General features: G+C 35.7%; 3 protein-coding genes across 5 annotated transcripts; 1 reads left to right on the forward strand and 2 right to left on the reverse strand.

The window, feature by feature from the left end:
- Nucleotides 1-953: 953 nt before the first annotated feature.
- Nucleotides 954-4,959, forward strand: LOC131048080 (pentatricopeptide repeat-containing protein At4g02750). 2 transcript variants are annotated; one of them, XR_009106354.2, is made up of 3 exons: nt 954-1,817; nt 3,297-4,537; nt 4,782-4,959. XR_009106354.2 is itself a non-coding variant. In XM_057981939.2 (2 exons), exons 1-2 carry the CDS (start codon nt 1,272-1,274, stop codon nt 4,368-4,370), a joined length of 1,620 nt encoding a protein of 539 aa, XP_057837922.1. In that variant the 5' UTR covers nt 954-1,271; the 3' UTR covers nt 4,371-4,959. The 2 variants fall into 2 exon arrangements, 1 of the variants encoding a protein (XP_057837922.1); XM_057981939.2 differs by having other exon boundaries at nt 3,297-4,959.
- Nucleotides 4,960-11,701: 6,742 nt separating this feature from the next.
- On the reverse strand, nt 11,702-96,985 carry LOC131048031 (protein AE7-like 1). Its single transcript, XM_059207098.1, has 5 exons — nt 96,579-96,985; nt 92,787-92,890; nt 72,239-72,338; nt 37,548-37,593; nt 11,702-12,187 (listed from the first exon to the last, which is right to left on the reverse strand). The coding sequence occupies exons 1-5, from the start codon at nt 96,693-96,695 to the stop codon at nt 12,087-12,089; spliced, it is 468 nt and encodes a 155-aa protein (XP_059063081.1). The 5' UTR covers nt 96,696-96,985; the 3' UTR covers nt 11,702-12,086.
- A 6,278-nt stretch (nt 96,986-103,263) lies between these two features.
- LOC131048025 (uncharacterized protein At4g28440) lies at nt 103,264-110,353 on the reverse strand. Of its 2 annotated transcripts, none has more exons than XM_057981852.2 (3): nt 110,173-110,353; nt 109,539-109,852; nt 103,264-104,010 (listed from the first exon to the last, which is right to left on the reverse strand). In XM_057981852.2, exons 2-3 carry the CDS (start codon nt 109,783-109,785, stop codon nt 103,823-103,825), a joined length of 435 nt encoding a protein of 144 aa, XP_057837835.1. In that variant the 5' UTR covers nt 109,786-109,852; nt 110,173-110,353; the 3' UTR covers nt 103,264-103,822. The 2 variants fall into 2 exon arrangements, with proteins under 2 accessions (XP_057837835.1, XP_057837836.1); XM_057981853.2 differs by having other exon boundaries at nt 110,003-110,347.
- Between the last annotated feature and the right edge of the window lie 33,826 nt (nt 110,354-144,179).

The following is a 144,179-nucleotide window of genomic DNA, read 5'->3' on the forward strand; positions in this document are numbered from 1 at the left end:
TGCCTTTTCTTCCTCTATGACCCTCACTGAAACTACACTTATCACACATGTGAGATAGAAAGGATGAATTTCAATCATTAAAAAAAATGCTTTACCTTGTTATGTCATGTTTGTATAATAAATATATTTCAAGAGTTTTTTCTTTGCTTAACTTCCACCAACATTAACATCGCTATGGTGAGTATAGAAAGAATTATTCCTATTCTAATCCTTTCTATCAAGGTTATGTTTTGGCTTCTCAAGCTCAAACAAATTTCTGTCGAGGATCCCTACCTCCCCCAAGAAATCAATAGATGGCGTATGGGCACGAAAGATTCGACCCAAGAACAACTATGCAGGGTGGTTGCTTTTGGGAATTATAGCGGGGATAAACTTGCTAGCCCTTTATAATAGTAGTAATTAATTCGACCGTACTATTTTCTTAGCCACGAGACAAAAATACTTTTGTTGCTTCTACTTGTGGACAAGTGGTTGAAAAACTTGGTTCATTTGTTAGACATGTCATTGAGATCACACAATTGTATTGCATATGATTACCAATTTATAATGTAATTTCAAACCTCAAACTCTATAGTATGTTACTCTTGGCTATAATACCTTATCTTCTTAAATCAAAACCTCCTAATAAAATCACTTACTATCGTCAATAAAACAAGAACATAGATATGATAATCCATCCACACAACAACCCACTACATGTTTCAAACCAACCTTATCAACTTGGAATCATATCCTTGTCAACTTATAATTTTTAAAACAAATTATATGTTTTATAAACTATTTAATTTTAGAGGTAAATGTCAAACATATTTAATTTTAGAGGTAAATGTCAAAACAAATGAAAGAGTAAACGAATTATACAGCGAAGTATAAAACTTGGGCTTAGACATGGCTTTATAACTTAGAAACTACAGCTGTTCTATATTTAAGAAAAGATTCAAAATTATTTATGATACTAATTTAAAAATTACATGGACTCACCAGAGCTTTAAAACGTCAAGTCGTATGCGGCCAGCGTTGGACCATGCTGCAACAAACTGAGATACTGTTAAGCAAATAGCTAGAGATGATGTAAAGCAGCTGCAGCAGCAATGAAACCACTTCAGTCATTTAGATTCATGAAAAATCTTCTTATACAAGATCAACTAAACGAGGCCTTAAGCATTTTGCACACCAAAGACCAGCTAGTAAGCTCTTCCGTGCATGGACTTCTTTAGCTGACCTGTACTAATGAGAAAGCCTTGGCAGGAGCCAAATTGGTCCATGCCCACATGATACAAACTGGATTCATGAATTTGGGTAACAGGCTTGTAACCATGTATGCCAAATGTGGGTGTCTGGTGGAGGGGTATAAGGTCCTGATCGAATTAGGTGAGTCAGATGTGGTCTCGTGGACTGTTATGATTTCTGCCTATGCAAGGATTGGGTGTGCTCAGGAAGCCCTGGCATTGTTTATCCGAATGCGAAAACAAGGCATTAAACCTGACCACTTCACTTTTGCCAGTGTTCTTCCCGCCTGTGTGAGCTTGGACAGGCTAAAGGAGGTACATGGAGATGTACTTAGATATGGGTTTCAGTCTGATGTGTTCGTGGGGAGTGCCCTTGTAACTATGTATGCTAAATGCGGGAGAGTAGAAGATGCATGCAATTTGTTTGACGGAATGCCTGAACGAAACGTTGTCTCATGGAATGCAATGATTGCCGGATATTCGCAGAACGGGTTTATGGATGAAGCCCTGAAGCTGTTCCAGAAAATGCCCGAGAAAAATGTAGTTTCGTGGAATTCAATGATCGCAGGTTATGCACAGATTGGGAAGGTAAGTCAAGGATTTATCCAAGCAACCAACAGGATCATCACAAAGAAAATAAACACTCACATAAAAATGATCTTAATATTCATCCATAACTTTGAAGTTGTTGCAGAAAATGACCGAGAAGAGTGTCGTTGAGTGGAATTCGGACGGTGAGAATTTACACAAACAATTCCCCATAAAGAATATTTCTAGGGGATAAAATTCATCCACAACTTTCAGGTTGTTTGAACAATGCCTTGAAAAATATGGTTTTGTGGATTTCCATGCATGTTATGCAGTAAATGGGCAGATAAGGTAAGAATTCATCCAAACAATCTACAAGATTAAACACAATGAAGTAAATCACAAAGAAAATAAATAGACCTAAAAACAATTTCTAGAGACGAAATAAGTTTCAAATTGTTTTGGGAGATGCCTGAGAAAAATATGATTTCATGGATTTCAGTGAATGCAAACTGTGCATAGACTGGGCAGGCAAGGTAAGAATTTACCCAAGCAGCCGATAAAGATTAAACATAATAACGTAAATCACAAAGAAATTAACACATCATCGAAAAAGATTTAATGGAAAAATTCATTCATAACTTTCAAGCTGTTTCGAAAAAATGACTGATAAAAATAGCACTTGGTGGGATTTCCTGGTTACAGGTTATGCACAAAATAAGAAGGCAGGGCAATTTTTTTCCCTTGTAAACATCAAATTCAATTACAATAGAGTAAATCACAAAAAATATAAGCACAAACCTAAAAATGATTTCAAGAGACGAAATTTGTCCATATTATTTCTAGTTGAGAAAAAGGCATTGTGAATCCTCTTTCAACCAGTGTTCTAAGGCTCCTACTATCCATAACGAAGAACTTGGCTTCTGATGTGACCAATATTTTCTAAAACATCTCTTAAGATGAGAATAAGGCATGGCCATCGAAGACCGAATCTGTCTGAGCCCAAGGATAATAACTTGGTTATGAACTCGAAACTCACATCCTCTAACTTTATTTAGAATATTTTCAGCCACTAGCAATGGAAGTTGAAGATAACTGTTTTAAAGCACTCGCATTCTGTACACCACTTAATCTGTAGATCTGATCTCTTTAACACTCAACATGATTTGCATACTCATCTTCTCCTGATATCACAATCTCTTTTGGCATATCCGCATGCCTTATGTAGCTTTCACCTTGTATGTCTCCAAGTTTTGACAGAATTCATACATAACATCGACTTCCTTAAATGTCAATTTACACCATAACATTTAAATCTGACTACATTATCTGCTCAGTCAATGAAATTTCAAAGGAGTTACATCCTTTGGTTTCTATTAATTGTTTAAACTGTCTTTTGCCCTCTATCTTTGCCCTCCGTTTCTATGTTTGTTCTCTATTCTTATGGTTATCATGTTTTTTGACGCTCTATTTTGTGTTTCTACAAAGTACGGATTCTAAACCTATAGTGCTCTAATTTATTGTTTCCCGAATTAGCAGATCAATGAGGCCTTGAAGCTCTTCAAGCAAATGGGCAAGCAAAATGTGGTTTCATGGAATACGATGATTGCTGGATACGCACAGAATGGCTTTATTGACAAGGCTGTAGACTTTTTTTGGCAGATGCCTGACCGAAACGAGGTTTCCTGGACAGCAATTATTGCGGGTTCTGCTCAAAATGGGTATGCTGAGGAAGCCGTGAAGTTTTACCGAGAAATGGAACTAAGAGGTATGAAGCCAACTTACATAACATTTGTGAGTGTTCTGTCAGCATGTGCAGATCTGGCAGCTCTTGAACAAGGAATGCAAATCCATCAGGAAATAGTTAGGAGTGGAGTGGAGTCTATTGTCACTGTGGGCAATGCTCTTTTAGACATGTATGCAAAATGTGGGAGCATAGAGAATGCAAAAGATCTGTTTGATAGAATGCCTCAACATGATGTGATCTCATGGAATACAATGATTACTGGATATGCCATGAATGGCAGTGGCAAGGAAGCCCTCAACCTGTTTGAACAAATGCTCTGCATGGGCATTATACCAGATCATGTGACCTTCGTTGGTGTTTTGTCTGCATGTTGCCATATTGGCCAAGTGGACATGGGCTGGCGATACTTCCATTCAATGAGTCAAGATTATCACATCAACCCATCAATTGAGCACTATACCTGTGTTGTTGACCTTCTTGGACGTGCAGGGCTCATGAGTGAGGCATACAACTTGATTTGCAAGATGCCAACAAAACCTGGACTAAGTGTGTGGCGGTGTTTACTTGGTGCCTGTAGTAGCCATAACAATAAAAAGCTAGGAGAACTTGTGGCCGACCACCTTTTTGAGCTGAATCCCGAGTCCGACTCACCTTATGTGCTGATGTCAAATATCTGTGCTGCAGCTGGCCAGTGGAGTAACATAGAAGTGCTGCGGAAAAGAATGAAAGACAGAGGTGTAACAAAGAAACCTGGGTGCAGTTGGATTGAGGTTGATAAACAGTTGCATGCTTTCCTTGTTGGAGACAAATCACAGCCACAAACAGACGAGATTATGGGCAATTGGAGATATTGTCTAGGCAGATGAGATCTACAGCGTATGTGTCTGAAACAAGGTCGATACTGAATGATACGGAGGATGAGCAGAAGGAACAAATTCTTCATGAGTACAGCAAGAAGCCGGCTCTTGCTTTCAGGCTTAAAACTTCATAAATACAACCGCTGGGATTACTATTTGGATCATCAAAAATCTGAGTGAGTTGTGATTCCCTCTTTGCCATTTAGGCTATTTTCAAGAGTTTTGAACAAGAATTTGTTTTGAGAGATGCCATTCATTTCTATCATTTTAAGAATGTGAAGTGTACTTTGGGGATTACTGGTGAAGCAGAGCTGCTAAACGAATTTGTTTGTCAAGATATCTTGCAAAATTGCACGCTTCAGTGCTTGGGCATGTATCTTTAATTCATTTATTGTGTATTATTCTTTTGATGCTTTGCAGCGTTGCAGGTCTAACTTTTATTACTTAAGCATGCGTTGCACTTGTATGTGATAGACACACTGGTAGTGCATGGCATCCTCATAGAGATGGAGCAGGATGCTTGTCGGTCATAAAATACTTAATGAAGGATATTTCCAATGTGAGTTGATGGGGTTCTACCCTTACATTGTTTTAACCAGCATATCTTCTCTTGTATTGTGTCTACATTTGACTGCATGAATGCATTCTGCAGAGGTACCATTAGATTATTGGTTGTTTGACAATCTTGTTTAACTTGTATTATGCTCGACTATGTTCAGATGTTTCTTTTTGTGTTTAGAATAATACAAGGCTCGAAAGTTGGGAAGAATTATATCATTTGTCGTCCCATATTCATTTACATAAATGTATAGAATCTGAACTGACTTTCTAAAACGATACAAACCTAGTGGAATCTTCTAATGGCTACACTTGTAAAATTCTGAAGTTACACCAATACTATTACATTTCTCATGACTCAGTACACGAATTGCTCAGAAAATGAATATAAATGTTGATGAATTTGAGATGAGGAGAAACAATAATGTGATGGGCTAAGCTGGTAAAGGTGGTAATAGAGCTACCAGGAAACCTTCTCTTTCTAGTTCCTTAAGGTCCCTATTAAATAATACCTTCCATGATGCAAACTTGCAAATATTAGGTGAAGATAGTGAACAAGAAAAAATGATTCTTGATGAAGAACCGGAATTGATTGATAAAGCTAGGCAAAGAAAGGACCTTCAAGATGAAATTGACCAACTGCCTCAAGCCCATGCTTGTGTTCCCTGACAGAAAAATCATCAAGTAGACGATCAACAAAATGCTCAAAATATGCACAACCAACAAATACCTCAATAGAATAGAGGGGTTAATCAATACAAGATATCCTTTGGGGACTAAAAGATATAGGCAATTAGACTTCTTCTAGATCCAAGGTTATCCTAATTTGATTCCCAATGAAATCAAAGGAAAGGTACAAAACTTCCAAGGCAACAACGTTGTTTTGGCGAAGAGTATTTAAGATATTTCATCAATATAACTAATGTGTTTGAAATTGAATATGAAGATGTGAAGATGAATATATCTGTACATTCCTTGGAGGAGAGTGGCAAGGAATGGTTTAAAGGAACTTGGCTGATAATAGTATCTCTTCCTAGGAAGATTTTCTTCCTATTTTGAGAATGCAATATGGGGATTCAATCGATCCTAAGTTTGGTATCCATGAGCTCACCGTCATCAAGAAGTGTATCAATGAAAAATGAATGACTTCAAAAATAGGTTCATCTTCGCCATGAGAAAAGCACCTCGACACCTTAAGCCTCTTGAATCTATGTGCCTTGTGCTTTGATGCGATCCCTTTGGTTCTAAAATATGTTATTGTTTGAGAGACAAAAACACTCAAATCCTCAAGGAAGCATATTCTATAACTATAAACATTGAGAGTAACATGAAGGCGTTTGGTAAAAAATTAAAAAGAGCAATGTGAAGTTGTCACAACCAAATAGAGTTGCTATGAGCAAACCTTTTTCAACTAAGGATAAACTAGATAAGCTAATTACAAGGTGTCATGAAATGAAAAGGGTTTGCTACCTTAAGGTGTATCCAAACACTTTAAAGAAGGACAAAGGATGCACAATAGACCATATAATATTGATTGGTCTAATAGACCTGAATAGCATAATGCAAGGCATGCACAAAAAATTGTAAATTCCAAACAGTGGGATAAAGATGTGCTTGGCCTTGACCAAGGAAATTGTTAGCTATTGGGATGATAATATGTGGTGTGATTCTTGTTACATTCCACATGTCATAATTATGTTGTTACACTCTCTTTGTGTAGATATGAGTAGTTCCAAAATGATGAAGGTGGTCTAGAGTATGATGAGGACAACATTGACCAATTTGATGAATTAGTCACTGACCATATAATGGACACAATGTCATAGTACCTCTAGTATGAGTGATCAAATCTTCCAATTTGATGACAAGCTTGGCCCCCAACCTTATCAACTACTAGATTGTGATTTTGAGCTTGTGTGTCCTCTTACACAATAGAGGTGTAAGAGAATCAGACCTTTAAATGAGGATATCAAGCCCCCCTTGGTGTAGCCATGGAGTAGGCAAAAAATGGCATCCAATTGAGGAGTAGAGTTGTTCTAGTGCAACCACATAAGGCTAATAAGTTAGATTTATGACACAAAAGGTTATTACTAGTGAACAAAAGGTGAATGTTGATGACAAATAGCATGTTCTAGCTATGAATGCTATTGATAAAAGAAAACATCTAGAACAATAGTAAAATAAATAAGAATGCATATCCAAGACATAGTTTTTGCATGTGCAAGAAAAGGATGTTGTTTGTGGAGACGAGGTTGTAAATACAAAGGGGTCTAGGAAAGACAAGGTGAGAACAACACACCAAGTGCCTATAGATACCTAAGATGGAATGAAAGTAAGATATACATATGTTACTTCTTTGTCCAACTGAGTGATTTCGTGCATACCAAATGCAAACATAGTGAACTTAGCACCAAGAACTCCTCTACTACAACACACCCCAATTGACGTAGGACTAATTATGAGTCAGGTATGAGTTTCAATGCCTTTCTCTTAAGCTCTTAGAATCCTAGAACACAAAGTCTAGGATATATCTTTTATTTTAAAGGTTGTGGGTGAACTAGTAGTTTGTACTACTATGGAAGTATACCTTGGTGCATCAATTGTTAATTTGAAGTTGGTTGTTGATCCATTATATGCCATATTCACAATCAATGGTTGGATCATCTACAATTGCATGCTTGATTCATGTGCATCCAACAATGTCATACCACTTGAGATAATGAATGATCTTGTTTTTCAAGTGACAAAGTCCTAGGGGTAAGTTATTTTATATGGACTCTAGAGAAGTATATATCATTGGACTAGTAAGTGATGTAGAATTTTGACTTGCTACTTATCTAGACAAAGTCCTTAAGATGGATGTTATAATGGGGGATTGTTCTCCTAAGTGGGGAATGTTGTTATCATGTAAATGGGCACCTTCCATTGGTGGAAGCATATAGATGGTGTTTTCTTATGCCACCATTCCTTTGCATGGTAATAATGTGAAGTTGTATATGGAACAAAGGTTCCAAGGTAACGACGAATGTAGGTGTAAGATTGTTGACCAAGTAAACTCATTTGATACTAGCATTGATCATATGATTAACTCCTTTGCTACTAGCATTGGTCATATGATTGGGTTTTGTGATAGAATGGATCCCCTTGTTCTGATAAGATGTTGATATAGTTAAATGATCTTTGGACCATGGTTTTTCATGAATCTCAGTCAAAGGATGATAACAATGTAGGTGTACATTTGTTATCTCCAAATTGTGAGAAGCACAAATTTTCTTTCAAGTTAACCTTCCAATGTACTAATACCATTGTAAAATATGAAGCCCCTTTTTTAGGGTTGAATATTGCTTTTAAGCATGGAGTTAGATGCCTAAAGATTTATAGAGACTCAAAACTTGTAGTTTAGCAAGTCAAAGGTGCATATGCAACCAAAGAGAGAAAACTTAGAATGCATACGAATGTTATTTGGGATATTATAGAGTTGTTTGATTCTTTTGGCATTTAGTGGCTAGATAAAAATGATAATGTGGAGGTTGGCACTCTTGATGTTGCAGCATTGAGGTACAATTTGAATGTAGATCTTGGACATTGTTGCAGTGGAGCATTGATGTGTTGGCAAGGCCTAGCATACCAGACAAGATATACAATTGGCAAGTGTTTGTTGATACTCAACATGTTTATAGATTCTTAAATGGTATGGATGATTTTGATAATCAACTTATTGATTGGAAACTAATGGTTGAGATTGAAGATGGAAAAGTAACCTTATTTGAGAATGAGATAGTGTGGCTCAAAACAAACACTATCCCTAAAGGATTGGTTGCCTTAGACAAAATGTATGAAAGCAAAGACCACTTTAAGAATAACAACAAATCAACTCATTAAGATGATGTTGAAGAAGTGAACTAAGGGACAAATGAAAATTCCAAGATGGTTTTGTTGTGTAAGAAAAGTGATCCTAGACTAACATGTATATTAACCTAAGTCAAATACTTCTCACATACAATATTACAAATGTGAGTGGGCTTGGCTCATGTCTACAAGGAAGAGCCACATCGTACTAGACTTACACTCTTGTTTATTGCATGTGATTGACATTGGTCGTATGTGTGCAATGAACTAGGTAAGAGAAGGGTAAATTGAATAATATTGACAAAATACAAAAAAATGCATAAGAGAGTTAATACATCTGGAAACAAGACATAGATAAGAACATTGATTTTGCCAGACATAAGTGCTAGGTGCCCCTATCTTGAAGGTGGTTTTGTCACGAGTCAATGTCAAAAATGAGGTCAAGAGCCTATTGGGTGGTTGTGCTCCAAATTCCAAGAAAATATGTCCATGCTAGCACGTCGCACTAGTGTCTTGGGGTTTTTGTTGTTCGTAGTCTAAAATTGTTCGTCACTATCTACCCTACATGTCTATTTATTTTTTTCTAATGGCAATCTTTAGATCTATACATGTACTCAAAAAAGAGGAAAAGATTGTGTTGTATAGGGGCTTGCCTAATTCAAACCTTGTGTTAGTGTTCCCACCTTCACAATAGCAATGATGATAACAATAACAATCATGTGATCCCTCAAGAGAATAGGGGGAAAAAAAAAAACTAAAATGATTACCTTAAGCATGTAACCCTTGCTTGAATCGCATGTAAGGTGATCTTGATTTGCTTTCATGAGGTCTTGTAAACGGATTACTACAACATGATAATAATGATGAATCATAAACAATGAATAATACTTGATAACAAATTGGCGTATGCTTGATAATGCCATCAAACTTCTCCACTTAATTGATCTTGATTTCTTAGGATTGGAGAGAGACTCTTAGAAGATCTTAGAAGGTGTTGCAAATGAGAGAGGGGGTTTCTTTTATATACAACTAACACCTTTTCACAAGCAAACATTTCGAGAGAGGCCAACATAAGGATACATCCATTAAGGGGTGACATCGACAATCACATATTTGAATTTGGAGCCCAACAGGGAGGATATGGGGCACTAGGCACCCTAGTCCAACCCTCTTTGGTTACATAAAGGTCTAGGCACAAGGGGGTTAAACCAATATTATAGATCTAGACACGGATTGGGTCTATTTTTACTAAATCAAACCATCTCCAAAAAGGATGCTAAACACAACATAATATTGTAAAAGATATACAATTTATGGTGTTAGATTTAACCCCCACTTTAGCAAGAGTATTAGCTTATGCACATACCTACCTCAAAGTAGAGAGAAGTTGAGGTTACGAGGTTATGACAAGTTTTATGAAAGAATTACTATCTATTTTTGGCCAAAGGAGTGTATTCTAAAGTTCAAATACAAACACGTCAAGTCTTTATAAATTGGAGGTGATTGCTTCATTTAAGCATTTGTGTATCAAATCCTTGAGTCTTGTTTTCATCTATCCATTCTAAAAATACAAATTCCCATGGATTTGAAAATCTAAGGATGAAACCTCTGGTTTCTTGAATTAATCTCATCCAAATATTGCTTTTGTGCTAAAAAGATGCAAGTTGTGAAGATTGTGGTAATATAGTGAAACACTAAACAGTTTTCAAATTTAAATTGGAATTCATCAATTTTAATAGTGTTGAATGAGTATCAACATTTTGTCGTACATTTTATCATAATAAGACAACTTCAAAGTTTTGGTGAATTTCAATTTTCATATTTCATATTTGCAATTAGTTTTGTTTAATTTAGTGTAATCGTATACAAATGTATAGTTAAATTGAATATTTCTCATCCTATGCTCTCACTCCACGCTTGGATGTTGGTGATCAAAATCTGTTCTAAATGATTTATTGTAGGTTTCATGAAAGGTACATTTTAAATTTTAGTTAAAATCAATTGCTTGTGCATAATAGTACATTTACATGTTTACTTTGTGACTAAATTTGAGTGCAGATCTCTTTCAACACATTTCATATGCAATTGTTAAAACTATATTTAAATGTTTCAGTTTTGCAAATTTTATAATGAAATCTTGATTAAGGGCTTTACAATCATGAACACGTGATGCCTAATTGTGAATGATCACTAAGAACGCTGGCACCTTTGTAATGTCTAACCATTGGGTTCACACAAGATAACAATTGAAAACAAGTATACACTACTAAATACATTATCAAGCTATTTCTCAAGCATTTGTATCACCAAGATGCGAGGAAATTGCTAAAAAGAACTTTAAAATTGCAATTTATATATATTCACTAGTAAGATATATTATTAAGCTAGATTGGAGTCTTCCTATTACCAAAATGTGTAGAAATTGCAATCAAAACCAAACAAATATTATTTTGACCAATCAATTAGGCTTTTAGAGCTCACCTAGCTCTTGATGAGATATTGGACTATACTTGGACTTTGCATATGGAAGCTCATCATGGTACACTTATATTTGACTAGAGAGTGTTGCTCAAGCAAATGGATAAAAGTCTATGGAAAAATGTTCTCTTGCAATATCTAGGTTCAAAAGTTGAAACAAAGCTTTCACGGTGATCCTTAAAAAGATCAGCTCGTCGAAAGGTAACATACTCCCAAGGCTACCCATGAGCTCATACCATTTGCTCCGACAACTGTTATGCAGGCAATCAAACACAATTTGAACAAAGTCAATATCACCAAGACACTAGAGCTCTTTAATGCAGGCCAACCATAGAACAAGGTTGCCTAGGTTTCGTCTTCAAAAAGTTTGAAAGGCTTGGACGTTAGGATAAGACTGTAAGTCACTAAGAAAGATGCATGGTCTACTTATATGAAAGTAGTTAATTAAATAAAAATACTAGAAAGATTTTTTTCATTCTTCTCTATTTTTATTACTGATATTTAATTTATATTCTAAGCATTGGGTCCCATAGGGCCTCATCCATTCGTTTTGGATTTGGTCTAAACAAGCTTGGCCAACCCCAAAAAGTTTGGCTTGAACCGAAGCTTTTGACCAGGTCAACATAAACTTGGTAACTTGTACAAATAAAAATAACAAATCATAAATAGAATTATTTTTAACAAACATATATAAGAACCTCATGTCATATCTGTTATACAACGGACAGCAACCATCCAAGGAGCAATCGATAAACTGGATTGGATCATTTGTTTTAATCCATGACAAGCTAGAGACTGTTTAAGGAAAGCTGCCAAGTTTCTACAATACAGTTGCTTTATTCACAGTTCGTTTGACTCAAGACACTCATCAACAAGTTGCAGAAGATTGGGGTTCTCCAAGGCAGCAGCCACTCGTTCTTTGTCATTCAACTGCTTGTTAACTGCACAAAACAAAAATTCAAATAAAATTTCTTTGGAATGCTTGTATGATATGTAATAGCAATTGAGATACAATGCAAATTCAAGTTAGAAATATAATATCAAAAATTAAATTTTATGATATTCTAGTTCTCATTTAACATATCATTCAATTTAAGCAAAAAACCAACCATCTAATCATACCAATGCAACATGGAAAAATTACAAAACAAATACATTAATAATACCGTAAAGAAATTCAATGCTTGAATTCACAACTAGATGTACAAATCAAATGTATGTGCCCGCCCATATTCATCTTGACAAAGAAAGCTGTGCCTAAGTATATTGATTGTCAAAAGAAGATATGTAATGTCTAGGACATAATAGATTGAATTTGCAGTCTAGGACATAATAGATTGAATTTGCAATACAATTTTATGTAGGATTATGGCATTTCTTGAGCAGAACAATTGTATCTAGTTTATGCAAATTATTTCTTGAAAGTACTACAGGAGCATGGATCCTCTAAAATCAAATTAGAAACACTACTCAGATCTAAATTAATTTGTTTACAGATACCTTCCGAAGTGAGGAACAAAAATCTCAAATCTGAGACATGCTCCTCAAATGTCTAGCTATTGAAGACGAAGAAATAGGCTTAAAATGGTACACTAACTTATCTAGTTTGTGCAAATTATTTCTTGAAAGTACATACAGGAAAATGGATCCTCTAAAATCAAATTAAAGACACTACTCGGATATAATTTAATTTGTTGAGAGATACCTTCCAAAAGGAGGAACATAAATCTCATCTGAGACATGCTCCTAAAATGTCTAGCTATTGAAGACGAAGAAATAGGCTTAAACTGGTGCACTAACTGGATAGTAACAAACTGCCAACAATCACGAACTGGCACAACCCAAGTTATACAAACAGCCACAACTCAGAAATGCTTAGCCTGCCAACAATGGCATTCTAGCACACTGACTAAAATAAAAACCTTTGCACAACAACTAACAAAGGTTGCTCAGCAACTGAGATATGTTGGGTAGCAACTAAGCTACTTTGCACAACTAGGATACTTTACATAGTAAATGAGACCTCTCCTTGTGTAGCAACTAAGAGCCAATCAATTTTGCCTAAATTTTCAAATCACATCTTCCCATTTAGGAAGCATTTGTACCCAAAAGTTCATGAACAATGGGCAGAAGCTGAGGAAAACCCTACACAAGAATCCTCAATAATGCTTGGCAACATCCAAGCCACTCATCCTTCAAACATCAAATAACCAAAACATGGTGACCTGCCCACCTTGACTGGACCAAGCATCATTTGAGCAAAACTGAAACTCTCAGAAGCATTCTTGAACCTATTGTCCCTTACCTCCAAGCAAGTTGAACTTATTGGCCACAGAGCAACCAAGCCGTTGAAGTTTTTCGTCATTGATGTCAAAGATTTAAGTTGAAGTTTTTAGCTTAAGCTGCTTGAGGGGCCTGCTTGGTTACTTGACCTGCGTGCTTGCCTTGTTGAGTTGGTTGGCTGTCTACAACAGCTGGTTGTGTCAGTTTGAGCAAGGTGTTTGCCTACCTGTTAATAATCAGCAGCTGAGTCAGAAGACTCAGAACCTATGCCACATCATCATCTGACTATTCTAATCTATCAGCGACTTTTTTTTTATTGTTTTTTTAAAAAAGGGGAATCACCGAATCACGCATATTCAAGAATCTTTTGAACACAAACTTATGGAATGCGTTGAACTGTTTTTATGGCTGCCATCATATATTTTTCTGACAGGGAAGTCCTGTGGGCTGGAAGTGGAATTTATGGAGTCGTTTTTTTTGGAGACAGTTTTTATTTTTCTGAAGTCATGGAGCTCTTTTTGGGAGGAATTTAATTCACTGATTTTTTTTTTGTATGCAATTTGGAAAGGTCAGAAATAACGCCTGCCTTCAATTTCTTCAACAAATATTGTGGCATGAAGATGTTTTTTAAGAAAGACACGAACAGGGATTGGAGCATGTAAAAATCTGAGGGAATCATTTTTTTATAGGTAGGACTCCATATCGCCTAGGTGTTCTTTTCTTTTGTGTATGGCTGAGTGAAATTTTTTTTTAAAAAGAAGACCCGATACTTCTTTTTGTAATTAGTCGGCTGTGTCTTTCGTGGAGGACAGGTTAGAGGTTGTGAAGCGCTGTTTGTATTTTAGTTTTTCTGGCAGAGCCATTGCTAGTCAGGGATTCGATTATTGTTTCCTTTTGATACCTTAGTGGATTTTTTATTTTTTTTTAGAAAAGGTTTTGTTTTTAGGTTGAGACGATTTTTGTGTGTACACTGCTGATCTGATCATATGTCCACACTATTATTATTCTGAAAACATGGTGATTCAGCTGAACAGGACAGAGCTTATAATTTTTGTGGTGTATTGAATTCCTGATTACTACAGTATGTAACTGAAATTGGTTCTTTCGTATGGCCTGTGATGGGTGTGCTACCGTGTGCCTTCTCAAAAGCTGGGAGTTTTCGTATGAAAAAAAAAATCTCGAGAAATTAGTCTACAATGTCAAGCAATTTTGTTTTGAACCTGTGACATGAATCCGAAGGCAGACTGATTAACAGACTCAATCAGATATCCAATAAAATTGAAGTTGGTGCTTCTGATTTACTGTGTGAAGTTGGTGCTTCAGAATTGTTAAGTTGGTGTTTTGAAAGGGTTGGTGCCCTTTGTAAGTTGAAGCTCACTCAAGTAGGGTTGGTGCCCATTTTGAAGATTAATAAAAGGCTGATTTACCGTGGATTTTTGCCTGAAAGTGTTTTCCACAAGAAAATTTGGAGTTTGGTCTTCTCTGATTTATCTTTTATGTTTTATGTTTGTCTTTGGAATTTTAAGTTTTAATTTCATGCAATATTGATTCACCCCCCCCTCTCTCTCTCCACCCACCTCTCAGCATTGCTTGTGTGTTCTTCAATTGGTATCAGAGCCAGTACCTTCTTCAAAAGCTTAAAAGCTTGAAGGTTGTTTCTGTTTGATTGTAAAATGAATGCTCTAGAAGGACTACCAATGAATAGGGATCGTTTGTTTGATGGTTCTAATTATGCCTCCTGATGTGTTAGGATGAGTGCATATCTGATGTCACTTGGAATTGATGTTTGGAACAATGTTGTGTTGGGCTACACACCTCATTGGGATCCTCCATCTACTGCTGATGAAAAGAAAGCCTTCGAATGCAATGCAAAGGCTATGAATGCCATTTTGTGTGGATTATCATAATCAAATTTTGTAAAAGTTATGCTCTATGATAGTGCTCAAGCTATGTGGGATAAGCTTAAAAATGCTTACGAAGGAGATGAAAAAGTGAAGAAATCCAAGCTTCAGACTCATAGAATGCAGTTTGAAAGTCTGAAAATGAAAGAAGATGAGAATGTTACACCATACTTTCTGAGAGTAGATGAAGTTGTGAATTCTCTAAAAGGTCTTGGTGAGAAGGTTGATGATAGTCTAGTTATTCAGAAAATCTTAAGGTTTTTACTTTTAAGATTTGATGCCAAGATCTCAGCCATAGAGGAGATGGTTAATTGTCATGTCCCCTTCTCAAAAATAAAACTTACTATTTATAGTAGGCCGGTTTGTCCAAAATTAGTAAGTCAAGTCTTGTGAACAATTGGGAAATAAAGTTCTAAATGGAAAAAAAATCAAATCAGATTTTAATGTCAAATTATTAAATGGCATTTTAAATTAATTGAAGCCAAAACTGACAAGGGGGTTTCGAGAATCTCAAAATTAGCAGTTATCAGTCTTCTTGAGTTCAAATGAAGAAGTTGGATAAAATGGCAATTTCTATTCAACTGGTGGAAGTGGAGATGCATTTTTGGAAAGGCAGTTACAACTTTTGAAATGCAAGATTCCTTCCTCTTTGGCATGGGGATTTTGGTGCCCAAAAGTGCTTTTTTGAATATTGTGCCTTTTATAGTGATTTCGATTTGATTTGGATTCATTCTATCTTATGATTTTAACAGAATGTTGTTCTTCTTCAGCGGCTGAGAAATCATTGAAGGAGTGATCTTCCAGGCTGATAAACCAAGGGGATAGAGGCTTGCAGGCAGTGTGTTTACAAGTCTCCAGTGGCAATCACATCCAGGGGTTGCAATTGTGCTTCAAAGAGACTTTGTGTGTTGATTTGACAGGGGTTGTAATAAATAGTGTGTTGTAGTTTCTCAGTCAGATTTGTATTGCTAGTAATAACAGCATATATTGTTGTTCTTGGCTGTGTTAGACATTTATTTCATGCATCTTTCTATTGTGGTAAGTGTGAGGAGTTTGGAGAGTATTTTGGATTTGGTAGTGGATTTGTGACGCTTTGAGCTCCATTTCTAGAGTCTATTTTGTAATGCTTCATGGTAGATTTGTAGACAGTCACAAAAATACATTTGCATGCTGTTATAATGCCAAAACTTTTGTAGAATCTTCTTCTTATGTTTATGAGGATTTTAAGTGTTTATAAGTTCATTGGTGCAATTTTCAGCATACCAGATTTCCTCGTTTGGTTGCAAACTGTAAATCTGAGTTGGGTTATTAGAAATTTGTAAATCTGATATAAAATTGTAGCAAGGTTTATTACATTGATCTTGATAAAATGTCAATCGACAAACTCCATGGTATATTGACAGCATATGCGATGAGGACAAACACAGAAACATAATAAAAAAAGACCGCTTTCAAAGCTTCAAAGAAAGGTAAACAAAAGGAGCAAGTATAAAGTGATAGTTTGGATGATGATTCAGATTCAAAGGAAGCTTTGTTCATGAAAAGGGTAAAGGAATTCCGCAAACAAAAGAAGAAGATGCCTCTCAAGTGCTTTAACTGTGGACAGGTTGGACACTTTGCAGCTAAATGTCCTTATGAGAATGTTGAAGACATCGGTAATGAAAAGAAGCCAAAGTTCTACAAAAAGAAGTTCAGGGGAAAGGACAAGAAGACATGGAAATCCAAAAAGAGTCTATATTCAAAGAAGGAAAGTGATTCTTGTAAAGGAAGTGATGAAAAATCTCTGAGTGATGAGATTTTGTTTATGGCTTTAGAAGAATCTCAAATTGAAAATCAAGAAGATGCAGAAGTGGACCTTAAACAAGAATTGTTAAGTACTCTTAGTGAAATCAAAAGTCTTAAAAGAAGAAAAACCTAAATCTGAAGTTGCTACTCAAAGAAGAAACTGAAGAAAAAGTCAGAAGATCACAAGCTCTTGAAGATGCAAAGAAACAAATAAATGATCTGAAATTTCAGATTGATGAGGCTAAGAAACTTGAAGAGGAATTGGAAAATCAGATTAAAGTCAAGGCTGAAAGTTGTGAAAAACTTGAAGTTGAGATTGCTTTTCTTATGAAGATAGAGAAATAATCTACATTGCTAAACCAAGAAGAGATAATTCAAAAAGGTTCACTTTCATTGTACAATCTGTTAGCTTCTCAAGAACAGCCCTCAAAGAAGGGTGGAGTTGGCCTTGAAGAAGGTCAAAGATTGAAGGTAGAACAACAAACTTCTAATGGTGAAAGCTCAAGGTTTTCATTTTCAAAACCAGAAATAATGCTTTCAAGAATCCTTTCAGTGCTAGACAAGCACACTTAACCAGGTCTACATATTCATTCTTTCATAGTTACTGTTTTGCTTGTAACTATTTTGGACACAAGGCAGCTAATCATAGGATGTCTTTTAGAAAATATTTCAATTTTGCAAACAAGAACTATTTTGCTCCTCTGAGAGATTATAATTATGTTTACTATAAATGTAATAATATTATAATTATGTTTGCTATAAATGTAAGAACATTGGGCACAATGCAAGATTTTGTAAGAATGGCAGGGCAGATTTTCCAAAGACGGATGTTAAGAACAATACAAAGGAAACCAAAGTTTTGGAGGAAGAAAAAGAAAGAGGCTGAAACTAAGTCTTTGATTGTGCAAACAACTCTTCTTGCACATAATGAAAGAGATATTTGGTATGTGGATAACCAGAGAAGAGAGCAAGTTCTTAACTCTCAAGAAATCTAATGGTGGTAAGGTACACTCATATTGAGTGATGGTAAGACTAAAGTTGAGAATTGTTGTTTGTAGAAGGGTTGAAACATAATCTACTCAGTGTCAGTCAATTGTGTGATCAAGGTCATAGTTTAACATTCAGTTCTGATTGTTGCAAGATTAGTAAAGATAGTGTTCATATTGCTGAAGCCAATAAGGCAAGGAATAACTTATATATTCTTGAAGATGCTAAAAGCGAAATTTGTTGTTTGAGTGTACTTGATGAATCTTGGTTGTGGCACAGGAGACTTGGTCATATAAATTTTGACAGCCTTGTTCAAATCAGCAAGAAGGAAGTGGTGAGAGACTTGCCAAAACTCACTAAACCATTTGACATAGCGTGTAAAGATTGTCAATTGGGTAAACGAATCTGTAGGAGTTTTAAAGCAAAGGAGTATTCAAACGCATGCCTCTAGAGGTGGTTCATACTGATTTGTGCAGACCAACAAGTACTGCATGCATGCAAGGTGAGAGATACTTTATGTATTAATTGATGACTAGACTTGGATTGCCTTTTTGAAGGAAAAATCAAAAGCCTTCAAAGCTTTGGTTAAAAATGAGAAGAGATTGAAAATCAAGTGCCTGCGATCAGACAACGGAGGTGAGTTTACCTCTAATGAGTTTGTGAGTTTTTGTTAGAAGTATGGCATTAAGAGACAATTTTCAACTACTAGGACACCTCAACAAAATGGTGTGGTTGAGAGAAAGAATAGATCAGTTCAAGAGATGGCTAGAAGCATGATGAATGAATCTAAGATAAGTGATTGCTTTTGGAAAGAAGCAGTTCATGCAGCTATCTATATTCAGAACAAAAGTTTGGTAAGGGCAAAGCACAAGAAGTCATCGTATGAATTATAGAATGGTAGGGCGGCAACTCTTAAGTATTTTAAGATCTTTGGCGGCCCTTGTTTTATTAAGAGAGATGAGGATAATTTAGGCAAATTTGATCCTATAGAGCAGATGAGAGTATTTTTCTAGGATATACCTCAAAAGGTAAAGCTTACAAATGTTTTAATAAGAGGTTGTATAAGATAGTTGAAAACACTAATGTGAAAATTCATGAGATTGTTGATTCTTCTAAGAGATTGCAAAGTTGTGATGATAGCTTGCAGAGTGATGAAGCTGAAAATGTTGGTCAACAAATTCTCACCAATCCACAAGTTGGAACAAGAAGCAACAATATTGGAAACACTCCCAATAACAATCAAAATGAAGGTGCTAGTACACATTTTGAGGGTGGAACAACAAACAATTAGTCTAGTACAGCAGATGCATCAATTGGTCCTACAACTTCACATGACAGAAACAAAACTACAAACTAAACATCTCTCAAGACTACATCAAGATTCGTTGAAAAGAACCATTCTATTAATCAGATTATGCAAGAGGACAGACCTAGAACACAGACCTAGAACATCAAGAAGGAATGTTAATTACTATGAAGATGATGATATTTCATTGTTGTTCATAATTGAACCAAAGACTTTTGAAGAGGCAGCAAAAGATAAATCTTTGGTTGCAACCATGAAAGAAGAGTTAGATCAGATCCATAAGAGTGAAACTTGGGAACTTGTCCCAAGGCCTAAAGACAAGAATGTAATTGGCACAAAGTGGGTCTTCAAGAACAAACTGAATGAGGATGGCCAAGTGGTGAGAAACAAGGCAAGATTAGTGTGTAAGGGTTATGCTCAAGTTGAAGGTATAGCTTTCGATGAAACCTTTGAACCAGTTGCTAGATTAGAGGCTATTAGAATGTTCTTAGCTTTTGCCTCTTTTAAAGGTTTTAAAGTTTTTCAAATGGATGTTAAATCTATCTTTTTGAATGGTGACTTAAATGAAGAGATATATGTAGAACAGCCTGATGGTTTTATTTTGTCAAAGAATCATGATTATGTGTGCAAGCTGAAAAAAGCACTTTATGGCCTCAAACAAGCACCTCGTGCTTGGTATGACAGACTGAATAGTTATTTGCTTTAGCAAGGGTTTAGAAGAGATATTGCGGACAGCAACTTATATATCAAAGAGGAAGGTAAACATATGCTGATTGCAATTGTTTATGTTGATGATTTAATTTTTCGAAGTGATTGTGTGCAAATGTGTGAAGTCTTTGCAACTAATATGAAGATGGAGTTTGAAATATTAATGTTGGGAGAGCTGTCATTTTTCCTTGGGCTGCAAATTCATCAATCCAAGGAAGGTATATTTATTTCTCAGACTAAATATATTAGAGAGATGTTGAAGAAGTTCAAAATGGAAGAATGTATTCTTGTTAGCACTCCTATGGTGACTAGTTGTAAACTGTCATGTCCCCTTTTTGGGATCACCTTCTACTTTACCCTAAATTCACAAATCCAGAATGAACAAAGGCAAACATAATTAGGAAAATAATTTTCATTTAAGAATAAGATAAGATAAACCCATTTTTTTGAAACTCGCAATGAGATTAGACAACAATGCTTTAGGATATATGTATATATTGATTTACACAACCAATATCAACAATTACATGGAAACTCGACCATAACGAGGGTTGAGTTAGAAGACATGATGAGGTGCCCCAAGCATCCTGTACCCTAGGCCCAACAAGAAGACTTTATCCTTTGTGGCCTCATGTGGTCCGTAACCGATGGTCCTTAACCATCATCATGAGGTGGCGTACCTAATGAGGGCTTTACATCGTTCCCCTCCATCATATCAACCTCTCATCTCTTATGATTGATTCACTTCAACAAATGATCCATGTGGAGATAGTAGTGAAGCTACAATAGGGTGTCTTTGACCCTCAACCCTAGGCCCAAGGTTAGGACCTTATCCTCCTTGGTCTCATGTGGTCCTTAACTGATGGTCCTTGACCATCTTTACGAGGTGTTGTGCCTAGTGAGGAATCTCTCACCGTTCCCCCTATTGTGCCCCTTCTATCACAATTGCAAACAATGATAAAGCATACAAATTATACATCACGATCCTCAAGCATTATGAATATTATCAATATTGATAGTGCTTAAATGTTAACAGCTTTGTCTAATATTAAATTCATATTAATTTCCCCTTTATGTTTCCTTAATTTAGTAGTACATGCAGTATTGTTTTATATTCTTATGTCTCTTATATGAATTTAGAATCAATTGTTAATGACTGTTACATTAATTGTATTAATAATTTAATAATATTAAAATGTATTATTAGTATCCATTGTATTAACAATATCAAACTAACCCTATTAAATTGTATTAGCAATGCTAAATTGTATTAAACAGTAGCATGCGATGTTGTAAACAAACCTCATACTGGTAATGTTTATCAGCCTTAGTGACTGCTAGTTTCTTTCTTTCCCTTCCTATTTCCTTACCTTATCCTTTCATGTTCCTCATCCTATTTTCCCGTGTGTCTCTTATCTTATTCTCCTGGGTGTGTGTTATATCCTGCAGCAAGGGAGGGGGTCAATGGTATTTAAACCATCGATTTGCTATGTCTCTTCCAAGGGGACACAATTCCTTGGACAGGTGTTCCTTGGGTCATGTCCCTCCAATTCAACGTATTAACCCTTAATGCAGATCAGTGTTTGTGAACTAACATCGATGCAATTTATATTAAACAAAGATATTAAATACAAATATTAATAAATAAGGATATTAATAATAAATTGTGGATAACTCTTTAATATTAATTTGGAAATAATAATAATAATGTACTGAAATGATTAAAGTAATCCGTAAAATGAACAAATACGTATATATATATATATGAACACAATAGACGGAATATTACATAAACTCAATAAGGATGATGAATTATCAGATGCTAATCAAACTCTTTACAGCTCTATGATTGGTAGTTTGTTGTATGTTACAACTACTAGACTTGATATAATGCAGGTTGTAGGATATATTGCAAGATTTCAGGCTGCCCCTAAGGAGACACATGTTCTTGCCGTCAAAAGGATTTTCAAGTATCTTAAAAGTACTATGGAGTATGGCCTTTGGTATCCAAGTGGAAATGATTTCCTACTTACAGCATACACAGATATAGATTGGGGTGGCACATTAAAAAGCAAGCTTCTATTTCTCTTACAACTACTGAAGTGGAATATATAGCAGCAGTGTCTTGCTGCACATAGGTTCTTTGGATGAAGCAAATTTTAAAAGACTTCAAGGTAGGATTTCAATCATCGCATTTCTATTTTGTGTGATAACACGAGTGCTATTAACATATCTAAAAATCCCATTTTGCACTCTAGAACTAAGCACATTCCAATTAAGTGTCATTTTTTGCATGAACAAGTCAGTGATCAGCAAGTAAAGCTCGAATATGTTTCTACTAAGGATCAGCTTGCATATGTTTTTACTAAGCCCTTGCGTAGAGATACTTTTGAAAAGTTAAGACAGCAACTAGGAGTGGTTTCACTCCACTCAAGGATTGTATTACTCGGGGGGAGTATTCATTGTATTATTTTATGCCCTTGTTCAGTGTGTGCAAGTTTGATTATGAATTTGCTTCAGTAATTGGTCGATTGCAGATTGATATCAGTCATTCAAGAATCTTTTGAACAACACAAACTTATGGAATGCGTTAGACTGTCTTTATGGCTGCCGTCATATTTTTTACTGAGTGCTTGATTAATATTATTTCTGACGAAGTCGTGGGGGATGGAAGTGGAATTTATGGAGTCTCTTTTTTTTGGAGATGAAGTTTTATTTTTTTGAAGTCGTGGAGCTCTTTTTGGGAGGAATTTAATTCACCGATTTTTTTTAATGTGATTTGAAAAGGTCAGAAATAACACCTGACTTCAATTTCTTCAACATGTATTATGGCATGAAGACACTTTTTTAGAAAGACATGAACAAGGATTGGAGCATGTAAAAATCTGAGGGAATCGTTTTTAAAATAGGCATGACTCCATATTGCTTAGGTGTTTTCTCTTTTGTGTATGGCTGAGTGAATTTTTTTTTTTAAAAGAAGACCCGATACTTCTTTTTGTAATTAGTCGGTTGTGTCTTCCGTGGAGGACAGGTTGGAGGTCATGCGGAATTAATAGTATGAAGTGCTGTTTGTATTAAAGTTTTTCTGGCAGAGCCGTTGCTAGTCAGGGATTTGAAGAGTGCTTTGAATGAGCAAGTTTTGATGCCATTCGATTTTTGTTTCCTTTTGATACTTAGCGGATTTTTTTGATTTTTTTTTTGAGAAAAGGTTTTGTTTTTAGGTTGAGACGATTTTTGTGTGTATGCTGCTGATCTGATCACATGTCCACGCTATTACTATTCTAAAAATGTGGTGAGTCAGCTGAAGGAGATGGAGCTTAATTTTTGTGGTGTATTGAATTCCTGATTATTGCAGTATGTAACTGAAATTAGTTCTTTCGTATGGCCTGTGATGGGTGTGCTACTGTGTGCCTTCTCAAGCTGGGAGTTTTCATATGAAAAAAAAAATCTCGAGAAATAAGTCTACTTTGTCAGGTAATTTTTTTTTGAACCTGTGACATGAATCTGAAGACAGACTGATTAACAGACTCTATCAGATATCCAATAAAATTGAAGTTGGTACTTCTGATTTACTGTGTGAAGTTGGTGCTTCAGAATTGTTAAGTTGGTGTTTTGAAAGGGTTGGTGCCCTTTGTGAGTTGAAGCTCACTCATGTATTGTTGGGTTGGTGCCCATTTTGAAGATTAATAAGAGTTTGATTTACTGTGGTTTTTTGCCCGAAAGGGCTTTCCACGAGAAACTTTGGTGTCTGGTCTTTTCTGATTTATCTTTTATGTTTTATATTTGTCTCTGGAATTTTAAGTATTGCTTGTGTGTTCTTCACAAGGAACTATCATTGCCTTCTCTGAATATGCAAACTTTGCAGATCTCACATTCTATCTTCTTTGCTCTTCATGGAATTACTACAACATCACAAGATGCAACAACTATGCCCTTCACAAAGAGAAAACTAACTGTACCAATGCAACCACTATGACCTTCACAAAGAGGAAACCAATTGTACTAACACAACCAGCACCATCAAACACAATCATTTTCCCATTACAATCTTGCAAAAAGGTTACATAAAAGACACCCTCAACTAGCATAAAAATGCTACCATCAATAATGGAAGTATAAGAATTGAACTAGAGTGCCCATCACATTGGCAGCTCCAAACAACATGGCCCAACAAAATGCTTAAAGTTACATTCACCAAGTTTGCCAAATACATCTCCTGCAATGGCTCACTCTGTCCATCTTCTCGGATAACTTTTGAAACACAAGTGTGCACAGTACTACTCTCAAATCCTGTCGCCCACAAACTACATGTTATTGAAACATTTTTTGCAACTCTTCCATCAATGCATCCAACCTCCAAAACCCTACACTCTCAGCGAAACAATCAAAAAATTCTGCACACAAAAGATGTCCAGAAACCCAAACAAAAAGCCTACTCAAATATCCTTCCTCTGGCCACGAGGACCAATTTCAACACTGCCTCCCAACCAAGAAGAATTGCCCAGCTGGGCCAGGCTCTAATACCAATCTGATCCATAAACTAAGGAAGATATTCCACAAGCACCAATCATTAACATGTGAATAAACAAATGTCCAAATTTTTCTACACTCATTCAAACCTAACCAGCAAAGGCAATTGCAATTTAGTAAATAGAGAACTACACATTAAAATGTGGAAACGAACCAAACATTGCAACACAAAGCATACTGCTAGAGAAAACCCTTCAATGGGAAAAACTCCAAGAAGCATGAGTAAGAACTCCTCATGCCACTATATGACAGCCATTACAAGAGTATTATGCCTTACGGGCAAATACAAGAGCATCTTCATGGCAACTACCAACTCCCTACACCTTTAAACTGCCAATGACATCAATGCAGACCTAAAACAACCCATGCTATAATAAGAGAATGGACAACAATCAACACACCCTATGCGAAAATAGACTACCCACTATTCTACCCAACAACTAGGCGATTGCCAAACTGCCCAAGCTATTCATAAAACAGCTAGAAGGATTATTGCCTCCAAACTCCAAATTAAAAAATACCCGATCATTCCTCCAACCAGAAGGCAACCTGCTGCAACCACACAACAATCCCCAAATGATTCTACACACCATCAATGGAATGAGAGTCTCATTTGACTCCTCTCTTTCTTCGCCAGCAATGGAAACACCTTTTTGCTCTTCTATCTAATATTCTATCTAATAAAATCAATGCTTGAATTAATAACAAAATAACAATACATACCAGATAGAGGAGTATAGTGTATCTTTATCCGCAAATGAAGTTATTACAGAAGTAGACTAAAGATGGTCGGACAAGGGTCAAACTACCTTTCCTACACAAAGGTTATTTAAATGACTCAACAATTGTCAAGCAAAACACCACCATTATCAACTAACTCCTATAATACCTGGAAGCCGACAAATGATTAATACATAATTGGCTATAATCATATGAGCAAAACATAATTAGATGCTGACTACATCATCCCTCCAAAGAAACGTTGTCTTCCGGACGACAAAGAAAGCAAGCATTAAGTAACATTAAATAAGGTTATCCAAATTTGTGACTGTGCTATATATGAAGTAAAACATTAATGCTAATGCTTCCCACTAGCAAAGAACTAATGAAAGAAATTAGAGGTGCATATGAAGCATAAATAGAATCAACATATCCATAGTGTATGTCAATGTAAGTTGAATCCGTTTGCCAATGGCCATACAATTTAAGAAACGAAGGCTGAGGACCAAACAAATAAACAAAATAAGATATCAGCTTCTGATTTTATTTATGACAGCAGATTACATTCAACTAGGAGTGAAGATACATTCACCAAAACAATTAGAAACATACCACGGATCCAGCACTAGGGTTTGTTGCTGATTTGCTATCCAAAAATGGATACAGGCATGAGTTGAAGGTACAAGGGCAGTCTAGATGTACCAATACACTTATACTACCTCCAAATGAATTACCAATAATAAATTGGGCCAAAAATCCCATTACTAGCTAGAAATCCAAATTCTGCTAGGCAAAATTATACAATTTTAGCCTTAAATCCTCACTGCTTTGCTCACCCTGATCTCAATTCAAGCCTGATGACTGTGATTTCTTCTACACAGTCCTTGCTGATCCTAACAATGAAGTTAAGAACAAGAAATGGAGTTAAAACCCTCCATTTTATTTATTATCACTCCACAGTCATCTGTAATGGTACGGCCCCCTTGGGAAACAGTACAACTGCCAAAAGAAATAAGTAATGCACTGAAACTGAATGTATTCTTGCTCAGATCTGATGTAATGACCTTGCTGCTAATGATTACTGAGTTTGCTTGTTGAAATGACCCTCAATATGCCTGAAACAAGCTTTTGATGTGTTCCACGTGCCTCCTATAGAAGGGATTCCGTCCTCCTGAAGACCAAATCTGAGGTTTCCATCTCAAACCTGCTTGCTGTTGTAAATTGCAGACCTGCAACTTCCAAGTTCTTCACAAAATTAGATATCATGAATCAAGAATACCTCTACGGCTGAATACATGCATTCCTTACATTCCATGTGGGATGTACCTGCTGCAAATGGCAGCCCTAAGGCTGCAAGGATCACGCCCAAGCTGAAGAATCAATCTGCCATGCTGAAACCCTTACTCTGTAGCCTGAATCCACAATGAAGAATGGCATACTCAATCTCTGTCAACTATGCACTCTGCCTGAAGAATCCAATGCCAATAACTGTTGAGGGCTACGTCCCAGCCAGTCCAGATCTTGGGGTTTGTGTCCCAAATGAAAAAACACTCACTCAAAGCAAATTCACAAAATAAGTTTGATTGTGTAAAAAGATAATGAACAATTAGGTCTTCATCTCCTTATATCTCCTTTCCTTTCCAAGCCAAACCCTAAAAGGGAGTAAAGTTGGCGCATTATGAAAAGAGTGTTATTTTCTAATTATGGCATCAACTAGAGGAAAATAACACTAAATTGCAAATAAATAGCGTCAGACATCCAAAAAGACTCCGGAAAGTGAGAATCATGTAGCAAAGTTCAAGACCTTTCCAACGAGCTATAACACATAGGCATCAACCCCTTATTACTCTGAAATGTCTAAATACATAGCCTTATTTTAATTTATTTAAACGCTAACTTAGGAAATATTTAAAATATTAAAATATATCTAGATATCCAATAACAGCCCAAAATAACCAAACAATCATGAATATAACTTTGTCACCTATCTGTGACCGATGCCGGAAAAGCTGAGCTAACTAGCAGTCCCATCCCTAAAATCTAGGGATGCTCCTAGAAACTAGGAAACACACCCAATCTTCCTGAAACTGAAACCATAGTATGGTCCCGTGGAACCTCAAATATGGAAACTGCCACAACCTCCTAAAAGGTAGGGAATCTCCCTAAAAAGTAGGAACCTCTCTTCAAACACCTGTAACTACTCAAAAGGATCCTGCTCTGCTCCTTGGTCCCCCAGGTGGTCATTCAGTCAACTGCCTATTCTCCCTAAAAAATAGGAGACCTCATCCGAAGGTCCGAAACAGCTCACAGAGCCCCTGCAAAGCTCCATGACCCTCAGAATGAGTCCCCTAACCATGTCGTTGACCTACGGGAACTCGAATGGTAGGTCAACCCCTGCTCATCTCATGTCACCTAGAAAAGGGGACATTACAATTTTGAAGATGAAATGCAAATGGTGAGCAAACTAGAAAAAGCTAAATGCAAGATAATAGAAATGCGAGAATGCCAAAAATAAACTAAGTGCTAGATTGCTAGATGGTCCCAAATGAAAGAGGGGTAGGGTTTTTATAGATGTCCTCAAGGTGGATCCAAGTCGTAGGTTGAATGTGGGACAAAAGATGATTTTGAAATTTGTAAGTGTTTGTCCCACATGCGTGTGGTGAATGCAAGAGGGTAGAGGAGAAAGTATAAATGAATGGTGCAAAGGTTTATGCATATATTTGTAAAACTGGATAAATAATAATAATATTATTATTAAATGATAAATGGAATATGAGATAATAATATTAATAATGGATAAATGGAATATGAGATAATAATATTAATAATGAATAAATGGTAATGATTTATAATGGTGTTAATGAACTAATGATAAAATTAATGGGTAAATGAATAATGATATATAATAATATTAGTGAATAAATAATGGATAAATGATAAATAATAATATTAATGATAATAGATGGAATAGTGTGAAAATGAAATGGATCCACCCGGGATAAAAACCAATTAGGATGACAAATTATATGTGTCTACACCTTCTATGCACTAGGTTCTAGTAGTAGATCTAGTTTAGATTCTAACACTTTTGTCTTCCTCTATTTTTCTATTGTCATGGGAGAGAGCATTTTGCCCTCTCTCTATATATCCATTGCTTGATTATAGGCTTCTATGTAGGAAGAGGGTGATACTACATTCTCTTTTTCAATAGTGTAGAAATGAGACCTTAGATGAACCATCTCTTCTTGAGGCTATTGCCCAATTCCTTGTCTAGTTTTACAAGGAGTTCCTTGAGCCTATGATTATAGGTTCTAACATTCTCGTGTTTGACTTGCTTAATATTGTATATTTTTAGTTATGATTTCATCATCATCCTGAAGTAACTTTAACTCCTCTTCAAAATCTTTCTTCAATCTTTCCCATACATTTTTCAAAGTCCGTTCGATTTGTGTACTAGTCAATCACTATACCCTTTAAGGAGGCTAGGAAGGAATAAAGCCAGTACACTATCATCTTGGTTCATTCCCATATTGTTTTATGCATCTTCTAACCCATTACCAATGAATTTGGGCAGCTTTGACCTCTCAATCTTGGGACTTGATGGTGAAGTCACAATATTTTTCATTTTTTATTTTATGCAACTTCAATTCTTGGACCCTGCCAAGGAGATTTGATTCAAACACTTAAAGTGCTTATCTTGCACTTTCAGTCACATGATAATCCTCAACACATTTTGCTTCAGCATTCTACACACTTGAATTGCCTTTAGGTTTTCTTTTGTACACTATTGACCTAGGTGTTTTAGGCTAGGATCTTTCAATCACCAATTCTTCTTCAATCAATAATCCCCCAATGCCTTGAAGGTTACTCTTGTAGGAAATAATGAATCTTTAGATTCTATCTCCCACTATTCCTCATCTAAAGGTGGTTGTACTAACATTTCCACTTGGTCAAAGAGATTGACCCATGCTTCCTCAAAGTAGTGGTAAGTGCCTTGTTATCACTTCCCACTCTTCTTCATTCATTTCCTTGTAGTGGGAATGTTATGGTTTTCCCAAATATGGCTCCAACTTCAGCTCCATTCTCAAGATGAGCTTCGATTTTAGATTTGTATGGTTGGGTTCCTTCAAAATCTTTCAATAGTTGTCTCCTCCTTCCTCTTTGTTCTATGATCCTTGAGGATTGTCTAATCTTGACCACATTGTGGTCTCTCCTCTCCTTTATTGGGGTCTTAAGGCATGAATCTCTTAAATTTGACTTGATTTCTTTCAGGGCAACAATGCTAAATTTTTGCTTTTCCCTTTGATAAAGCCAATGCTTGAATTAAGAATAAAAATAGCAATGCATACCATATAGCGGAGTACAAGTATACCTTTATTCACACATGAAATTATTACATAAGTAGACCAAAGATGGTCAGCCAAGGATCAGACTACGTTTCTTGAGTACACAAAGGTTATCTAAATGACTCCTATAACCATCCAAAAGCTAAAAAACGATTAATACATAGTCAAATATAATCATATGAACAAAACATAATTGTGTGCTGACTAGAACACCATATTTCCATTCTTTGCTACTCATTGTCGACTCTACTTGTTCTCTTTACTTCTACCCTCTTAAATCCACCTCTAGATGCTAGCAATGGAAGCCAAACTGTTCAAACACCATCATAGGAACTACAAATGATGCACAATTTGGTTCCCATGACCACAAGCAACAAACTAGAAAATCACCCACAACCTAGGTTATATAAACAAACACAACTTAAGGAAATGATTACCCTACCAACAATGACATATTTTTGCCATACAACCACCCAAAACAAAAATAGCCCATTTTGCACAACTAGGTATTTTGAGCAGCACTTGAGAGCTCTTCTTGCACAGTAATTGAGAGCTAAAGAATTTTGCCCAAATTTTTGGATCAAGACTAGTGATAAAATATATATTTCAATAATGTTCATGAATAGAGTTTAATTCCTTTTAACATAAGTAGTGAGTTAAAGTCTTAAGTGTTTCTGTGAATATTGCATTTCATTTGGAACAAATTTCACACAGAGTTGTATTTTTTTCTTTCTTAACTCTGTTGGCCAAGGGTTTGTCGTTGCACCAAAAGATTGACCTTATTAATGCCCGATACAAACACCAGAGATAAACAAACCACAAAAGGTAGTTAAGCCATGTCACGAAACCCCGAGGATGATGCTGAACAACCAAGGGGATGAAGGCACCAACCTTCCAACAATCCCCCCCTAGCATGACCGAGGGATTTGAACCCGTGACCTAAGCTTTAATACCACTTGTTGGCCCAGGGTTTGCCATTGCACCAAAAGATCGACCTATTAATGCTCGATACAAACACCAGAGATAAACAAGCCACACGAGGCCATTAAGCCATGTCACGAAACCCCGAGGGTGGCCTTGAACAACCAAGGGGACGAAGGCACCAACCTTCCAACGCACTCTACAATATATTATACACCTTGCTATCAATCATTGGCATTTCATCCTTTGTTTATTCCGATTCATTTTCTGCTTCATTTATCATACTTAGCAATTAGCATTATATTATTATAATAATGTAATACTATTATATTTGTAATGTCCCCTTGTGGGAGGACACTAAATCTTGCCCAATATACTTGTTGTAGAATTATTACAGGTTATGTATTCTCAGTTTGCTGTGGTAATTTGGACAGATTCAATTCGATGTTGTTTCTCTCTTTAAATGCACAAGTCTGTTGTTTATATCAATCTGATATGCTGCATATACTCAGATATATATGTGTGTATGAGAATCCTTTCTATTCCATCATGTCTGATTCTCTGATTATTGATTAATGTTTTCTCTTATTTTCCTTAAATGTCTGCTTTATTATTGTTTGCTATATTTGTGTTCTGATCTCTTTGATAAATATTCATATCATTCTTCCATATTTTCTTATAATTCTGATTTAAGTCTGCTCCTCAATCTGCTTTTAATGCTTCAGATATTTGTTCTATTCCATGGATCCTTCCTTCTCAAATGAAAAATTATCCACTTTATATCCTCCAATGTGAGGGAGAGTCACACCTCTTCTTAATGGTCATAACCTTTCACAAGTACCACCCTTCGAAAGGGTCACAACCTTTCATCATTGCTGCTCCTTTGAAAGAGTTACTTCCTTGTCTTCTTCCTATTAATGCTTCTTTAATAACTTTGCTCCCTTCTTTCTTCCTTTTTTCCTTTGTTTTCCCCAATGGAGTTCTCCTCTCTCCCTTTTATATCTCATGTTTGAGGGAGTCGCAACTTTTCACTTCATGCCTTTTGGCCATTCATTAAACTTAACTAAATTTTAATTATATTTTAATTATATTAATCTTTATTTTTATTCTTTTATATTTTAATTTATTATTATTATTATTTATTAATGAACCTATTTCAACAAGGAGACATTAGAATATTCTTATTTTGCCTACCTTCTGCACCATCTATCATATATTATTTATCTACAACCTTTTATTGTGTATTGAGTTTCATGTCCCTTCTTGGAATCTCATGGTTTAAACGAGCTAACATGCAAGCTTGTTGTCATTTTATCTCACCATCCTGACAATGGATCATGAAGCATGATCCAAAACATTGGTGAAAATTAAATACACAATTTTTTCCAGAAGCATTTTGCCTCTATCTCACGGACTGTGTATCTCATGTTCATAATGAGTTCTGTTTGTGTGAAAAGGTTCTTCATCATTATGATCCAACCTAAAAAAAGCTCATTATTGCAACTCATCAAAATGGTGATTTGTTAGGCATCTCCGCTAGGGGAATTGGATTTGTATGATCTGTCTGCTATACAAAAGCTAGTTTCCATAGGAAATATCAGAGATTGCATATTGCCTTCGCAATCTGTTGTGCTCCTTTTATTTATTCTCTTCAGACCTCTGCTCACTATTTGCATTCAATCTTTTGTAGCATTATATTTATTAGCTTGACATATACAGTAATCAGAAGTGGATTAACAATGGCTTACTTAAACATTTCTTGGTTGTCCCAAGACTGATTTCTGCTTACCATTACTATCATTCTACTGTCATTATCTATGTTGAAAAAAAATATATTATGCAAAAGCTTTTGTAGACACGGAATGTTTTTGCAAATTGTGAGGAGGACTCAATTTAAATTGCTACATTCCCAGCGGATGTTGGCATCAATTTTCATTTCTACAATTTGCAGTGGTTTAAATACGATATTTCAGCTCCTGGTATGCCTCATTTGCCTAGAACTGATCTGTGAGGTCACTTGTAATGTCCCCTGTGGGAACCTTTACCTAAATTGCCCTAAGTAGGGTATGTTATGATGCTCGGAACTGAGATTGTTGTGTAAATTGTGTTAGTCCCTTAATCTTGAACCTGCAACCAGATTAGTGACACAAAATAAACATAATATTCAACAATGTATACAGAGAATTTCCATGCTCATGATATTCAATAAATGCCTTTGGAGCTCCATCCAATCAACCCATTGCTATTGTGAAGTACCCGCAGGAAATTATACAAGGCACCTTTGAGCCTATCCAACAGGTTCAAGGGCATGGAAGTGTGACCATCATGTTACCTCCTGCATAATTCTTTGGAGTTCAGGGGTACAGAAGCACATCCATCATCGACCCCTGCTAAACCTAGATGGTCCTTTGGCTACTTGCCCTCCTTATATCTGTCGTATCTCCCCTCCACAACAGAATGTCTGATTGGTTAGACTTCTAAAGAATCTGTTCGTTCTACCTTATTATGTAAATATACAGATCTAGAAATATATAATCAGACTTAATACAGCATAGATGACATTAATAAGATCATATAAATATTATTTTACACATAAATATATATTCACTCTTAATATAGATCATACCACCAGATCGCTGAATTACTAACGTGCATATCTCTGTCTGAAGCTTTAAAGGAATCTATGTATTTATTCTACTGTGCAGAATAACAACATATTGTGTGTGTGTGTGTATCAGTCATGTATTATCAATTAAAATGCCTATTTTATATCCATAGGAAACAGTATTAGAACCACTTAATCAGAATATCCATATTATTATTCATACCGAAATACTCAGACCAGTATATATATACTGCTGTCTTAGTTCAATACTGCTGAGACTGGGTTTTATCAATATTTTTCCTACCATGATGCTCATGTTGGACACTTATATCTTCCTACCGAATTGTGAGAAGTCACGACTGTTCTCACGGTGGTGACTGAAGAAGAGGAGTGTCCCTTTGTCCATCGCATGTCTCTTCAAGATTAAACCCCTCCATTCATATTATTGTTATTTACTTTAACTCATTGCTGCTTCTCACCATTTATCCTCATGCGCTACCTCTTACCATTTGACCTCATGCCTTTTTATGAAGGGACCGATACTGATTGGTGTTGTCTCTCTAATTAATCATTTGTTTTTGTCTTAATTCAATCTATGTTTACTAATTGTAGTTGCTGACTGTTTTTCTGAATGTTGCTCATACTACGTCAGACCTCAAAATCGCTGCTCTACCATAATCACGCGTGCCTTTTTTATAGTAATCGTTGTGTATTTATTATCTAAGCTCTGGGGCTGAATTGGGCCATAGATGGAGTCAATATCTTCTCTTTGTTTGCCTTGGCTCAATCAGAAAACTGTGAAGTCTTAATAATTAAGACAATTTTCTAAGCATAGTAATAGATATATAATTATTATTATATTTTTATTTTATATGATTATGATAGGAACGGGGCATGACATCACTGTCAGACACCAAGTATAATTGGTCACTTTCTTGAGACAATGGCTTGAGTTCTCAAAAAGAACTCGTGCAACTAAATTCCTTTCTGGATGAGTTATTGCATTTGACCCATGTTTACCTCCATCTTCATCAAATGCAAGCTTGTAGATGGCCAAATCATGCCAAATTAGTAATTTAGCCTAGAGTTGATTGCACATAAACATATCACTTTAAACTTATCACTAACCACAGGCACTACAATTTGGAGTCCTCATTTGTTTACATGCAACTCAAGCATAAACCCTCATCCAACTGCTAAAATTTGTGGATGTAATTGAAAGCATCCACTATTCACTATAAGTAAACTTATTCGAATGTGAAGATTATGTCATCATCAAGACCTACAGTTCAGTAGGCTCATATACAATAAGGCCTTCAAAAGATGGTGCCATAGTACATGTATACTAATGAGATGTAAACTTTACAGAAAAAGGGCACAAAATTTTGCTTTGATGATGTGATTGACCATGTCACCAGCATCTGCATTGGCATGCATATAGAAGCTACATGCATGACACCAAACATATAATCTGCATTGCACAGTTGCATCCTACCTCTTTTACAGGTAACTGAAATAATGCTCAACGAATGAAACCTCTCACGTTCACACTATCTCGAATACAATACCAATTTCATGAGCTTACCAGTACCCATTTATGAGAGTTAAGCAGCCCATGAATTTCAGCCTGCATCCTCTCAAAGAAGGCACTCGAAATCGCCAAACCTAAATCCTCTCAAACTAAAAAATACACAGAAACAGATAGATGCACCTTCACACTCCAAAATCTTTGCATTTGAAATGTTGAGAAGGGGCATACCTTCAATAAGACCTCCTGCCATCGGACTATGAAATAGGAATTAGTCCAACAAACTTAATTGCATAGTCTCAATCATATCCTTCTATATCATGTTCAGATCATGGTTTCAGCGCTGTAATGTGCTGCTAACAAAAATAAGGAACATAAGCAACCTCTACAGCACGCAAAAACATGCTTTGGGCACCACTTACCCCTCCAACCAAGAAACCATAATAACAAACACAACCATAGAAAGAGCCACAATGACAGCAATAGCACTTGCCTCCATGGCATCATCACACAACACAAGATACCCAACAAGAATTTCATCAGCCAATACACGTCATAATCATGCTCAAAGGCTTAGTGCTGCAAACTGCACCCAAACTAGTCTTCCTACAGATTTGTAAAATGACTGCTAAAAACTGCCTATTCAAGCTTCAAATTCAATGTCCTACTGAAGAGACTGGAAGTGAAATGATGTAAATTTCTCAATAACTATGACACAAAAGATTTGTATGATAGCCCAAGACTCCTATTGCACCGTGTTTCAACAAAAATTGAGATATAATAAACCTAACAGAAGAGATAATATGACCTTTGGAAACCAAGTTATCTAAAAATCAAAGGTTTGAGATGTGTAGTGCTTCACCAATGAATGGCAGTCAAATAAAACATGAATCTGCCATATTTGACTCCTTACATGTTCAATACAACAAATGAAACTGATGGTCCTGTCAAAGGGAGCTTTCAAAAGCACCAATAGACAAAAATGTAACCACCAAAGGAATTCTGTAAGTAAACAATGGTCCTAAAATTGATGCAGTGATCTCACAAGGACCAGGGCTGTTTTGAAAATGACACATGGTAGTTTGGGTAAAAAGCAGTGGTTTTGTCACTTCAAACTGGAAAGGAATGGGAACCAAAACAACATGACTTTTGAGATGTTCAAAATGGTCGAGCTACTCCAATGCACAGGAGTAAAGCCTAACATTCAATAAAAGTAAAACAGGAAGTCAAGAACTGGCTAGCAGCGAAGTGAGATGCACAGAGCACTTGGCACAGACATAGAACAAATCCTCAGTTTGATTCATGGGGCAGACAAGAAGGATAGGAACAGTAACAGAATTGTATACATCTTGTACAGGTTGATTACTAATACATAAGATAGGACTGCTATTTGGCACCTATCAAGCTGGGTTTTTCTTCCCAAATTGGGGGTTTCCAAAGTGGAGATGTGTATTGTGTTTAATTTGTGTTTGTTTTCATTTTTAGTAGTCAGTTGTGAGCATAGTTTCATTCCAGATTCATTAAAAGCTTCTTAATGATAAACCTCAGCTTTTGTAGCAATTACATATCAAGAGCTTGCCTGAGGTTATATGCTCTGCCAATGTGGATGACATGCACATCATTTTGCTTGATTTTAAGGGATATTTATTGATTTCTTCTACAACAAAACCATATATTTTCAGCTCTAGCTGCTGTTAGCAATTATCCTTGAATCTTGAGCTCAGAGCTGTGAGAAACAATATTTGGTTTAATGCTTGTTCAAAGTAAACCAGAGACTATAGCATGTTGATTTGTATACAATATGTTGGCAGACTACCACAGCATTTGACCATTTTTTCATTTACTGCTAGTTATTTTAATATCTGTGACATTGGTTGGTCTAACCTTATCACACCTTTCTTGTATTCAAATTTCATTCTGTATTGCAAAGACCACGTTTCTTATTCTCATCCTTTTAATTAGTGATAGATTCTAGAGAGAAAATTGGGAGAGAACAAACAAAAGATACTTTATTCAGAGAGTGTTTCCCATACATTATTTTAATGCATAATGCATCCTTTTAAGATGAAACCAAACCTAATTGGCTATTAAAGCAAGTTTTACTACCATATAGATTTTAATATTTCCATGAGCATTCTTAAATAGTTTGTTTGATAACTACAATCATAAATAAGTAATTGAAGACATTTTCAGGCTAGCTCCATTGTCAGAATGTCTTATTTGATGTAATGTAAAAATCTATGAGATCTTTTATTGGTTTTTTAATTCCAGGCTTCCCACTACAATCCACAAAATAGGTCAATAATCAGAAAAGAGCTTGGAAATAATTTGGTTTTCCATTCAAAGAATCGGTCACTATTCCAAATATTCTGCATTGCTAGATAAGATAACCTTTCTTTAATACAAGGGTTGAAATATTTGTATTTGGACTTTAAATCAAATTATTGCACACAATATATACATTCAGCCATTAATATATTTTAACACAATTCATGAGGTTCTGATTGCATGACCTATAATAGTATATTCTTACTGTTGAGGACGATTTCACAATTAATGTGTTTGGCCATTAAAGAAGTTAGGCATGCTTTTGGAGTTTATAAAGTACATTTTCTGTCATACTTCAAAAACAAAAAACTAAGTAGTACTGGTAAAAGAAATAAACAATTTCTCCAACCTACCTGAATCTTCAAATGCATGGGATCCAGGAGAAACATTAATGTCTACCTGCATGCCGATTCAAATATAATCATTGCTTAGTAACAAATGTACATAGAATATAAGCATTATTTAGTATTGAGACCTTCCACCCACTAAAAGCCTTGTAGTTAATTTCAAAATGTTTGATTGTCCATTATTTAGCAATAACACAAATCATTAGGAAAAAAAATGCCAATTTCTCAAGAAATATATGGACTTCACTACAATTTGTGCATATAGAAATATGCCATGGTGGACCTACAGAGAAGCCTACTGGATATGCTGAAATCGTTCAAAAAGAAAAACTGGAATCTCCATAAGGATGGAGCTTTTAAGAAGATTGAAAGATTTTGGGTACCATAACTGCATGGAAACATTTTAGAAACTTCCAAAATAGAAATGGCCATTTCCAGCCAGTTTGGGGTTCTTTTCCAGTGAAAAGCATAGAAACTAAAGAGCTTTACAAAAGGTTACACTCCATTAAAGAAAGTAAATCTGCAAAGCAAACAGAAAATGGACTGGACAACCATTTATTGTCCCTAAATAAAAACCAAGTATAACATCAATGGATGAAACAATCAATGTACTGTTCTAAATGCATAATTCACGAAAAACTTCCTTCCACAAAATAAATTGTTTCTAATACACACATGCTCCTTCAAAATATTTATGGCAGTATTGAGACATATCTTGCTTACTTTTGGATAAATGAATAGCCCAACTAAAAAACACCTTGTGATATTTTATTAGTAAATAACATGGGGAAATGTATAAACACCTTTTCGGCACCAGATAACAATGTCTTACCCCATAAGCTCATTCACATATGGTAATTTGTGACACATGTCAACAAGGTGATCATAAAAAAAGTGGTATTAATAGTCAATTTTAGATGGAAGCTATCAAAGAGCATGTCTATCTACAATATGTGAGTCAATCATACTGTGAAAGTCTTCTGCATGATTGCATAGATCTTCATGTCAACGAACACTTACAAAAAGAACCAATTCCTTTATATAGAATATTTACATCCATATATCTGCAATTTTTTACATTTTTTTGTAAATCCGATTTTTTCCCGATTTTTTTCAAGAAACCTTATACTTTTGTTTTGCCGATTAATTCCCCAAACAATTAATGCTGCTATGGATTAAACCATCCTATAGCTAGCACAACTTTAAAGATGTCAGAGTTGGAATGCATTGACAATCAAAACAAGAAGTAATCTAACTAGTGCAAGTTTGAGAAAGAGGTTTAAAGGTGTCAAAGTTGGGACCGCAGCAATCCTTCAATACTACACATAAGATTTCAATCCAATGGTCTTCAGTCTGCACACTTTCAAGAAGAAATAACTTAACTGTTTCCATTGGCTGAAAAAGCAAGTGAGTTGGAAAGTGGACCCCAGAAAGGCAAGGTGATAAAATTCATTTATGCTTTTGATCTTTCATAAAGTTGTGATCAAATGATAAGAAAATCATAAAAATCAAGTGGAACTGCCATTTTTTAGGAGTCCATGTTATTTGAGATCAAAGTAAAGATTTTCACTATTTCATTCGAGCTCAACAATATTTTTATTAAAGATAAGATCAATGACTTCAGTAAAGTAAAAATTTTATGAAGGGGCAGCAAATATTTAAATGAGATCATGGGAAAATGAAGAGGAAGCTCTTAAATATCAAAGTTTACTCATTTTATATCCATTTGCCCTAATCATCAAAACGAAAGAAGCTCCTGTATGTTGCTCCAATTATTAAAAGGCAGCTCGTATTAAATCCATTTTACCTAATTATCAGAAGGAAAGGAGCTCCTGTATGTTGCTCCAAAATCAAGTAGGTTTACAGATAAAGAAAAAATTACTGGGAAAAGTAAAGAGGCAGTTAAAAACAGGAAAGCTTAAAGTTTTGACAGGAAAAAAGCTATGTGCAGCATTAATATAGCAGTTTCAGCAATTCACACTCTAAAATGAATGGTTCATAAGGCACAACACTCCTGAAGGTTTTGCAAATGGGTTAGCAAGCCAAGTGGGCTTAACCTTAGGGGAAACCCCATGGTTAAGCATGCTTGAGTTGGAGTAGCATTGGGATGGGTGACCTCTCAGGAAGGCCCAATGCTTCACCTCAGTGAGCATCACCTAGATGCAATGAGTGGTAGGTGTAACATTCATTCTCATCGGAGATGGATTTTTGTGAACCACTACCCATGAAATATGGGTCAATGAGTTTGACTCAAAAACTACACAATTGAATCCTGATAGCAATATCATAATTCACACTCTAGTCAAACCTAACATGATGGACAAGATGAAATTTACAGAGCGGTGATGGGACTTTACAATGGTGGCATTACTCTAGTGAGTTGGATTTAAATCTTTATCCAGAAATTTAATAAAGACCAGAGGCAGTTAATGTTTTGATTTCCTCCTACTCTACCTCTCTTCTCCTACTCTCTTGCTCAATGTGCTATGTATTGAAACAAGTTTCGTCTGAAAAGGATAGCTCTTAGAGGTGATGAATTTTGCACACTCTTTCTGTTCAAGCCCTGTCTGTATTTTTTCTTGTAAAATTTATTTTGTGAATACTAGAAATTGTGTTAGGGTATGCCTGTGTTTGTATATGTTCTCGAGACTTTTGCATGTTCTCATTTTTTTTTCATTCTCATTATCCTTCCTATTTCCAGAGGTGTTATAGTGATCTACAAATCTACAACAGTGCCCAATCAAGTGATTAATATATTGCAGTTATGGTCATTTTTGTCCCCCTCTTGATTACTCATTAGACTAACCTTTTGCTTATTTTGTGAATGCTCAAGTCAGAGATCTATAGATTATTATTGTGCAAATAGAAACAGGTACAATTAGTTATCCAGTGAATGACTTCTCATTTGTTCACACAGATTAGTATTTATTTCTGTATTTTCTTTCAGCATTCTTTTCCCTTTACCTTTGTTTAGTAAATCATAAGAGTTAATTGAAAATCACATGAGGAGATGGCCTCTTAACCCCATAGGTTGTCTTGTGAGCCACGTCCCATGCTTGATATCTGTTGTGACATTTTCACACATCGTCCCATTGCAAATGGGGACCCCCACTTTTTTGCTTTTAGGGTAGTCATTTTGTTAGTTTGCTTGGCTTGGCAGTAGTTTCTTTAGTCATTAACCTTTGCTAGTGACGAAAAATGTGTAAGTTGAGCACGAAAGTTGTTGTCTTGCAAAATTGTAAAAAATGTCATGATTGTCAAATGTTGTCATGTTGCAAGTTGTCAGAAAAGAGGTCAAGGTGAGGGAAATTGGAAATTTCCTTGTGGAGATCGATTTTCCACTCTTGGGGAAAATTCAGGAGGCAAAATATGGTATCAAATTGAGAACTTCCTTGTATTACAAGGAAATCAAAATCTTACTTTTGTGGTTCGATTTTTCACTCTTCAAGCAAATTGATGAATAATGCAAGTGAAATGGAGCAATCTTCCTTGTGCAAATCAATTTTCCACCCTTGGTCTAATTTGGATGATGAAGGAAGAAAGTGAAATTTTAAGGCAATAAAAAATGTAACGAAGAAGGTCAAAAAACAAGGAAATTAAACAAGCATTAAACAAATTTGAAATCTTCCTTGTAATAAAAGGAAATTTAAGTCTTCCTAATTTTGAGTGAAAATAAAACTTTCTTGTAAAACAAAGAAATTGAAAAACTTCCTTCTAAAACGGGGAAGATTTAGACCTTTCTTATGATGAAACTTCCTTCTAAAACGAGAAAGATTTGCATCATCCTTATCATGTGCAATTAAGTATTGAGCAAACTTCCTTGTAAAACAAGGAAAATTTAAACCTCCCTATTTTGAGTGATCAACCTTCCTCATAAAACAAGGAAATTTTAAAATTGCCTTAAGCAAACTTCCTCAAAAAACAAGGAAGTGGAAACCACAATTAAAACAAAGGCAAGAAAACGTGGGATTAAAACTTGGGTGCACCTCCTTCAATAAGTATCTAAATGCAAAATCGCATGAAGGAAAGATGAGGCCGACTTCACAAGTGAAGTATTTTCATTTGCAAGAAAATAAAGACAAAGCACTTAAGGGCAAAGTCAGCTGCTTATGGAAGGAAGAGGTGTGACCATTGGATGCAAGGCCTATAAAACAAGGAAGAAGTGCGACATGCATTGCAATTCAAATTTAAAATCCAAGGGCAAATAAGCACCAACAAAGCATTCTCAAATTCATAATTAGTCAGCAGATTTTAGAATTCAAAATTCAATCAGGTTTTTTCAGCATATAAAAGGTGAATTCTTTGGAGGAAAAAGAAAGGCTGATCAAAGATCAAAGCCTAAATTGCTTCTTAAGAAGGTCAATTGAATTCTACGGCACAAATTCAACATTCAGATTTGAAATCAGATCTTATCAAGAGTAGAATCAAGGCTGATCTGAAACGACTTATAACAGACATAATAAGGCAAATTTCCCAGCAAATTGCAGCAGACATCAAGTGTTGGGTGAATTTGGAGAACATTTCCACCAAGTTTTAAGACAGATTTTGGACAAAATTATCATCAGCCCTAAGGTGTGAATTTCTAAATCTGGAACATCAACATTTCCAGACTTAGAGAGTCAATTTCAAGATTTGAAAGGGTTTTGAAGGCTTGTTTGATGAAGTATTAATGTTATTGTTAAGGGTGTATAGGATCAGAATTTCCTTTATTTTTACATGTTTTTTGATTCACAATTGTTTCCTTTTCAGGTTTGATGCAAAGAATGATGTGCACAGGGCATGGAAAGAGGAATTTCACAACAAGAAAGAAGATTGTGTTCAATACAACGAAAGGAAAGCATTCACACTTCAAGAAAGAATTCAAGATCATCAAAGATAAGTCAAGAAGGGTATTCTACAAAGATAAAAGTGATATGAAGATTTAAGCGCATGGAGGAATTCAACATTAATACACTCAAAGCAAAGACAAAGGAAACAAGGAAAGTCCAATCTCAAGGCGGAATTCCTTGGTTTGGAAATCCATGACCAAATCCTAATCCCGCTCTAGTGAAACTGTGAAACATGGTAAGGAGCTTCATTGATGAACAACACGGAGGATGAACATTCAAGGAGGTTGCTTTACAACATGTGAAATTTCTCTACGTCAAACAAATTAAGAATTTTCGTGATCAAAGTGAAGATGAGGATATCAAAATGGTGAACAAAAGAAGAAAAGACAAATTCAAGACAGCACAATAATGAAGGTGATTTTGCAAAATCTTGAATTTCCTCCAGAAATCCAAGAATCATTGCGAGTACAACAAGGAGGTAATCTAGGAAAAGGAGTTTCAAGATCAAAGGGTTTCATAGAAGAAAATGTTTCAAGATTCCGAGGTTGAAGATGGAAATACATCACAAAGAAGAAAGAAAGTTCCCAAACATGAAGAAGGAAAGTGAAGTGTGATCAAGGAAGTAGATAGTTTTAGAAGAGTTAAGCAAAGTTAGAAAATTTGCTTGATAACCCAAGATGATACAATTTGGGAATATGGCCCCATCATGCCTAGATAATGTTGAGTATCAAAAGATATTGCTCAATCACACACTTTGTGATCATCTACATGTTTTGCACGATGAGGTGGCATCCTACTCATCATCTACCCAATCACATCAACATGTCCAGATACATCAAACTTGACTCATCCAAGGAAGGAAAAACTAACACATGGCGCTTCATCAAATATTATTCTATGCACCTAACCTATTTTCTCATTGGTCAACAATCAAAGGAGGACATGTGTCCTATTCTTGTAATTTTCTCATTGGTCAAGAAGGAGTTTGTTTTAACAACCCCTAGTTAGGGTTTTATTATAAGATCTTGGCCAATGATTTGAGAATCAATCTGAGCCTTCAAAATGTAAAGACCTCTATATAAGGCTCAATGCTCTCCTTTGTAAAGATCAATAGTTCAGTAATAGACAATAATTAGAAAGCAAGTAGAGTAGAGTAGGAAGAGGAAACTTGAAATTGTTGCAAAGTTATGTTGAAATTAATTCAATACTTTCATTGAAGTTATGGTGGATGTGTTTCTACATTTTGCATGGTTCCTTGTTACTTCTCAAAATAAAAAAAGTTCATTGATTATGATGGAGAAGTGTGATGATATTTGATGAATCCTTAGGTTCATACCATTTACACCTTGTTGATTGCAAGTTGTAGTGCATGGTTAGTCTGAACCTAATTATTATTGTGGCGAAGTTCAATTGTGAAGACTTCAATTGGATTGTGCCAATATTGGGTATTTGAATGGATTGTTTACAATATGAAGATCTTTCACTACCTTAGGAAATCGCACTCTTTCTATGGCGTTGTGAGCTATCTCTAGTTAAGTAGAAAGTAGTTTCATGAAGGATTTGTCTATCAAAGCATCATTCGTTATTGTCATTGTCCTTAGGAATTAGGAGTTAGCATAGATTCCCTAAACCCTTTCCCCTTTTGTCCTTTTTTTTTAATTTGAGTTTGAATTAGTTTAGGAGACGAAGCATCACATGATTGATACATTTGATGTTCATGTTTCGGTTGTATTTCATAACGTAAGTCCCCTTGGATTACCAGCAATCACATCAACACACTAAGCCTATCCCACATAAAGTCGCTTGTACGCAGAAGGAACCTTGGCGTCACCTCGTTTGATCACATACCTTAGCATTCGAGAGGTCTTTGTTCAAGAGAGGATAGAATACTTAGCATTTTATTCTATGTTGCATGATGTCATGAAAAACACATCAACAATATCCACAAATGCACAAGTTCAATAGTAAGATGAGAATCTAGACATCAATAGTTTTTGGCATGCCCATTGAGACATGAGTCCAGGGCATTCTCGTTTTAATATTAGCTCTTAAGGGAATGCATACTTCACCTAGTGAGTCCACCACTCTTAGAATCTCGAATCTTCATTCCTGCAAATGATGCCCATCTCAATATCCCCCAAAATGTAATAGCCGCTTGCAGAAATCATTGCTTTGTAACCTAGAATTCCAGAAGACCTTTGCAACAGTGACAGCGGAATCCATTTCCAAAATCAACCACAAAGGCGTTTCCTCTTTTTTATGGAGATAGCTCAATTTCTCCTTTTTATCACATCCAAGATGTTGCAAATCTCTGCAACATTCATAAAATCACAGCTCAAGATGTTGAGGATGCTAGTCTTGTTTCTTAAGGGAAAGGCATCAACTAGGAGAAGATTGGCACCTAGTTCAATTGTAAGTTGGGATCAGTTATGAGCTGCATTATTCAATCAATTCAGCGAGAGACCAGACACCAGTTCACTGATCCAGCACCTCACCATGTTCAAAAGACTTCCCACGGACCACATGCATGATTTCAACTCCTGATTCAGGAAACATGGAAGAGGATCCTGCCAAAGTTCACCTGCCTCCAAGTTTTTCTTATAATTAGATTTTAAACACTTTTATCACTACTTGCGATTGCTCACTGCTGATTTTATTCATGCCTTCAGTTTTATTACAATAATAAAAATTTTGTTCAGTCAAACAACCATGGATTCACTACTACTTTAACATTTCTTAGCTCATAACTTATAAGTGGTCCTGTTCAGGATGGATGCAAATGTCCCCACACAGGTTGTGTTGGCACATTTGTCATTGATGTCACCCTGCACAAACAGATTGATATTTGTGATTTGAGAATAACAATTAACCACAGTCGATCTGCATTATGCCTGATTTTGATCTGCATGTCGTAACAAGTCCAAAGAGACAAAATAACACGCATAAGTCTTGTTTACTGTTTAAAGACCAAACAAACAATTATTATTTTTTATTTAGTACAGAAGCAGTATACCTTTGGATGTTTTTGTTCAGTTCATATTATGAGACTTCATCAGTTTGTTATTTGTTCGATTTGTGTTATGTGAAGGGTTCATCAGTTTGATCATGGTTCAGTTGTTTTGTGTTTTTAAAAGACTTCATAAACCTGTTTATGAAAGACAGTTACAACTACTATCAAGCTAACTAACAACTGAAAGATAAACAAAGTTACAAACACATATTGTTGGGTATCGAAGTCTTAGAGAAGATTCATGTGAGTCAGTTATTAGTTAAAGATAGTTAATAATATTAACTATAACATATAACTTCCTCAAACCGACTCATAACTGCAAGTTTATTATTTAAAGGGATCCGTTGATGTTTGTTTGTCCTTGCTATGTATGTTTAACGTGAAGACTGGAGATGAACGTTGTTATCAAAGTTCTAAAAACAATACAAGGAAAACAATCTTATAGCTGCCAGTTTGTTGCGTGATGAATAAAGGACTGATGAAAGAAGCAATATGTGTGTGAGACAGTATGGGTGTGCAAGCTATGTTTTTCAAACTTGCTGGGTAAAGGATTATGGTAATGATTTATTGGCGCTCTGATGAATTCAAAAAGGTCTCACAAAAATAAGTGAAAGTCATGGCTAGAATGCTGTTATGAAGACAACAAGTGCTGGAATTGATACAGTGCATGCTCAGATTTAGATCGCAGATCTCAGGTGACAAAGTTTGTATTCAGGCAATAAAATTTCTGTTTAAAAGACTATATTTTCTGAATATCTTTCATTCCAGAATCAGAATATTTTCAGATTGAATCAAGTGAATTAATTGGTAGAATTCTGAGAAAAGATTTGCAGGTTAAGCAGTGACTGTGTAAGTGGTATTCTGGGAATTATTTGCAGGTTTTCGCGTTGGTTTTCAGTCTTATACAGAGATCTATTATTGCAGAGATACAGAGACACTTGTTATTGGATGTCATTTCCTATTGACAGTGCAACTTTCTTCTGTTTTAATTGCATCAGATAATTGATTCATGTTATCAAAGTTAATATATCTGATTTGTAATTAAATATGTTATATAACTGAAATATTTCTGAGTTTATATTGTAAAGTTGAAGAATTGGTGCTTTCATAAGGTTCTTGTTTGGAATTGTTACTTGAGTTGGTGCTCAAGCATTAACAGTATAAGATTGTAGAGTTGGTGCTCTTATAAGATTTTTGATTGGGTTGGTGCCCAAAGAATTGTAATCATTTCAACTGTGAGGCCAGATTAGGACAGTAGATCCTAGCAGCATTTCTCACTGTGGTTTTCCCACATTGGGTTTCCATGTAAATTCTTGTGTTTTGTGTTCGTGCTGTTGCATCTTTCTCAGTTTCCATTGTTGCATCTTTTATGTCTTTCCATTTTCAGATTAAAACTTGGTAAAAGTTTAAAGGTGTAAAAAAAGATTAAAATTTTATGTACTACTGATTCGCACACACACCCCCCTCTCAGTAGTACTTCTGTGTTCTACAGGTTGGTCCTGCTGAGTCATTGCAGGGAAGAACTGATTGCCATGGATAAAGAAGACACACTTCTCGCAGCTCCAAAAGCAGTGGTGAAAGTGCAGTGGCTTCTCAACAGCAGCTTCATGGGAAATAACAAGCAGCCTTGCTGCTAATTTGGAACAACAACACCTCTCTGTTGCTTGTTCAGGTAGCAAAGCTCCTGAAAATTATACAAGCACTACTAGACATGAAATGGATGTCAAATGCCCTGGAATTGCTCAAACTCATCACCATAATTTACACAATTGTTTTGCTATCCTATGAGCTCCTTGCTGGAACAAGTTTCTTCTCTGCTTCAACCAACCATGTGATGACCAGATGCAATGACTGAACAGTGCCAGTTCAAAGCTAAAATTCCTAAATGCCAATTCAGGTTGGCTTACAATGAAATTAAGTCAGAAGTTATAGATGCCAATTCAAGTTGGATTGCATTTAAAAAAAATTTATTCAGGCTGCACTGCTGCATTTGGAAAGCATACAGCACTTTACCCAAAAGGCATCCAGTAGTTGATTCCTTGCTGCAACAAATGCTCCTAAGATGGCAATTCAAGTTGGATTACATTCAAAAATCAAATTTATTCTGGCTGCTCTACTGCATTTGGAAAGCATACAGCACTTTTCCAAAAGGTGTCCAGTAGTTGATTCCTTGCTGCAACAAATGCTTCTACGATGGCAGCTTAGCTATAAATTTTAGCTAGCTCTTAAAACTTACAATAGAGTGCTTTCTTAATCCTCCAAACAGAAACCTTTGGGGCTGCTTGGAAATTTGCAACCATGCTGAAGCTAAGTGGATCAAAGAGGAGAGATGACTCTTACTTAAATTTTTGTCTGCACTAATACCAAACTCTGAAGTAATGTCTTTGACAATTTCATTACAGATGAGATCTTTATTTATACATCGCCTAAGTTGTTATGCACAATCAATTTAATAATGGCTAATGTAACTTCCTTAACAAAGATTATACACGAGCTAATTTACCAAGTTATTCCTCTAGTGGTCCTGGTCCTGTACCCAACAGATCTGGCAACAAGAGCACTTTAAGAGCAGTAAGGATGTACCCTAGCCACTCCTAGGCACTCCCAAGCGCTCCCACAACCTACAGGCCACATTTTAATTAAAAAAAACATCAAAAATGAAGAAAAAGAGTAATTTTTAAACATTTATTTTTTTTAAAACTAAAAAAGTGCTTGAAACCCTAAAACGTGTGTCCATCATATTTGTTGTTTGACAAAAACAAACCTATTTTCACAAAAACTCATTCTTGTTTAGCCATTTTTATATTTTGGAAGATTGTTGGTATTTTTTGGAGAAAGATTGAAAAGTGTCAAAGAAACAAATCTAGCTTGCATAAAGGACATCTATTTATAGCGTCGTAAGATGTAACCGGTCCAATTTACACCTCATGTTTGTGCTCCCACTTTAGCGTGTCCTATCTCTATCCCCTCTCTAGGTCCAATTTGACCCTATTCTCCAACTATGATGTCATGAACACCCTTTGGTGGATGCTATCATGGGATACCCTCCCCCCTTGCTATTTATTTTGGTTTGTTTGTAGAAGCACCAGGGCACCCCAAGACGCCCTGGTCTGGACCACGACACCCCAAGAACGCACCCCAAAACGCCTCGGTCCCTCTCAAACAAGCCCCAATTTAAATGGGACAGGTTCAAATCTCCCTGATAGCATTTGATCCCCGGGGCTACACATGACCATTGGAGGTCATCCTAATTGGTAATTTTCCTAGGGAACCCTATATAAAGACATCTTATCAATTCATTTTCACCTACAAAATCAATCTAGGAGCTGCCTAAAGTATTTGTGCATCCATGAAGCATTCATCAACAAGCATCTTCAAAGATTTGAAGTTGCATATCATCATTCAAGCATTATGGAGCAAAGTTACATTGATCTTATGCAAGCATGTGTGTGTGATTAGGGTTTTTCATGTCCATGTGTTTGTCATGCCATTACATTTAACATTTGTGATTACATTCAAAGATTATTATTGCATCAACATCAACAATTGCAGATCTGAGGTATATCTCCCTAACATTTATTTCAGTATTTGCATTATTTCATTCATGGTTATTTCCTAAACCGGGGTTTGACTTAAGCAAACCTCTATCCCCAACATCTCTCCCTTTCTTTCTATGTGCAAACAGGTGCAAGAGAGGTACCCAAAAAATCCGGCAATGCCGACATGTTGGTGTGGTTTTTATGCAAGCGCAACTCAGAATAAAATACCCAGAGATATCCTATTCTCTCTTGATCAAAATCTTCTATGTGCTAAACAGACTAGCTATGTGATCACAAAGTCGACTCCAAGGTTTCAGATTCATGCGGATTGTCTCAGTTGGTTCGTTGTGATATGTTGGTAATCTCAAGAGGAATTTACGTAATTGTTCGAGGAGTGAATCAATCAAAGAATTCTGCTAACTGCTGACACTTGTAACTTTCTTTTTTTTGGAATGATTTTCAATGAGCTCTTTTCAATCCTACTTCTATCTAGACTTGAAAGAAAAGGCAAAAGGATGAGCGTTTAGGAAGCTACTTCTAATTTTAATCTAATCCTATGAATTCCAGAGATGGAATTGCACAAGTGGAATCAAAAACCAGTCCTTGCTTCGCCAAATTCAACAACTAAACAAAAACGGTGCAATCTTCTAAGGAAATCAAAAGATTTTCATATCACTCATATCCACCAACATCTTGAACTATGAATAAAGCGATAGAAGTTAAGTTTTTGTTTCTAGTTCAAGCTAACTTTGCACGATAATTGAAAATCATCCAATTATCAAAAGTATGAACACATTATTCCACATTGAGCAATTCTATCAAATCCTTCATTCAATCTAACAACTTGAAATGAAATCTATTCTATGGAGAGCCAAGAAACCATGCTAACTCGCAGAAGTAGACAAGATTCACCAACAATTGAACAATGAATGTCTTAGCACTTAAAAAGTATCACTACAACAATTTCACAAAAATCTCTCTTTACAAATGAGAGGAGGGTTTATATAGGCACCCCATTACAAAGCAATGGCCCAAATTGATCCAAGATCAATGGCCAAGATTAACAGATAAAACCCTAATTAGGGTTATTTGCAAAAAAAAAACTCTTTCAAGCCAACGAGAAAATTACAACACTTCAGATAACCAATGAGAAAATAGGACCCACTTGTTGAGTCAAGTTCATTGCACCTGGACACATCTATAACTTGGAACCCTTGGATTGGCCGATTGATGACTGGGATGCCAGCTCAACTTGCCTTGCGGATTTGATTCCCATAGGCAATATCTCTTGATACTCAACATTGTTCCCAATTGCATCATGTGATGAAGCATACTCCCAAATGATACTTAAAGGTCGATGTAGAGCCTTTCTTCCTGAGATTCCGACTTGAAGAGTGAATATTGTCCTCCCATCATCCGGTTCCTTTGTTTCACCTTTATCTTTCTAGAAATCTTGTCCTGAGTTGACATCTACCATTTGAAATATGGAAAAATTCATAAGTTAGGAGAGATAATATGATGTTAACTTGACAACTTTTGAACCAATACTCGGATTTTTGATCAATCTTTTTAAAATCAGAGATAAAATCAGACTAAGCATGGTCTGAGAAACAAAAATAAGAGTTGGATTGACTGAGAATCGGTGAAATTCATGTCTAATTTTTGAATAAAAATCAGACCCTAATCTCATTCTGGAAACACAAAATTAAACTCAGAAATTTTCCAGAATTCAAAATCAGACTTAAAAAAATTTAGACACGATGGAATTAGGACCTCGCGGAGTGAAAATCAGATAAACAGGGGCTTGTGGTAATCAAAATCAGACCTTGACATCATTCTGGAAATGTAAAATCAAACTCAGAAACTTCCCTGAACTTAAACTCAGACTTAACAAATATTCTGGAACTTGAATTTCAGACTCAGAAAATTGAATTTTTTGAAGAACAGAGCCTGTACTAGGCATTTTCTGAGATGAAAATCAGATTAGGCCACCCTAAATCGAAAACTTGGGATAGGTAACTCTATGAAAATCAAGACCGATTTTGAACATCTCTACAGAAGCACACAAAGGCACCCCTATCATACTGATGAAGTTCAAAAATTTGTCATAGAACAAGCATGCATTGTTCTGATAATGAAAATTTAGAAAGAAAATAGGGAATTTGGAGAGCAAAATCTCAGAATTTAGCCCTTCAATTACTTCAGACCTGCAAGAAATAGAGGAAATTCTAAGAGAGTGCTGATGATTGATCCTTGAACGCCTTGAATTCCTCTTGAAACCTGCAATAAAACTCCTATATTGCCTAAGAAAAACTTGGAGAGACTTAGAAAGAAGTGTGAATAATGAAGTTGCCAAGGCCTATACTTATAGGAAATTTGAACCCTGCCTTGCATTGTTTTTTTGTTTTAATGAATTTTTAAATGGCAATGTGCACTTGGTCACAATTAGGCCTTCAAATTGAACTTTTCTTGTTTTATTGTTTTTTCCGTTTTAAAGCTTCTTGCAATTCCTTTTTTTTTATCCTTCTAGAAGCCTTCTTTCTATATTTCCTTTTCAATTTAGCCAAGTTCAAACTTATTCTTTTCATGAGTTGGGCGAATTTCTCCGTGTACTCAGTTTTTTTTATTTCGAAATTTTCGAAACTTTTTTTTGTTTTATTTTTTTTAATTTTGCCTAGGCAGACTTTGATGCTAGCGAAGGAACTTTTGACCATGGCATGGGCAAACTTTGAGGTTAGATTAGGAATTTGTTTATACTTAACCAAAATTTTCAACCTTTCCTCTTCCAAGCGCCTATACTTAATCACCTTTATTACCCCTTCTTGGGCGGACTTCATGATAGGATTGGAAAGTTTTCCACTTGCCTTGGTCTTCAATTGACAATTTCCCTCTTTATAAGCGACCTCCATGATTTAAATAAGGAATTTTTTGACTTTGGTCTCGGACTTGGCCATTTTTTCAGATCTTCAACTTAGCTTTTTAGAAATTATCCTGTAGATTCGAAAGTTATTTCATACTTGGTGCATTCTAGATGAACTCCTCTGACTTGAAACTTGCTTTGGATCTGAAACAACCCAAAACCTCAAAAAAAGTAAAAAAACAACTTTCAGAAAAAGCAACTTTCCCGAATTGGCCCCAAAATGCCAAAAAAAAAACTTTCTAAATTTAGAAAAAAAATAGAAAAAGCAAATTTCCTAAAAGAAATAGGAAGTTGTCATAATTGACCCCGAGAAATTGCAATTTTAGTCTTTCGACCCTTCTGAGCATATCTATAGCATTAAAACTTTCCTTCGATCATTTTTTCACTTTTTGACTCAGATGACTCCTCCAAATTTCACAAAACTTGACTCATTTGCAGAAGCCAGAGACTAGAGACAAAACCCTAAGACGCCAAAACACCAATCTAAAAAGCAAAAACAAAAAAAAGGTTGTCCGCATTTGCAATGGGGCAATGTGTGCTTTTGACAGCGGAAAATTCGGAGGACCGAGGCTTGGTCCCAAGAAATCGGGTCAAACTTCTCGCAACAAGTTCTAAACATCTTATTTTACCCAAATTTTAGTTGGTGGCTCCGTGGGACATCTATAGCTTACTGCTTTTGTCAATTTACCTCAATTATCCCTCACTTTGCCCTAATTTCATAATTACATTCCAAATTCAACTTAGAAAGAAGATAATCAATCTCCAACCAATTAAATCCAATCAAAATCTCAATGTCTTTCGCATTAGGATTGAGCCTAGATCCATTGGCTTCAATCCTCTTTCAATATAGTGGTGTTAATTGGGTTATTTAGTGGATTTACTTGGTGAAACCCTTATTCCCAATTTTCCCTCCATTACATTTTGGTGAACCCGGCTTCTTTCATGCTTAATTCTGATTTGTTGTCTCGAATTTGATGCATTTTAGCTTTCAAATTTGCACTCTTAGATCATATTTTCAATTACAAACATAAATTTAGTGGTTAATTTCATAAAAACCCTAATTTATTTTACTAAATTTGACTTGTGGGTTGCATAATTTTTCACTTATATTTTCAGATCTGATTTTAGGCACTCGTAATGGAGTTTACTAAATCAGATTTGTTTTCTATTTCACATATGATTACATTGCTATTTAGTTCCATTTATCACAATCATGTGTTGGATAATGGCTTCTTTAATTTTACATTAGTTCTTTTCATTCATATTACTCTTGCATATTGCATTTTTAGGGTTTCAAAGATATTTCCTACTTGCAAATCATATCTCAAAGCTTTTATCCATGTTGTTTCATGGTGACATTTTTAAGAGCATGCATTACATGTGTAGATCACATAAAGGCTTTTGTAGACAATTATAATCCTAGAGATGACATTAACAAAGTTGATACTTGTATCTCTCCTAGGGTACCTAATGTGAATGGGGAAAAAGTCAATACTCCTATTCATGTACTTTCCAATGGAGAGCAAGCATTGAAGAGCAACATGACACCATCTTCTTCATACACATACCCTAGTGCAAGGGGGGCAAGATCAAAATATTGGTGTATCAATCTCTTTAGATCCTCCTTATTCTCCTAGAGTTTATCTTAATCAACATATTTGTAGAGAAGATGATGTTATGCATTGTATTCATGATCTATCTCCTCACATAACCTCAAGCAAAGATGAAGCCTTGGATGATAAGTACCTTCCTTCCCAACCTACAAAAGAGGATATGAATAATGGTGATAGAAAGTAGAATCTTCCTACAAAGGATATTCCTCCATCTAATTCTCCCTTTGATCCTTCCATGTGCCCTTACATTACAAAATTTAAAGAAATTCATGATAATGGTCTTTCTTCACAATTAAAATCTCTTATAGGAGTGCTTATAATATAATCTCAAAACAAGGTTATAGTGGACAAGGACTTGGAAAATATGAACAAGGAATCAGAGTCCCTATAAACCCTCCTACACAAGCTAGTACAAAAGGTCTACGACATCCACATCATTCACCTATGGATGATCTCCTTAAAATTCAAAGGTTTAAGGAGTATCTTGCAAGACAGAGAAATTATCATCCATCTAGAGGTGCTTCTTCCTCAAACAATCCTTTTTGCTCATATCATCAAACCCACGATCATCATGCCAATGATTGTATTGGTTTTCAAAAGGGAATACAAAGACTCATTGATAATGGCACCATCAAAATCATAGAAGACAATCCTCCTCCCTCTAGTGACCCTTGTCCTATATCTCAAGAGACAAGACCTACTCCTATTGATGATAAAGAGAAATTAGCCACAAGAATCATTTGGCGATTGAAGAATGATGAGAATGTTGGTTTTCCCTCAATCACAATTATAAGAATAAGGAAGGTGATGAGCATTGTCTTTTTCATCGTGATTATTCTCATTCTCTTGGAAATTGTAAAGCCTTTAAAGCATTTGTTCAAGACCAATATGATCGAGCCCACATAGCTCTTACAACCGATCTTGCACTTTTTCTTGGTGAAGAGGTAGTGCCTTAGAACTCCATTCACCCTATCATGTCACTCCTCACCCTATGGCAATGGTAGTAAACTTATTGGGGGCTCTTTGTTAGGAGTGGTGATGCTTTTTCAATAACAAACCTACTTAGGCAGAGTTGTGACGTATTCACACATCGCCCCATTGCAAATGGGGACCCCTACTTTTTTCTTTCTGGGGTTTGTTTTTCTAGGTCTTTTAGGGTTTTGTCTATTAGCCTTTGCATGCTGGTTGTTGCCAGAGGGATCACTAAGAGAGCAGGCTCTGTTTTAGCTAAAGGTGAGTCAGTGGATGCTCCAGGTTAGAGTCATCTTTGAAAGTCTTCCTTAGGACAAGGTTTTGCTCTTGTTGCTAATTGTGTCTTGTTTGAGTTTGAGGTCAATGAAGCTTGGTGAGTGAATATTTTCTTTAAGGTCTAAGTTTGGTCAAATTGATGAGTGATGAAGTCTAGAATGTCATCATGATCTTCAAATGTCCTGAAATTTGGCTGTCTGGAATGTCACCCTGATCCTGAAATTTGACTTAGTCTGGAAAATTGAAGAATCCTCCAAAAACTAGATTTTGCATTATAACTCCTGGAGGTCCGAAACCACTCTCAAACATCCTGACAGTATATATGGATACTGATGGAGAGTCCAAAATGTCAAATTTCGCTCTTGACCCTTCCAAAGGGTCCAAAGCGAATTTCAAATTTCGCTCCTAACCCTTCCAAAGGGTCCAGAGCGAAATTCTCCATAAGACATTCTACTTTGACCCAAACTTAGAACTAACTCATTCCCAGGCATTATTGAGGGCAAAACACTTGCTTGGATGAAGAAATGTGAGAAATGAAGTCAAGATTTGAGCCTAAATGTGAATTTCACTCCTAACCCTTCCAGAGGGTCCAGAGCAAAATTCTCCCTTGTTTGAGCTAACATCCTTGTTCCTTGGACATGGTGGGGGTAGATTGATATGTTCTTGCCTCAGGAAGTGATTGAAAGCATTGAGGAATGAAGATTTTGACCTAAGACATGGATTTCACTCTTGACCCTTCCAAAGGGTCCAGAGCGAAATTCATATTTCCTCTGCTTTGCTCCTTGTCTTGACCAAGTTTGAAACCTCTATTGCATGGTATGAAGGACTTGGATGCATATTTGCCTTAGGAAGAAGGTTTGAAGCGACAAAATGATGGAAATTAGCCTAGAGGAGGAAATTCGCTCCTAGCCCTTCCAAAGGGTCCAAAGCGAAATCCTCATTTGACCCCCTATTTTGCCTAAGGCACTGAATGGCGAAGTTTTCAAGCTAATTTGGTGGTAAGTGGACTTGATTGTGGTGAGAAGAAATTGGTTAAATCAAGTTTGAAGTGAGTTGAGGAGGGAAGAGGTGTGAAATCAACCCAAAACTTGAATTTCGCTCATGACCCTTCCAAAGGGTCCAGAGCGAAATTCTTAGAAGACACCCACTTCTCCCTTGACTAGACCAAGATCTTAGTTTCTAAGGCATATTGAGAAGGTTTTGACATGTTCTTGCCTTGGGTAATGATTGAAAGCAATAAAAGGTGGAGATTTTGTCCTAGAGGGGGAAATTCGCTCCTGACCCTTCCAAAGGGTCCACGGCGAAATTTCACAAAACCACTCTTTTCTCTCAAATTTATGCTAAGTCAAGTGTGGGCTAGGGTAAATTAAGATGGGAGATGTCTTTAGGCATGACTTTGACTTGTTGATGATCTTCAAACTTCAAGGAATTGAGCAAAAACATGAATTTCGCTCCTGACCCTTCCAAAGGGTCCAGAGTGAAATTCTTAAAATCCTCTATTTTCCCTTCAAAGCAAGTCAAGTCTTTGGTTTTTATGGCTTGGATGGGTGTGAAGTGGCGTGACCTTGCCTTCGAAGATGAATTGAAGTAAGAGGAATGAAGGAATAAGCTCAAAATAAGAAATTCGCTCCAAACCCTTCCAGAGGGTCCAGAGCGAAATTCCCAAAATCCCTGTTTTCCTTCCATTTTTGTGTCAAGCTAAAAGTGTGGATCAAGGTAGATTGAGCTTGGAAGGACCCCTAGGCATGCCTTTGAATTGATTGTGGCCACCAATGATCAAGGTAGATTGAGCTTGGAAGGACCCCTAGGCATGCCTTTGAATTGATTGTGGCCACCAATGATCAAGATTTTGAGCTTAAAATAGGATTTCGCTCCTGACCCTTCCAAAGGGTCCAGGGCGAAATCCTAAATAGGTCCTGTCCCTGACCATGATTCTTAGCGAAATTCTCCTTTCTAGCCATTTTGAGGGTCAAGCAAGTTTTGCCATGTTGAGAGAGGGATTCAAAAATGGAAGTCCAGGTATGAAAAGTGAAAAGAGTAGACTTAGGTGAAGGAAAACAAGCAAGTCAAGTTTTTCGCTCCTGACCCTTCCAAAGGGTCCAGAGCAAAATTCTCAATTTCACCTAATTTGCTAATGATGAAGGTCAAGAGATGGATTCCCAAGCCTTGGTGGAGAGAAGACTAGTGTATGCTTGCCTTGGGAGACATTTTGGAGTGGAGAAGTGATAGAACTTGAGCCTAAACAAGAATTTCGCTCTTGACCCTTCCAGAGGGTCCAGAGCGAAATCCTTAAAGACTCCATCTTGCTCCAATTTTACCTCAAACTTGGTATTGGTTGAGATTAAAGGGATCCTTAGGCATGCATCTAAGCAAGCATGGTCACAAAGTGAAAAGAATTTAGGCTAGTAATGCAAAATTCGCTCCTGACCCTTCCAAAGGGTCCAGAGCGAAATTTTTATAGGGCCTGTCCCTGGGGAGAATCTTGAGCAAACTTCATTTTAATGTCTTCTTGTTGATGATTTAAGGTAGAAAATGCTATGAATGAATTCATTATGTGTCCTTAATCACCTTTTGGTTGGTTTTGCAGATGGAAGAAGACTAGGCCAGGGCAAGGACGATCTCTTCCAGTCCATCATCATCAAGGGCGTTCCACATGCAAAAAGGGAGGACTCAAGGTGCTTTGAAGCATTGGAAGACTAGGGGTGTTCAAAGAGTTCAAGTTAACCTCAAGACCTCATTCTACCACAAGATGACAAAAGGCTTTGCTAGCACTTCAGGGCGAGATAGGCTACTGGAGAAGGAAGACATGACAATAAGGAAGCTTGGTCAAGCAAAGGAAGTACATCATTCATCATATCAAAGACAGAGGAGGATCAACCAAGTCACAAGCATTAGGCAAGGTGGCATCCCAATCATCATTCCTCCGGTCAGATTGGTCCACCTCAGCGTGTCCAGATTCAATGTACCTGACTCATTGGGGACAGCATAAGCTTCGAGGCTCCTTGACGTTTCAAGCCTTCTCCTGGTTCTTCGGGAGGTCGTCCACGACCTGTGAACAATCAATCTCACTTTAATAAATCAATTTGAAAAATTAAATAATTTAATTTATCAAACATTAAATTTTAATGATGTCTGGCTCGATAAGCTCTTTGTGAGATGTATCTTTTGAATGTTTTTGCTTTCTACATGAAATGAGAGATCCAATCTTTCGTCTGATTCGTTCTCCAATTTAGACGAAGTTCAAATCTGAGAGGTAAACTGTGAGATATTAAGTTTAAACCTTGCAATTTTTAATGTTTTACCAAAATTGCGAGACCTTTGTTTATGATTTCGGGTCATTCACCCAAAAGGAGAGATCTTTGTTTTATGAGTTTACCTTTACCTTTAGCAATTTTGGCCTAAAGCGTTACTTTTGTGAGATTTAGTGCCTATTAACTTTTCGGCCAAAATGCTTCCTTTCACGATTTTGAGGATTTTTGGCCTAAAAGGCCATTTTGCGAGATTTTTCTCTTCTGAAGAATTTCGGGCATGAAGCCGATTTTGCAAAGTTCAAACGTTTTACTCACTTCTAGCAAAATCCAGTAAGGGGTCGAGTTTGGTCTTAACCAATTGTTTTGAGACGAAAATCGCGATTCCACCCTTAGCCCCCTTTTCGGCCTATTAGACCAATTTCGCAAGCCTCTAAACTTTCGGGTTGAATTGTCGTTTTGCAATTTTAAGAATTTCGGCCCACTCGATAGATTTGTGAGCTTTAACATTTTCGGCCCAAATGAGGTCCTGGCCCGATTTTGAACTCGAATAGCCAATTTCGGGCTACGAGGAAGCTTTTTAAACTTCGCAATAATAACATCCTTTCATTTCAGCCTGAAAGCCGAGTTTGCGAGTTTAACGCCTTTTCTTATTTTTTCCCCCCCCATCCGCGATTTTGGGCTTCGAAAGCCTTTTGCAAAGTTTTTGTCTTACCTTATCACTCAATACTCCATATTTTCGGGCTAAAGGGGGGCTTTGTAAAGTTAAAAAAGTTAAGCATTTTACACGTTTTCGCGTTTTCGGGCTAAAAGCCCTTTTTGCAAACTTTAAAAATAAATGACACCTTTCCTTATTTTCAAATTCGGCCCGAAGGAAAGGTTTGCAAACTTGGCTTTAGTTAAAATGCCCTTGTATCGCATTTTCGGACTGGAAGGACGTTTTGCAAAGTTTTAAGTTAACGCCTTCACTTATTTTCTTCCCCCTACACAATTTTCGACTATTTTGTTTTCGGCTTACAAGGGTATTTCACAAACTTCGGCCTGAAGAAGGCTCTTGAAAAGTTTTAATGGTTTTCGGCTATTTTCCCCCCCTACTGCGATTTCGACTTTTGCCATTTTCGGCTCTCTGAGCCACTTTGAAAGTCGGCATGAAAGGTTATTTTGCAAGTTTCGAGCGGATTGGGGATTTCGTGAGATTCTGAAATGCCTCTATTTTCGGCGAAATGAGAGGTTTTGCGAGATTTCTTCTTCATTCCACTTTTCCACTACGTAGGCAGACCAAACCTGACACAAGGGTCCCCTATCAAAGACGGGGTGTGTGTGCGATACACACAAGTAGTACCCAAACAGTTGTGCATCCAACATAAGAAGAATGAACCATTCATCAACCATAACGCAAAGTTTGCAATTTCAGAAAAACCATTCAGATCACTCACATTAATATCTATAAAGCCTTCATATCCAAAAAGCATCAAAAGTTCGTTTCTTAACCATCCCATCCAAATTATTTAATCAAGTCCTAAATAATAGTCTTTTAAATAACAACCTCTTGGAGACGACCATTTTGAAGAGAACTTAAAAAGCCACTTAAAAGAAATAAATGGCCCTCCAGAACCTATAGTTTTGCTTAAAACTTAAAATCAAAATCCCCCAAAGCATATGAAAATAAAACTAGTTAAGGGGGAACACCTCCTCTTCTCTTGCCCCTAGTTCTTATTGTCATGCCTCTCTTGCTGCTTCATTCTCTTGCACATCTTGTGTTGCTTGTGTTCGTAGCCTTGCCCTGCAAGCTCTAAACCTAGAGATAACTAGTGTTAACACCTTGGCACATGGACCGTTGGTGTTGTTAACTCTCAGTTTCCGTTTATTTATCTCCTAATATGCTTCCACCAACTTCCTCCATGCTACATCAATTTTTGTTTTAAAAGTATGGAGATAAACTACCATACTTCCCAGCTTCTCCAAAGATGCTTCACTTACTATATCTGCAGAAAATAGTTCTATGAGCATTGTTCTGAAGCTCCTCGTTACATCAACACTTTTTAACATTTTTTCTTCATTTTCTTCAATAACATTTGCTCTTAGAATTTTGGAGTTGCTTCTCAGACCCTTTAAATCGAAGTGGTACTGTACGAAACTGACCTTATATCCACATCCAATTCCCCGAGCACGAAAAGCTTCTATTCAAGCACATCCATCGAGACCACAGATTCATTTTCCATTGGATCGTTAATGATCCTTTCAGCAACTAGGACAATTGAAGGAATTTTGGTAATTTCCTGTACCTCTTGGAAGATCAATGTCAGGTTGCTCTTTTCTTTCTTAAGATTTTATAAATTTGTGTTAAGGGTCTTCATCTTCTCTACCATTCAAGCATAAATTGCCATGGCTTCTTCAATATACAACATCTTATCAAGTGTAAGCCTCTCTACCCATTCAACAACAGCCTTGGAGACAGATTGGCTTCTTTTGGAATACAAGGAGCTTTATCAATTGGTTGATATTCATTTGCAAGATAGCCTGAATGAAAGAAACTGAAGATACTTATCTGTTTTTGAAGCTTTACGTCATTCTATTCTTTGGCTTTAACTATTTTTGACAGCATGCTCACAAAGAATTTAGCATGATAAATATCATCCTCTACAGTTGTGGGACCTATTATTAAAATAATATTATATATATTCTATAATGGTCATCTTAGTTGTCGATTTAGTTGTCTTTTTAGCTTGTTTAGTGTAACCACTGCTTCTTTTATTAGAAGGCATAGTTAGATTTTTAGTTTTTAGCTTTTATAAGCATATTAGCTTTTTAGCTTCATGTTGAAACTTCAGTTTAACGATTCATTCTTTTTAGAACACCGTCTTGTAAACCTATATATATACATTGTATTTTCATTAATATATTTATTCAATTATCTTTCATGGTATCAGAGCGAGTCAATGGGAATTTTTAGAATTTGGCGAATGTTTTAATGAAAATTCATAAGCCTCTACCTCGCATTTATTTCCAAATTTTATTTTTTTTGAAAGATGACCATTAATAGAGCAATGTCAATTCTTCTCAAATTAAAATCTGCTTCTATGACTTCATGCTCATCTTTATCGCCAATGGAATCTACGATCTCCAAAATTCAATGACCGGTAGCAAAGTCAACAACCATTCTCGACATTCTTTTAGCCTTTTTAGGCTTGGGTGTATCCTATATAACTTGGCCATTGTGTTGACCTCAATGTCTATCATGGGGGTGTATCTTTTCTTCTTCTCTACCACATTCTTCAACCAAGGAGAGGAAGTAACTATAGAGAAACTGGCATTAACGTTAGCGACCACATTACTGGTTGGCTTGAAAATGGAATTGGCTGGCACAAAATCATTTAACATAGAAAAATCAGAATTATCAAATAGGGGTAATGGAATCATTGTCTAAAGTAGTAGTAGCAATAGTTGACATTTTCTATGTCGATGACGGCATAGGAAGACCTGTCTTTTTATCAATTTTTCCTTTTGATGGTACTAATATATCTTCTTCACGCGGAGCTTTTAACATTTTATTATCTTTAGGTTCTCCATCTCCTCCGACCTCTGAACTAACTCTTTGTGAAGAAGAGTGTACCAATTGAAGTCTTCGAGGTGTTTGGGCTTTGGGACGTGTTTTATTACCTATTCGGAGCTCCCTCCTATGTGGTGGATTTTGTTTTCTTCTCAATCCATTTCCTTTCTCTCTCAAAAACAAATGAGGCTCTAACCTCGATATCTGCAACTTCTTCATCAAGTCCTTGGGATTGAGGAAGAGAACCGAGGGCAACACTCTGATAGGCTTCATTGACCATTTCGGTACCATCATCTACGCAACCCTTAGGAATTAGTAAGGGCAAATAGAATGCCCTGACTTGGTCTAATGCTAGCCTCATCCAATTCCTTCTTTGGACTTCCCTCTCATCTACACAATCTTCCCAATAGTCTTCCAATTGGGGTTGATGTTCATATAGGCTTCCTCCATGGAAATTTATTCAGACAAATTTCTTACTATCAAAATGTGGCCTCGGTGACAAAGATTGGAAGTTATATTTTGCCAAAATTCTTTCTACGCTTCTTGCAGCTTCATTACTTTTGCATGAGAAATTAGAAAGGGAAACAGGGAAGGAATATCCCTTCTTAATCTCCGAATATTTCACATTTACCCTTGCCATTTGGCGGCAGACTTCTAGGAGAACAAAGTAATCAGCGATGTACCTCAGTAATTTCAACAAGGCATTTTCACAACCCCCTATTCTTAAATAAGAAAATTTTCCAAACTGAAAGAAAAAGCTGCCAAATTCTGTTACTAGGGTTGCAGCTTTTGGAGAAATTCTCCGTTCAGGTGACCCTTCAATCCTTTTGACCATAACCAACAAGAAAGCATCATTAACACAAAGGAAATCTTTCGTTCCTTCTCTCTACAATTGTGGAAAGAATTTGAACACAGGTGTGTCTACCGTGAGAATCCTAGGGTTCTCAAACCAAGCCAGACAACCTCTCTAAAATATAAAACAATAGAAAACACGTGTGATTAGGCCCCTTGTTTAAAATGGGCCAATTGTTCATGTAAGTGTTCACTCATCAATTTAGCCCATTCTATATATGGTTTCTCACCACAAATGATCAATATGAATTGGCACATCCAAGAACTGAACTCACCAAACTCAAGCCTTCCCACAACACAATGCAGCAAGGTAATTGCATCGTCGATTTCTTCTTTAAGGTGGCTCCTCTAAAGGCGAGCGGGGAGTTTGGACTTGCCTTTCTTTTCTTTCTTTAACCAGCTCTTCACAATACGGTTCAGACACCAATCTCTACTATCACTGAAATAAATCCACCCTGATTGTATAGACACATCCACGAATTGGTCCCAACAAGTATCTTCAATACTTGGGAGATGATTTCAAGATCAATTCTCGCAATAACAGAGCCATCAAAAGCTCAAATTTCTTCTGAATCCAGGTGATAATTGTTAGCACGGGAAATAGCTAACTTTGGACATCGAACAGCATGTGGAAAACTTCAAGTGCCTATGAGTCCACTTTCAATGATTTTCTTGCCAATGGGAGAAATAGTCTCTTGTTGCATTCCTCTCAAGATGTCTTTAAGGCTTACATCCCCCATATCAATATCCTTTACATTATCTAAGTCGTTTTCTATTATGGGTGGCATTGGAGAAACTCGGAATTTAGACTTCAAGCACAATAAATAGTTAACCGGAGTCTCCGTAATTCTAGTGGTCACCAGGTGAGCATGCAAGACACTCAGAGAGAATTCATTCTTTTTCAGCTCATCTGTGATCTCCTTTTTGGTATCGAATCTCTGTTGTTGAATACTTGGGACGAAAAGAATTTCAAAAATATTACAGCCTTTTAAAGAATTAAAGCATTATTTTCATTTAATTTTGGCAGCTAGGGTAACATCATTCTCCAAAAATTGTGCCAAGGCATTTATACCATGCTCTTCACCAATTAACAGTTATTAATGAGTTGTACCAGTCGATGTCTTGAAAATACAGTACCTTGAGAAACAAAAAAATTACGTTGAGTCGAAAAGTCAACAAATCATTGAACTATTGAACGGTTTAACAAAAAAGGTACAAAGGTTCAAGGGACCCGCGACTTACCAACTGAGAAGGGAATCACTTCTACATAACCACCGACTTAGACATAGCACGTAAGGGTCGGATGATCAGGTGGTTCAAGAACTAATGTACATGTCGATTCAATTCAAAAGACAAATGGACGACCAACTAAGTATTCGGAATAAACATAGTGAGAGGCGTGATTTCCAAAAGAAGGGGGCCATAAATGAACAAAGATCTTAAACTTCTTAAGGGGAATGAAAAATCAAGATGAAGGGTAACAAATTCTAGTGCAAAACTAAGTCACCGCGTTCGAATTCAAGTTTGAGTTCGGCTACCATGAAATTCGATTGAAGTTAGGCAAGGGCGAAAAAATTTGAAAAAAAAATCGACATTAAATTCGCCTTATATAAAAAAAATTTCAAATATAAATAATATCCAATACATTATAAAAACAAAATTAATATATCTTTTAAATTTAAAAACAAAAAAAAACACTAAATTAACAAAATTAACAAGTAAAAAATGAAAAAAATGTTATTTAGTATTTAATATAATATTTTACTCTAGTTTAAGTAAAATAGAATAAAGATAAATTAAATATAAAAATATTAAATATTAATATTTTAATAAAAATTAATATAAATTAAAGTTATTAAATAATAAAACTCTAACCGTAAGGAAAAGAAAACAAAAATTAATAGAAATTAAAATTTTAAAATAATAAAACTCTCACCGTAAGGAAAAACAAACAATAATATTTTCACGTTTAAATTTTAATAAAAATTAATATAAAGTAAAAAAATAAAATAATAAACTCACCTCGTAAGGCAAAAAAAACAATAATATTTATAAATATGATTAGTAGAAACGAACATTCGGGGAAGCCTGCGATGCCTAGGCAGCGGTTCACAAACACGAAGAACACACACAAACGGATCACGGACTAGCTTCAGTCGCGCAATGAACGACACAAACGAACTTTAGCACGACCAACTTCAGTCACGCGACGAACGAACTTCAGCTTCACTCGAAACCCTAAAATAGGAAACTCATATTTATGTTGTACGAATTTGAGGTGAACATTTACGATTTTTTTAAAAAATTATAAATTCGCTGAATTTCAAACCTGAAGCCGAAAATTCGACGAATGTGGTGACTTAGGTGCAAAACATAGAAAAATGTAAGAAATAATAAGTTAACATGTTAATGTTTATTTATTATATGTTACTTTTTAGTCAGTTATTAGTTATGGGTTAGTTGGTAGTTAGTAAGTTGAATGAATTTATAAAGCCATAGAATGTAATCATTTGGCAGTTGAAGATGTCAAATTGATTTGTGTGTTGAAGCCTTGTGCTCTTTGTCGCTAATTTTCAATACTTCGGCTGAACGGAATCGGAATGCATTCTCCTTTGTCCACTTAGTGAAGCATAATTAGTTGGCTACAAAATAAAAGCAAAAAATTTGGTCTACATCCATTCCAACTTGCATCTCCTATCATATAAAGCAGTTGATTACATAGAAGCAACAAAGAATTGGGATATAACCCTTGAGTCTACCAGCTTGATGCATCTACTGCAGAGATTGCCAAAGTCAACGTAAATGATGACGAGGCTCTTACCTGATATGCCTAATGGGAGTGGGACTTCATTTGCTTATGGTTCAAATGATGCTGAACCAAGCAATGACTTCGATCTAGATGTTTTTGATGAAGATTGAAGACCAAGATACAATTTTTTAATAATATTATTTTCGAATTTCATGATTGTAATGCTTTTCATTTGACTCTTGACTCTACAGTCCTAGACATATAACATAATATTGAAATTTTGAACTATGATATATATATATATACACAGTACCCAACCATACCATACCCAAGAAAAAAAAAATTGTACCAACATACCAAAACCCCATACCCATAAACATACATAGCCTATACCAAAACTATTAGAATATTTAATTATATTTTAGTCACCTATATTTAGTTCCTTGTTTAATGGTCATTTAGCTTTTTAGTTAATTAGCTTTTAAGCTTTATTTAGCATTTAGGTTTTTCTTTTTAATTAATTAGCTTTTAAGCTTTATTTAGCATTTAGCTTTTTCTTTTTAGTTAATTAGCTTTTAAGCTTAATTTAGCTTTTAGCTCTTTTACTTTAACATTATGTTCTAATTATAGAACATCATCTTGTAACCTCTATATATATGTGTGTATATCGTTCGATGTAATTATCCGATTATTGAATCATTCATTCAATTTATTTTTCATGGTATCAGAGCATGGAAATTAAAAATTTCGAAAATTTTTGTTATTAAAATTTTTCGAAGTTTTTATTGAAGAGATTTTTTTTTTAACTTTTTTTTTAAAAAAAAACAGATTTTTTTCTCTTCCTGGGCAGTTTTTTTTTTTTGCAGGTAGAAAATTTTCCTAAGGTTTCTGCAATTTTCGACTAGAGTTTTGACCCTTCTGTTCAAGTCGAAATTTTATTTTGGTTGCAGATTCTTGGGTGAGTTTTTCGAGAGCTCAACTGGGTCATCGTCAGATTTTTTTGGGTGCATCGTTTTTCGTGCCTCGATTTTTGAGCCATCGGATCTGCATTCTGTTTTCAGATTCTTGGTGGGTTGTTCGAGAGCTTTTATGGGTTGGTCTCAGATTTTTCTGGGTGCCTCGTTTTCCCTGCCTCATTTTTAGTGCCAACAAATTTGCCTTGGAATTTAAAAACAGTTCACAATTTCTGCTATTTCTGTGGATGTTGGGATTTTTGCTGTTTCTTTGGCACCATTTATGCTGTTTTAAGTGTGCAGAAAATTTTAATTTTTGGGTTTTTTCCAAACCTCGAAATTTGTGCCTTGGAATTCATGCCAGAATTCTCCTATAGGGTTTCAGTTTTTTCAACAGCTATTTCTATTCTGATTTTTTTTTAAATCAAATTCTTCTGTCTCTTGCTTTCACTTAGTTGACCAAAATCAACCTCAATTTCCGTGATGGCATCATTAACCAACATCATGTTGGAACACAGTCAAAAGTTCAACGGCTGCAACTACAATAGCTGGAAACAGCGTATGCTTACCATCTTTGAGTATTGTTGCCTTGATCAGCTTGTTTTGGGCAAGGAATCTCGTCCTACAACAGCAGGTGATGATCAAGACAAACATGATGTGAAGAATCGAGAGGCTGTCATGCTTATCAAACTCTCTATCACAGATGATCAACTCCCACAGGTGCCTTCAGGTAAAACAGCAAAAGAGATTTAGGATCTTTTGAAGGATCTTCATGAAACGTCCGACAAGAGCCGAGCTTTCTTTCTGAAGAATATGTTGTTTTCTATCATGATGGATGGGAAGTCATCTATCCAGGCACATCTTACAAAGATCAAGGACATCCGTGATCAGTTAGAAGCTATAGGCCGAACTATGGTGGAAGAGGATATGGTGATCACGCTGAAAAGCCTTCCCAGATCCTACGAGCATTTCATTGATATGCTCAATATCTCCTCCACTAGTGTTGATTTGAAGTTTCCTGATCTTCACAACAAGCTGCTCCAACAGGATCGATGGAAGCAGCAATTTGGAAGCAGCGCTAGTTCATCCACTGAATAGGCTTTCACAGCCTCAACTTCGCATAAGTACAAGGGTAAAGCTTCGTCCTTCCAGCAGAAAGGACAAGGTCAAGGTCAACCTCAACAATCTTCCAAAAAGAAGAGCTTACAGTGTTCCTACTGTCATATATATGGCCATTTGGTGAAAGATTGTCGGAAATTGATAGCATCCCAGCAATCCAAATAGGGAGGGTCCAAGCAGAAAGCCAATTCTACCACGCATCCTGATCAGAAGGAATCTACCTTCTATGCGTTCATGGCCCAAACCTCCTCTGATGATGTTCAATCATCAACCTGGTACATTGACTCTGGAGCCTCTCGACATTTCACACATCGTCGGGATTGGTTTACAGAGTACATGCCTTTCACTGATTCAGTGATCTTTGGTGGAGGTGAAGAGTATACTGTTGTCGGCAAGGACAACGTTCAGATTTCATCTGGTGGGAGGGATTTAATATTCCTCAATGTATACTTTGTACCTGGTATGAAGCTCAATCTACTGTCAATCAGTCAGATTATGCAGCATTCACCACAACTGGATGTCGTCTTCGGGTTGCCATGGCAGCTAGGAGTACTTCCATCAGCACTCTTTGGCATCAACGATATGGGCATCTCAATGTCCACTATCTCTCTCAGTTGGTTCGAGAGGATCTAGTCATAGGATTACCTGAGATTCAAACTCAGAATCATGGAGTTTGCGGAGCGTGTCAAGTTGGAAAGCAGCATAGGACTCCGTTTTCAAATGGAGACACTTGGAGAGCATCCAAGGTCTTGCAACTCGTTCAAGCAGACATCTGTGGTCCCATGAACACTCCATCAGTCACTGGATGCAGGTATTTTCTATTATTTGTTGATGATTTCAGCAGACGCATGTGAGTTTATTTTCTTAAGCAAAAGTCAGAGGTGTTCACCATGTTTCAAACGTTTAAGGCCTTAGTGGAAAAAGAGTCTAGTTGTCAGATAGTCACTCTTGGGTCCGACAATGGAGGGGAATTTTGTTCTACAAAGTTCACCAACTTTTGTGCATCACATGGCATTAAGCATCAGCTTACCACACCTTACACCCCACAGCAGAACGGTGTTGTTGAGCGCAGGAACCGTACAGTCACTGAGATGGCTCAGTCTATGTTGGAGCATAGAAATGTTCCAAAACACTTTTGAGCAGAAGCAATCTTCACTGCAGTCTACCTTTTGAACCGGTCTCCCACAAAGGTCGTTAAGAAGATGACTCTAGAGGAAGCTTGGTCTGGCAGGAAGCCCAAAATCAGTCATTTGAAAGTTTTTGGCTCTACAGCTTATGTTTGGATTCCAGATGCCACGCGCACCAAACTGGATCCAAAGATTCAGAATTTGATGTTCATCGGCTACAGTGACAACCACAAGGCATATCGGTTGGTTGATATAGACACCAATCACCTCATATTCAGTCGAGATGTAGTATTTTATGAAGAAAGGGGGCCTTTTCAGCCTTCCTCTCCTGATTTGAGCACTGAGGATCACCCTCTAAAGGCTGTAAGTATGGGTGTTCGTCTTCCCTTAGCTCCACTTGATGGGAGGGATTTAGTTGACTCTGAAGTTGTGGGGTCTCCCAGGCATGACATTGCACCCCCTGACTTTCCTCAAGATCTTCTCGATCCACATCCAGATGAGCTTGCTCCAGATATTTCAGGCACTCTTCATCCTGCAGCAGATGTTGGTACTTCTACTCTCCGGCCTAAGTGGTGGGCCAAGACCATTGGTGATCTTCATGATGATGAGCTCATTGAGGGTAGATCCATTAGAGGTAAAAGCCAACAACACACAGTTAATTTTGCTCTTATGGCCAACATTCACAGTATTTATGAGCCTCAAACATATACAGAGGCTAAATGTGTACCTGAATGTGAAAAGGCTATGGCAGCAGAGCAACATAGTCTTCTGAAAAACAACACTTGGGTATTGTCTGATCTTCCTCCAGGAAAGAAGCCCATTGGCTGCAAATGGGTGTTTAAAGTCAAGTATAAAGCTGATGGAAGTCTTGATAAGTACAAGGCTCGGTTGGTGGCAAAAGGGTTTTCACAGAAGGAGGGCATCGACTATGAGGAGACATTTGCTCCCACAGCCAAGATGAGTACCATTAGGCTTGTCCTCGCTCTCTCAGCTCAATTTGGATGGAAAGTCCATCAAATGGACGTCAAGAGTGCCTTTCTCAATGGTGATTTGCAGGAAGAAGTCTACATGACGCAGCCTCCAAGTTTCAAGGTTGCCGGTAAGGAACACCAGGTATGTAGACTAGTCAAAGCACTCTATGGCCTCAAACAGGCTCCTCGTGCATGGTACATCAAAATTGATAAGTACTTGATTGATTAAGGCTTTTAGAAGAGTCCTTCAGATCCCAATTTGTATGTCAAACATACTAGTGATGATATTCTATTTCTACTTGTCTATGTTGATGATCTCATCATTACTGGCAATGCAACACATCTGATCATGTAGGTCAAACAGAATTTGTGTCAGCATTTTGATATGACAGATTTGGGACTTCCCATTATTGTCTCGATGTAGAGGTTTGGCAGACTGATAGGCACATATTCATTTCTCAGTCAAAGTATGCCAAGAGCCTACTAGATAAGTTTCGAATGCAAGATTGTAAACTTGCATCTACACCTATGGAGATAGGGCTCAAATTATCAGCCAAATCAGATTCACCTGTAGTGGATGAGTCTTCATTCAAGCAACTAGTGGGCAGCCTCATCTATCTCACCACCACTAGACCTGACATCAGTTATGCTGTGAGCTATATTTCCCGCTTCATGTCAGCCGAACATTGGGTTGCAGCGAAGCGTGTGCTTAGATATGTGAAGGGCACTCCTGATTTTGGCATTCTGTACAGTAGAAGCAAAGATCCTAGGCTGGTTGGTTTTACAGACTCAGATTGGGCAGGTTGTGTTGATGACAGAAAGTCAACTTCTAGGTATGTTTTCAGCTTGGGTACAATCACATGGACCAGCAACAAGCAACAAGCAGTAGCTCTTTCCTCGACCGAAGTAGAGTATCGGGGAACTGTTAAGGCAGCATGTGAGGCAATTTGGCTACGTAGGATGCTTGCAGACATGCAAATGTCTCAACCAGGACCTACTCCCTTGTTTTGTGATAATCAAGGGGTTCTAAAATTAGCCAAAAATCCAGTCTTCCATGAGCGGACAAAGCATGTGGAGCTTCATTGTCATTTCATCCGCCAGCATGTTGAAGATGGATCAGTGATACTGCAGTACATTCCTACAGAAGATCAAACTGCAAATATCCTCACCAAGTCCTTGAGCCCGGCAAAGTTTCTCAAATTTAGAGGGCAGCTTGGTGTGATAGATAGCATGACCATTAAGGGAGGGTATTAGAATATTTAATTATATTTTAGTCACCCATATTTAGTTCCTTGTTTAATGGTCATTTAACTTTTTAGTTAAATAGTTTTTAAGCTTTATTTAACATTTAGCTTTTTCTTTTTAATTAATTAGCTTTTAAGCTTTATTTAGCATTTAGCTTTTTCTTTTTAGTTAATTAGCTTTTAAGCTTAATTTAGCTTTTAGCTCTTTTACTTTAACGTTGTGTTCTAATTATAGAACATCGTCTTGTAACCTCTATATATACGTGTGTATATCGTTCAATGTAATTATCCAATTATTGAATCATTCATTCAATTTATTTTTCACCGGCAACTCAACAGGAGTGAATAATACTATAAAGCCCATAACAAGCTGAGTGCATATTAGCTAACTCACAGATGTAATAATTATTCTAACACCAATTGCCTCCCTGCATCTGGACTTGCCCATTTCTCCATACCAGCAGAATTATTTGATGTAGTTGAAAAGCGTGTTGGTTACAATTTTGCATATCCCCATGCTCTGTTGTGCATTGCATACAGCTACTGTGCTACATTTGGTGGTAGCAGATGCTAGATGAGTTACAACTTCAATTCAGAATTTGAGACTTGATTACATCATGCTTCAAATACACTGTTGTATTTAGTAATTAGCAACTTTGTCATAAGTCCAAAGCACTGAGTCAATCCAAAATTAAACTTGTCCTTGGGTGCATAACCGTAGCTACTTACTGCCAATTAAGCCTAGTTTCTTGTGCACCTAAGAAAAATGCTATTTCTATATCTCTCTGCTATGTGAGTGACATAATTTTATACACCCTGTGGCTCCTGCATTGCAAATTGAGTTAGTGGACATGAATCCTCTTCAGCCGTTTTAACAAATCTAAATAGGTCTCTATCAGTCCCAAACTATGTTGGGCTGTATTGAAGCAATCTTATCATAGGTCAGACTGTTTTTTCAAAATATCTTGAGAGGTTTTGTATACGTGGCTCTCTATGGAATATCACCAGTCTACATTATCCATGTAGTTTGTATGGTGTCCAGGTAACACTGTAACTGCCATGGGCCAAAAGACCATTCACTCTATCACGAAATCGTCATTCTTCAATCCAAATCACACTCTATCCAGTTAGGCAGCTACTTACTAGTTACCATTATAAACATGCACTGCATTGCCTTGTTCTATTATATTCTTTATCAAAAGCTGTTTATACACTCCTTTGATGAGTTTTAAAAGCATATTTATCACTACCATCAGCCCTTTCACACTCTAGTGTATATGAATATAATTTATGTATTCTTTACAGTGAATTTTCTATGCAGAAACTCTGCAACATTTGAAGTCGTTGTACTTTCTCCTGTTTTGATTCAAAGATCCTTTACAAATATAATTTATGTGTTTCTTTAAAATGATATTACTATGGAGAAACTCTGCAACATTTGAAGTCATTATACTTCCTCTTGTTTGATTCAAAGATCATCCTCTTGCAAGCTAGCCAAAAAAGTTCAGACAACCTGCTAGGCTAAATTGTTTGAATATGTATAAATAAATAATGATGTAAGCAATGTTATTTCACAAAATATATGGTTTGTTCTTGGTTTCTCTTTGGAAAGTGCATTAACAATGAAAAGAAGAATATAAATATATGCATGCCACTAAGCATACAAACATGATGTATTGAACTTTTACAATTAACAAAATTATTGAGGGAATAATGGTCCCTGACCTTGTAATGTGGAGGAAAACTCCGCATCAATTTAACTCGTAAACACAAACCAATAACTGCTGCCATACTGCAGTGTTGCACGGTTGGTGTGAATGTTATCCTGCAGTCATTATGCCAGAGGGTTATAGAGTCATAGAATACTAAAACCCCTTACAGTTAATTATTAGTCGGCACTTCTATTTTTGGAACCTCTGAAATGTGTTTTCTATTTTTCACATAATTCAATACAAGTGAACCGTGCTTCAAAAATCACAATGTTAACAAGAAACAATTATCCTTTTTGACCTATAGGTAGGTGTTCACAAAGAATCTTAGGAGACACTGAAATTGACTAGTGACTCCAATTCCAATACATACCATTAAACAACAATAATTTTCCAACAGTTTTGTTGTCCAGCATTTTTGCACAAACATAGTTAGGGGTTATAAAACCCTCCCATTTTTACGTCAACACTAATGAAACTAATATATGCATTACTCTTGCCTAAATGGTTTACAAAAATACAACCAAAACGGAAACTATTATAACTAAACTTAATCTAACCACAAAGTAAAATAAATAACAAAACGACCAATGTATCACACACAAATCTTGACCTTTGAGATACAGAAACAATGTAGACTAAAATGTACTTAGAGCATTCAATTCGCTCTGCTTTGATTATAAACTGCTCAAAATGAAAATAACAGAAATCAAGATTTATTAAGGAATAATGCAAGAAATATATGTTGAAGACTAAATTACTTAATTGGTATATCACTAAATACCAAAAGTTCAATATTTCAATTAGTGAATACAGTCAAACTCTGCAATGGAATTTAATTAATGCAATAGTTTCTGCTATGTGATCACAGAGATAGTTTCTAAGCCTGCCCTTCTTTTCTCTGTAGTGACTCTTTTTAATGTTTCAGTTTTTTGCTCCAATCGAATAGTAGGCTCTCTGATCATAACCACTTTTTAAGCTGCTCACCAGTCTAGCACCAAAGCTTATTAACTTGGTGTATTTTAAAAAACACAAGCAATGAAATGCCCAAGCATGTCAGTTCGGACTTGTATCTGAGAGATATTTGAAAAAGCTGAACATACCAAAGAGTCATCATGCAACCTGATAAATATGATGGAAACACTGATAAAGAGTCATAGGCTGAGTTGGTGTAGGTGACAACAGGTACCTCCCCTAGTGTTTGGGCTACCTTCCTCTAAAGTGCAACTATGTGTGATAGAGAATAATAGGAAATGAAAAAAATTGGATTCTCTAGAACACTAGAAGCAGTGAGAGATCTTTTATTGTGGGCACTTCTACAGACATACTTCCTGATTGCACAGCTACAACTGAAGGTGCAACAAAAGTATCCAGTTGAGGATCCTCTTGAAACAAACCAGCTGCACTTGACACTAGAAACAAAGGTAGACGATCTTTTACTGTGGGCACTTCTACAGAGATACTTCCTGATTGTGTAGCTATAACTGAAGGTGCAGCAAATGTATCCAGTCGAGGATCCTCTTGAAACAAACCAGCTGCACTTGACCTCGTAATTATACCTACATTATCCTGAGCATCCTTGTAAATTAAATCTGTGGTAACTATTGATGTTGATATTCAAGATTTTAGGCCATGGGGATAATAAATGCCAAATTATATTTCTCATGGGATCCCACCTCAGATTTTCAACTTTATCGAATAATAACCATTGGTTTCATTTCCCTTAGTTCAATGGCTAAGGGAAATGAAACCAATATCCACTAATGGTCATAGCTAACTTTGGAAAAATCAATAGTGCTCTCTCTTACTGTACAAGCTAAATCTGTTGAAATTTGATAACAATTCTCAAATACCACTAGTCTTTTTGGAACATAAAACAAAAGTTGGTGAGATGCTTCCAAAGTACCTCCAATTCTTATAAAATTCCATTGCAATACAAAAACCAACTCCATGTAAGGATTAAGGTGCCATTTACTTCGCAATCTTGTGCATAATTCTTGTTTTGAAGATTTAAGGAAAAGAAAACATGGAAGAAGATTGGATGACCTTGAAGAAATCAAATTCATGTTGGGAAAAAGTGGGACAAATCATAACTAGTTTGAAGAAAGACATTGATGATTATAGAAGATCTAGATGGTTGTCGTTGGGGTATTACAATTAGACTGGATCTATCAAACCCAATAGTTAAATTGGATGATAGATTTATTGAATTTTTTAAAACTTTGAAAAAAGTTCTATTGTTCAAGAAGAATATTTGGAAATACTAGTTAATATAAGAAAATTAAGGAGAGATGAAATAGAAAAAGAAGAGAATATTAAATTTAATTTGGGAGGAGAATTGTGTTCATTAACTAGTGAGATGATGTTAACAAATAAAAAGATGAAGAGATGTTTTGAAGAGTCACAACTCTCAAACTAGAACCCATCCCCCAAGCCATACAAGAGTAGAAGAATTATGGTAGAAGAGATATTGCAAAACAAAAAAACAAGAGATAAAGAGGATAAAGAAGTAGATTAGGAAGAAATCCTTGGGAAAGAATACTTTGACATAAAATTAGCAAGAAATGAGGGCAGAGAATATAAACCCCATATAATAAAAAGTGTGAAGAAAGAAAAGGAAGAGAAAAGAAGTCCACAAATCCGCAAAACCTAAAACAGAGAAGAAAGTGAGCAAAATGGAATCATAAATCAAAATCAAAATATTTTGCAAATGATACTAAAAAGGCCATGGAACACATATTCCTATTGGAATCACTGTGGGAAAGATGAGAAATTGAAAAGAATAAGCAAAAGCTATTAGATTTTGTATCTTCCTTGCGGAAGGATGTGCTGGATTTTTATAAGAAAACTTATCTGAAACACGAGAACTGTTGGGATGAAGTGAACCAAGATTTCTTAGCAAACTTTAACACTCTAGACATCCCTACAGAGAGTATTAGTAAAATGAGGGACTTATTGCAAAGAGAAGATGAATCTATGAAGGCTTATGACAAAAGATTTGAAGAAGTATGTCACAAATTGGAGGAACCACTATAAGAACAACAAAAGATTAAATGGTTTATCTCTGAACTACAGAGAGACATAAGAGTAACATTGAATGGAAGGATATTTGATTCCTATACAAATCTGATCACAATGGCATACTGCAAAAAAAGCTCAAACATGGCAGAAACTATAGAAAGATGACACAAAGGAGACTAGCAGTAGAACAACTAAAAATACAAAATGGCATTTTAGCAAGAGGAGAGGCGAAGAAAACTAAGGAGATTTGGTGCACACATTGTTCAAGGGAAAGCCACATCCAGAATGACTGCCCTAAAGCTCAAGGAGAAAGAACTGCACCAACATTACATGTAGAACTAAAAAACACACCAATTAAAACAAATTTATTATATTGTGGAACTTGCAAAGAATAGGATAGCCACCTCACTGAGAATTATCCTGCAAATCAATTTCAAGTCCACAATGTAGTAAATCACCTTAATCCAAGATGCCCAATGAACAGTAACTCTGATGCAAAGATACAAATATAGCATGTGTCAAAGGACTTGCGAGAGGCCCCTTGTATAATAATGATGCAGGATACAAACAACCACCTTGGAGGGACAATTGAAATGGCTTATGCATTGGAAGATAGCCCACCACAAGCTTACATTGAAGATAATAGACAATCAAACTATAAGGAAGAGAACCTAGTAGAAACAATCATTTGAGAAATAATGCTACTTGCCATAACTTTGAGAAGGTAGGCCATTATGTTACTAAATGTTGGGCCAAGAAGAAGAAGTGTCCATTTTGCAAAGATGGTTCTCGTGACATATTTACATGTGACAACGCACAACAATTTTACCAGAATGCAACATCACAATCCAAAAGTGATGATCTACAAGGACATAGAGGAGCTAGGGTATTTAGAAGAATGCCACCACAAAGAGTAAGAGGTAGTCAAAGAGTAGATTTTTGATACATCAAATGGAGAATGTTCCAATGAAGAACAACAAATGCAAACCAAGAAGAACAAGTTTGGAACTAAGGAAAATAAGACTATACTTTTGACTAGACAAGAAACTGTTACCAAAAAGAATAAAAAAAAGCAAACTGAAGGAGTGGGTGAGGAATTATGTCTAGAAGAAGGGAAATTCGACTACTTCCGACCGAGCAAACACCAACATGATAGAGTGGTAGAGAATACCAAACAACAAATTATACAACAAAATGATGGCATAGCCTGTTTCTACGCAAAAGTTATGATGTTGAAGAATTAGCCTCTTTAGCCAGCAAAACAACCTCCTAGTCAAACTAAAATAGTTGGGGAAGTATTGGAATAAGCAGAAACAGTAACAAATCCATCAACCCACTAAGGACCAGAACTAGAAGAACGACCCTTGATAGAATTTTATCGTGTCCAACTTGTTGTTATAACTTATATACAATGAGAAATAATAAAAACTCTTCGCCTTTATCTAAACCCATCAAAGTCACCCAGCTTCTAAATAAATCATTGAACATAAACAATCAACAGCTAGATTCCTACAAATCAATCAATTAAAGATCAATGGGAAAGTTGGTTACCATCAGGTTTAGGTGGGGGATCATTAATCTAAACATACGATTGTTCATCAAAGAATTTCCGTCATCGGGCCAAGCCTGACGTAAAACTTCTTGATTCCCCTTTAATCTAAGTAAAGTTGTATACAGAGGATCCCTTCCCTATCAACAAGCATAGTCTCATTCCTGTCCTCAACATCCTCTATTTCGCCAAAACCTCTTTCTGCCTCCCTCCATGCTCAATTTGAAATTTTTATTACTTCCTCACAATGGCTAATACACCTTCATTACATGGATAATTTCATTACTTCTCCTCTGTTGATTATTTTGTCATTGATGTCAAAGGTTTGTTGAAAAGAGAATTGCAATGAAATACTTGTCAAGCTGCTGATTATTCATCCGATTTTCATAAGCTACCTGGTTGAGCTACTTTGTTGTGTGCTTGGGCTACTTGGTTGCATGGTTTAACTACTTGGTTGTGTGCTTGAGCTACTTGGCTACCTAGTTGAGCTCCTTGGTCGTGTGTACTTTAGCCACTTGGTTGCCTAGTTGAGCTACTTAGTTACCTAGTTGAGCTACTTGGTTGTATGCTTGAGCTGCTTGGGTGTCTAATTGAGCTGGCTGTTTGTCCACTTCACCTACTTAGTCAGCTTATCTGCCATCTCAGCATTTGAAGGTTGATTTTTATAGGCGTGTCGATTTACCTTATTCATGGGTTGTGATAGCTTGAAAATGGTGGGTCAGCAGCATCAAATTTTTATGTCAGATTTTATCCTTACATAGGTGCGATGGCCTGCAGAGTTGTAACGCTTTGGAATGGGCAGCTTCAAACATTTATAACGTCTTTATGAACCGACAAAAAAAATTTAATGATATCATGGATGCAGAGGTCTTCGTTTTTTTCTTATCTCTATTTAAGACGTGTGTTGGCATAACTGATGAAGATAATAATGGGGAGATTGTTGGCAGGAGATGTTGATGAGATGAAGATGACCGGAAAAGTTGATGGAGATTGTTGACTAGATGATGATGATATAGTTGTAAGTTGTTTGATGACTTTATTTGTGTTGTCATTGATGGCAACCATGTTTGCTTAATCATCTAAGTCGTCTAGACCTAACGGTATAGCCTAACAGTAGTGGAACCGGTTGACAGCAAGGTAAACAGGAACAGAGCGATGATCAAGAGACTGGTACGGACGATTGAAGACGAGTTAGACGTTGCGGTTTTATAGGAGTGTTGAAGATAGGAACATGCACCTATGTTCCAAACCGCATCAGCAGATTCAGACTATTAAGTGAGTTATGATTGACTGTTGTGAAGTTTGTGAAGAAGAATGTATACTGGCAACAAATCTTTAACCAGTAATGATTTAAGGTTTGGCAGTGGATCTTATCATGATCATAACTTAGTGATGACGTGTCAAAATCCATGTGTTAAGACTGTATTTGAGCGCGTACAAAGATCGGATTTCTTGGGAAACAACAAAGTGCTTAGGAGAATGTGACAAGGGTTTGATTGCTTATCAAATCGATGTGCGGTGATCATTCAACGGTGGAAATTGTCTAGAAATTTGTTGTAATGATCTATAATGTATTTTGGCAGATTGTTTTGCTGCGCTAAATGTAAATTCATTGTATTTTGAATGTAGTTAGGGTTATGTAGCTGACCTAACTGAAAAGTGTATTTAGGGCTAGTTGGAGAAGAGATTTTGTGTCAATGATTTGAAAAGGTGTTCTCGAACCAAATTGAAGTGTATGCATGTGTGTAGCAAAGTTGTGATGAAAAGGATTTGTACTAGCAAGCAACGAAGTGTTGTAATCAGATCATTTGCATTGTTGTTCCTTAACAGTTACATCAATTTGAAATCCCTTAACCGGGTAGATCCTAACAGGTTTTACATTGTAAATCCCTTCACCGGGTGGCTAATTAACTTGAGTTTGAAATCCTCTAACAAGGTTACTCCTAACAGGGTAGAGCTCCTAACAGGGCTGAGGCAAAATCCCTTAACCAGGTGACTCCTAACAGGGTCTACTCTTAACTGGGCATATTGTAAGCTCTTAACCAGGCTAGGCCTTTAACCGGGCGCATTCCAAAAGAGTGCAAACATTTTGTAGGTGGTAATTCCCACCGTGGTTTTTCCCAATTGGCTTTCCACGTGAAAAATCTCTGTGTTCATGTGGTGTTTGCATTGTTGATTTGTGCATTTGATATCTTAACTATGTTTGCATAATGATGAACACTTGAGTGAATGGTTTGGTAAATCTGCTTAAGAAGATTGTTTGAGTAGTTACCAGTAAAGGTTTTTGAAGTATTGCAGAATTGTTTTACTACTGATTCACTCCCCCCCCTCTCAGTAGTAACTGGATCCTCATAATAACAATTTGTATCAAAGCCTAATTCCCTTAAAGGCTTAACCGCTTGGGAAGGATCTCTAAAGCTAACATGGGGGAAGGTTCAATGAGTTACAAAGAGTTTTCAAACAAGTTTGCAGAATCTGAAGAAGCCCTTGGTGAACTAAGGGTCAAGTACAAAGCTTCATTGGCTAAGAGAAGAGAGTTGGCTAAGCAATTGTTAAAATACAGTTCATCTAAGGAAGCAAACATTGATGCCTTGTCTAATGAGGTGGAAAAGCTTAATGATGATAAGACAAATCCAAGGAGAGAGTTGGAAGCCCTTACCATCAGGATGAGCCAAGAGTTGGAAGCCAGAAGGACAGCTAAAGACACAATAAGAGATAAGGAGGATGAGATCGTTAAGCTGAACCGGGAGATTGGTACCTTGCATGCACATCTTCATGAGGAAAAGGAAGAAAAAGAGGAAATACAAGCTGATCTAGACATGGTTGTCTCTTAGAGAAAGTCTCACAAAGAAGAATGAGGAAGTTACCAAGGAGTTGGCTGATACAAATAAGTTACTAGCTAAATTCAACAAGAGCACTACAATGCTTGATGAGCATATTCGGATACAAAGGCAGAAAGGAGATACACATGGCTTGAAATACACAACCTTTGGACCAGGAGAGCCATTTGGTACCAAGGACACCATGCATGAAGCCAAATCTGCACCAAACACCAAGAAAAACAACGGTAAGAGAACCTACAAACCAGTATGTTTTAACTGTCATAAGGTAGGTCATACTGCAAATGTTTGTAGAAGTAGATCCAGTACTTTTGATGGATATTGCTTCAATTACAACAAGTATGGGCATAGAGCTATTGAATGCAGGTCAAGGGTGAACAATCAGAGATCTTACATGGATCAGAGGTCTAATGATGAATGGCAGAGATCTTACAATGACCAGAGAAACCCTACTTGGCAGAGATCTTACAATGACCGGAGGAACCCTAGTTGGCAGAGACCTTATGTGAACCGGTCTTGTCCATATGATATCGAGAATAGATGGAATGTGACATGTTCAATCCGTCACAACTATGGTCATGTAGCTATGAATTGTCGGAGAAGAATTGGTAGAAGCAATGATGGACCCTGGAGAGCGTCTAGAATGGCATGTTTCCACTGTCACAAACTGAGACACATTGCAAGATTTTGTAGAGCTTGAATGAACAAACCGGTTAATCAGTCTGTTGACCGGAAAAGAAAAAAAAGAAGGTAGATGTGGAAGAAACCAGAAGTGAGATGAATAAGATATGGAGGAAGAAAAGTGAGGAGAAATCATCGGAGGACTCCAATTCTTCACCTGGTGTGGAGAATCTCTCACTAGAAAACTAAGCTATGATGAAGCTTAGGGGGAGCATATTGTCAGATCCATTTCCGAACCCCCTAAATGGTATGCGGTAAGTCAAATCTACATATTTTGCTGCAATATGATGTTATGAAGTGATTTTGAGATGAAACCTGTAAATTGGATGAGATATGTGAACCGGTAGCAAGTTCTAGAGTTGAACGGTGATTAGGGTATGTTCAACCGGTTTAGCAAAAGGCAAATAAAAATGTGTTTTGCAGTCTCATTTCTCACTTAGCATTTTTGAGAGCACATCTAGAGAGCGACTTTGACTGCTACTTTGGCGAAGTTGATAGCAGATTGTGAAGATTTGCGGAAAAGTGAATCGGTGGAAGAGCATTCAGACCAGAAACCCTAGTTGCGAAGAGGTCTGATGCAGTAGAAAAATAGAAGATAATGATCATTGAACCGGAAGTTCAAAATGATGCAAAGCATAACAGTGTGGAGGATACTGCCCAACCGGATGAAGATGAAGAAGAAGAACAAGAAGAAACTTCTACATCGGAACCAGTTATACCTAGATATGTAAAGTTGAATCACTCTGCAGATCAGATAATTGGAGACAGGAATGTTGGAGTACAAACAAGAAGAAAGATCAAAGAAAGTGTTTGTCTGATTTCCACAGTTGAACCTAAGGCAGTGAGGGAAGCTCTCAAGGATGATGATTGGATAAAGGCTATGAATGAAGAGTTTGATCAAATAGAGAAGAACACTTGGTCACTTGTCCCCAGACCAGTTGATAAAAATGCGATTGGTACTAAGTGGGTGTTTAGAAACAAATTGAATGAAGATAATGAAATGATTAGGAACAAGGTTGGACTAGTTTGCAAAGGATATGCACAAGAAGGTGAGGATTATGGAGAAATCTTTGCACCGATTGCTAGACTTGAAGGAGTAAAAATGCTACTTGCATTTGCAGCATTCAAAGGATTCAAGGTATACCAAATGGATGTAAAGTCTGCATTTTTTAATGGAATTCTAGAAAAAGAGGTTTACATTGAACAACCAGATGGGTTTGCATTGACTGAAGACAAGGACATGGTGTGCAAACTTCATAAGGCTTTATATGGATTAAAGCAAGCTCCAAGGGCATGGTATGAAAGACTCCATTCACACCTAATAAAGATTGGATTTCAAAGAACCAGTGAGGACAACAACATTTACTTGAAGACAGAAGGAGACAAGTTATTCATTGCAGAAGTGCTTGTAGATGATATCATATTTGGAGGAGATGATGACATGAGTTTGTATTTTGCAGAAGAAATGAAAAAGGAATTTGAAATGTCTTTGATAGGTGAAATCAAATTTTTCATTGGTTTGCAAGTCCAACAAATGAAAGGAGGAATCTTTATCAGCGAGTCCAAATATGTGAAGGAGGTATTGAAAACCTTTGGAATGGAAGATTGTAAACCAGTTGGAACCCCTATGGTTACTGGTTGTAGACTATCCAAGGAAGATGATTCAGATCCAATGAATGAAACCGAGTATAGATCAATGATTGGTAAACTACACTATGTTGTTCATAGCAGATCGGACATTGCTCATGCAGTTGGTATAGTGGCTGGATTTCAGAAAAGTCCTAAAGAGACTCATATGGTGGCAGAGAAGTGAATTTTCAAGTATCTTAGAGGAACTATTGATTATGAATTATGGTATCCATACAAAGGAAACTTCTCTTTGAAGGTGTTCACAGATGCTGATTGGGCAGGTAATATAGATGACCAGAATAGCACAACCGATGGTGCATTCTTTCTAGGAAGAAGACTGGTATCCTGGACTAGTAAGAAACAAAGTTGTTTTTCTCAGTCTACAACAGAAGCAAAGTATGTGGCTCCATCTATGAACTGTACTCAAGCAATATGGATGAGACATGTATTAGAATGATTCAAGGAGACTATGACAGAACCGGTGGTCATATATTGTGATAATACAAGTGCAATAAGCATTTCAAAAAATCCTGCATTGCATGCTAGAACAAAGCATATTGAACTGAAGTATCATTTTCTGAGAGAAAGAGTACAAGAAAAGCAAGTCAGGATGGATCATGTGTCAAGCAAGGAGCAATTGGCTGACATCTTCACTAAGCCATTGCATAAAGCAACGTTTGAATATCTCAAAGGCAAGCTAGGGGTTATACCCCTACGGGTCAACTAAGATGCTATTGCAGCATCAATCCAGTGGACTAATTGAAGATCTTTCACTGTGGATTGATGAAATAAGGGCTACTCCTCAGGGGGAGCAGCAGAGATGAAGAAAACACTAGCAGCAGAAGGTGAATTTGACACTTTGCACCTTTGGCATTGTTGTCAAAGGCGGAGAAGAAGATAAAGGAGGAAAAGAACATTGAAGAACAGAAAGAGAAGAACTGATAGAGGAAAGAATAAGTACAGCGGTCATAACAGTTAGAGTTTCAGTTTTGCATGCTATTTTGGTGTTGCAATCAATGCCAAAGGGGGAGATTGTTGACATAATTGATGAAGATAATAATGGGGAGATTGTTGGCATATGGAGATGTTGATGAGATGAAGATGACCAGCAAAGTTGATGGAGATCGTTGGCTAGATGATGATGATATAGTTGTAAGTTGTTTGATGACTTTATTTTTGTGGTCATTGATGGCAACCATGTTTGCTTAGTCATCTAAGTCATCTAGACCTACCGATATAGCCTAACCGGTAGTGGAACCGGTTGACAGCAAGGTAAACAGGAACAGAGCGATGATCAAGAGATTGGTACGAACAATTGTAGAAGTTAGACGTTGCGTTTTTACACAAGTGTTGAAGACAGGAACATGCACCTATGTTCCAAACCGCATCAGCAAATTCGGAGTATTGAGTGAGTTATGAATCATGATTGACTGTTGTGAACTATGTGAAGAAGAATGTATACCGGTAACGGATCTTTAACCGGTAATGATTTAAGGTTTGGTGGTGGATCTTATCATGATCATAACTTAGTGATGACGTGTCAGAATCCGTGTGTAATGATAAGATTGTATTTGAGCGCTACAAGGATCGGATTTCTTGGGAAACAGCAAAGTGCTTAGTAGACAAGGGTTTGATTGCTTATCAAATTCATGTGCGGTGATCATTCAACGGTGGAAATTGTCTAGAGATTTGTTGTCATGATCTGTAATGTATTTTGGCAGATTGTTTTGTCACGCTAAATGTAAACTCATTGTATTTTGAATGTAGTTAGGGTTATGTAGCCGACCTAACTGAAAAGTGTATTTAGGGCTAGTTGGAAAAGAGATTTTGTGTCGATGATTTGAGAAGGTGTTGCCGAACCAAATTGAAGTGTCTGCATGTGTGTAGCAGAGTTGTGCTGAAAAGGATCTGTACTAGCAAGCAAGGAAGTGTTGTAATCAAATCATTTGCCCTGTTGTTCACTAACAGTTACAGCACCTTGAAATCCCTTAAACGCGTAGATCCTAACAGGTCTTACATTGTAAATCCCTTCACCGGGTTCAAATCCTCTAACAAGATTACTCCTAACAGGGTAGAGCTCCTAGCAGGGTTGAGGCAAAATCCCTTAACCGGGTGACTCCTAACAGGGTCTGCTCTTAACCGGGCATATTGTAAGCTCTTAATCAGGCTAGGCCTTTAACCGGGCGCATTCCAAAAGAGTGCAAACATTTTGTGGGTGATAATTCCCACCATGGTTTTTCCCAGCTGGGTTTCCACGTGAAAAATCTCTGTGTTCATGTGATGGATGCATTGTTTATTTGTGCATTTGATATCTTTGCTATGTTTGCATAATGATGAACACTTGAGTGAATGGTTTGGTAAATCTGCTTAAGAAGATTGTTTGAGTAGTTACCGGTAAAGGTTTTTGAAGTATTGCAGAATTGTTTTACTATTGATTCACCCCCCCCCCTCTCAGTAGTAACCGAATCCTCATAATAACGTGTGATTCTGTTATTGGCTTGTTATTTTTGGTGAGACCTTTTTCAAGATATGGTATTCGTTGATGAAAAACGTTTTTGATCGCATCACATTTCAGAGTTTTTGTTGGGAAAAATATTTGGGCAGAAGATATTATTGGGGGTGACTTTCCAGGATTGTGCAATCGAAAAAAAAATGCGTGTTAAAAAAATCGATTGAAGTTTTTGTTTTTGTTGGTAATGCTAATGTGATGTGGTTATTGGAATATCGTGAATATTTTTCTTTTTGTGTGAAATCTCTAAAAAATATTTTATGAAGTTACGGTGACTCATCTATCGTATTTTTTAAGTTAAGTGAGCAAGACGTGTGTTGACTAGCATGTGTGATTCCGTGTTCAAGACATTATCATACAAGAGAGAATGGTGTAGTTTTATTGGGTATACTACTCTATTTTGTGATGTGGAATGATTTGCAGGAGATGAAAAAGATGTTGTATCATTTTTCTCTACATTGAGTTTATGGAGACAAGCACATAAGTCAAGAATTATTTAAGTGAGATGTGAATGGTGATTGAACTACTCAATAAAGTGTTAATAAGTTTCAGTGCATTTATGTTGGTGCTTCAGCTAGACGGAGTTGGTGCTTCTAGGAGGGTTGGTGCTCACTTGTGTAATCTAGGTTGGTGCCCATTTTGTTAATGAAAGCTATTGATGTGCCCTGGTTTGTTACTCGAAAGGGTTTTCCATGTGAAATTTGGTGTTTGCATCTTGATGTTTGCTCTTTCTATGTTTAATGTGGTTTCATGCATTTAAAACTTTAAGATACTGATTCACTCCCCCCCACCTCCTCTCAGTATTTTTTGTGTGCTTTTCATCCTCAACAAGCTATGCACATTTTTAATTCCCTCTTCATTCTAATTCTACTATTCTATCTCTTCATTGTCATTCCTTGCTGAAACTTGAGATAATATTGTGTGGGAAATACTGATTTATATGTAACATCGTATATTTTATTCAAGACACTTTCAAACCCTACGTTACAAATTTATTTAATGGACATGAATCCTTGTCAATCACTTTAATGAATCTAAACAAATCTCCATCTATCGTGAGGCCCTCATATTCTCGTTTATGTTTCACTGCCTGAGAGCTGTTTTAATCTCAATCTCTCTACTATTGCATTTCATTCCTAAACAACTTCTTCGAGGGTTAGATAATCTGCTTCTATATGTGCTTTTGTTTTCATTTATCATGCTCATGCTCTTTTGGGTTTTTTGAGTTTCTCTCCTACTGGTAAAATAGCTGAATCATCTTTTAATTTCAAAGATTATAATCACATGTCAGCCCTCTAAAAGAAAATTGAAATTGAGATCAAAAGAATCCTTCCTAGTAGAAAAGTGCAACTGACCTGTAATAAAAGAAAGGAAATAATGTAGCTGCAGTCTGATGCAAAATGTAAATTTATAAGACCACAAAACCTTTTGCAGGACTAAGACATCTTTCAGGCATATTATTAAATATTGAATGGTCCAACTTTGGATGGATCTTCTGTTGGTAAATATTTGTTGGCAGCCACCCTGGAAAATGATTACAGACAGAATTTTAGGCAGAGAATTCAAAACCTTGCAATCTGCAAGTAGTTCCTTGACTCCATTAAACTAGGCTTCTGGATAAAGAAGGATCTAAAGGAGACCATTTGGGTCATTTTGTTGAGAGTATTCTTCCTGAGACTATAGAAACCAGAATTAAGAGAAACTCAGGAAATATGGAAGATCACTATCCAATTCTTTGACCAATAAAGAGTAAGTCTATTCTACTTCATAATAGATGTATCAGAATCAACTAAGAAGTTTATTCCCAAAACAAAACTAGCAACATTTAACTTAACTTTCTCTACGGCTAAAATTGTGTGTTGGAATACAGTGAGCTTAGATTTGCTCAAACTCTGAGTACCATCCTGTCCCCTCCTACAGGATTATTGGCTAAAAATTTACAGTTGAAAACCTATAATGCCATCTTTTTGGCTACCTCTCAAGTTAATTATTAATGTTATTTAATTGTCCATATGGTTCGGATGGGTGATTTTGCACTGGAAGGAATATCAGTATGTCAAATGTACTCATAACTGTTAAATATGTTCTCAACAGTTTTGAGAGAAATGTGGTAACCATGCACTTAATTCAATGCAGATTTTGGTCTCTTATATATATACGCCTATAATATCTATATTATTAATTATTTCTATTTGAAAGCATTAGCTTCTATCCAATTCTAGAATGCTCACAGTCTGGTCTAGAGGGTAAGTCTTATATGTCTCTCGATCTTTTTTGTTGTATAAATTTTAAGGTCTCTTCCTTTGCAATTTGATGCAAATGTTTCAGCGATTGAAGAGATGATAAAGGAACTTGACAAGTTAACTATTGATGAGCTTCATGGCATTCTAACAGCCTATATGAGGTGAGAACAAACTCTAATTCTTCATCCAAAAGGGAGGCAGCCTTCAAAGCTTCAAAGAAAGAAAAAGACAAGAAGTGTGTATCAAATAAAAGCTCTAATGAAGAATTTGTTTCTGAAGAGGCACATTTCATGAGGAAGTTGAAGAAAGGGTTTGATAAATATCAAGGCAAGTTGCCTTTCAAATGCTTTAATTGTGGCAAGGTAGGGCATTTTGCAGCTAAATGTCCATGTGTAAAAAGTGAGGATAGCAACTATGAAAAGCCTAAATTCAACAAGAAGTATAAGGGAAAAAAGAAGAATTCATAGAAACTCAAAAAGAGTCTCTATTCAAAAGAAAAAAGTTGATCATCCAATGTTAGTGATGGAGAGTATGTAAGTGAAAAAATATCGTTCATAGCCATAGAAGAAGTACACAGTGAAAATCAAGAAGATGAAGATCATTTTGATGAAGGAGAAGGAGAAGTGGATTTTGAAGAAGAGTTAATAAGTGCACTAAGTGAAATCAAAACACTTAGAAAGAAAAATCAGAACTTGAAATTGCTGCTACAAGAAGAGAGTTAGACAAAAACCAAGACATCTCTAGCTCTTGAAGAAGCAGGAAAATTGATAGTTGATTTGAAGGTTCAAGTTGAAGAAGCAAAGCAAATAGAAGAAGAAATCAGAAATCAACTTAAAGCTCAAGGAAGAAAACTGTGAGAGACTTGAAGCTGAAATTGTTTCACTTAGAAAGTTATATAAATCTTTGACACGTCTGAATCATGAGAAGATAGATCATTAAAGTTCCATGTCAATGGATAAAGCCATTGGCTCACAAAAATCGTCTACTAATAAAGGTGGAGTTGGTCCTGAAGAAGGTCAAGTTCTAAGTCTACAAAAGAAGAAAAGCACAAAACCAACATGGACAGCACAAAGGATTCACCATAAAAAGTCAGAAATAATGCTTTCAAAAGGCCTCCTATCTCAAGACAAGCACTTATGACCAGGTTTAACAATTCTTTCTTTTATAGCTATTGTTTCTCTTGCAATTATTTTCGACATAAGGCAATCAACTGTAGAGTGTTTGCAAGAAATGATTTCAGATTTATGAGTAGGAACTCTTTTGCTCGTCCAAGGAATTACAATGTTATATGTTATAAATGCAATAACTTTGGTCACGCTGCAAAAGTTTTGTGAAAGTGGTATGGGAGATTTCTCTAAGCAAAACTAGAAGGTTGAAAAAGAGGACAAAGCAAAGGAGGTTACTAAGGTTTGGAGGAAGAAGATAAAAGTTTTAGTAGGATCCTTAATTGTACAAACAGCCTTTCTTGTACAGAATGAAAAAGACATATGGTATATTGACAATAATTGTTCTACACATATGACTGGAGACGAGCAAGTTTCTCACGCTCAAAAGCACTAATGGAGGTAAGGTAAGATTTGGTGGTAATACTTGGGCAAAAATCAAAGGTAAAGGTACACTTGTTTTGGATGATGGTGAGACCAAAGTTGAGAATGTTTAAAATGTAGAAAGTCTGAAACACAATCTATTAAGTGTGATTCAATTGTGTGATCAAGGACACGGTTAAGTTTTTCAGATTATTGTGAAATTAGTAAAGGTGGTAAACATATTGCTGATGCAAGTAGGGCTACTAACAATCTGAACATTCTTGATGATATCAAAAGTGAAAATTGTTGTTTGAGTTAGGTGGATGAAAGTCTATGGCATAGGAGGATAAGACACATGAACTTCAATAATCTTGTCCAGATCAGCAGAAAGGAAGTTGTTAAAGACATTCCAAAGCTCACCAAACCTTCAGATATTGTTTGCAGAGAATGTCAACTAGGAAAGCAAACAAGGAAGAGTTTCAAATCAAAAGAGTATTCTAGCACAAAGCCACTTGAGTTGATTCATACTAATTTATGTGGGCCTACGAGAACTAGAAGTATGCAAGGTGAGAAGTATTTTATGCTTTTGATTGCTGATTTTTCAAGAATGACGGGTTACATTTTTGAAGGAAAAATCAGAAGCACTTGAGTTGTTTAAGGCATTTAAAGCCTTAGTGGAAAATGAGAAGGGTCTGAAAATTAAATGCTTACATTCAGACAATGGAGGAGAGTTCACATCAAATGAGTTTGTAAATTTCTGCAAAAAACATGGTATAAAAAGACAATACTCAGCTGCAAGTACACCACAACAAAATGGTGTTGTTGAGAGGAAGAACAGATCATTCCAAGAAATGGCTCGTAGTATGATGAATGAGTCTAATGTGAATGAATCCTTTTGGAGAGAGGTGGTCCACCCTGTAGTTTACATTCAGAATAGGAGCTGATTAGAGCAAGGTACAATAAAACTCCATATGAACTTTGGAAAGATAAGACTGCTTCAATTAAATATTTCTATATGGTTCGGATCATAGACTTACACAAAGTTTGATTAGTATCTAGAGACTCGTCATTTTTACTTAACTCGCATATTGTCACCATTGGAGTGCACACAAGATTGCAATCATCCATTCTAAATGTTTTCAACATCTCTCTAATATACTTTGTTTGAGAAATAAAAATGCCTCTATTTGATGGGTGATTTTGCATTGGGAGGAATATCAGTTTCTCAAATGTACTCATGACTGTTAGATATGTTCTCAACAGTTTTGAGAGAAATGTGGTAACCATGCACTTAATTCAATGCAGATTTGGTCTCTTGCACAATGGCAATTCTTTAGAAAATCTTGTTGTATATATTGATGCTCAATTTTCAAATTGTGGTCAATCTAGAGATACACCAATAATATATATATTATTAATTATTTCTATTTAAAAACATTAGCTTCTATCTAGTTCTAGAATGCTCACTGTCTGGTCTAAAAGGTAAGTCTTATATGTCTCTCAAACCTTTTTGTTGGATCTCTTAAACATGTATATGTATTCTGCTGTATTTTGGGAGGCGTTTATAAAAGAATTACCTATATTATAATTAAAATAAAATTAGCATTCATGTAATAGAGTGGCTCATAACGAAGTAGAAATGTGGTAAAGTTGTGACATAATGAAGATGGGATGCACACTTTACAATGTGATTTAGGTTTAACATCTTAAGAATGTGGTGCAAGCTTTATCCTGTAGTAAAATAAAGCCTCTAACCTCACCCAAGATTGGGTATGGTAAGAAAGGCTCCTGGCACAAATTGATCTTTTGAAGATTGAGAGGTAAATTTAAGAATTTAGAAAATTTACACAATCAGGACATTTAGTTTTAAGACACAATTCCTGACAAACTCTTTTCCAATGATGGCAAACCAAAGAAATCAACACACACTTTGAAAGTCCCTCTTTGATTAAATTATAATTGGCTTTTATAAGAAAAATTTGAACAGATAGAAAGAGTGCTTACAGGCATACAACAGTTTCAGAATCTATTTGACAATATTTCCAACTTTAATTTTAACAAATAAATGTCTGAGTGAGAAATGATAATATAAGATACCCACATTAATGGGTTGATCGAGAAAAAACTCAATATAAAAAGGTGCATTGAATTCCTCCAAAATCTGAGAATGTTAAGATGAATTTTGATGATGCTGCCACATAAATGTCTTAGTGAGAAATGATAATATAAGATACCCACATAAATGTCTGAGTGAGAAATGATAATATAAGATACCCACATTAATGGGTTAATCAAGAAAAAACTCAATATAAAAAGGTGCATTGAATTCCTCCAAAATTTGAGAATGTTAAGATGAATTTTGATGATGCTGCCACAAACAATCCAGGCCCCACAGACACAAGAATTGTTTTTAGAGTAGTGGATGGCAGTTTTTTCAAAGTGCCTTGGTCTTTCTTGGCTGAAAAACAAAAAATAATGCCCAAGCATTGGCAATGGTGAATGGGACCAAATTGATGGTTGCTTCCGGTTTCAAGCATCTTGAGGTTGAAGGATATTCCTTATTTATTATTAATGGCCTGAAAAATAATTCACCTGGAAATCAAAGAGCATTATTGAAGAAGCTCTTCTTCTCGAAGTGAAATTTACATATATTGAGTTTCATTCAAGGCAATGCTGTTGTGGATATGCTGGAAAATAATGGAGTGGTACAACTCCCCTTCTTGTCAAAGATCAGTATCCTTCCTGAAGAGAGGGACTTGGTCCTGTTGTTAGAAAAAGATGCATCCTTAGAGAATGATTTAATCATTCCAAACTTCAAATCACTCCAATGTGATTAGAGCATAACCATGTTTTATTGTTGATGAGTATGTGGCAGCACCTCATTGTATGGAAATTATATCCTACTCTTTTGCAATAGTGACTGGGAATGTAGCTATTCTTGGCTCATGTGCCAACCCTTTTATCTTGCCCTGAAGTCTCCAAGCGGATGCCAAATTCAATTGTTTGCGTAGATGTTCTCTGTGCAGGTGTCGCCAGTTCAGAGGGAGAGATCAATCTGTGATGAAGGAAGGTTACAGGCAGAATGTTCCATATGTAGGAGCAGTGTCTAACTGCCACATTTGGAACACTACTTAACATTTCAACCCTGCACCTGATTAAAGAAATTCTCGGCACAGATGGACTATCCAATTCAGCAATGCTGCGTACCCATGGCTTGATCACTAATGATTTTGTGAATAAATTAGAAGAAATAGTTCCAGAAAAGGCTGTCCAGAAGTGAAAATTGAGTCGATTAACCCCTAATGATGATCTGATCATGCTCGGGAATAGCAACGGAAGAAGATTATGAAGTTGGTGCTGCTGCAGGTTCTCATCAGTCAGCAGATTTGGAGCCGCTTATGGTTTTTACAGAGGCCTTGGTCAAGAAACAAGTAGACCTTGGCATTTTGGGATTTGACATTTTGTATGGCAAATCCGGAAGTTATCATCAGGGAGGGGTGTTTGGAGATATGTCATGCATAACACCTCCCTGCAGTTACAAAGAGTAGCATGTCAAGGGCTGTTAGGAGATTGAAAGAATAACCAAGTATTTTAGTTTCCACCAAGGAAGATACTGCCCCAAGGTCTTTGTGAGTTATGGTTTGTTTGCTTGGACTGTGTGGTAGCTGTTTTGTATTTAGTTGTCATTCCTCAAGTAGGCTTGCTTGGATTTTCTAGCCTCCCGCTTTTGCTAAGTCTTACCAGTTAAACCGACCTAATGTATATCGTTTTCACTTTAAGGAGAGGGCCCCTATGGAACTCTCACTTAATCTATCAGATGATCTTTCGAGATTTAGCTGTGTAGTTTCAAGTCAATCTATATTGACACATATTTCATCAGTAGGGATTCCCAAGAACTCATCTCTCAGAAGCAAGAATGATCCATATAGCAATCGTTGCATCAAGGTGATGCTCACAAGAATGAAACACTAAAACTTCCCATCCTAGTGCTAATCTAGCACAATTGTGCTAAAAATGGAGTTTCCATTTAAGCCAACTCCAGCTGTTACCCAATTTGTAAAACCTTCAGCAAGTATTGTGGCATACAAAGTTATGAACAATCCATTGTGTAGCTCTCTAACTCATTCATTTTAATACGACGAGTACTAGTACTTCACTCTTGTGAGCATCACCTCATCCAATGAATGCCAAGTGGATCCTTCATGCTATGATAGACAGGTTCTTGTGAAACATTACTCGTGAAATATGGATCAATGTAGATTGACTTGAAATTACAAAACTGAATCACAAAAAGAATATCTAACATGATGATACACTACAGAAATGCCACTAATATTAGCATAATATATGTATTATATGCTAAATCTTCTTACTAAAGATATAGAAATTTAAAACACGTGTAAATTTTGACCAATCTTATGTACATTTTGATTTAATATAAAATCAATGCTACTAAGTTTGATAATTTTTTACTAATTTGCAAATATAATGTTTGAATTTGTTTGAAACATTTGCAAACTAACACACTACATCTGGTAAAAAAAAATGATAAAGTTGATTACTCACAATATGCGCCCAAGTTTTTCATCCACTGTTACGGATTCTTCAGATAGAACACTTAACTGCTCCAGTGAGTAAGGGTGCTCTGGATCCCTGATGTCTCTCACTGAATTTGCTATTGGAGTTAAGAAACAAATCCACACCAAGAAGGTAGATTTTTAACCTTGTAAAAACTCAACCAAATATCACCAATACAACACAAATACAACTACCATACTTTAACAGATGAAAAATGACAGAGGTTTCTCCTTGACTATCCAGCCAAACATCAGCTGTCTCTAACACAAATCCAACAATAAGATTTGTCAAAACTAGAGAATAAAAGCTTAAATTGTAACTCTGCAGCTATTTTCAAAAATTGACATCATCGCCCTACAAAAAAACACTTCGAACTGAACACTAAAACTTGACTTTCAACAAAAGTTGATCTTGACCAAATTCATCAAAAAATTGTAGCCAGCTAGGCGCAGTTAAAACATTAAGGAAGTCCAAGAAGTGATAGTTTGGTGATAATAGGGGGCATTCTTAAGAATGAAGCCCAGGCTATTAATCCATTCACTCCAGGACAGCAACACATACCTCTAATGAACTTGTGCCAGGGTTATAGTATGAAGGAATACCTTTGAAGGTGACCCCAGCTTAGCTTTATAGATCATGAAAATAGGGCCCAAGCTTACCCCTCACAGTATTAAAGATGATCAGTGGCCTAGCCCATTGTTTATGGAAAAAAAAATTGAAGAAGGAAAACTGAAAGACCTAAAGCAATGGAACTACTAATATATCAAAAAGAAAAAAAGATTAAATAGATACAAACTACTGTAAACTGAAGAGCAAAACCTTGAATACAGAAAAAATTAATCTTAAATCAACTTTGAAAGGATTTAGTTCTTCAATCTAACAGAAATTAAACCTTCTTGATGGAAAATAATAAATTATAGGCAGGCTACTACTACAAAAACACCGAAAATGAAAGCTTCACCTTGCATTCAACATGAGTTTGATTTTAAGTTTTTATCTAACATTCAAACAACAACATATCCAGTCCAGCAAAATTTAGAACTACAAGGTGGAATATTACAATTCCAAGCAGTAACAGAGTTGGTAGGCTGCTAGTTTTCAAAGATAAGATTAAACTCCTTTAAAAAAATTGGCATTGAATGTTAAAAATCCCATTTCAACAAAAAAAAACTTCATTTTAACCAAAAATTGAACAAAAACGTACCCAACCCTGATTCACTTGAGCCAACTGCAATACCATGTTGAAATAGGATATCAATTAAGATTCACCTACAACCCTAGCGTGTGAGTTGCCATTCCAGATCACATCCTAATTTGAGCTCACCTAGCTTGATTCTAGTACCATATTGAGAAAGAATTGACCAATTAAAACACACCTAGAAACCTAGTATGTGAATTGGCCTTGTAGAGCATGTTTTGACTTGAGCTCACCTAACTAAAATGCCACATTGAAAAAGTTTCAACAGATTAAGACTTGTCCAAAACCCTAGAGTGTGAATTTAGCTTCTGGATCACATTCCAATTTGAACACACCTAAACTGATCGAAAGACAACATTGAAAAAGCGCCAACAAATGGCATGTAAATTGACCTTCCACATCACATCCAAGTCCAAGCTTACCTAGCGAAACTAAGATCCCACGTTGAAAGCACCAATCAATTCGGATTCATCTAGAACCCTAGTGTGTAAATTGAAATTTTAAACCACATACTAGCTTAAGCTCACCTAGCCCGACTTCGATAACATTTTGAAAACGTGTTGAACTAACCTTACAAATTACACTAGCTAGAGCTCACCTACGCTAAGTTTCATATCATATTGAAAAAGCTTCAGCCAAGACTCACCTAGAACCCTTGTATTTAGATTCAACTTCCACAACATTCCATAACTTAAACTCACATAGCTTATCTATAATATTGGCCAACTAAGATTCACCTAGAATTGACCTTCTACATCACTATCTTGCTCCATCTCACCTAACCTAACTCCAACACTGTATTGAAATCCAATCACTTACCAATTAAGACTCACCCTTATGCTTAGATTGACCTTCCACACCACACTATAGCTTGAGCTCATCTAGCTTGGATTCAACACCATATTGAAAAACAAACAACTAATCAAATAAGACTCAACTTCAACCCCAACATGAAATTGACCTTCAAAATCACATTCCTCCTTCATCTCACCTAGCCTAGCTAGACACCCATTGAAAAAGAATCAACAAACCAAGACTCGACTAGGGCACTAATGTGTATATATTGAACTTCCACAATACATTTATACAAACATTAAAAAAAAGCATCAACTAAGACTCGCCTCAAACCTTCCACTTACATTCTGACTTGAACTTTGTGACTTCAACCCACCTATTCAAAGTTTGTTATGATGTTACAAAAACAACTTGCTTTAACTCCAGTGTGTGAAGTGACCATCCAAATCGTATCTGACTCTGAACTCGCCTTGCCTAACTCCAATTACTACCAATCAAGACTCACTTCCAACCTTCCAATACATTCCAACTTGAGCTCATCTATCCTAACTTTAATATGATATTGCAAAAGTGACTCACATAGAACCCTGATGTATGAATTGACAATCCAAATCATATTGCAACTTCAAGCTCACCTACCATAACTTCAATAAATAGCTATTAAAACTCGCCTAGAACCCCAATGGAATTGACCTTTCTCATCAAATTCCAACTTGGCATTCTAACTTTGGGCTCACCCAACCTAACTCCAATACCCTACCGGAAAAGCATCCAAGAACTAATCGAGACTCATTTAAGACACTAGGTCATAAATTGACCTTCCACAAAACATTTGTGCTAGGTCACCAAGCTGAAGTCCAATACATTCATTGAAAAAGCGTTGACTAATTATAACTCACCTCACCTCACCTAGTTTGACTTTGATGCCATGTTGAACATCAAAAGGCGTTCAAATACCCATTAATACTAACCTAGAAGTTAGAACCACTGGTGCATAAATTGACCTTCCAAAACATATTCAATCTTGAACTCACCCAGCCAAACTCTACTACATACTTTAAAAAAACATCATCCAATTAAGACTCGCCTCAAAAGTTTGTCTTAGAGCTCACCTAACCTGAAACACTTTAAAAAAGAACGATCAATTAAGACTCACCTCGAACTTTCAGCTTGATCTCCCCTTGCATACTTTGAAAAAGCATTGAACAATTAAGACTCGCCGCGAACCTTCAACTTGAGCTCACCTGGCCTGAACCTGATACATGCTTTGAAAAAGCATTGACCGATTAAGACTCACCTCAGCTTGAGCTCACCTGACCTAAATCCAATACATCCTTTGGAAAACATTTACTAATGGGTTTCACCTCTAACCTTTATCCTATCACCTAGGCTAACTAAGGTACATACATTGATAAGCCCAACTGGGACTCAGCTTGAACCCTATAGCTTAAGCTAACATAGCCTGACTCTGCAACATACTTTAAAAAGCATCTATCAATTAAGACTTGCCTCGAACTCTTACCTTAAGTTTACCTAGCCTCACTTTGATACAAACTTTGAAAAAGCACGGACCAATTAGGACTCACCTTGATCCTTCTGCTTGGCCTCAAATCTGATACGTAATTTAAAAAGCATCGACCAATTAAGACTCGCCTTGAATCTTGGACTTGAGCTCACCTAGTCCGACTCCCATAATGCATAATTGAAGAAGCACCAACAGTCACAAACAAAAATAGTAAAATCTAACAAATGCAATGAATATAGACCAAGAATGATAAATCAAGGATATCATAAATATCGAGGGCATCGAAGGCGTCGTTAGGGTTTGTGCTGTCGTCGATCCTCACTAACCTCTCCTTCTTCGCGTGCACTACCGGATTCGCATTTATCAGCCCCGGCGTCATTCTGATCAGAGAAAAAACCTCTCTGCTGGAAAAAGAAAACAGAAACAGAAACGTTTTAACCCCGCTTCTTCCCTTGTATTTTCTCTGGTTTAGAGTCCCGTGGCTACCACGCGTCTCGCGTATATTATATAGTATATATTATATAGTATGTATCTTGTGTATATATCCTAATTTTCCCGTTGGATTCATTCGGGCAGGTACAATGTTCGATCCTGTTCCTCGCCAGCGAGAGATAACAAGCCAAGTTTCCTCAATCTTCCATGTCGACAATATATTTTGTTTGAGGAGCTTTCGCGACGTTTTCTTTGTGTACGACTTTTTGTTCACGAGAGACAATACAAAATCCAACGTGACTAGTTTGTGAATTCTGAATTCATAAATTTGATGGCTGTATGGCTGTCAAAATAAACATTTTATTGAAAACAATTTTAAAATTTAATAAAGTTTATTATAATTTTTTATTTATTTATTTATAAAGGAGATTATCCCGTGCCATTTGAAATGTTGATGATTTAAAATGATCTAATCTTAAAATATGTAAGTTAACATTATGATTTTTGAAAATTAAATATCTTTAAGTTTCTTAGTGGTTGTATAATAAGATTAAAAATTATAATTATAATAATGAAGTGTACAGGTTTATAGATTATCTTTGATTTTTTAGATGTTGAAAAAATATGTTCTATTCTATTTTATTTTTATAAATGAAAGAGAAAATTATATAAAACTAGCATATCTATCTTTAGAGGAATATAGATAAACATCGTTGAATGGTATTATATCATATTTGTTCATTATTTTATTTTAAAAATTTATTATATTATTATTTTGTAATTAATATGAAATCATTATTAAGATTTGATTATATTATTATGTTTTAATTTATTATTGTTATTATATTTTGATATTTTCATAACATTTTAAAAAGCAAAAAAAAATTAGTACCAAATTATTATAATTATTATAACAAAAGTAAAAATTCTATTATAACTACATTATTTTTATTATATTATCATATCATTAAATTTTTATTTTTATATCCATTTTTATTCTTATATTGAGAAAATAGTTGATTTATCCATAAACTAAAAGTGAAAAATTGTTGAAGTGGGAGGATGACAACCAACAAAGATGTCAAATTTAATGCCTATAATTTATATTGACAAAGGTTTTTACATCTATTATGTGAGTATAAGACACTTTTGACATAACTATTTTATATATAAATTTTATCTATAATATATTTAATTTATAAATAATAATTATAAATAAATAATTACCTTGATAAATTTATTTAACAAAGAAAATCAATCATCAAATTTAAACATTAGATACTCTTGAACCTACCCCACAATTTAAAGAAAATGAAGTGGTTTTATGGTGGGGTGTTTTGTTTTGTTTTTTTTTCTTTTAAATAAGATCACTTCCCTAGTGACTTCATGGATATAAAAATGAAGTGGTTTTATGGTGGGGTGTTTTGTTTTGTGTTTTTTTCTTTTAAATAAGATCACTTCCCTAGTGACTTCATGGATGGTGACAACTAAAATTATTTTACATTATTTTAATGGATGTTTTTTTTTTTATAGTGGGTGTTGAATTAATAATTTAGGAGATTTTAAGTTGAAAATGATTTAATTGTTTTTCATTATAGTTTTTTTAAATGGTAATAATGTTCACCAAAAATGGTTTGAGTTTTTGTGTAATCGTGACAAATTTAAATTTATAAATATTTATTAAAATTAAATATTTAAATATATAATTAAGGTTAAATTCAATTTTTTATTAGAAGATGATTTTTTTTAAAAATGTGTTTACTTTTCGTTAAGGATTTCAACGTCCTACATCTATTAAAGTTTTGGATTCTATTGGTTGTAATATTAAACCTTACAAATTTTGACTCTACGTTTGTTGCTTTAATCATAATGCTTATAAGTGATCTAAAAAATTGACTCCATGGAATTCATTGAGTCATTTATTGAGCTTTTGATTATAGCATTTTCATATTTCAGTACCCTTATGAAGTTGTTATTTCCCATGTGTCTCGAGCTACAATGTTATTGATGGCAACTTATTATTACATGCCTAAGCCCTTTGCAAGCCCTTGCACTTTATATCTAATTTGTTGTTGACTACTTATCGCAAGTGATATTTAACTTAAGTGAGCCCCTTCACTATTAAATGATAAACTAGAACCTATTAGGAGGCTAAAGGCAATGGTCTTGGATGGTTACAATATGAAGGTATTGATTTGCATGTGTCCACATAAGCAATAATGGTACAACTAGTAATGAGGTGGTTGGTTATGTAGGCATCTCCATGGTGGCTTTGTACTTCAACATTAGGGTAGGTTTATCAAACTACTTTTCTTTATCAAAATACATGTGCATTAGCATATAAGTGGTCCAACAAGTGGTTGGCACTTTATTAAAATGAATGTGATTTGGTGTACACATGTCAATTTATGATTGTATTGGAAAGAAAGGTTACATCAATCAATTTTGTTCATGTAAGCTCATTTACCCAATGTACAATATCCATTTAATCTTCCCCCCACATGCATTGGTTGTTCAGTCTCCTACAAGGTGTATGGTTCCTAAATACAAGTCTTAGGTGTGCAATCAATCACTTTTATCATGTTTGTAGCTAATGTACAAGCTTCTTGTTAGCTTGGTGATGATGATGTGAACTAAGTGCATGTGGACCAATGGTAATTGCTCCACGTGGCTTGTCTCAAGTGTTGCAGGGGTGTCAAGGCTTGACTTTTTATGCATGTGTCTTCTTTAAGACACCGAGAATAATGGTTGTGTGGGCAACACCATCATGAAGACTTTAGGTGGTCAAGTCATGACTAATGGTTTAATACCATATGACAAATATTGTGGGGTCACAAGAGCATATTTTAGTGCTTAAGAATGACGAGGAACATAGTGCATGTGACATGTTTATCCAATTACTATTGGTCCTTTAGACCAATAAGTAAATATTTTAGGGGCCTACAATTACATGAGATCATATAGGCAATTGTCATGTATTTCCAATTGGCAAAGGAGTTAGGCCCGACATGTATAATCAGTAGGAGTTGATTCTTCAAAAAGCATAGGAGTGATGTAAGAACTTAGTGGTGTGTAATAATCTAATTATATTTTAAAGGATAGTCATAACATTTAGCTAACTTCATGGCTAGAGACTCTCTTCTAGTCATTGCATGATATTTGTTGATCTATCCAATGATAGTCATGGATCTTTCAAGAGGGTTCAAACAATTTATTTAATTTCTCAACTCACAATCTCCATGGATCAAAGGCAATAAATTTAGGGTTTTCACCAACGTGCTTTCCAATCCACCAATATGTACAAGAGTCGAAAGGCATTTAATGTCATTGATATAAGAGCTTGACTAGTTATTCCAACAAGATGGTGATGCAACCAAAGTTTACAAAGGATGTTTCCATTTTTAGAATGTGGGGTTTTCATTGGAACATAGTTGTGTGTTGACCAAATGACTCAAACTCTTTTTTGCTTATTTGGAAGCTTCTCAAGTGTAGAATAAGATAACTTTCATTAACCAATAGAAGCACAAATTGTTGTTTATATGTTAGCTAAATAGTGTAGAAACAATGCAATGCAATATCCAAATTCACGCTCACTCAAACGCAATGCAAGGTCTAAATTCACACTCACACAAACTCAATAAACCTAAGATCTATGCATGAAATCAAATGATAAGCAATAATACCACAACGTAGACCTTAGATTGCTTCATTGTTTCTTTGATACACTTTAATGTTTGACGTAAATTGCCCTCTGATGTTTAGCATAACCATAATAGCACAATAATAAGATGGTAGCTTAATACTTGATAATGGATGCTTGATAGATGATTGTTTGCTTGATAATGATAGTGCTAGTTGGCCTGATAGATTCCATAGGAGATTTTATAATAAAAGTGTTAAGGGGAGAATGAATGAGTGAAGTTCTTACTAATTAGACCTAACATTTTATCAATAATGGAGATTAATTAAAAAGATCAATGGATGAATTTTTTTGAAAGAAAGTAGAGCCTCGCAATTACATGGATTCATGAGGTGAAAAAATAAAGAGTGGTCTAATGTACAAAGGAAATAAATAAATATTAATTTTATTTATTTAAGGAGATAAAGAAAATTAAATAAACTATTTGAAATTTATTTAATTTTGGAAAAAGTGAAAACTATTAAAAATTAGTTAATTATAGTGGATCATAAGAGTAATTAATTATTTAATTAATAGTGGTTGAAAAAGGATGAATTAAATAATTTTTAAAAAAAAATTAATTAATAAAAGAGATGTTAGATTAATTAATGTGCTTAGAAGAAAAATGAAGAAAGAATGATGAAGTAAAAATGCATTAGCCAATTTTAAATATCTACACCAATATACGTTGAATCTTTCAATATAAGGGAAAATAAATAATTTAATTAATAAAAGAGATGTTAGATTAATTAATGTGCTTAGAAGAAAAATGAAGAAAAGATGATTGACATAAAAATGCATTAGCCAATTTTAAATATCTACACCAACATACGTTGAATCTTTTCATATAAGAGAATAAATAAAAAATAAAAATTCATGATATAACATCTAAGTTGGATTTTTCATAACATTCATCAACTTGACATCTTTATATCACTTTTATACATGGTAACATGGATAATACCATGGGTAGCATGGGTAGCATTGATTCCGACATTATATTTTCAATTCATATTAAAAACATTGGGAATGATGCTAGTTAAATATCATTAACTATGTCTCTTACAACTTATGTTCATGGATAATCCTATGGGGGCATTGATTTCAACAATTCATTTTCAATTCATGTCATAGAGATATTTGATGATATGATATTGGTTAGATATCTTTAAGTGTATCTCTTACTACTTCTATAATTGACTTAAATGTTATGCGTTTTTACTCCTTGTTCGTATGTGAAGAAACCTATGTTTTTTGTTTTGTTTTTTTCTCCTTGTTTGCATGTGGATGATGTGAAGAAACCTTAATGATGTGAAGAAACCTTAATAGTTCACTTTGACAAGTAGCTTCAAATGGGTTGTATTCTTCATATCATTAATTCCTTGTTTTTTTATCATTTCTGCTTTGGTACTTTCCTTGTGACATTTCTGCTTTGGCACTTTCCTTATATGTCATATGTTGTGACCCTCCTTTCTTATTATTCCTCGTTAGTCTCTAAACTTTGGCTTTTCGTTTATTACATGTTTTTAATGCATCTCCACATTCATTCCTTTTGTACGTTATACTTTGCCTTATTTCTCACCAAAACAATCTTTACTTTTCTTTTGGCTATAATTGGTTTCTAGATGTTTTTAGCTCTCGTGATTGCCATCCACATTTTCCCATGTTCCATTTTCCAATATTATATGCCATTAATTTTATTGTGTTGATATGTGTTTTGCCATGCACAACTTGTATATTTTCTTTCGAGAACTTACTACTCCAAGACTTCTAATGTCACTACTAATATCAATTTATTACCATGCAGAGATAAACACAAAGTTCAATTTGTTTGTTTTTTTAACAAGGGGCTTTAACTTATACATTGGATTATCAGGATTTTAAATTATTTAGCATAAAGTATGAAAAACCTTGAATGAACGTATCTTCAAATCTAAGAATTGACCACCCAATTTAACAATAGTTTGGTGATTTTGATGATTCTCCGACTTGTTCATTGGATAATTGCTGATTTTAAATTGTTTTGCATAGAATATAAAAATCTTGAATGAAGGTATCTTCAGACCTAAGATCTGAGAATGATCTTGACCACCCAATTTAACAATAGTAGATGATTTTTCCAAAATTATTTTGAAATTCTTAAATTTGATGATTTTCATATACTAACTTGAAGATATTGTCCAAAGAAAGAAAAATGAAATAATGACTGGTTGACTTTAATTCTAGTTTAGATTGATTACTACAGTATCATGAGACCATTGCAAGACAGAGACTAAGAAAAAGAGCAACTAGCAGTACAAAGTAATGTTGCGTCACAATTAACAATATCTTCCATCTTCAGGAAGTTAATCCAATCAAATAGATTATTTTCCTTATGGTTCATAGGCAATTGTTTATATCATTGCAATTTTCAATATGTGCTAAGGTGCTTTTACATATTACAACATACACAGCTGAATCCAATCACTATGTAGCAGTAAAACAGTAGAAGCAGTAGCATTCACCCACACCACATTAATTAAGCATTACTTAACCAAGACAAATATAATTGAATATAAAACATGCATGGTAGCTTTTTCTAGAACCAGCTCTCTATAAAAATATCTCATTGCCTCCCTCTACACACAAAACGACAAAAGAAAAATATTAGTAAATTAGTAACATAAAAGGCTCACTCAAGAAGTACGAACAATGACCATTATCCATTATTTAGTCCAAAAATTTATGGATTTGCTAGAAATAGCATGTAAATAACAATACCAATCTCTGGAAACAAAAAGATATGTAAATCTTTTGGCTATTAGTCTGAAGTAACATAAAAGGCTCACTCAAGAAGTAAGAACAATGACCGTTATCCATTATTTAGTCCAAAAATTTATAGATTTGCTACAAATAGCATGTAAATAACAATACCAATCTCTGGACACAAAAAGATATGTAAATCTTTTGGCTATTCGTCTAAAGTATTAATATATACTGAGCAGCAATTATAAATTGCCTACTAAACTGTCTTTTTCCTGAATATTTCAGCCTGTACATAATGCCTGCTTTCAGCTTCTGAAGACCAGACAAGTTCCAGATAGCAAAATTCTAGTATCATCACCATACAAAAATGCTGATATCCTGACATCTGGCTTTCCAGTAAAGTGTTTGCAGGCCTCCAAAATGAACCAACCAGTACTATCACTGCATGTATAGATGCAGCTGGTGAGGTCAAGTTCAACTGTATTCTGATACAAAATGCGTTTTTAGATTTTGTCCTCTTACCAAAAAGAAACATTTTTCACTCTCCACGGCTTTCAGTACCTGAAGTAATTCATTCTATTCAAATCCAATCCAACTATTTGGCATAACAGACCTCTGACTGCGTCTGGCTTTAAAACTAGATTAAAAGATTATTCTGCAACACTGACCAACTCATACTCAACAGCAGAAAGATTATTGTCTTCTTTCACTGTAAAGCTTGCAGGTTCAGTAACTTCAACTCTCCCCCACTTGTCCACAGCAAGACGCATTGTGCCCTTATACATGTCAATCTTTGCATTTCGAATAATCACTGTTAATCCCTCTTTCATTATGTCAACTACAGCAATGCCAAGAAAGAAAGCAATCAGATAAAAATGGATATATATATCTATCGATATGAAAACTCTTGCCATTGTTTATAATGAACTTATTAATCCAGCACAAAAACTTAAAAAAAGATCCTCCATATGTTTTCATTCCCATAATATATGAAATCACCATATATTGGGACTCCAAAGAGGTGTAGAAATCCTTCAGTTTGAAAGGTTTAAAAATTATAAACATTCCAATGCTGAATATCTCACAGAGAAACTTTAATTAAGCTTGAAACTGTAACAAAAATCTCGAAAGTGAGTATCTTAAATGCACACTTTCATAAAATGACTATCTTATATACTTGATTAAAATGTCTATATATAGTGAATGCAAAATTAATAGATTACAGTAAGCAAGTGATGATAAACATCTGTAGAGAATTTAAATTTATTCAAAATGATTTAAACACCCGAAGAGATATATGATGTAGACTCTTAAAAAGGCTATCAAAATGTATTCTTAAAGTACACAGGACACTAAATCCGCATTGCTGCTAACATCAAAATACATAAGTGGTATTTTGCACCAGGCAGGCATGGAAATAGATCAACAATACTATTTTTCAACTGAATTAGAGCAAAGAGCATTCAAGACATGCATCTCATTAAAAGATCTGCACCCTAACCAGTAACAGTGCCAAGAAAGAAAGCAATCAGATAAAAATGGATATGTCTATCCATTTTTATCGAAAGATCCCATTAAAATATATGATGTAGACTCTTCAAAAGGCTATCAAAATGTACTCTTAAAGTACACAGTGCACTAAATCCTCATAGCTGCTAGCATCAGAATACTTAAGTGGTATTTTGTACCAGGCAGACATGTAACTAGATGAACAATACTAATTTTTCAACTGCATTAGAGTGTAGAGCATTCAAAACATGCATCTCATTAAAAGATCTCCACCCTAACCAGTAACAGCTCCAAAACTCATGCAAAAGATTCCAGCTTTTGCATTACCAGGAAGGTCATGTCCAGTGAGACCAGCTCCTATGCCCCCTACATCAGATACCACCTTAAATATTCTAAGCAACTTTCAAGTAGAATAAGATCACATTCACAATGAGTGAGCTGCTGTTATATTTACAGCCCAGATAGTCCACAAAAGCTCACAGACTATGAAGACAGGAAACAATCAATCTGCAACTAGAAATGCAAGCAACATACTTCCCATTAGGATACTCAGAGTGACTGTTAGAGCAGGGTGGTAGAAGTTTCCTGCACTGGCTGTATATAATTTACCAAAAATAGCTGACACATGGCATTCTACGACTGATTGGTTAATATCATCTTGATATTTTTTCCTCGAAAACATGAACCAGGTAATTTTAAATACAGGCTCCTGAGAAAATCATAAGAGTGTTGAATATTTTAATAATTTTATCCAACATGAAACCATTATACTAGAAAAATTTATATGTTATAAACTGTACCATCCAGAATAAACCAACACTCACACTAAAAGAGACCATCATCTAAATTTCCTTTAACATTAATGTTCTTAGATAAAATTGAGTGACAACAAACACCCATATACCGATGTTACTCTTCTATAATGATAAGTAAAATTACTGACCAGACAATTAGGATTACCCTCCCTTGATGTGTCTTCAATTTATGATACAGCACAAAATCTTATGGCAGTTAGTGTTGAACTTACTATTAAAAAGCATTTCATTCTCCTCAATCCCATGACACTTTTTCCTGTATCTATTTGATTATAAATTATTGTTGAATATGGAGTACGAATATTCCACTGATCCATCAGATTCATAAGTTAAGAAAGTCAAAACCTAGTGAACGTGGAGGTCCATTAAAGGTAGTAAGTAGATATCAATCTTAAAAATACAGCTCAAGCTTCCCCACAAGGTCTATCACCTCGCCCAAGATTTATGATATTGTAGCAATAACCTTATTAGTATGCATTAACTATTAATTATTAAACAAGAATATAGACTACATAATTCCAAGGGCCACCTATCATCAAGAAGACCCCACATAACCTCACCAAAGTCTAATCAAATAATACAAATAATCATTTGATTAGAAATGTAGATCAAACTGCAATTGAAGGACACATAAGCTTTTTGGTGGCCACAACACTGCCACTCATTTTTTCTTCGCATGCCTTTGCCTTTTGTTTGTTCCTAATTGTATTCTGGTTTCCAAGTGTTTTAAATTTATAGTTACAGTCATAGTAGGGTTCTTAGAGGCAATACCATCCAGATCAAAAAACAATTCATATAAATGGTAACCAAAATGTAAAGAACAAAGATCTTTACCCCACCTTCCAACCTACCTGTCATTAAATACATTCAAAATGACTCTCTCTCGTCCCTGCCTGAAGGCTCTGCTGCAATCCAAATGGATGGATCAGAGTAGAGGGGATTATGCTCTCACTTTACATGCACCATTCACTCTTAATGTCTTTTGTAAATCAAACTAAGACAGGTGCCCTGGATCAGATTAGAGGGGATTATGCTCTCACTTTACATGCACCATTCACTCTTAATGTCTTTTGTAAATAAAACTAAGACAGGTGCCCTTGTTTAGCTGGGTCTAAGTTCGCAGTTGTAGGATTTGCCCCTGATTTTTCATGATACTAATTCCTCCAGATTTTAAATTAATATTTGGTTACGTTTTAAGAAAACTCACTTGCAGTCAAATGCCAGATATTTTAGTGTCAAAAACTTGTAACATTCTCCCAAAAGCCTCTTATATCCAATGTAATATTTTGCTGTTTTTTTTAATTTCAATAAATCCATTTGATAATCTTCATTTAAGTTTATGCTTGGCACTTATATGAGCCCTTTTGCATTTAAATCAAGTATATATTATAGGGAGTTGAGCTGGCCATTTCTCTTAAAAAAAGCATCTATTCAAGAAATCGCTACCATCCCAGTTAAGGATCTCACATGAGGCTGTTAAACCATGTCACAAATCCCGAGCTGATATGCTGGACACATACCAACAATCTCCCCCTCGGCGCTACCCAAGGGGATTCGAACCTGCAACCCACTCTAATACCACTTAGAGTGAGTTGAGCTGGCTGTTTCTCCCAAAAGATGCATCTGTTCATGAAACTGCTACCATCCCAGTTAAGAATCTCACAAGATGCTGTTAAACCATGTCACGAATCCCAAGGGGTTATGCTGTACACATACCGCAATAGATTTCTTTGTATCTGGATAACCTTCGGCCAACTTTTCAAAGCCCCTTTTTCCCAACACAAGTTCTTTTTAGTATAATAAGAACAATTTAATTCATTCTATTTGTAGGTTTAAAGTATATAAGCTTATCAGATTATTTTTTAACTGGTGACTTGCGTTTCACTTGCATGTAGAGACACATGGTTTAATAGAATTGTACATTGGAACCATATTAACTTTAAATCTGGTTTATTATGACATTTTGCATCTAAGCATCTTACGATTATCAAGGCAACCTAGGCACTACTATCCTTTAAACCCAATTTGATAGTCCAATTCCTCATCCGCTTTATCTTAGAGCAAAAAGTTTTTTGCCTTCCAACTCTGGGCCTAGCGAAGTTACTGGGTATGGCTAACTCAAGCTTTTTGGCCACATACTTATCCTGTAAATGATCTCATATCAATGATTTCATAAAAACTTCCAACTCTGGACCTAACGAAATTGTTAAATATGGTTGACTCGAGCTTATGACCCATATACTTATCCCATCATTGATAAATAATAAAATAAAAGGGATAAATAAAATAATTAGGGACATTAGTAAAAGAGGCGAATAATGTGTCAATTCACCAAGAAAAATTAAAATATGAAAGCCCATCTAAAGTTAGAGTAAGCTCCTTGACAACATCAAATTATTATATTATTATTTTAAAAAACTCGAGAAATTAAAATTTCATCATGTAAGTTCCTATCCATCTTGAGATATTTAAAAATCAGTAAAATTTGTATTCAAAATGAAATTGTAATGATGAGTTCCCTTATGATTATATCCCACTGCCATCTGAAAGGCTAATCATAATATCACCCCAGATCTTCAAAACACAGAAAATAAAAAATTTAATTTCATAAGATACAGGCACACATAACCTCACCTAGAAATTAACTAAATAAGGCTTACGATTGACATGAGATAACTTGGATGCCAAACCACACTAATGCAGTTTCCCTAACGCAAAGACGGGCTGTCCTTTTGGGGCGAACTGACTTTAAAATCCTGAGAGTACCAATATCCATTTCATTTATAGGCCCAGTGCCACGTAAAAAATTATAATTATATAATTCAAGAAACCATCTTTCATTGCGGTGGGCAGACAACTTCATACAATCTATAACTAAAACTAAAACTGAGTTGAGAAGACAGATTTTCAAATAATTCTTTTTCTGAACTGGCTTTGAAACCCTACTAGACCTAAATTTCATTTCTACATGTAAAACCCCCTTACAGAATTTCATATTTCGGAAAAATAGCTATGATCGAGCAACAAGAAGGGTAAAACCCCCTTACAGAATTTCATAATTCGGAAAAATAGCTATGATCGAGCAACAAGAAGGGTACAACTACAACATGACATCGAAACATCAGTTCTAAATCGTAGCCCTGAATTGTCTCTGAAACACCAAGAATTAAAATTTTTAATTCTATTAAAAGTCAATACCAAAATTTTCCTACAAAGAAGGATTAATTTTACCTACTGTGAGAAGATGAAACCCCTCGAGTTGATTTAAACCTTTAAGCATCATATACATCTAATAAAGTTCAAAAAAGCTTCAAGCATTATATTTCAATTATAAAATAAATTAAATCAGGGACTAAAAAAAACACTAGAATGTTCATTTAGGAGAAAAAAAAATATGGCGATATTCCAGGTGAATATAAAACTATAGACCAGAGCGATGAATAGAAAATATAAACCCGACTGATAGCATCTAAATAAGAAAATTTTACATAGAGCGGGGAAGGAAAAACCCTACAGTAGGTAGCTTCGTAATACTAAACAAAAACATATCTGTCACACATCCCATCCACGGTTTAAGCTACACCAAAATTAAAATTTACCTAATGAGACAAGGAAAAGTACTCACCCTAGGTATCAGACCTTTAAGAATCATACGCAAAAATCATTAAATTAAAAGTAAAGTACAGAGTACTTGTTCAATCCTCCTGATATCAAATCATAGACAGAGATCACCCAACAAGAAAAGCTCAGGCGCAAACGCAGACTGCACCCAGAGGCACCCCTTACTTGCAACAACCTTCACAGAAAAAACCTTTCTAAACCAAAAGGCTTACACCGCAAAAATTTATCAGTTACAATAAGGAAATATTCTAGAGTCGCTTAGGAACCCTCGAGTGTAGATTCCAAAACACGGTGAGAAAAAGGGCTAAAAGGATACGGAAATTCAAATTCAAACCTTTTTCTTCAAACAGATAAGAGTCGACTTTGAAAACTCAACAATTATATATACAATTATTTAACCCAAAACAGAAATTACAGTTACCTTGCTCATTTCTGGCTGTGAAAATGATTACGCCAGTATCGTCTCCAACGAGGCACTCGGCGATGCGGACCTGGCGAAGGTTTGCATTTCCTGTAGGGTTAGGACGCGCTCTCTGCAACACCAGCTTCGAACTAACCACCTTCACCACCATCGTGTGCCCCGCCGTCCCCGGCTGCAGCTCATCCACCTTCTCAAACACGGGCTTCCTCAAATTCCCCCTTGGTGCAGCCACCGCCTCTGTCGCCATGACAATAAACCCTTAAGATCCTCACTTCCCCAAACCCTGACTTCCTCTTCTGATCACGGATAGAATCCTGCAAAATACACTATATTGCTTTTAGAAAATTCCTCAAACCCCAATTTCTTCAAACAAATATACACGAACCCTGGTTTCTACAAATCCTAATCCTCTGCAAGAGATCACACAGCGCAACTAACGAAAACCTTGTCACAATTATTCAGACCTTAGTCTCCTGCTGTGATCATGAATCGAATTCTGCTGAACACAACATTTTTTTTTGGCAAATTCTTCGGACTCCAATTTACACAAACCCTAAAGTCCCTCGGAGATCACAACGTCGAATCTTGCAGAGTATAGGAAATCAAACCCAAAAAAAGGAGGAAAAACACACACCTTTGAAAAACCCCAAATTCTCCGAAATTCAACGCAAACCTCCAATCGAAGTAATTTAAAAACTCTGCGAGCAATCGACTTTTTAAACTGCTAATTTTATTCTCATTCTTTCCTTCTTCGTTACGTTGTTTAACGCTTTAATCGACGGCTGCAGATTGCTCACTTCCCACCGGATCAATGACTCACAGGTGTTGCTATCAATGCTTTCGCGTTATTCCCGCGGACTTCAACTATTATCAATTGTAATTATGATCAACACCACCTGTCAATTTTTAAAAAACTGTCAATAATTATTATTTATTAAACCAATTTCCCCTTGGCGGCTCAAATTACTGCTGTACGTATGGTTTACATGCATTCCAATTTGTGTGGAGTGAATCTACACCTTGTATCGTCCAGTTATTTGAGCCACATTTAATAGGCTAAGTGGTACGTAAAGTTCGGTACGCTCTTTTATATTCGTTTTTGTGATTTGCTATTCCCGTGGTTTCATTTATTGAGAGATTTATTAAGGGCTGGCCGTTAACAAATATTATTGCATTTGAGTGAATTTTAACTGGTTATTCATTATTTTATATTTTGCCTAGAGATTTCTATATTTAAATATTTATTCAACTTGCATATTTGTAATTTTTTAAAACTATCAATTGCACCTTAGTGTGCAATGGGTACGCTGAATAGGTGTGGAATGTCAATAGGAGAGATAGGGATATAGAGGGAGAGAGTTAGAGCATGGTAGAGCATGAGAGAGGGGGAGGAGGTAAGGAGATAGAGATATAGAGATGATAAAGATAGTGATAGAGATGGAGTTGGAGATGGAAGAAATAAATATATTGAAAGGAAGAGGATAATTTAGATAAAGATAGATATAGGAAGTGATATATAGTAAGGAGATGGAATTGGAGAAAGAAAGGAATATGGAAAGGAGAGGGAGATGCAAAAGATAAAAATAGATATAGAAAGGTGATATACGAAGAGAGGTAGAGAGAGGGGAAGATATAGGGGTAGAGAGAGATACATATAGATATATAGATAATGAGATAGAGTGATAGAGAAATAGATATATAAGGAGACATGGAGAGAGAGGGAAAGGAAGAGAATGAAAAACATAAAGAAGTAGAGAGATAAAAATAGATATGGAGAGAGGGGGAGATCAATATTTAGGAAAAGGAAGAGAGGTATATAGAGATATATGGGAATATAATCTGGGAGAGATGTACAAATAGAGAGATAGATAGGAGGATAGGAGAGAGAGAGAGAGAGGGATATATATATATATATATATATATATATATATAGAGAGAGAGAGAGAGAGAGAGAGAGAGAGAGATGGGTAAAGAGAGATATAGAGATATATAATTATGGGGATAGAGGTAGAGAAAGACATGGATTGAAAGAGAGGAGATTGAGGGAGATCAAGGAAGAGAGAAAAAGATATAAAAATATAATGTAGGATAGATAGAGAGTGAGATAGATTGAATCATAGATGTAGAGATAATGAGATATAGATAGAAAGGGTGTGAGGAGAGAGAGAGAGAGAGAGAGAGAGAGAGAGAGAGTGATAAGGAGATAGGAAGAGATGGAAGGATATGGGGAGAGGGAGATGGAGAGATGGATAGACGTAAAGAGGGAGATAATGAGAAAGGGGGAGATGGATAGGTAAACATATAGAAAGTGATATATAGAAAAAGTTATGGAGGACTGTATATATATATATATATATATATATATATATAGAGAGAGAGAGAGAGAGAGAGAGAGAGAATAGGGGAGATGGAGTGAATAAGATAGAGTTGGGATAATGAGATGTAACTATAGAGTGAGAGGGGGAGTTGGGAAGAGAGAGATTAAGGGATCAAGAGTGAGATATATAAGAGATGATAGAGGTGGTTAACCAATAGAGAAGGAGAGAGGCATATGTATAGTTTAGGGGGAGATAGAGAAATAGAGACAAGGATAAGGAAATAATGAGTGTGTGTGTGTGTGTGAGTGAGTGAGAGAGAGATGATGATAGAGGTGGAGATATATAAATAGATAGAGAGGGAGAGAATTGGAAAGGGGATGATGTGTAACCAATGACTTGAGATATATATATATATATATATATATATATATATATATATATATATATATAGAGAGAGAGAGAGAGAGAGAGAGAGAGGGGAAAGATAGAGAGAGATAAGGATGGGGAAATAGCGAGCGTGTGTGGAGATAGATAGATAAAGATAAGGATGGGGAATAGTGTGTGTGTGTGTGTGTGTGTGTGTGTGTGTGTGTGTGTGTGTGTGTGTGTGTGTGTGTGTGTGTGTGTGTGTGTGTGTGTGTGTGTGTGTGTGTGTGTGTGTGTGAGAGAGAGAGAGACAGAGACAGAGACAGAGACGGAGACAGAGAGACAGAGAGATGAAGATAGAGATAGGAAGGGAAATATATATAAATAGATCTAGAGAGGGATAGAGACAAAGTAGATAGATAATTTTATATGAGGACCCCAAATAAATTTTTTTTTCCAATAATAAGAGAAATTAAGATGTTTTTACATATGAGAAATCAATAAGAGGACTCAAAATAATAGCCATTACAAATCCAAAGCTAATCTCCTTCCTACATTCAATACAATATATAGAATGCTAGATGCACCAATGTAAGTAAAGTGCAAATAACAAGAAAAAAATAAGTATAGACATTAATGGAACATTTTTTGCACACATGAAAAAAGGGTGAAAAAATATAAAAAATTAAGATAATTTTTTGGAAATAAAGAAAAATTTGAAAATCCTAGACGGGTTTGAGGGTTAGATTCACTGATTAACCAAGATATTTGAGTTGAATTTAAAAGCAAGTACTAAAATAAATACTAAGTTCAATAAACGATGGTGTAATTAATCTTAGCAATCATAAATCAAATATGCATTAATTGAGATCTGACAAACTACGAATGTGAATATTCTCTATCAAGGTTCAATTCAACAAGTTCACACTTGATCCTTATATTTATGACCTTGAATCTGATGCACATTTTCTTTAATTTGTGTATGATAATCTCAACAAGTTATTACTAAAAGAGCCTCTAGATATTGCTATTGTAGGAAGGGAAGATAAGCATCTTCCCACTTTGTGCCTTATTAAACTTCGTTAGACCATTTGTACAATGTTTGATGTGATTAAACACATACCAAGAAACATGCAAATTATTATGTATATATTCTTATGAACGCATAAATTGAAGTAACAATGAAGGTGCATGGTTGTAAATATTTTTTGCAATGTGATTCTTAAATGACTTAATAACCTAGGCATGTAGCATTTTAAACAACACATTAACATTCAAATTTGAATTTTCATGGTTAAATCAATAAATAAGAACAAATCAAGTTTGAATCAACAAAAATCCATAATCGACTTTAAATTTTAAAAAGTAAATCAATACTACAAATACAAGCTTGAACTGCATTAAATATCATAAAAATAAATAATAATAAAAAAAAAAAATCTTAAGATATTAAGTCAAATCCAAATACAACTCTAAGATAAACATCCAATCCTTATAAATGTATACCACTTATATATTAAATATCACATTAAAAAAAAATCAAAATAAGTTCAAACAAACGAGAAATATTCTATTTCTAATCAATAGGACCATTAACTTTTTTGGAAAATAACACATTTTAATGTGGAAGCATGTTATTAAGAGTATTCATATAATAGTTTTGATGCATTCTTTTTGGGTTTTGGATGTTATTCACGTGAGATCCACTTCATTCTACCACATAACTTAATATTAATAATAAAACTAAACATTTCCTTGAAAAACATAATTGTCATCGAGTAAAACATTTCAAATTTAGAAAAAAACCTAGTTTTCCCAAATACTTGGAGCATCTTTAGCCCATGACATGTGAGGTTTCAGAATTTGGAAAAAAAACATTCTTATTGTAATGGGTTTTATTAACATCACTGATATATTGAATCATTTTACTATATCTGAGAATGACAATAAACTTTAATCAAAAGCAATCAATTTTAATTAGAACAACGTATTTAGCTTTGTACAAGTGAATCAGATTCTCTGCGTTAAACAATATAAACTTGACAACTTGGCTAAATATGTGTGCATAAGCTACTATCTAATCAAATTTAAGCACAGAGGATTTTAGTTTTTTAAAAGTAATTTCAATCATTAATCGCTGACGCATAGAAAGAGGAGAGAATGAGAATATTTGACTGGGAGTGAATATCCACCATTGGATGGAGAGGCAACGTGGTCGGTGGCACCATCAAATAATAAATGAAAATTGCATGCGGTGGGGGATAAATATAAACCATAAAGCGAGATTGACTTTGTCCTTTTCGGCATATTTCTCCACCTCAATACAAAATGAAAACATAATGGGTAAAAGATGACGAACATACGAGATCTATTCAATCGTCTTGCATGTGTACAGACGCACAGACAAACGTTGATGTCTTCTGACAGCTTGTTCATTTCAAATAAGGAAACAGCTTCGGCGTAATAAATTATGTAATATATATTGAGAGAGATCAAATTTCAAAATATCTAACATTCATATATACTAGCATTTGCATGAAAGGAGGTGCTTATAAGAAATTATTTGTAAGTTAATATATGATGGATGTATATTGTTTATTGTGCTTATATTTTTTAGTATAATTTTGAGGTATATATAGTATTTTGTGAAACAATACAAAAATATTTGAATTATATATTTTGAAGGAAAGATTTGCAACATTTTCAATTGTGAAGAGAAAAAATGATTAAAAAACTAAAATTGTTATATTGGATTCTAAACATCACTCATGTAAATGGTGAAATGTTAGGATCAAAGAAACATAATTGAAATGGCAATAATCTATAATTAGAGAGAGGATTAAGAAAAATAGAAATATAGTACAATTTCGAACAAAGTTCCAACTAAAAAGCAAGCATATGTTAAAAATAATTATTTAAATATTGAAATCATGTATCAGTGATGTCTTCATCAAAAGAATGTAAAACAAATGAGAACAATTATGACCATAGTCAAAAAAGGTAGAGCCCTAGTTAAATTTGCAATTCAAACTTAACAACCCAAATGATTATTGAAATTATTTTCCATATAAAAAGCTTATCTACAAACAAACAGATTTTTTGTGTAGGTGGAATCAACTTATACGCTGCTTGTAATGGAAAAAGATGCACTTGTTTACTTGTGTATATCAACTCGAAATGGTTTTTACCGTTCTAAATTTCATATGTAATAGGTTCTTCTCTCCAAGCACTAAATAAATAATTACTCAATAAAAATATATGTTATCAAAAATAATTTATATGCATTTTGTAGACACATAAATATGTCCACTAAATTAAATAAATATTTAATATTTGTTTAATACACTAATGTTCTTCGCCCCATTCATGGGCAGTCTAAGGTTAATCTTAGTGTTGTGAGGGGTATGAATTCTGTGTGGACTAAATCGGAGCAAGGGTGGATCAAAACTAATTTTGTTGGAGCTTTGAAAGGTAATGTGGGCATCTCAGGTGTAGTGTGTGTTGCTTGTAATGAGGATGGTTAAATTTTGTTTAAAGGAGCTCAGCGTCTGCAAGATGGAACAAACAATGAAGCGGAAGCACAAGTAGCTTTACTTGCGATAGAACTAGCAGGTAACCTGAAGGCTTCAAAGGTCCATTTTGAAGGCGACTCTCAAGTAATTGTGGATGCAATTGTTAAGGGATCCTCTCCGTGTTGGCGCATCAGTAAGCTTGTATATATCATTTGTTCAAAATTAAGAACCTTCCAAGACTTTCAAATTTCACACATTAAACGGGTTGGGAATGGGGTGGTGGATTACCTGTATAATGTGGCATGTGAATTGGATCATTTTGTAACCAAGTGGTGGGGGACCGCAGATGAAGAGGCACATTGAGATGCCTAGGTGGCACACCTAGGTCGAAATTCTTAGTGATAAGGAGAAGTATCGTCACCGTAGTATGTTTTGAATTCTCATTTACTTGCCAAGGATGTTGCATTAATGTGAAACGTGCAAAAGTGGTTCATTGAAATGCTCTCTTTCATGGAGAAGTACGAGCCTTGAATGTAGGCTCTTTTCATTGGGAAGCAATCTCATTATCACATTGGGCTGGAAAGTCGGTGGTCTGGGAACATTCCAGTGTTGCCTTAAATGGTTTTTTCAATTCTTGTATTTAATGCTTTTTTTGTGGTTATTGGTGGTGGTGTGTGTGGCATTTCTAGCAAAGATGGAGGCTAACTTTGCTTTGAAGACCAAAAAGAAGCTCTGCCCATTTCTTGGGTCGTTCACGGAAAGAAGATTGAATGGGATGTTTTTGCACAAAGATGAAATGTTGGTGAAATGCATTCAGAGATTGATGGGAGAGAGCATTGAGTTTGTATAGCATCGCTATAGAACGAATATGGATGCATACTCCCTAATTGTTGCATGGGGGTTGGAACTAGAGCATTCATTGGAGTCGTTAAAAAAGGTGGTGAGTGCAATTATTCCAGAAGACTATAGTTTGGACCTAGAATCCATCTTTGAATGGGCGGTCCTTGGTAGAGGGTTTGATTTGTGTGAAGATATTGTAAATTTCCTTCGCTTCTTAGGGCAAAAATATACTCCTTTCTTGAGGTGGTGAGATAACTAGATATATGCATGTCTCAAAGAGGAGGCACAAATTAGGTAGGAGGCTTTGAAGCTATTTGTGGACATGTTGGAGGTTGACGAGGAGCTGCAGCATGCCTTTAAGGAGGTCAGCGCCCTTGATGAAGTGGGAACGAGTGTTGAGGCAAGAGGTCAAACGAGGAAACAGAGGTGTGTGGACCCTGGCTCCTCCTCTGGTTAGCTCTGTGAATGGAGTCCTTCTACTGTGTTTTTTGGCTTGGGGGTTATTTCCATGTTTTTGCTCTGGTGTAGCTACTGTTTAAACTATTTTATTGTTAAAATTCTCCTGGTTGATACTGTAATGAGCCATTTTGGGGTGCGCAAACTGTTTAATTTGTGTATGATGACACAGTGATTGGTTAGTGGTTGGGGGTATAGAGTGGTTACGTAATGATGTTTTTTTTGGGGGGTGGTTTGGAACTGCAAGAGCTTTTGGATTGTTGAAATGTAAACTTAATATTACTAATTAATAAAAATTATATTATTATCGATAAAAAAATACACTAATAATTTTCTATTAATTAAATTTACATTTAATTAATTCATTTCAATCTTATTCTACTAATTTAATTAAATAAATTTATTTAAATTAAAAATACTAACTATAGTCCAAATATTAAATAAATTGATTAATTTATTTAATTCCCCTTTCATCTCATTTAAATAAATTAAGCATTTATTTTAAAATCCCCATTTAAATAAAATAAACATTTATTTTAAAATCCTCCCATCCACTTGCATTCTCCTACAAATGGAAGTTGCGCCATTATTTTGAATAAATAAATTATTTATTTAAAAATCCCTAAATCCTCACCCACTTGCGAAGCCCGCTTGCTCACTGACCCTTCTTCTAGATTCTTCTAAGCCCTTCTAAATTAGCCTAAACCCCCTTCTAATCACTTGCACAATCTTAAACCCAAATTAACCCCCAACCCATCGTCTCACCCGTTTAAGACTCTTCTTCTAGATTCTTCTAAGCCCTTCTAAATTAGCCTAAACCCCCTTCTAATCACTTGCACAATCTTAAACCCAAATTAACCCCCAACCCATCATCTCACCCATTTAAGACTCTTCTTTTAGATTCTTCTAAGCCCTTCTAAATTAGCCTAAACCCCCTTCTAATCACTTGCACAATATTAAACCCAAATTAACCCCCAACCCATCATATCACCCATTTAAGGCTCTTACATAGTCTTAAATGTTTCACTTCTTCAACACACTAACCCACATGGATCGTGTCCCTTTAGTCAAGGCCTAACCATGGGTAAACATTGCACAAGAATTTATCCATTAGATATTATCCAATAGCCTAACCACATGAGGTTACCCTCATGTCTTCTCAAGCATTAAATGCGTCTTCCCTCTCCTCTCAAGCCCTCTCATGATGCCACTTGTCACCATTGCATTGGTGTAAGTTGCAAACATGGATTGAGGATCAAGCCCTCCTCATGCAAACCTAGCCCTTACTAAGCCAAATCAATCTTGACCATTCAATCAACCATTTTGCCTATAAAAGGAACCCTCATCCTCAAGGAAAGGGGGAAGCATTTTGAGCATTGTTACTATAGTTGCATAAGCATTTTACTCAGCTTTCTCATAACATTTATATTTGTGCATTTGCATAGCAATAGAACTACATTTTCAACCACATTCAATCCTTCATTTGGCATCCATAGCTACATGCTAAAAATTGAGGGCTACATTAGAGCAAGCTTTTGGATCTTGGAGAGGAGAAAAATGAGGGAGAGCTATCAAGAGCATCATGGGAGCGTCTTAGGGAGTCTCTTCTCCCTTCTTTTCATTTATTTTGATTTCATTTGTGTGCTTGTTAATCTCTTCTGATATGTCTGTGAAGGATTTCGGTTCATTTGTTTTGGTTTTTGGTTGAGACTAACATATTAACACTTGTTCTTTGTTTATGGCTTGTGTCCCCTTTAATGTCCATCACATTCTATTCACACAATATGTGTGGTTTGTATTGAGAGATAATATTCTTTAAAATATTTTTTTATTATAATTATAATGTCGTAAATTACACCCCATATAATTCTACGCTACATAAACGTCTCTGCTTTACGCTGATTGGAGACCTTCTTCATCACCTTGTCCTTTTGTAAATCTCACTTGCCCCGTCGACCTTTATCTTGTCCTTTTTCGATCCAATTGACTATTTGACTCATAAAAAACAATGCGTCACAGATATGTCTACGTGTCGCGTGAGCATCCCTTGAATTCGATAGTTTAAAGGTGGTCATTTGAGCGTTATGCCTACGCCTGCAAGATGCTTGTAACGCCTCTATGCACATCCATCGACATTCATTTTTGCCCATTTGGCTGCTGTCTCACATTTGGCTATCGATTGCCATATTCTCACAGCTCTATTCCATTGTTGAAGTTCTAGTTGCATGCTCGATTCTCTTGGTTCTCACATTTTCAACGCTATTCTTGCATTCTGGGAGATCGGTCTTCTTCTTCTTCTCCATATGCTAGTCGCTTTGGGTGTGGAAGGGTAGTGATTTTCTCCTTTCATTTTGTTTATCTCCATAGCATATTTATTATTGAATATCTATTATGCTTTGTTTTATCATTTTGTTTATCAAACAATCTATCTATCTATCTCGATTGTTCATGAAGGTGGAAACACCAAAACGGTATGATTGTGGCAAGCCTCTAAATCACAACCGCAACATTTTCTCTTCATTTGTTGTGTGTGCAGGTTGTCGAACAAATTCAGGGAATTGGTTGGAATCTTCAAGTGTAGGATTGTTGTAAGAATCTCCTTCCTTTTTCATTCTTCATTAATATTGTTATTTTCATTATATTTGCATTGTTAAGGATATTGTTGTAATACATCAATAATTGGTCCTTGTTAAAGATTTGTCATCTCAGACCTGCGCCCAAGGCCTTCAACAGAGGCTAAGAAAAGGTCATCAGGGAGCCTCTTTGGCTTGTTCTTTTGGGTTTTATAGTTACGTAATCTTATTGCATCTTCTATCCGGTAATCTCGGTTCATATTTTTGGATAGTTAGTTGTTGATATCTTCCTGGCTCACTAAAGCACCAATTTAGTGAGGTAGCAAAGATTGGTTTGCTCCTTGAGGTTTATCACTTCAAGGGTAGCAAATCCTCTCTACAATTTTATTAAGATATTGAAATAGCATGTTGTTATTCACATATATTCCTGCATTTGAATGCAGTTCTAAGTGAATTTTAGTTACTTAAATTATTCTAGTATAGAAAACAAAGAAAATGAAAACTACACGAAAAAATAAGGATGTAGACAATCTTTTATATGTATGTATGTATGTGTGTGTGTCTATATGTATGTGTGTGTGTTTGTATGTAAGTGTGTATGTATATGTGTATATATGTCTATATGAATATATGTATATGTGTATACACACACATATATACACATATACATAAATATACACATATAGACATATATATACACATATATACATACATACACACACACACATACATATATATATATATATATATATATTGTAGACACCTAAAACTTGCACAACTAATTAAATGAATTTTATTCATTTAATCATCATTTATTAACCTATTAATTAGACTAAGGCTTAATTAATATCCCTATTCTTCCAATCAGCCTATTAATCAAATTAAAGATTTGATTAAAATATTTTTCTTCTAGCCTAACCTATTAGTTAAACTAAGGTTTGATTAAGTACCCTCTAGCCATTTAATTGAATAAATCTTATTTATTTAATTAAAACCTCTTTTTCCTTTTAATTGAATTTACATTTGATTAAAATCCATTTGCATTTAAATAAATCATTATTTATTTGTGAATAGTCCCCCCACTTGCAAAATCCTACAAATGCAAGTTGCATCCCTTTTGGCTAAAATAAATCTTTTTATTTTATCTAAAAATACCTATTTTCCTTCACTTGCATTCTCCTACATTTTCCACTAACATGCTAAAATTTCTCTAGAACCCCTCTAACCTCTCATTAATTAGCCTAATTCCTCTAGTCGTGTCACATCCCTAAAATTGGGGGAGTCACTTCTAGAAATTTGGGGAAAGTCTTCAAAATGTGTTGAAGACTCTACCTTCTTCAACAAGTTAACTTGTTGAGTCTTCCAAACTTGTAAGGTTATCTAACTTTAAACAAGTTAACCTCCAAAGTCTTCAAAGAGAATTTAATGCCTCTTACAAGACATCACCCTAGCCCATGATAATTGTCCCTTTGGCCATCCCTCAACTTTGCACAAGAGTTTACCTCTTGGACAATATCATGCTCCCTTGGATAATGGCATTATCCAATGTTGTCATCCCTTGATGGTATCCCTAATGCTTACTTAGCATCTAATGCTTGCTTAGCATCCTCTCAAGCCATCTCAAGGTGAAATTTGTCAACTTGGGATTGGATTGAATTCCTCCCATGGATTGATAACTTTCAATCCTAGCCCTTGTTGAGATTGTTCAATCTCAACCATCCATTTCTCTGTTTTCTCTATAAATAGAGCCCATTTCTTTAATCTATGGATCCGTCATCTTTTGCATCCATATTATAGTTATTTTGTTGTGCAGGTTATCAAGGAGCTCCAATTGTTCATCCTCAAGCATCTAGGCCATCCCAATTGCATCATAGTTTAGATTATAGCATGCTTTAGATTGTCATTTAGCTTAATTTCATATCAATTCCATAGCATTCTCATATCTCATCTTCATCTTAGCTTAATTACATCACTTAATCTTTTAATTTGGAAATACACCTCCATCTTGCATATCATCTATCATAGTTCTTCATCCACATCATATCAATAGTTTTTCATCTAATCACTAAAATCTTATTTGCATCCATTTTGATCCTAGATCATCCTCCAATCTCGTTCTTTAGGTTGTCATCTAAAAGATCAAGTGCTCTTGCAAGTGAGTGCCACCTTGAATCTTGAAGATCCTTGGAGATAGAGGACCATAAGATAGTTTTGAGCAATTTGATTTGATGAACATGTTTTCTTCATTTAGATTTCTTGATACAATGTTTCATGGGTGCATTTGATGTTTGCTTGTTGTCTTGCAGGCTTCCAACAAATATATATGTTGCACACACACACACACACACACACACACACACACACACACACACACACACACACATATCTCGGTGTGTGTGTGTGTACATATACATACATATACATACATACATACATACACACACACACACACACACACACACACATATATATACATATATGTATGTATATGTATGTATATGTGTGTGTATATATGTGTGTGTGTATACAAGTATATGTATGTATATATGTATGTATATGTATATATGTATATGTACATATGCATGTATATATGTATATATATACATATGTGTATGTACGTATGCATGTATATATGTATATATACATATGTGTATATATACATATACATATACATATGCATATACATATACATACATATGTACATATATGCATATGTGTGTATATACACATATACATATACACACATATGTATACATACGTGTATACACACACACACACACACACACACACACACACACATACATATATTTGAACAAAGAACCCCTTCTAATGTATGTTGTACAAAAATAGAATAAATGCGTGATCGAATCCAAAATAAATAGTTGTAATCTACTTCAAATAGAAGAAAAATGAGGGATGTATTATCTTAGGAGCAAATTAGAGGGGGTTATTATATAAACTTATGTGCAAGAAGATCATAATGAATAGATCTTTTTTTTTTATCAATAAATAAGCATATAAAATAGTCATCCACAATATTATGATATTATCGCCATAAGATACTATCTACATTTGTACGCAAATTTGTCTTATGTAAAAAAGATTCAATAAAATGATAATATAAATTTGAAACTAGATAAATTTTAGCTCAACAAAAGCTAATTAAGTCACTCACACTAATATATCTTTTTTTAAAGACTTAAAAAACTATCATTATCCTTGCATAGGCTAGACATTATGACATGTGTATCATCTCCTAAATTTCAACTTCACATATTATAATTGGCAACTCGATCTACATTTAATGTTTCCTATCAGTTCATATGAATCTATCAAGATGCATTCAAAACAACTCCTCATAAAATTTTAATTTTGTATATTTATTCTCTAGTAAAGTGAGTCTTATAGTTATTGTCTCTATTCAGTTTACCTATATGTATATATTTTGGGAATGAGATAATTCATTCATTTGTTTATCATTATAATTGTTATATCAAATAAACAACCTTCTAGAGACATGTCATCCACCAATTTGATGCATTTTCCATCCAAATAAATATATTTTTCACCCAAATAAAAATATAATTGTAAGTGTTTTGGATTTAAATAAACTAATAATTATTCTGGTAAAATGTGATTTTGGTAAAATGTTAAGCCCTTACTAACCGTTAATATTAAAAAAACAAAGCTAAGACTATATATACATATGCATACACATACGTATATTTACATGTACATATACATATAAATATACATATACATATACATATACATATATGTACATGTACATGTACATGTACATATACATATACATATACATATACATATACATATATGTACGTATACGTATATGTACATGTACATTTACATATATAATTGCATATATACATGTATATATAAATCCATACATGTGTGTGTGTCTGCGCGTGTGTATGCGCACGCGTGTGTGTGCATGCATGTGTGTGTGTGTAAAAACTCAAAAAACACAGTAAATTATTATACGTGTCTTTTAAATAGTTTTAGAACATAAAATATTAAATATTTTGGTGAACAAAACACTTTATCATACATTAGTAGAGGCATGGGAGACAATCAATATTTATTACCAAACAAAATCCTTTTTATCGCCTGAGTCTGTTATGTCAAAGCATAATATCACTTCATTCCATCAACCCTTGATTTTGAGCTTACAAACCTAGTTTGATGCATCAACCTTTCTAAATTATGAGTGAAATAAAATTATTTTAACATTCATAGGTTATCAAACGAAATGGATTTATACCCCTAAAGATGAAGAAGGAAATAACCAATTAAGGAAGCACACAACTATAAGTATGATATTAATTAATGTTATCTAAACTAAACCTTTGAGACAACGTGATTGGCATGACTATGGGCTACGTAGATTTCCTTTTTACTTGCACCTGGATCACTACATGGAGACAAGTCTAGCTTGTTAATGGTATGTAAAAACTTAATTTCAGGTGGTCAAAACATTCTTCGCCTCATATCTAAACAACAAATTTTATTCGATAACCTATATTGTTGTTTATTGGAACATATAGGAATATCAATAGTGAGGAAATATTGACTTGTGATGGTTTCCTATTGTGATGTGGTTGATGGTTAACATAGGGCTCTCTATAAAATTTAAGGATAATATTTATGTGGTTTAGTTGAGAAAATATGCTTGGCTTGAAAGTGAGCAAATGTTCTTCATTCACAATGCAGTACACTAGAATGCCCACCTACTTTGGAATGAATTTGCACCTTACTAGTATGTTGTCCTTAGTCACTTGCATCCCCATTTATGTTGAAAACCTATAATACTTGACAATGTCTAGTGTATTATGTCTTTAATAAATATATTACATAAAAATTAAGACACGAGGTTTTATTTTTTCAAGTGAATCAATCTTGAATACTAGTAGAAAGAAAAAATGAGATTAGGTTGGAACATTAGGGTTTGAAAATCTTTTTTGAATGAAAAATGCTTGGATTTTATGAAAACACAATAGTGGCCTGTACAATTTTATATATTGACTCCAGCTAGAGGACCTATATATTGTTGACAACAATGCAACTAACTGAGAGGGGAAACTGAGAGGGTGGGGGGGTGAATCAGTTTGCACAAAAACTTCAAACAACTAGAACTTAAATTCAGATATGATAATTAACAGTTAAAGCACAAAACAACTCCACATCAATAACACACATAACACCAAGTTCTTTGACATGGAAAACCATGGTGGGAACCTACCCACAATGAGATAATACCCTATTAGGATTAAATGAAATAATAGAATGGGGAATGCACATGCATTCAGGCACATTGCTCGAATCACAAGACAAGAAGGGCTACAAATCGAAGGAAGACTCACTGTCTTAGAAAAAGATTCAGATTGATTGCATCTGCAGGATCATGAACTAATGAAATAGCATCTCCTCATGCCTAGTTACAATTTTGGTTAAGTATAGTCTGATATGCTCTACCACACTTCCGAAAGGTCAAAACACTTGTTCACGCACTTATCCAATCACAGACACTCAAATACACTCACAGATACATCACACAACTGAATATTACATGTATTTATATAAATCATCAACCTATATTTCAAGGTCGGCTCAACCCTCAACACAAATTACAAAACAATAACCATACACGCTACAACAACACATGCAAACCAAAACAAGGTTGGCTAAGACATAGTCTAAACCCAAATCAATTCCTTGAACACGCAACACCACCAAGAATTAGGCCTCAAACATCTGCAACACACTACAATCAACATGAATGTCGCATAACATGAAGATTACCATCAGATCAAGAAAATAATCAATAACGCACACAACGATCAATGCAGACCAACAACATGGATAAAACACGATCTAAAAACATCCACAAGCAACATGAATCACCACAACAACAATCACAACATCACCACTTATTAGAATCTTCATCAATATTATACCAAACCACAAGAACACACACTAAATTGACTGATAAACTGAAAGATTCACTTGCAGATCTTCAAATCATGAACCATCAGAATTAAGGACACAACAAAATGTCCAAAACACTCTGCCAAAACCACAAACCAAGATATTGCAATTCCGGAGCAATGCGGAGCAAAAACCATAACATTGAACAACTGAAAAAACCAACCATAATACCAGATCACACAACTTGATCCAAACACCATGCAGACCACTAAAACTTCTACTGAATCAACTAAAGATACATATCTCAAAACCCTTTAAACCACAACAACTCGTTTGTAACACACTAACCAAACCAACTCAATTAATCTGATTACAACACTGGAACACACAAAGAAATATGTTGACATCAATGACAAAACATTGTTCCAACAAACTTATTAACAATATTCACATATATAATCAAGTGTTTGTGAGGGAAAAGATATATCAAAAACCTTAGAATTGAAAATCCCTTAAGAAAATTACAAATTATAAATAAATATTTTTAATGGACATGTTGGCAGATTTTGTGGCATTTTGGAAAATTTAACTACAATTTTTTAAAACAAAGAATTATGGTGAGATAGACTAACAACTAACACCATAAAATAAACAATATACACCATTAATATTTAACTTCATTTAAAATGCCATGGAATAGTCTATCGTAATAGTTGCCTTTATCTTTTACTACATACTCCCAAATTTCCATTTTGATAGATTTTTATAATAAACATATCTTATGGCAACTATAATTCATTCTACTTATTCTAAATATGCTTAATCGGCCTATCTTTCAATGTTTATATAAAAATATTTTGTTGTTCTTTAAAATACATATATGGAAATTTTTGTACTAGTTGTAATTTTCAAATGATATGCCTAAAATTTTTCTTGCATACAATTGAAGTAAAGATCGATCTTGATCCCTGGTGTGCATGTACTTCGTTGTAGTTGTGGTGGATTTTATTACAATATACAATACACTTATATACATTGTAGTTAGTTAAGATATTGAGGCGACAATGTGACAAAATTAAAACTAAAAAAAGTATCTCTAAAAAGATCAAACCAAATCAAAATTTCACCCCCAAATTGATATGCATTTACTAGACTGATATGCTTTGTCATTTACTTGCACCAATTTTATTTAATAGTGATAGAAAGTGGTGGAAGATGCGATGTTCAACACACATCGATAATTGATGGCTTGATTGTATGATGTTGTAACATTCTGATGGTGGCATGATTGTATGTAGGCAAGAAGAAAACCATAAACTACTAAAAAATGCCATATACTAGCGTGAGACAGGTTTGGGTGAAAACTTCACGTAATATAGCCTATTGACTAATGAATAAATCATCAGATTTACTATTACAAATTTTATATTAAAATAGTTCAAAACATATACATCCCATCCATTCTGAAGATGTCATCAGACTGGTGTCCTACATTTTACATGTATTTTACTATCTAAAGTATCATTTTTACATGTATTTCAAAAAAAGGCCATAGCCCTATGTTAGATCACTTGGTTTTACATCATGTACAATATATAAGAGGTTTTGTACAACAAAATTGCCTCCTGTATCAGTATACATATAGCAAAAAAAAAACATTGGTCAATGAGCTCCTAAAACATTCTCCCCAGTCCTAGGAGAAGGATCATCTGCATCTTCAATCTTGAGTCTCTACATATACTGTGCCAATTCTTCAATCTCCTTTGGGTGTAACATATCCATGTGTTTCTTAAAGTATTGAATAGACTGGATATCTGCCTTGCAAGTCTGAAGAACACCCTCCCGGACCAGAATCATGAACCTATCTTTAGAGATCTCCAAAATAGCAGAAACCTGAGACATGATGTAAAAGTGTGTGAGTTTACTATTAAACCCAGTAAGCTCCTCCTCTTGTTTTTAAAAACCTCTCCATTTCTTTCTTTCCAGATAAACCATAGGACTTCACAAGACAAAACAGACCAGAACCGGTTCAACCTAAGACCAAAAGAGTCCACAAACCCAACAAGGATGTCACTCTGAGAAGGACCAGGCTGATGGTTCCAGACCGTAGTGTCATAAAATTAGCAATTTATGATTGCATTAGGTTCCTCACGCATGCGAACTCGAATCCTCTACTGATCAGAGACCGGAGAGTGCTCGGCTTGCAAAAATAGCTTCTTCCTTGGCCTCTGCATCACCTCGACTGCATTCTACCCTAGAGAAAGGGGTAGGATAGGGGCATGGTGCCACTATCCCCCCTTGGATAGGGGTGTGGCGCCCCTGTCCCTGCCCTATTTTAGGGCAGGACCCTTCCTAGAGCATGCCTTGTGGGTTGTGCCTCGGGCGGGAAACCTCCCCGATGTTGGCCTGTGATGAAATTCAAATCCTTCAAACATGTATTTAAGAGGGCATTCGTTCTCTCATTTCGATAAGTTGGAGAGGTCGAAGTTGGAGAGATTCAAATTGCATAAGTGATCAAGCATTGAAGCATTCTTTTCCAGCATTGAGCATTCTCAAGTCTCCCTTCAAGGATAGGTGTTTCATTCATGTCAAGGATTCAACCATCGAAGAGGAGATCCCTTTCAACATACAATTCCACACAATCATTTCTATCAACATTGCTACTACAACCTCCCTTGAGGTGATTTACAATTCAGTCTTTCATTTACATCTACTTGCAAGTACTTTCTTTCATTACTTGGTTAATTCCAAAACTGGGGTTTGAGCTAAAGGCAAACCCCTAATCTCAACACATTTCCCTCTCTTTTATGTGTGTAGGTTATAGGTGCACAACTGTACTTTTGGATTCAGGCTTCATTTGCAGAGGTGGAAAAGCCCTTTTCATTTTGCGGGTTTTTTGGAGGACCGTGTACATTCCCACCACGGTCCAGATAACTTTTCATCAAATTTGCAAGGCGACTTCGTCTCGACATTTTACTGCCAAATCCAGGTGCACAACTTCATCCCATATTCAGATCTCAAGTTATACTCGATTCTTTGTCACTTTTGCATGGCATAATCTAATCAATTCCTTTTCCAAATCAAACAAAGGAAGAAGGGGTCATCCTAACATTCTTAATTCATTCAAAATTCAATCTATCATCTTTGTGTGGAGATTGAATCTAGTAAATTATCCCTTATCTTCCTAATGTAGTGGTGAAAAGTGCTTGAAGAATAATCAATAGTGAAGCTCTCATCTCTCTTTGAGGGAAAGGGTTAGTTTTCCTCTTGATCTATCACTCGTCATTTTCCCACCATTACATAGACAATAGGAGAGCCAAGGAAGATGGACCACACACCGCGGGCAAAATCACATTAAAAAAATAAATGCTCAAAAGACTCCTGGACATTACACACTCCACACATAATAGGTTTAGGACCCTCAATATATAAAAAAGAACCAACAACTAACTTTTTTAGAAGAAGAAGCCATCTAAAACAAGATTTCCAAGGATCAATGGGGGAGTGCCAAAAAAACTCAAAAACAAATTGCCACCTAGACTTAGGCCAGTCAAGACCCCAACATTGGTTGACTCAAGTGAAGATTGAGTAATCATCCTTCAACATCATGTAAATTTGCTTAGTAGAAATGTCTAAAAAAGAAGAGCCATCCAACCATTTTAGTTGTTTCAAAAAAGAATCAATATCCAAAATCTTGCCAAGGAAAAAACAACCAGTAGCTTTAACAATAAGAGAATATGTTTTCTTTTGTGAGGGAGGAATCCCATTTTTAGAGTTGATCTTAGTCCAAGACCCTAGCCGAATGTCAAACAATACATTGCTAATTAGAGAAATACCTTTTTCATTCAAAATTTTAGCAAAGCAACTTTGAGTCAAAGCAAGATGTTTGTTATTTAAGTTCACCCCCCACCAGATAGATTTGTCCATAACAACATATGAAGGATAATTACCTGTAGCATCCTTAGAAGGGAGTAAACTCCTTAACTATGACCATGCCTTCCATAGTGAAGCAAATACATTAGAACCAAACACCGTCATGTTATAATCCCCCAATACAATACCACATAGAGGGATATTCTTCCACCTTTTGCCTTTTTTAATAACTGACCTTTCAATATTGTTTTTGATCAGCACCTTCCATGGTTCATTACCATACAAAGATTTGAAAATCCATTTAGAGGCTAAGGCAATGCCATGGGCCTTGATATCTTTGATACCCAATCCACCCATAATCCTTGGTCTGCAACACCAATTCCAATTCACACAATGCCTCTTATTATGACCCATCCCATCGGGCCATAGAAACTCCCTCATGATCTTCTCAAGCTTTTTGGTTTGATAGTTAGCAAACACCCATGCATGAGCATAGTAGATATGATGAGAGGAAAGAACCTTTTACACAATTTGCACTCTTCTAGCCAAGGAGAGAAGGTGGGTTTTCCATTTTAAATGCTTCCTCTCGATTTTAGAATATAACCAAAGCCACATATCTTGAATAGAAGGGTTAATAGCAAAGGGAATACCAAGATACCTAACAATAGAATTCGGTCCAACCCACTGCCAACCTTTGCAGGAGACCCAACTTGGAGGAACATCAGACCAACCAAGAGCTGTAGATTTGTGAGGAGCCACCTTTGCTCCAGAAGCCAAGCAAAAAAATTGTAATCTATTCATAGCATTATCAAATTTTTCCTCATTCAAAACCAAAAATAAAGCAGTATCATTAGCAAATTGGGCATTGATCAGATCATCAGAATTAGGTAAAGTAAGCCCTCTGATAGAAGGACCAAGTGCAAGAACCCTTAGAATGTAGAAAAGTGCATCAACAACAATGACAAACAAGGTTAGGGCAATGGGGCAACCTTGCCCGATAGACCTCCTTAGGGGGTAAGGTTTAGAGAATTTACCATTAACCTCAACAACTATGGAGGATTCCTTAAAAAGAACATCAATCCATCTACAAAAATAGGAAGGAAACCCAAAAGCTTGCAACATTCCTCTAATGAAGGGCCACTCAATTATGTCGTAAGCTTTCTCAAAGTCCAGAAGAATCATTGCAACATTCTTGTCATCAACTTTAGCCCAATGCATTGCCTCCCAACTAGTAACCAAATTTCCAGGATATATCTACTTTTAATGAATCCGGTCTAAGTGGCAGAGATGAAGTTATTCAATAACCCAACAATCCTCCTTGCTAATACTTTTGCAACAATCTTGTAGGAGATATTCAATAGGGTAATAGGTCTCCAGTTTTTAACTAGATTCTTGTCCCCACCTTTAGGTAGCAATTTGATGACACCTCTATTGATGTTTTCTCCAAGAGATCCCTGATTAAATACATCTTCATGCAGGGAAAATAGTTCCAAGCTTATTCATTCTTAGTGCATCTTATAGAATTCAGTAGGTAACCCATCTAACCCTGGGGACTTACCATTGGCCAGTGAACAGATAGCACCTTTAATCTCCTCAAGGGAGATCTTATGGCCTAGAGCCTTAGCCTCCTCACAAGAAATTTTCTCAGGGATTAACAACAAGCACTTCTCAAGAGCCTCCCGATTCATAACACTATGTTCAAAAGAAAAGAGGCCATTGTAGAAACTAAAGAAAGCCTCCTTAATGGACACCAGATCATTGGTGAGAGAGTTGTTGACTTGAATATCTTCAATAAGTTCCCTTCTATTCTTGGCTCTAATAAGATTGAAGAAGTAGTTGGTTCCCTTGTCACCACCTTTAAGCCAATTCATTTTAGCTCTTACCTCGTACCCTTGGATCTTGAAGTGTTGTAGTTTCCTTAAGAGAGTTTTGACCAAAGATAACTCTCCCTCTAGGGTCAGATCATGCCCCTTACTCTGAAGCTCCTTCTCAATACCATTTAGCCTATTCTGAAGATAAGACTCCTCCCTAGACCTGTCCATAGCATATTTCTTACCAATGATCTGGAACATTTTCCTCCAAGTAACAATGAGAGCCTCCCATTGCTCCCTAGGTCTGAGATCGGGAATACAAAACTTGGTCAATTGGGAGACCATCTTAATAGCATCACCAGTGTCATCATCCTTAAGCAAAGAGACATTAAGTTTAAATCCATTCTCCCTTTTAGGTCGGATCACGGAGGAGGGATCAAGGTCCAAATTTACAATGACAGAGATAGGAGAATGATCTGAAATACTAGCAGGAGAAACACAAATAGGGGCTTTCCCCCCCTGTGAGGAGAAAGAAAAAAGTGAAGCATCTACATAGAATCTATCCAATCTATAGTACATTCTCTGCTTACCACTTTCATTATTACACCATGTGAACCAAATACCAGAAAAGGAGTCCTTTTTCCTCTCCAGAGGATCTACCAGATTAAATCTCCTCTTGAACTTAGCCCAGAAGAAGTGTTCATTACCCTTCCAACAATGCTTATTGCCACCACTTTTGTCCTCACCATGTTCTATCGTGTTAAAATCACCCACAAAACTCCAATGGGCATTCAGGAGACCGTTTGTCAACCAATCCCCAAAATTGGCTCTATCTCTATAATCATTAGCAACATATATATTGCAAATACCAAAGACAGAGTCTTTCTCTTTAAAAGTGACCCATAGAGCCCTTTGGCAAGGAGAAACACCATTAGCAATGATCTTATCTGCCCACTTAGGACCAACCAAAATGGAAGTACCACCTTTACCCTTATCATGATTCGAGTGGAACCCTATGTTCTGACCCCACAAAAATTTCAACACAGTATAGGCATGAAACCCTACCACTTTGATTCCTTGGAGGCAGATAATGTCTTTTTCCTTGATACTGTTATATCATTTCCTAACCACGTATTTTCTATGAGACATCTCCCAGCCCCTAACTTTCCAACTATGAATGTGCATCATCATAAATTTATTTGGTGGAGGGTTTTTTATTCTTGTACAACCTATTAAAACATTTTGGCACTTCATTGCCTTTTTTACTATTGTCATTAGAGAGAGATTGTTTGTCTGATGTTTTCCTTTTCTTTCTAACCTTTTTACTAACAACCTCTATAAACTGCTCAGCATTGCTGATAGCTATACCATCAGCACCAAAGGGCACAATCTATTTATCAGAAGATACATCCACCGTGGAATTCATGATACTAGGTTACAAGGAGTTACTCATACTCAACTCAAGAGGGGACTTGGAAGGCATTCCTTATTAAACCATCTTTCTCCTTAATACTTGCAAGGGAAAGTTGTTGTGCATTCAGTCTAGGGGGGGGGGGAGATTATCACCCTTCACTTGATCACAATTAGGAAGATTACCCTGTATTGAGTGACACCTGACAAGGATGTTGGAGGGAGAAACCATGTTAGAGGCTTGGACAACCTCGTACTCATGCTCAAACAGAGGATTGGAAAGACTAATAAATTTCTTACCATTACTATCATCAGTTGGGCAATCAAGACCAGAATTGACCTTCTCAATGCCACTATCAGATGTGATATCCACTGGTAAGTTATTACCTTCTTTAGTTTTATTAACAAAATTATGCACTTTACTAGTATCACTTCTAAAATTTCCTTTAGAAGCAATGTTAAAATTAGCACTGTGAGAATTTTTCAGAGAAGGGCAATCTTTCCTCATATGCCCTTTAATTTGCAAAAAAAAAAATAGGCCCCCAAATTGCCCAGCATGGACAATTCCCAAGCAAAGCTCTCATCTTCAAAATCAAGAGAGATAATGTCGGGAAAGACAACCTCGGGATCAAGTATTGCAATAGACCTAACATTCAGGTGAGGGAGAGTGGTTCTTGATTCCTCAACTTGTAGAACTGAGCCCAACGATTTTAGAATCTGAGGAATGAATGGCCAAAATTTGGGCTAAAGGTTCTTAATTTCAACCCAATTAGGGGAGGAACGGGCAATAACTTGCTCGACATTGCCTTTAGGGGACCAAGGAAATTCCCTAAACAAAGAGTTCCCCACATTTCAAAAAACATTCTTCAAAACCCTATCTTGCATATTATGGGATTTCAAAAAAATCACAAATAAACACTTCTGAATCATTCTGCAAAAATTAACATGAATACCTAACTTCTTACCCCAAACATTTTCAATCCAATCATCAAAAAATTTCCATGAAGGCAAAGACTCTTTATCCATACAGACAAAGAAAATTGCAATATTTCTTAAACACGACTGCTCAGATCTAATGGCTTTAATCATATCTTCATTTGGCGACAAGGAAAGAGTCTTCAATCCAAGAGGACGAGACTTACCATTGCCTCCCCTTCGGGGTCATCATTTGTGCTGCGACCACCAGTTTCGAGTCTATCTCCATCGGTTGAGGGCCCTCCCAGACCATTCTCTGTATCCATGTGCTCCTGCTTGCAAAATGTTTCATCAAAATTAGTAGAAGGAAGGAAAACCATGGCGGATTGCTCTGAGACCACTGCTTTGTATGAGAGCTTTTCATGCTTGCCCGTCTGCAGATTAGCAATCTCATTCTCCAAACTCCCACTATTATTAATAGTATGCTCCCCACAATTCTTGCAATTGGGCTCACCATCATTAACACTACCCATCCACCTTCACACAAGCGACCTCAAGGAAGGGTCATGACCATCTAATCCCAGGAGCAACTGTTGAAAATCATGTAGAGAAAAAAAAGACCACAAAACAAAGAAGCGAAGGGAAAGAAACACAAACAAGGCAACCACCAAACAAACCAAACAAACACCAAGGAGGCGACACGGGCAAGGCATCAATCATACACAAATACGACACAAGACACCAAGGGAAACACACAAGCGCTAGCAAGCCAGGTTCTAAAACCAAGGAGGGTGAATAGACAGTCTTCCTGGATTCATACCAGTTGCAGAGCACTCCCGTCCAACACCTTTACTATTACAAATTTGAAAATTATACATAAAGAAAATTCACAAGTTTATGTACATTTCTACAATGTACATGACATCCATAGAATACAATAGTTGTGGGTGATGTATGATCTATTACATTGATCGAATGCCAAAAAATTGGATGAGCTAACTTGGACAAGTACATGTTTTAATAGAATTATTTTAAAAAATTCAATAAAGATGAATTTTATACTCTATTACTATATAATAAAATAATTTAAACTCAACTCGGACATAAATAAGATATAAAAAGAAAAATATAATTTATATGATAAATTATAAATAATTTTTAATAATAAATATCTATCTATATATATATATATATATATTAAAAATTATACATGATTTTTGCAATATTTATATATGATGTAACTTTGATTTTTTGAAATACAAAATATTATATTTTTTATGCTTAAATTTAGAAACGTAGAAATTCTTTTTGAACTTTCTTAATCAAAAATAAAAAATTACATATTATTTTTGAAATATTTGTATATGCATGTAACTTTCATTTTTTAGTATAGGAACATTAAATAACTAACTATGCATGTAACTTTGATTTTTTGAATTTAGAAACATTATATTTTTATGTTTAAAATTTAGAAATATACAAATTATTTTTGAACTTTCTAAATTGAAAATTAAGATTATTTCCTTCCTTTTTCCTATCAAATCTTTCTTTATTTTTATTACTTTTCAAAACTTTGTCAACTCGTATAAGCATACAATATCAAATGTTGTGTTTATTTATTTATAATTTTAACATTATTTGTAAATATATTTATTATTATTTCGCTTGCTAACAACATATTGCACTAAAATTCCAAATTCCCTTCAAACAGAAAAACAAAACTAACCTTTCTGCTAACACTTTCCTAACTATATACATAGAAACAACTCCAAACTACCTATAATAAAACAAGTAGTCTTCACTCTAATCAATTAAAAAAAACAATGCATATAATAATTAAAAAACTAAATGTCCAAAGATAAATCAGATTGGCCTCCATTACCTATTCATAGAGTTCAATATTTCTCATATATTTGATCAACATAAGATTGAGATACTCGTCTCAACTATTCATCACAACGTCTAAAGCATCATAACATGCTATTGTGAGTCACTTGCCTCATGGCTAAGACAATTATTTTGTCTTACCTTGCCTACTGTGAGTAATTTGATATATGGAAAGGAGATTGGATGATAAAGACGAAACAAATAGTACATCTTAAGTGTGACATCATTGATCTCAATATAACCCCTCCCAATGGCACTCATATAAGTGTTATTAGCCATCAAGATGTGTGGTAAAGAACATATGCATAAATGAAGTCATATGATTAGAGGCTTTTGAATCGAGAAGCCACTTTTTGGACTAAAGATGTGTCGATGCAAAGAGAGCATGGCCCTTCATTACGTCTTTGCCACATACTATAGAAAATAACCTGGAGTGTGCAAGCCATGAAGTGGTGGAAGAGGATGAATTAGATGAAGGTGGCTAAATATTATGCTTTAGAAGAAGGTTCTGAAGCTCATCAATCTTCTTTGCATGACACTGATGCTCATCATGTCCTATCTTAGTGTAATATGTCAACTTTGCCTTATCCTTCCTATATGAAAACCTCTTGGTAGAGGAAGATGAATCTAAAGAATCATGTGTTTGTGTCTCCTAGGCTGCTCATGTGACTTAGAATGCTTGTATTTTTGTTTCTTGCCTTTATCATGTGAAGCTTTTTGATATGTGGTACCCTGAGAAAGAAGAGCCTGTGATTTAGTAGACTTCAATTGACCCATCTAAATCAACTTGTAAAGCAGTCACCGGTGAGGAGGGACCTCAAAGAGATCAATCTAGATCGGTTAGCAAGAGTAAACACAATGAAAACACAAAGATAGGATGAAGGTAATGCAAAACAGATTGTTTTATTGCATGAAATTTGATTACAACCAACTGGTAACAACTGGGTTACAACATACCGGCTCACAGGCCTAGTAGAATAGGTCACAACCGGGACCTCTAATCTTATGATCTATCTTCTACACATAGTCTAGCTACATGATTCTCTTTATCTCTTCTCTGTCTATCAACTTGCAAAAGCTCCCACCAAAGAGATGCATGACCTTTCAACCGGGTACAAGCATATTTCACCTTCCTCTATTTTGTAGTATTTTCAAAATCAAAATACTTCTCCATCTCCAAGATCCAATCCATCAATTCATCTGAATCTAACTTCCCATCATATTCAAGTGGGGTAAAATGAGGTTTAGTATTCACCCTACTAAAAACCCTCAAAAATCTTTCCTCATCTAGGTCAACCGTCGGTAGGTTTGCTTGTTTTGTCGGGGCTTCTTCTCCTTCATCTTCACTTACATCTTCAATATGTCAGCCTCTTCTCTAGGTTGTATGCACTACTTCTAACCAGGTTGTTATTCCTCGCAACATCTCCATCACAACAGGGTCTGCATTCCCACGCGCTCCACCATTCCTAGCTCCTCTTCGTGCCATAATTCACGCTAGTCCTTTTCAACTGCAGGTCGGATCTACAATATGCCACCCTACAACAAAATTTCAGGACATGCAACCTCCGAAACGAAACTTTGCTCTGATACCACATTGAAGCAGTCACCGGTGAGGAGGGACCTCAAACAGATCAATCCAAACCGGTCAACAAGAGTAAACACAATGGAAACACAAAGATATGATGGAGGCAATGCAAAACAAATTGTTTTATTGCATGAAATTTGATTACAACCAACCGATAACAACCGGGTTACAACATACGAGCTCACAGGCCTAGTAGAATAGGTCACAACTGGGACCTCGAATCTTATGATCTATCTTCTACACACAGTCTGGCTACTTGATTCTCTGATTGATTCTAATTGATTCCATTCTAATGTGTAATTACAAATATATATATATCAATCCAAAGGATCTAGTCGGCCCAAAAGGGATCAAAATTTGAAGAACAAGACCTAACATGCAAAATAAACAAGGTTCGCCTCCGCCACAAGATTCCTCCGAAAAATCCAAAGGATGAAATGTAGATCACGGGAAAAGGTTGGCCACACATCAAGGAACATTGGAATCAATGCCCAAGGCTCTGCAAGCTTCAAAATGGGTTTTGGTAGATCGCCATAATAGGTCCAGGCAATCAGTAACAAAGGAACAACTGGTAACAGGAAACTGTCATGGAAACCAGTAGCGATATCTTGCCGAAAAATGATCCAAATGCGATGCAGTCTAGAAGCAAGAAATATGATCAAGTCTTCAAGTAGAATCCAATCCTACCGGGTCCGGTGAGCCAAACCGACACACACCAAAAGGAAAACCAAAACTGCAAACATAAAGGAAAAAGTTTTGGGTTGATGCAAGATTGCAATGAACCGGGGATGCTCCTGCATCAACTTGGTTTGCTCTCAAGTGAGTTAAAAAGAAATATCATTGAGTGAAGGAATGGAGTACCTAGAACTGAATGCAACTTTCATGGCATAAAAGGTATTAAAAAAAACTAAATAATCAGGACCAAGTCTGGCAAGGATAGAGAGAATCAACTAAGAGACCTCCTTTTGAATAACACACTGTTGCAACTATATTCTAAGAGACTTGAGTTTGGTGAAGAAGTCCTTCACGTTGTCAAAATTTGTAGGATTTCAGCCAATAAATTCATTTTCCAACTAAAATCCTCTCAATGCATCTTGTCTCTCGAACAAGGACTCCTATGTATTCTATATCTAGTTATGTGTAGTATGTATCCATTCTCTATAGTAATAGTAGAATAAAATAAGAGGTAGCAAGTCGTGAGTTTTGGATATTGTTTTAAAAATGTTGTTAAGTGGTTCCAACAAAATCCAATTTTTATGTGGGAGGAATGAGCCACAAAAGGGGTGATTTATTTTGTATTATCATGTCAAATAGGCTTCAAATAATTTATAGTTACGTCGAGCAGAGTGGTGGGTGCCAAAGCCCATGTTTTGATAAAGATTCCATTAAAAATAAAGTAGCAGTTAATTGGTTGTCAAAAAACAACAAAAAGAGCTTGTTTCCTCCAAATTTGGCACCCCAGATTGGTCATATACCTTTTTCACGAGGTTTAGGAATAGTTTGCTTGAGTTCTAGCTGAGTAGTGTAGAGGTAGTTTTATTCAGTTTTCAATAAGCCCATAGTTTTGCCCAAAAACCCTAGTTTCGAGTTTATAAATTGAACATTATAATTCCTATATAAAACCTTCATTGTAACTTACAAAGGGTTGCATTTTTTATACAAACACTATAGCGAAATGATTATCCAATTTTGGTGTGAAATTTCTAACAAACTTATGAAATTTGAATGAATAAAGTTCAAGTTTCAACATGTTCTATTTGTGTTGATGATTCAGATGAATTCATTAGATGGCATTGTTGATTATATGGTAATTTAAGGATACATATTAATTTATTAGATTGTGTTTCAAAGTTCTTAAAAAGTAATATCGTATTGCATTTGCATATGAGTATGGTTGTGCAGTTTGATGAATTCTGAAAAATCTATCGTTTAGTTTAATTCCTTTGATGATTGCATCATACTTACATGAATTATCATATTTTGATTTGTGTTTATATGGTTTCTCTTGGCTTAGTTTAATCTTCATAAGCAACAAGTTGTTGTATGAATCACATTGTGTGGAAGTTGTTTCAATTTTCTTTACATTCTCTCTCATATCCCCTTACTTTTGTTGTTTATTTCATAAATTATTAGTAGATTAGTTTGCTAAATTAGATTAGTTCACTAGAATATAATTTGTTGCCATTATTTGATTTGTGCAAGTTTTACATTAGAAAATCCCAAATTGATCATTTAAATTGTGAGAAGATATTGAGAATCTCGTTCAGTAATCCTTAACTTTTAAGTGTTAAACACCAGCGACCACCTTGAAGACATCCCCATTATTCCCACTAATTTGTCCCAAACAACTAAGACCTAGCCTTTCGTAATCTTGGAGTGAGGAATCTCACTTTTCAAGAGAAGAGATCCATTTTGGACCTCCTGCCATTGTTCGTTTTCATGCTAACATCGTATTGAACAATAAGGCTCTAGAAACAACACCTTATGAAGTGTGGATAGGTAAGAAACCTTTTGTTTCACATTTAAGGGTATTTGGTTGTGAGGCTTATGTTCATGTATCTAAAGAAAAATGAACTAAGTTGGATCCAAAAGTTGAAAGATGCATTTTATTGGATATGTTGATAATGTAAAAGGATATAAGTTGTGAAATTCCCTAGAACCAAGAAAATTATATTTTCCAGAGATGTGATTTTTAGGTAATTTAGTATTTTTTTTCCTTGAACAACTAAAATATAAAGATAAGAAAAAAAATGCATTTTGAAACTAAGCATGAGAGTACAACTCGAGAAGAATAGAGAGATGGACATGAGGATGAGGAAGAAGAAGATGAGGGTTCTGTAGACGTATAAATCTGACCACTTTCCTAAATAAATATTTAATATTTATTTTAACCCCATTCCTCCTATTAATTAAATCCTATTTAATTAATTTCTTCATTTTCATCTATTTGATTAAATGAATTACTCAATTTATTTAATTAAATCCACCTAAACCTTTTCTATCCTTTAATTAAATAAATCACTTTATTTAATTAATTCTCGTTTCTCCCTTTTTAATTAAATTTACATTTAATTAAATTGATCCTCGTAAATAAATAAATCTAATTTATTTATTAAATCCCCCCACTTGCTTTTTCCTACATCTCCCACTTACCTCCTAAACCTCTTCTAGATTATTCTAATCACTTCTAGTTTAGCCTAATTCATCTCCTAATTATTGTCACATTCCTAAGCAAATAGAAGTCACTTCTCAAAGTCTCCAAAGTCTTTGAAATGCATTAAATGTGAGAGTTGAGAAATACAACACCACAAGAGCCCAAATGATCTTTGCAAGCTGAATAAACATGTTACGAGGAGAAGCAAGGAAGCAATAACAGAAAAAACAAATACATAGAAAATATGCTCAAAAAGATGAGAGATCAATATTCACAAAATGTGTAATATGATCAATCCATCAATACAAACAATACAAAGAAAAGAGATAACCTCTAATAGGTCAAGAAACCCTAAAAGGGAAAACCCTAGGCTTGCACATAATAATTAATAAAAGAATTAATTATTATGCACCTAAAGTTAGCTTAAGTGTAAAAGATATAAAGGGAACTTAAATAGTTAAACAAATGTTGTTTAATTAATCAAGTAAAGACCCGATTACTCTAACACCCCCCTTAAGCTAGGCTTAGGGGGAAGCTAAAACCTAGAACAACTACTGAAAGCAGGAAAGATGGGTCCCGACAACAAGGCCTGATCAGGTACCCAAATACAACCAAATCTCTATGAACCGGAGAAATAGAGAAAACCACGTGGGAAAAAAAAAACTCTACTCCAAATAGAGATGGAAAAGGAAGTGAAGGACTGAAAAAGCCTCCAAACAAGAATGTTCCAAAAAGATAAGAACAAGAGAAGATTAGAAGAATCACTGAAGCATGAAGAACCTGCAAACACTATCGAAGAATAACTGCTAATCTGAAGAACCTCCACTGAAATAGAACATGACCAGGTAGAGAAGATTGTAATTTGTATGAGTGCCCTCAAATGATACTACTCGAATTAGAAGGCAAACACAGGCAAACAATTAAACTCAAAGATACAGATGGCATGAGAAACCAAAGCCTGAAGAGCTGATCAATTGAACCATGGAAGCATTAAAACCAACATGACAAACCTCCCCATAATGTTGAAAAGGGAGAGGGACAGGTACACTGAAAAGAACGGCCAACAAGAACTGCACGACAAAGAACTAGGAACATCGAAGGCGCAGAGTAAGTACATAGTGTTGTGGAAGGAAAACTCACTCGATACACAACACGAGGCAAATGTCGTGGAAGGAACACTCACTGGACAAAGGTAGATGGCAAACAAAAGGCAAACATCAACCCCCCATGGCACTTTATAAGTAGTACATGTACAATAAGGCACAAGATGTACAAGATCCTAAGTAAACAATGCATGATGGCACTTTATCTCAGTGCGTCTGCATAAGAGAAGCTACAATGATAAGAAGACTAGAAATAGAAAGAACAGCCAAAACCGAGACATCCTACTCAGAGAAGAGATCCCAGGACCTGAAACAACCAAGATATTTACCAGAGTGCTGAAAAGCAAAAAACTGAATCAAATATTCCTGGAGTAGAATTTGGAAAGAAAACCCATATGGTTGGAAATTACACAAAACAAACTTTCCAATGATATAAAGTTTTCGAAAAACGAAGTTCAGATGCTCATTCTACGGCCCCGGAAGTGCAAAAAAGAGACCCCATTTTGACTGGAAAAAGTATAGTCAAACAGAAAAAATGGAAAAAATTTCCAACACCACGAGGTCCGGCTCGGAACCAACTTTCTTATGCCTATTTGTTTTTCAAAAAATGACTCCGTTTGCCCAAGTTATGACAAAAAAACCAACCCCCCCTAAAAGAGGCAAAAAAGGGTGGTTGTCTGGTGGCCCGTGGGTGGCGCTGTGGTGGCGGGCGGGTGGCGCAGCGCTGGTTGGGCGATGGTTTCCGGCGGGCACAGGCGGCGACCGAGAAGCATAGGTGGCAGTCGGCCAGAAGGGCGGTGATGACGGGAGAGCAGAGTTGTGAAGGCGGCCACAGGCGCGGGCAGTGATGATGGGAGAGTAGAGTTGCGGAGGCAGCCACAGGCGCGAGCAGCGATGGCGGCCGGTGAGGAGAGCGTCGACGGTAGTGGCGGGAGAGCAAAGCTGTGGAGGCAGTCGCAGGCTTGGGTGGTGGTGGCGGCTAGTGAGGAGAGCATCGACGGCGGGGAGGGCATCGACGAGGGCCGAAAGGGGCCTGCTCTGATACTTTTGCGACAACGACAGAGCCAGGGGCCCCGGCGTACCGTGGGGTAAACCCCCAAAAACATTGATTTTTTTTTCTTAAAAAATGTTCACCTTTTGATTTTTTTAATTTTTTAATTTAATTTTTTTCAAAAAAAATAATTCAGCTTGGATGCCGTAAAAAGGCACTTTTTATTTTTTATTTTTTAAAAAAAGTTCTCGAACTACGTGCCAAGGTTGTACGACTTGGTACTGGAGAAAAAATATCCCTAGAGGCTCAAGAGTCAAAACAGGTCAATTTTTGTATGACCATAGGGGTTTTTGGGCCTTCTGAGCATAATGGTGAGGTTCGTTTAGGCCCAAAGTGCTCAGAAAAAAGGCCTATCACTAGGTGCATAAAAAAACTTCCTGAAACCCCATATCTGCTTCCAATACAAAAATTCTCAAAACAAGAACAAATAGTTGCAGATTTGAAGCTTTGATACCATGTGAGAGTTGAGAAATACAACACCACGAGAGCCCAAATGATCTATGCAAGCTGAATAAACCTGTTACAAGGAGAAGCAAGGAAGCAATAACAAAAAAACAAATACACAGAAAATATGCTCAAAAAGATGAGAGCTCAATATTCACAAAATGTGTAATATGATTAAACCATCAATACAAATGATACAAAGAAAAGAGATAACCTCTAATAGGTCAAGAAACCCTAAAAGGGAAAACCCTAGGCTTGCACATAATAATTAATAAAAGAATTAATTATTATGCACCTAAAGTTAGCTTAAATGTAAAAGAGATAAAGAGAACTTAAATAATTAAACAAATGTTGTTTAATTAATCAAGTAAAGACCCGATTACTCTAACATTAAAGGCTTTATGTCTTCAACAAGTTAAATCTCAAAGTCTTCTTAACTATTAATGGCTAACTCAACGCTCTTGCATGATTAGAGGCTTTTTCTCTAACTTAATCGTCATCTAATCCAAGGGTCTCATCAAGCATTCATGGCTTTAACCTTGGTTATACTATTAACCCCTGCACAAGAGTTTACCCCTTGGATAAAAGCTTTATCCATTGCATAACCCTAACCTAACCTTAACCCTTACTTCCTAGGGTAACTTGCATGTCTTCTCAAGCATTTAATGCTTCTCACATCTCCTCTCAAGCAACCCTTTGTTGACAATTGCCACCATTTCATTGGTGAGAATTGTAAACATGGATTGATTAACTTTCAATCCTGGCCCTTGTTGAGATTATTCAATCTTGACCATCCATTGCCTTATTTTCCCTATAAATATAGCTCTCATTCCTCATTTTCATATCAAAAACCTTTCATGCATCTACATTATAGTCTAATTTACTAAACATTTTAGCCTCTCTTTGTTAAATCATCATAATAGCATTTAAGAGTATTTTTCATATCATAGAATATTCATGCTAGACTAGTATATCATGTTAGGATAAATTTTCTAATCTTTTATCATATCATCATCATCTTCATACTAGCTTAATCATTGTAGTTCTAAACATCATATATATCTTAGAATGCATTCATGCATATAAATTAAACATCACTCGTTCTTGGAGTTGTCATTCCTAAGTCACTCTGCTCAATGATCTGAGAGAAAAATATTCACTTTAGGGATTCCATGAGATAGAGAACAATGGGACACCCCTTGGGAAGTTGAACTGATTGAATCAATTCGTATACTTGCATCAAGAGTCTCATTGGTGTGTGGGTCTTTTGAATCTGATTTATTTGTTTTCGTCACTGCATTTTCCCGCATACATTTATGGCGCCCAACATGGGGCACATCCCCATAAATAACATCTTTTTTGTGCAAGAGAAGGATTACAAGCACGCTATAATACCC

This window comes from Cryptomeria japonica, chromosome 6 (genome assembly GCF_030272615.1).
Source record: "Cryptomeria japonica chromosome 6, Sugi_1.0, whole genome shotgun sequence".
NCBI classification, from domain to species: Eukaryota; Viridiplantae; Streptophyta; class Pinopsida; order Cupressales; family Cupressaceae; genus Cryptomeria; species Cryptomeria japonica.

Excerpts from the sequence above, each read along its gene's own strand:
- LOC131048080 (XM_057981939.2), top strand. The coding sequence starts at position 1,272 with ATGATACAAACTGGATTCATGAATTTGGGTAACAGGCTTGTAACCATG. Across the intron at positions 1,818-3,296 it reads GTTATGCACAGATTGGGAAG|ATCAATGAGGCCTTGAAGCT; the intron begins GTAAGTCAAGGA and ends CCGAATTAGCAG.
- LOC131048031 (XM_059207098.1), bottom strand. The coding sequence starts at position 96,695 with ATGACGCCGGGGCTGATAAATGCGAATCCGGTAGTGCACGCGAAGAAG. Across the intron at positions 92,891-96,578 it reads ATGCCCTCGATATTTATGAT|TCAGTGAGAGACATCAGGGA; the intron begins ATCCTTGATTTA and ends CCAATAGCAAAT. Across the intron at positions 37,594-72,238 it reads GTTTTCCTCCACATTACAAG|GTAGACATTAATGTTTCTCC; the intron begins GTCAGGGACCAT and ends ATCGGCATGCAG.
- LOC131048025 (XM_057981852.2), bottom strand. The coding sequence starts at position 109,785 with ATGGCGACAGAGGCGGTGGCTGCACCAAGGGGGAATTTGAGGAAGCCC. Across the intron at positions 104,011-109,538 it reads CACAGCCAGAAATGAGCAAG|TTGACATAATGAAAGAGGGA; the intron begins GTAACTGTAATT and ends GCATTGCTGTAG.